The following is a 139,324-nucleotide window of genomic DNA, read 5'->3' on the forward strand; positions in this document are numbered from 1 at the left end:
GTCCCTATGTCTCACAGTGTCCCCATGTGTCTCAGTGTCCCCATTTCTTCCAGTGTCCCCAAGTGTCTCAGTTTTCCCAGGTCTCCCAGTATCCCCTAGTGTCTGTGTCCCCATGTGTTCCCTAGTTTCTCAGTATCCCCTAGTGTCTCAGTGTCCCCATGTCTCCCTGCTGCCTTTCCCCCATCCCTCACTTACCTGAGCTGTAGAGCTCCTGTCAGGACTCTCTGTGCTGTGTAGCTGCTCCCCCATGGATCAGTGAGTAGTAGAGAAAGGCAGGGAGGGATATGCTGTAACTTCCTATCCCTGCCTCTCTCCACACACAGTGGCCGGTGCTGGTATTGCAGAGTAATTTCCGTTTATACTGAGAAAAATACCTGCATTTGTATTGCCTGTATAACTGCAATACTGGCACTGGCCAGGCAGCCTCAAATACCAGCTGTGCCAGTTAAATACCAGGCAGGTGGCAAACCTAAGAGTAGTGTGTAAAAAAAAAAAAAAAAAATATTATTATTTTTTTTTTTTAAATGGGCCTATTCCATGGGCCTGGGCCTGGGCCTGGAGCTGCAGCTCCATCAGCCCCTATGTTAATCCGGCCCTGTATAAATCTAATATCAACCATCCTTTTCTGGGCCCACGTAATGTCATCATGTAAATTAGCGCCACTCGAAAAGTGTGGCAATTTAAGTTTAACGTATTTTATTATGGACATCTGTACAATATAGTATTTTAATTAGAACACAGTCACTCAATGTTTACAAAACCCTCCAATATATAGAATTTCTGTGCTGCAAGTGCCCTGCACATGAAACGTATTATGCTTCTGTATGTAGAATTTTATATGCTGCTGGGGTCTTGATGAATTGATCACTTTGTTTCATACCTATATCATTTTTATTAAACATACGGCCTGTTTATGCCAAACAATGTACCACAGTCTTTTGAAACCCTCCATAAACCCTTGAGTTGTACTGTTCTGCATGTTCAGGAGTACGACATGGACGTACACCTGTTGACGTGCCAGAAGTTGAAGATGTCCATCACAATCAAGATGGCGGTGCTTATGTGGCAGAACTTCATCCACTGGTAAGGTAACCATAACACATCCCATGTGTTCCCTATTAAGGGTTAATAAATATATAGGGGTGTACATAAAAAATACCCCTCTGTCTCATTTGAGACATTTTTGACAGAAGCTCAAGGAAGCAAGCTGAAGGGTCAGTGTTAGGACCCACTTGGGGGGTCTGCCTTGACGTTGGCAGGCGGGCATTCCCTCCAATGGCCATTGGAGTAACTAAATGACCTCCATTTGTTTAAATATACATAGGGATTAAGGAGAGAGCGCAGGTAACTTGTTTTTCTTTGGTTTTTACAACCAGAACACAAGCAGGCATGATGTATTTAGCATAAAATAAACAAACATCCTCAAAGGTGACAAAGTTGCTTTCAAAAATACCTTTATTGCACATTCTGTTTAATATAGAATCTCTTAACTCATGCTCTGTGAATAGCCTTCTACCCTTGCAGTAGCCTCCTGTGTGTGATTAAAGTTCAATTAATAGAGCAGGAGCTAAAAACTTCTAAAGTAAGTTAACATTGGATTGAAAATTAAACCATTTAATTTTTTTCATGCAGGGTGTGTTATTCATAGTCAGTGTAGGTGTGGCTAGGGCGGCATAAACAGTAAAGAGATATGATGGTCTCTTAATGCACAGAGACCAAAAGATGGTTGTGGAGTAAGGACAAAATCAGGGGTAACCCAAGAATTTATCAAACTAGAGAAATAACTAATACTCCCTATAGAAGGGAGCAAAATGTAATCTGTCCTTACTTCAATAAATGTTAAAAATAAATATTTATTGATAAAGAGACTGTGGCAAACCTAGCCACTTAAGACGGTCATTTTATGTATAGGATGCTATTGCTTTAAGATTACCTGCATATGTCTGTATTTGTATTTTGTTTTATAATTAGATCCATAGCATTCGTATGCTTGCGGCACGAAAGCCGCCAGTATTCACATAGTAGTTTCACGAACAGTGACTTTCAACACTGTTCGTGAAACGAATAATATACCGAATGGGAGACCACCCAAAGGAGGTCGTGTGTCTCCCATTTAACGGTAGATACAATGTATCCGCAGCCAATTAAGGTATTATGTGTGTGGCCGCCTGTCAGGGTACCTGTGGTCTCTACCTCCGAAAGAGGTAGAGACTTAGCTGTTCCTCCATCCAGACGGTCTGATGGCTCCCTTCCCCGCGGTCTATCCGGTCATGCTAGGCCGGCCGCGAGGGAGTGACTGCCTTTTACAGCATCTAGGCAGGAAGTAGTCATCAGGACACTCCCCCAGAACAACCTGTCAGTCAATGGCTGCAGGACCAATCAGGACGCCTTGGGGGCGTGGTTACTGCTCTGAACAGGGTATTTAACAGAGCTTCTTTCATTAGCTCATTGCCCTGTCGTGGTTCTAGCTTGTTCTAGTCACTCAGTGCTTGTGTATTCTATTATCCCTTTTGGTTTTGACCCGGCTTGTTTACCTTACTCTGCTTATCTCTGTTACCCTTGATTCGGCTTGTCTCTCGCTTACCTGTCTTCTGTTACCCTCGACCTCGGCTTGTCTTTGACCATTCTATACTGTACTACTTACGTTAGTCCGGCCATTCTAAGGTCCGGTATACGTATCTGGCTACTGTTTGTACTCTGCGTGTTGGATCCCTGTCCCGATCCTGACATTACGACAGGGCCAATGGATCCTGCAAGTACAAACAGTCAGCTGGCTGCTCCTGATCCTAGGTTTGAAGCCATGGATCACAGAATGGATCAGATGGCGCTTGCGCTACAGGCTCTATTAGCTTGTGCCAATAAACCACCAGAGGAGATACGTAATACCCCTGTTTCTCCTGTCGGTTCAGGTCTAGAGGTAGCCACAGTGGGTGCTTCTTCTCACATTACCCCCCCAGTACGCTATGGTGGGGCTCCTGAGAAGTGTCGTGGTTTTTTAAACCAAATTAGTATCCACTTTGAATTGCAACCTCGCTCTTATCCTACAGATAGGGCAAAAGTAGGATTTATTATCACCCTACTCATTGAGAAAGCTCTGAGATGGGCCAACCCACTATGGGAGAACGATAATCCATTAGTTTATAACTATAACGCATTTGTAGCTGCTTTTAGAAGAACATTTGACCCTCCAGGTAGAAAGGTTAATGCAGCCAGATTACTGTTGCGCCTGAGACAGGAGAACCGAACACTGGTGGATTATGCACTAGAGTTCAGGTCTCTGGCGGCAGAAATCAAGTGGAATGAGCAGGCGTATATGGATGTATTTTTGAATGGCCTATCTGATGTAATCCTTGATGAGGTTGCTACCAGAGAACTCCCTGAGAATTTAGAGGATTTAATTTCGTTCATCTCTCGTATAGATGAACGTCTAAGAGAGAGACAGAACACTCGAGAGGGGAACCAGAGACCTTCTTTTAGGTTAGCTCCCGCTGTTCCAAGTCCTGACTCCACGATATCTTTGCTTACTGAACCTATGCAGAAAGGGTATACCCGCCTCTCTGAGGAGGAAAGACAGCACAGGAGAAGAGAGGGTTTGTGTATGTATTGTGGAGCCAAGGGTCATTTACTCTCGAACTGTTCTAACCGCCCGGGAAACGCTCGCACCTAAGTCTCTCTAGAGGACAGGCCTTGGGTGTTTCTATTTTGTCCTCTACTCCTGATTATAAAGATCACAGGCTTCTGCTACCAGTTTCCTTAACTTGGGGGAAGGAAGTAGTAAGGGCTATGGCATTGATAGATTCCGGTGCTGCTGAGAATTTTATCGACCAAGCCTTTGCTAGTAAGAACAATTTCCCATCCCAGCTAAGGGAGACACCTTTGGCCGTTGAGGCCATAGATGGTAGACCACTACTAGACCCTGTTATCTTTCGTGAGACCATACCCATTAATTTAAATGTGGGTATCCTACACGTGGAGAATTTATCTCTTCTGCTCATTTCGTCTCCTTCCGTTCCCATAGTTCTGGGGTACCCATGGTTGAAAAAACATAACCCTATTATCGATTGGGAGTTAGGAGAGATACTCTCGTGGGGCCAGGGCTGCCAGGATCGGTGTTTGTGCAAGGTTTCTCCATTAGCTAATATTAACATACCGGAGAATCCTACTCAGTCCACAGAAAGACAAATACCAGACCTTTACCTAGACTTAAGGGCAGTGTTTGACAAGAAGAATGCCGATTCTTTGCCTCCACACAGGTCATTTGACTGTAAGATTAAGCTTCTACCCGGCACTATGCCTCCGAGGGGCCATGTATATCCTTTGTCTGTTCAGGAAAACTCGGTTCTAGAGGAGTATATTCGGGAGAATTTAGAAAAGGGATTCATCAGGAGGTCTTCTTCTCCGGCCGGGGCTGGGTTCTTTTTCATTAAGAAGAAGGATGGCACGCTGAGACCTTGTATCGATTACCGAGGCTTGAATAAAATAACTGTCAGAAATGCCTATCCTATCCCACTGATTACCGAGTTATTTGATCGTCTTAAGGGCTCCAAAATCTTCACCAAGTTAGATCTCAGAGGGGCTTACAATTTGGTGAGAATCCAGCAAGGTCACGAGTGGATGACGGCATTCAATACCCGGTATGGCCATTACGAATACACTGTAATGCCATTTGGACTATGCAATGCTCCTGCAGTATTTCAAGATTTGATTAATGAGGTACTTAGGGAGTTTCAGCATGATTGTGTTATTGTTTACCTGGACGACATACTAATACACTCTAAGGAGATTGAGACTCACCATAGACAGGTCAGAAAGGTATTACACAAGCTGCTGCAACATGGTCTATATTGCAAATTGGAGAAGTGCAGTTTTGATCAGTCTCAGGTAGACTTTCTTGGATACGTGATTTCTGGGGAGGGTTTTAAAATGGATCCTGTAAAACTTCAATCTATTTTAGACTGGCCCTTGCCCAAAGGACTCAAGGCTATCCAAAGGTTTATTGGTTTTTCCAACTACTATAGGCGCTTCATTAAAGGATACTCCTCTATCATTGCGCCTATTACCAATATGACCAAACAAGGGGCTGATACTAAGTTCTGGTCTAAGGAAGCTCTGGGTGCTTTCAAGACTCTCAAGGAACTTTTTGCCTCGGCTCCCATTCTAGTCCATCCTGATACGACTCTGCCTTTCTTGCTCGAGGTCGATGCCTCTGAGACAGCAGTTGGGGCTGTTCTGTCTCAAAGGTTAGGGGTGGATAAACCGTTACACCCTTGTGGTTTCTTCTCTAAGAAATTTTCTGGGCCTGAGAGCAGATATGACATCGGGGAAAGGGAACTGTTAGCAGTCATTAAAGCCTTAAAGGAGTGGAGACATTTGTTGGAGGGGACCCTACACCCTATTACGATTTTGACGGACCACAAAAACTTGTCCTATATTGGGGAGGCTAAGCGCTTATCCTCTAGACAAGCTCGTTGGTCCTTATTCCTGACTCACTTCAATTATGTACTGACTTACAGACCTGGTTCTAAAAACTCTAAAGCCGATGCATTATCTCGCCAATATGAACCTTCTACTGTACCTGAACCAGTTCTTTCTTCTATAGTTCCGAAATGCAATATCATTGCTAATACGAATCTCAGGATTCATTCTCCATTACTGGCCGAGATCATTAAGTTGCAACATCTAGCACCTAAACAGACTCCTGCGGGCCGTCATTTCGTTCCTCCTGCTCTTCAACTGGAACTTTTACAGTGTTTACATAATAGCAAGATGGCGGGACATCCTGGTATTCGCAAAACTTACGCGTTGATCTCTAAGGACTTCTGGTGGCCTGCTTTACGGAGGGATATTGAGGAGTTCATCGCTGCATGTGAAGTTTGTACTAAAACCAAACAACCCCATACGCTTCCATGTGGATTCCTGCAACCCTTGGAGGTTCCAGAAAAACCATGGTCCTGTTTGGCCATGGACTTTATTGTCGATCTACCTATCTCTAAAAGACAGACTGTTATCCTCACCGTGGTTGACAGGTTTACTAAGATGGCACACTTCATTCCCCTGCCTAAACTCCCGTCTTCTCCCGAATTGGCAGAGATATTCGCTAAGGAGATTTTTCGCCTACATGGGATACCCTCTCAAATTGTATCGGACAGAGGCTCCCAATTTGTTTCCCGCTTTTGGAGGTCCTTCTGCTCTCAACTTGGTATTAAATTAAACTTTTCTTCTGCCTATCATCCTCAGTCTAACGGAGCTGCTGAACGTACCAACCAGAAAATTGAACAATATTTACGATGCTTTGTTTCTGAACACCAGGATGATTGGGTCGGTTTGATTCCTTGGGCGGAGTTTGCACACAACAATCTCGTTTGCGATTCTACTCATTCAAGCCCCTTCTTCATGAATTATGGTTTTCATCCGTCTATTCTTCCTTCGGATTCCCCTTCCCAGGGGGTGCCGTCGGTTGATGTTCATGTTGCCAATTTGAGGAAGTTGTGGGATCAAACTCGACAAATCCTTGTGCACAGCTCTATGTTGGTCAAGAAACACGCTGATAAACGTAGAAGGGCGGCTCCGGTCTTTGTTCCAGGTGATAGGGTATGGCTGAGCACGAGGAACATCCGTTTAAAAGTGCCCTCCATGAAGTTCGCTCCTCGTTATATTGGACCCTACAGGGTGCTGACCCGTATCAATCCAGTTGCGTATCGTTTAGCTCTTCCTAATACCTTACGCATCCCGAACTCGTTTCACGTTTCATTGCTGAAACCACTCATATGTAACAGATTTTCCTCCACAATAGCCCCTCCTCGCCCCGTTCAGGTGGAGGGTCAGGAGGAGTATGAGGTTAACTCTATTATTGATTCTCGAATCTCCCGGGGGAGAGTACAATATCTGGTTGATTGGAAGGGATATGGTCCTGAGGAGAGGAGTTGGGTACCTCAGGAGGATGTTCATGCTCCCCGTCTCCGCAGGGCGTATCACTCTCGCTTCCCATCTCGTCCCGGTTCATTCCGCCCGGTGGGCGTATCTGAGAGGGGGGGTACTGTCAGGGTACCTGTGGTCTCTACCTCCGAAAGAGGTAGAGACTTAGCTGTTCCTCCATCCAGACGGTCTGATGGCTCCCTTCCCCGCGGTCTATCCGGTCATGCTAGGCCGGCCGCGAGGGAGTGACTGCCTTTTACAGCATCTAGGCAGGAAGTAGTCATCAGGACACTCCCCCAGAACAACCTGTCAGTCAATGGCTGCAGGACCAATCAGGACGCCTTGGGGGCGTGGTTACTGCTCTGAACAGGGTATTTAACAGAGCTTCTTTCATTAGCTCATTGCCCTGTCGTGGTTCTAGCTTGTTCTAGTCACTCAGTGCTTGTGTATTCTATTATCCCTTTTGGTTTTGACCCGGCTTGTTTACCTTACTCTGCTTATCTCTGTTACCCTTGATTCGGCTTGTCTCTCGCTTACCTGTCTTCTGTTACCCTCGACCTCGGCTTGTCTTTGACCATTCTATACTGTACTACTTACGTTAGTCCGGCCATTCTAAGGTCCGGTATACGTATCTGGCTACTGTTTGTACTCTGCGTGTTGGATCCCTGTCCCGATCCTGACACCGCCGTTCGTATACTGAACATGTGGAGGCGGCCATCTTTGTTCACGAAAGCCCAGCGTTGTTTGGTCGTCGAGTGCCTGGAACTAAAAACGGCTACTCGACGGCACGAACACCGCTGGGCTTCCAGGCCGTTTGGGAAACCGGTTCTTTCGGTATTCTAACGTAACCAGTCTGTTCGTGCATTTCAATACCTGTTAATACAAAACTGTAATTCGAACGGCGTTCATTTAATTGTGCAGGGATCTGAGCGGTATTTCACCAGATGCTGCTTCTCAGATCCCAGCTACGTAAAAAGGGGTCAACAGTACATTCTTGGGTGATTATCTCTCCAATACAGCAGGGCATGGTGGGAAATAACCTTGCAGGGTCAGTTTCCCACACAGTCCCCTTGATTAAAACCCCTGCAATACCAGTTTGTAAACCCCTTGCATGGGGAACTGCATAAATACTGTCCCTGTGGAATAAAAGCTCAGTTGACCTCCAAGCTATGTGTCGTCTAGTTCTTGGAAGGAATGGATTGTTACTACGCTACCTGTGTTTTACCTGCTTATCCTGACTACCAGTGGAGATACCGTGGATTAACCCCCACTACTCTGCTACAGAGACATACAGGTTACAAAACAAGTTATACCTTGTGTAGATACTGAGTAAATCCTTGTAGGGCAAAAAATTATAATCTGCACTTCGATACCAAAAATTAGGTCTACATATAAATAGTATTTAAACTACAGTATTGATGTACCTGGGAACATAATTTAGGCAATACATTCATATAAATTGATATGTGTGCTAAGATACCAGAAAAATAAGTCCATAGAAAAGTGGCAATTATATACAGGATAATTGTATTTAGAATAACGAGTCCCTACTGCGATCCCAGCAGGCTAGCAAACCAACATTCATGGATATACTTAAAGGACCACTATAGTGCCAGGAAAATAAACTCATTTTCCTGGCACTATAGGTTTTTTAGGTTCTCCCCCCCCCCCCCACCCGGCTGAAGGGGTTAAACACTTACCTTTCTCCAGCGCCGGGCTCCCTCGGCGCTGAGGAACTCTCCTCCCTCTTCCAACGTCAGCTTTGAATGTGCATGCGCAGGAAGAGCCACGCGCACATTCAAACAGTCCATAGGAAAGCATTTCTCATTGCTTTCCTATGGACGTCAGCGTCTTTTCACTGTGATTTTCACAGTGAGAAGCGCGGAAGCGGCTGTCAGTGAGACAGCCACTAGAGGCTGGATTACCCCTATTGTAAACTATAAACTGAAACGGCTACGTTTACAGCTGCAAGGTTAACACTAGATGGACCTGGCACCCAGACCACTTCATTGAGCTGAAGTGGTCTGGGTGCCTATAGTGGTCCTTTAATAGATGAGAGAAAATCCATTACATTTCCTAATACAACTTCAAAGGACAAAAGAAAATATCTAACTTCCCTCACAACAAGGAGTAACCACTGGGGGCTATTCACAATACCCATTTTGGTCAGTTACATTTAAAATTAATGGGCTGGGGGCGGGGCCTGGCAGCCAAAATGGACGGAGGTGCTTTTTGTGGGCTCCTGCACTAGCGGGCATAAAATCAACCCTCACGACTGCCAAAACTGTGCCAGATACGCAGGAAGCCTGTAATCAGAACAAGAACCGCACGGGGAACAAAACGATACCCGTCCAACGATCCAACTCAACGCAAGCACCGGTACCGAACATGCGGCCTACACCAGAGCAGAGCCTGAGGCCTGGGGGAAACGGCCGATACCCCGGCACAGAACCTCCTCACAAGCGGCAATCACACACTACCCTGCTACCCCCCCCTCTGGACCGGCGGGGGTTATCCCGGTCCTCAAGGGGGCCGACCACCCCCTCAAAACAGCTCACAAAAGTGGACAAATTTACAGCCAAGCGGGACTGTGGGGGGCCTAGCAAGATGGCGACGCAACAAACGCGACCGGCAACGAACAGGACCCTCACCACACCGCCTGCTCACACTCTGGAGTTTTTTGACCAACTCTATGCTAACCTGCGAATACAACTCCGCACCAAGGGTCGGCACCTCCACCGGGTCGTGAGGGAAATGGCGGCGTGGATACGCCCGGCCACCCGGCGCCACCTACGTTACCATTCACACCGAGCCCCTAAAGCAGCCCCCAGCCGAGTGAAAAGCAAGAGACCGGGGGGCCACTCACCTTCGTACACAGCAGAGTGAGTCCACAAAGCTTGACTCATCCACTCGCCACCAGGCGGCACCGGAATATCCCGCCAAACGAAACGAACCCCTGCAAGCAAAGTCTGATACCACCGGCCGCACGGCGCACCCTAGGACAGCACAGCTCCTCATCAGCAATAGACACGGGCGGAGAACACCTCCGGACCCCGCAGGTGGAGATATGGGGTCGCGGCACCAAATCACCTGTTACAGCTGGCCCGTCTACCAAGTTCCCAGAACCGGCAAGGGGTAAGCGAGGGAGGAAGCACAGGTGGCAGATTAAGCCCCTATAGGCCCATAAGCGGGGACACTACATAGCCCCACTAAACCGGCTATAACTGAGGAACTGTATCCTGGACTACCCTTAAGCGACATGAAGATTTGTTGCTCTTCATATGCCTAGCATACTCTTTCTGCATGTACTATTATTTTATGTTTGGAATCATTTTTGTTTTTATTTTTTCTTGCAATGCGCAAACACACTGTGTGGCAGACGTAGTGCATATATATGTTTTATCTTTTGAAAAGCGCTGCCTAACGTCCACAGCTTATTATTATTGATACTCATACCTATCTTAGCTCAGCCTGCGACCCTACAACCTTACGGTCTCCAGCGACAGCCAATACAATGTTCAATGTATTAATTCAATGTTCAAAAGTCCAACTCCCAGTTTTCGCTTTAGCGACCAGCTGAGCCCTCAACTAAGAGGTACTCTGAGTAACCTGTCGGCTTAATTTAAAATTAGAACACCTCTACAAGTTCCTACCTAGCGTCTGACACAGCATATTACCTTACTACATAGAAAACAAAAGCGTTGTTTCTATATGTTTTGTTTTTCAAACTCTCTAAGCGATGTACATCATTATTGTTCGTGTTTTTACTTAAAAAATGTGTGCAAGATCTCATGTTTACCCCTATGTTCAAACTATGTTTAACGTGCTAGAGGATTGCCTCTGGGGTACCTCTTACGCAAATGTTATTACTATGCGCACTTCAAAAATAAAGAATTAAAAAAAAATAAAAAAAAATTAATGGGCTGGAGCTTTCTTACTTCTATTACTGCTTTTAGCATTTTGTCAGGACAGACTGATTTCATCAGTCGTCTCATATATTTATTACTTTGTTTTTCCTTGGTAATTTTGTATCTTAGTGCAGTCATTTTGTGTGATGCAGGGTTGAGCTTTTAACATTAATTGAGTTTCCTATGAATTGAGGATCAGTCCTCATACCATACTGAGGAAAGTTTGGATTTACATTAGATACTTTTTGATCTCAGTAGGTAATCATTAACCTAAATACAATCTTATCACATGACAGGAGGCTTCATATTTGCATTAACTCCAATAGCAGCAAAGAACATATAAAAATAAATGACCAATAAGAGACAAGCAGAGTATATCAAGCCCCTCCCACTGAGGCACTTCCTCTTTCTTTGCTGCTCCATCACAAGTCAGGTCAGAATATTGTATGTCTAACACTTTGCCACTGGCTTGTCTTATTATTATTGTGTCATTATTGTATTACTTTTACTCTGTTTCAAGTATATTTTGTATGTATTTCTGTGGGAAGTTAAGAGATATCTTGCACCCTTTCTGGGGTGATTGAGGGTTAGGTTTTCCCTATTCCCTTTCTCAGTTTTTTTCCCTTTCCCCACAGGTTCTGCTTTGGGTTATACCAACGGTTTAAAATCCATCTAGGTATACCCCACACTCTCTCTGGCTATGCTCGCCACTTTTCGGGAATTCTCACCATGGTGAGTGTAAAGCTCCTGGCAGGCTCTCCTAAGCGTCCGGCGTTCGTGCAGCGACGTTTGTCTGTTCGGAACGTTTCACTCAACTGCATACATTGCGTTAGGTGACATTTTCCCTCTTACCATTCACTGAGTCCCCACGAACACACGGTTGTTTGTGGGCACCAGCGTTCGCATAATATCCAGATCGTACCTAACGAGCGCGACTCGCGTTCAGTAGTTTTGTTCCCATCAGTTTCATATGTATTTCCGTGAACGGTTGTTCACGAACAACGGCATTCGCAGCTTAGCACTGTTAGTTTTTTTCTCTCTCCTCGTTCAGGAGTTTTTCCCCGCAAACCCTATTGCGGATTTGCAGGCTTTTTTCAGTGGCCATTTTGGATATCGCATCGCGAGAGTCCTGGCGGCTATTTTAAACTCTGAGTGTGTATTGGAGTTATTCTGTGTGGACATTTTTTCTCAGTGCTGTGTGGAAAAACTTGTGGAATTGATTTAATTGACTGCTTATTACCTACTGCCTGTCTCAGAGACCTGCTACAGGTTAGTAAACCTTTAAGGGGTCAGCCAGTCAGGTTATTACCGAGTACTCCGGCTTGGGTTGAGCCCCCATTTATTAGCGCTGCTGAGCGGAGCTGTTCACGCAGTCTACTTGTTTCCTGGTGACCCCCAGAATTTTGTCTGCCTATATGTGGGTCTTATATATACAGGCCATTTCAAAACTCCGGGTGGTCCCTGCTGACTATTTGCTGCAACGTGCCTATCCACCAAAAGATATTCACTGATTTTGGGTAAATCCAGTGCATAACATGGAAGAGGCCCAGATGCCAACAGACCTGCAGGCCCTTATTAACACGACGGTGGCCGCTTCAGTTGAAAAGGCCTTCGCCAAGAGAATTATTGGATGATTCTGATTCATCCTCTAGAGAACACTCACGCCGGGAGAAACGCCACTGGAAGGGCAAAGGGTCTTAACGAAAGCCTAACAAAGGCAAATCTCCCCTAAAAAAGGGTAAACATGTGCAACCTGTGCCTCAGAGGGTTTATGAAGCTTCCTCAGACGATACCTGGCAATACCTGGATGTCATACTTTTGTTTGGTCAAATACGACGACTGGTGTCGTAGATGGCATACAATGTGCAAGTGTTGGAATCCCTGGGATTCATTGTAAATTGCACAAAATTGGCAATGATTCCAGCTTAATGTGTACAATTTCTGGGCTTTGACATCGACTCAAGGTCCTGTACACTTTGACTTCCAACAACGAAGAACTCAGCAATCCGCAAAGAGATTTGCACGATCCTCCATTGGGAATCGATCCCGCTCCGAATGTTATCACGGATAATGGGTCTCCTATCTTCCATCATTCAGGCAATATTTCCAGGCCCGCTACACAATCGTGCCATGCAACACCTGAAAGCATGTTTCCTTAGGTGAAACCTCACCTACAACCAACCCATTGCCGTGACAGAAGATGTCCAACAGGAACTTCGGTGGTGGCTTGATTGCAAGCCTAGAATGGACGGGCCATTTTCGGCACGCGTCCGGATTTCATACTGGAATCGGACACGAGCTGATGGGGCAGGGGTGCCCCATATGGACAACAAGCCACAGGCAGGGTATGGATGACTGAGGAACTCGCTCTCCATATCAATTGCCTAAAATTGCTGGCAGGGGCCTTTGCAATTCGGAGCCTGACTAAGGGAAAAACCAATTGCTGTATCTTACTGCGCATGGACAACGTCGCCGCGGTTCGATACATTAACCATCTAGGAGGCACCAGCTCCCAAACATTGGCGGATCTCACAAATGAGATCTTCGAGTACTGTCTACCACGCAACATAACGCTGATGGCGGAACATCTGCCATACCAACCTGACGGCGGACTGGTTCTCCCGACACTGGCGGGACAGCAGCGACTGGCAATTGGATCCTCACATATTTGTGGTGCTAAACGAATGGAGAGGCCCACTGGAGGTAGACCTTTTTGCATCTCGCACCAATCCAGAGAGTTTAGCAGTGGATGCATTCCTACAGAATTGACTGACCAGAGGCGCATACGCCTTCCCGCCATTTGCGATGATCGCAAGAGTACTGCACCACATCAAGTTTCATAGAGTGACGGTTCTCCTATTGACCCCTCTATGGCCAAGTCAACCATAGTTCCCGGACTTTCTGGCTCTATCATGCAAGGACCCTTTCCTCCTCCCATTCGGCCAAACGATGCTACAAGATCCCATGGGGAACCCGCATGCGATGCTCCTAGACGGACGCCTATCACTGGTGGCCTGAACTGTTTCAGGGGATCATGGTGCACCGAGGAATTATTGGCGGAGGCTAAATCCATCCTCTAGGAATCATGGGCTCCAGGAACTAGAAAATGTTACCTCTCGGTCTTGGCTCTCATGGTCTAATTAGTGTGTGGGACAAGATGGTGATCCCTTTACGGCCTCTGTCCCCTCCATGTTGAATTTTCTGGCATCTTACCGATCGTTCAATGTGGTCCGTTCAGTGATCTCGGCAGCTCATACTCCAGTCCAAGGGAAACCCATACTTCAGGGCATTCGACTGCAGAGACCCTCATCGCTGGTCTGTCCCGGAGACCATTGTCGTCCAAGTTAACTCTCCTCCTTTGTCTAGTTCAGTGGTTTACAAACTTTTTAGGTTCAAGGCGCCCTTAATTCAGTATTTTTCCAAGGCACCCCAAGTCAAAATTTCTAGGTTGTTTATCTGTACAGCGCTCCTGCATTTACTGTTATAGTGTAATGTACAGTGTTGGTATTTGAAGGGGTGCTTGTATACATTTGTGTTTTAATACAGGGGTGTGTTTGTAGTTAATGTTTGCGTTTGGTTGCAGGGGTGTGTCTGAATGTGATCACTTTTAAATATGGATGTACATTTTTGTGAAGTATTTGTGTTTGAGCGAAGAAGTGTGTTTGTTTGTATTATTTTTTTGTTTGAATGCAGGGGTATGTTTGTATGTAATATTTGTGTTAGATTGCAGGAGTTTGATTGTGTGTTGTGCTGGTGTTTTTTTTTTTAATTCTTTATTTTTATTGTGCATAAATGAACAAATCATCCTGTAATGTCACAACAACAAATGCAAGAAACATGTTAATTTCACAATGAAACAGGTATGTAAGGTATTAAACGAAGAGCGGTGTTGCTTTGTTTCATTTCGCTGCATCAGCACTTTTTCATGTTAAAGTGAAAGTACAAGAGATAACTTCACACATATGTAGTGAGATGGCTAGAGCACAAGAATTACATGCATGTTCCATGTGTGTGTGTATGATTCAACTGGTATTTATGAGTCGCTCTTATATGTGGGTTGGGTGAAAAATTGCATATAGTACATGCTTAGAAACACGAGTGAAGGAGAGGTAGTAGGTACCCAGGAAACATTATAGTTGATTTACGATTTGGTGCCCACCAGGAGTATTAATCCTAAGATTTTGGTCAGGGTAGGTATCTGGTAGGGCATAACAATAGGGTAAAACAAAAAGTATGCATGCTTCATTATATGACTATCATTAAAAGGCTTTCACATTGGTAACAATAGGGAGAGTGCAGGAGTATAACAACTATTAACTAGGGTTGTAGAGAGTGCCCGGTTAGTTGAAGCTTTTATGCAGGCGTAACGAAACAATCCTAATACTCGATTTTGGGGGTGATTTGAGGTTTAGTGGCCCCGTGAGCATCGGCAGGGGGCTTAAATCTAAATGGTATTGGGACTCATACAGGAATAGCTAACTCTGAGTCATGTATGTGAGTTCAACTGTGGGTATATTGGACTGAACCTGCTTTTATGCGCTGCATGATTAGTCCTTATTGCAGTCCATGTGAGTCAGCCCTCGCCAACTCTGGAGGCTTGGTTCAGGAGCCCAGTGTGTGAGCCGTGGATGGGCCATTGCTGATCACCGTCCCGGTGTGAGACAGCCCTTGCTTCCCTGATGCCGACATTTTGGTCGTCCTTGGAGGTGATCCGAGTTGGGGCGCGCTGCTGTAAGCTCCCAGGTGCCGCCGTATGGAGTAGGTGAGCGTTTCAGGTTTTGCTTCCTCTCTGTGGTCCTCTGTGCCAGGCCCGCTTGCCATTCTTCTTCGTTCTCATCTTGTGTGTCGTGGGCCAACTCCAGCTCCCGCCGTTCGCAGGGCGCGGTTTGTTTGAGGGTGGGTATCTCTGTTCAGCTTGCTTCTGCCGCTCCATTGGAGTTTGGACCTTTCTGTTCAGCAGTTTTTGCCAGAAGCTATTGAAAAGGTCTTCCAATCGGTGCTCCAGTGTCATTTGTCGCCCCAGTGTCTCCCCGGCTTGCTGACCCGCCGCCATCTTTGGTCGGATAGTATCGCTCAATGCCCGTGTTGTATGCTAGTTGCACGTTAGTTTGTCCTCTGCGAGAGCCTTCTTGCTTGAACCGGGATATCCCTCACCGGCAGGGGGGAAACGGGGGACCCAACCGTTTCTGCAGTTTCAAGGTAAGTCTCAGTGTGACCCTAGGTCTGCTCCGAGCTGATAATTGTGTCTCTCCGGTATTAAGGCTTATTTTTAAAGCTTAGTGATAGATTTTTCCCCGGAGCACATGGATCGTGCGGCCATTCATGTCAGCGGTCAGGCCCCGCCCCTCGTTGTGGTGGTGTTTGACTGATTGGATGTATGCACATACACTACCACATAGATACATACACAGATATTCATGCACACTAACACACAGATGCATATAAATACACTGACACATACACACAAATTCATATAGACACCGACACATACATAGATACACACCGACATTTACACACATGCACCCTGACACACACAAACATTGATAAATGCCCACACCATGACAGATGCACATACTGACATACAGAGGCACATACACAGATGTGTGCACAGACACAGAAGCACACTGACATATATATATACACATATATACACACACACACACTCAAACTCATATTAACACTCACACAAGTGATTTGTATATATCTCCAGCCACCCTCCTGTTAGCTTACCTTGTGTGTCCAGGGGGATGGCTTGGAGTCCTAGTCCTGCTGGTGAAAGTGAAGGGGTCTGGAGCTCTTCTCCATCTCGCGAAGTCTCAATGCATGATGCTGGGAGGAAGTGACAGGCTGTCACTTCCTTCCAGCCGGCCGACATTACAGGGGCCCGGTTGCGGTCTTAATGGACAGCGGCACTCGACCGGGTTCCTGTTTGAGAAGTAATGTTTCCCCGGTGCTATGATCATAGCACCGGGGAAACATTACGCTGCACCCCTGTGTGCACACAGTTTGGGAGTCGCTGGCTAAGTCAATTTTTCCAGAAGGCATCCGATCCCGGTATTGCGATGTGCAAAATCGGATTAGACGTCTGTTTTTTTCCGATCGGAACCCATACAAAATCTACGGGCTTACTAAGAGGCTACCACCACTTTACGGTCTATATCCTCTCGTCAATTGTTAATCTCCTATGTTAAACCATACAGCCTGGTTTCAGTTACCACCTTGTCACACTGGGTTAGGTGGCTTTTATCTTTGTCCTGTATTGACATGTTTGGCGCACATTCGGTTCGGAGTGCCTTCGCGGCTGGGGCCTCCTTATCCGACATTTTAGCGGCGGCGGATTGGTCGCGGGAATTCACTTTTCAGACCTTTTCTTTTCGTCCTCCTCCATATTCAGCATTCTCGCTGATGCAATAGCGTTAAAATTGCAAAATATGAAGCCTCCTGTCATGCGATAAAATTGAAGATTATGCTAGCTTTAGTGTACTAATAATCTTAATTTTAATAATGACAGGAGGAGAGTATTCCCCCTCCTCCCCCCCCTTTTGTAGTTTATTTTCCTTCCCTTGACTTAAGATTTCCGGCTAGGGATCTCATGGGGCCTTACGTATACTGTTTATTTGATTTCACTGTTAAGGGATTCACATATATGATATAGATCTCCGTGTAAGTGCGATTAGTAATCATTTCATATGGTATAATTGTGTTAGTCAGTTAGACTGGGTTGGCTATTTATTACATTTAACAAGTAATGTTACTAGTTGGTCAGACGATGGTTGCTCATGTATTTCACAGTTACTTACTTTACCACTAAAACAAACATTCTCGTTTTCGTTTCAGCTTAATGCTACACTACACCGGCTCCGGATATACTCTTGGGAAGGTGTTTCTGCATCCCGACTGTCGTATGGAGTCTAAAGGGACAATCTCTATTCATTACCATTTGTTGGACGTTTCCTGGTTCGGTTTACGTTTATTTGGATTTGTGATGTCACTAATTTTCAAGAGGAAGTGCCTCAGTGGGAGGGGCTTGATATATACTCTCCTTGTCTCTTATTGGTCATTTATTTTTATAGGTTCTTTGCTGCTATTGGAGTAGTAAAGGAAGTTGATGCTAAATACTTGCCTCCTGTCATTATTAGAATTAAGATTAGTACACTAAAGCTAGCATAATCTTCAATTATCCTGTATATAGTTGCCACTTTTATGTGGACTTCTTTTTCTGGTGTCTAAACACATCAATATATAAGGCTTTACTGCCTAAATTAAGTTCTCAGATGCACCTGTACTGTAAAGGGACACTATAGTCACTCAGACCACTTCAGCTCATTGCAGTGTCCGATGTCCCATAACCTTGCAATAGGAATTTTTGCAGTTTTTAATAAAATGCAATAATTACCATAAAGGGTTAACTCCACCTCTAGTGGCTGTCATGAGGACATCCACCATCACCCAAAACCCCATAGAGGCATCGCCACGCATTAGGTCGCCCCCCCACCAGATGGAGCGGAGGTGGAGTCTGAACCAGCACCACGGAACATTTTTGCACCAACAGGGGAGGGGTGTAGTATGTGACAGAGGGGGCACTATTTTTATTTTTTAAAACAACTTTACTTGACCATTATGATCACATAGCAAGACATTAGATGCTCTGAGAAATGTCTCACAAGACATTGGCTTTAGAGCAGAACGGTCATATGAGTATTTTTGTTAGAACACAAAGATAGATATCATGTGTTATTTTATAAAAGTCCCCTTCAAATATATTCCTTTAGACAAATAATTCCATTCTCACCATACAATTTCCTAAAAGAAAAAAAAAAAAAAGGCATAACCGGGCATGTTATCACACTAATAGACTTATTTCCTGAACAAATCTATGAAATTCAAATCTATAAAAGACTCCAGCCTTCCTGAAACTTAATTGAAGAAGCCTGAGGCCGCTGGGAAAAAGAAGATCTGGCGCTGGAGAGCAACCTTTGGCATTAAACTGTTTGATAACTGTTTCACCATTATTAGCCAAAGCACTTTCTATATAGCATATTCGAGGGTTTTGGATTCCCCATAGGATGCTGAAGCGCCTATCACTAGTCAATTGCATATATATGGCTCTACACTTGTGAGTGCACCCATTGTTTGATTACTCCATGGTTTAAGCAGTCTGTCTGAACTATTGAAGGGACACTATAGTCACCAGGACACCTACAGCTTATACTAGAGGTGCTTCCTGGGGCAGTGCTGCATGGGAGACATTGAACTTTCCTCATAGAGATGCATTGATTCAATGCTTTCCCATTTCTTATGAGAAAGCATTGTGATTGGCTGACCTCAGTGGTGGTATCAGCCAATCAGGCAGATCAGGGGTAGTGCCAGCAGCAAATTGGAGCAAAGGTAAGATTTTACTATATTTACAAGGAGAGGGGGGTGGGAGGGGGGAGATGGTGTTTTTAACACTATAGTGTCAGGAATACATGTTTGTGTTCCTGATCCTATAAGGTTCCTTTAATTTCCTCTGTTACATGGTTGCAGATACCGTGGCATTACAGAGACAGAGGGAAGTATACACAGCACCTCCAATTGTCTATGGTTTTCTTTGTTATACTTTAATTCTATGAAATTAGTTAAAATGGACTTAACTCCTTCACATGAAAAGATTAACAGTGGGAACCAAGGGAAAAGAAAGTGAACTTGCATAAAGTGGGGGAAATTTAATATTAAACCAAAATGTTGGTACACACAGCAGTGAAAGTTTTTCTTTAACATACACATCACATTTTAAGATCTGGAATCTGCATACCTTGACAAAGTAGGAACAAGGGATACGGTCTCATAGTGGGTAAATTGCTATCACATTGTCACCGTACACATATAAAGAAAACCAATTACAATGAACATGTGTGAAATTCTCATGTGAGCACAATATTCTCAACAACGCTACACATACAGTATAATAAAACCGCCAGTTTGCAGGCTCTATTCTATGTGAGTGTACCAAGTTGTTTTTTTCTATTTTATTATACTGTATGTGTGTTACTATACTATGCATTATATATTTATTTTTTTTGGTGAGGTTACTCTTTATGGGAGACTGAAGAAGTGCTAATATACCTGCCTTTTTGAGTGGAGTGGCCACCGTGTAATCACAGAAGCAATCTTACGGTGAGTTAGATTTACAGCTCACGCCCTCACTAGTGTTCCATTTGCCCCATATTTTTTATTACATATTGCATTATGATTAGTATATAGATTTATTTTTAAGATTGAAAATATATTTGTATAGGACTCAAAAGGAAAAGTGATATTCTTGTATTTTGGGGTACTGCAGAGAGTGTTAATTCACATTTCCAAAATTACAACTATGATAAATCACAGTGCTCCACTTCATGGTTTGAGAGCTCGTAAGCTTGTTGGGCTGGGCCCTCTTCACCTACTGTTCCAATATGTCAATCATGTTTTGTTGGAATGAAGTTTTGTCTTGTTTACCTATTGTACTGGGCGGTGGAATATGTTGATGCATATTAAAACAGTTGTGGTTGTTTTACATATTTTAACTGCATTTTGAAACCTTGACATTGCCTTTCTAGAACTTACCAATTCAGTATTTATTAAAAAGATAATGTATATAAAAAAAACAAAAAAACGTACACACGTACATTAAAAAATGGCCAATATATTTTAATTTACAAATATATACACACTGATATATTGACAGTACAGTGAAAGAACATTAACGAATCAAAGCCCTCATTCAAACTTTGATTAGTGAAGCTTAAAATGGACCTGAAAAACAATATGGCTACAGTGGAACATCAACCATAAACACTCATTCTCGAGTTGCCAAAGATTCCCTTACAATCCGAGGTAAAAATCCCTCTAAAAAGTGAAAAAAAACGGGGCCGAGTCCATGAGTATCAGCAGTTGAAGTTAGACACAACTGTGTTTGTCCCTGGGCTGTCAATTGAAAATTTACAGTCAATATTATCAGAGGCTCCTCCCCCATACTTTCCCCTTTTACTGAACACAATGCACGAGAAATTTCAGTTTCCAGCTCTATTCCTTTTGCCTCCCCACCGCGGCGACGCCTCCTCTCCTTGCGTCGGCCTTCCCATACTTGATGCCACACGCACACCCTCAACAGGCGCACACAATCTGAATCCTCATGTTTTTGTGCATTTTCACAGTGGCTTCTACAACTGTCATCTCCAGACTCCTCTGTCTTCATTTTCTTTGTCACAATGTCCTTTTTACTTAGATCTGTTCTTTCTCGTTTTTTTCCTTGTGCTTCACTCTTTATCCAGTTCTTGCAATTTCCTTGCTCCTGTTTTTCAGTGTACTCCTCCTTGCACGGCACAGCTTGCACCACCTCCATTACCATTTCTTCATCCAAGACACTCTCCCTTCCTTTTTGTGTCTTGTTTGTCTCACCTGTTGTAGACTGTCCCTTCTCAAAAATGGCCTCTTCTTCCTCACACGTGCACAGCAGCACATCTTGAAAAACCTTCTTCGTAACTGAAAAAGCAACCTCAAACGAAATCGCTCCCAGTGGTACGACAATCTCAGCCACATTATTTGCCTTTTTTTCTTCGTCAGAGAGTGCAGGAAGAAAAATTAAAGTGATTCCCCAGGGTCTACATCGAGAACGCAGACGGTAGAGAGAGGTGCGGCAGGTCTGAGCTGTGGAGGTACACTGTGATGCGAAGTGGCGAGCCGTGCGTGAGCTGACATTGCCACATACATTGTGACTTAGCTCGAAAGGATCTTGTACGTTAACACGTCCCAAACGGAATCCATCCAGCCAAGATGAAGGAGAAGAAAGAGGAAGAGGTAGGATGGAGCCACTACAAGGGCATAAAATAACAGAGGCCAGGTCAAGTGAGGAGAAAAATGAGAAGAACTCAGACAAAAGACAACCTAGAAAAGGAGAGAAGTGAATGAAAATGTAAGAAATACATACAGTATAATAAAATGAGAAAAAATATGAGAATCTACAGAACAGGCAATACCGAAATGTTTTTAATTTACTTGGGGGCATAGTGCTGCAAAGATAAAAAAAAAAAAAAAATCATGTTAAAAAAACAAATTGCCTCTGCAGCACTTCAATGTCAGGGCAACTTTGTCACCTAATGGGAAGTCTAAGAAAATAAGAGCACAACTCATAGGAAACTTTTACCGTATATATTCGAGTATAAGCCGAGTTTTTTAGCACATTTTTTGTGCTAAAAAACCCCAACTCGGCTTATACTCGAGTCAATAGTCTGTATTATGGCAATTTGCATTGCCATAATACAGACAGGGGCTGTGGGGGCTGTCAGAGCTGTAACTTACCTCTCCTGCAGCTCCTGTCAGCTCTCTCCTCCTCTGCGCCGTCCGTGCAGCACCTCGGTCAGCTCCCACTGTAAGTCTCGCGAGAGCCGCGGCTCTCGCGAGACTTACAGTGTGAGCTGACAGAAGAGCTGACCGGACGGCGCGGAGGAGGAGAGAGCTGACAGGAGCTGCAGGAGAGGTAAGTTACAGCTCTGCCAGCCTCCCTCTCCCCCCCACCGAACTACCAATGACACAGGACCACCAGGGAAGGAGAGCCCCCCTGCCTGCTATGTATCAAGCAGGGAGGGGGGACAAAAAAAAAAAAATAGTAATAATAAAAAAATAATAATAAATAAATAATAATAATAATTAAATAAAAATAATAAATAATAATAAAAAAATTAAAATAATAAAAAATTGCCCACCCCCCAGCAAGGCTCTGCAACACACACGCTGCACTCATACACACACACGCTGCACTCATACACACACACGCTGCACTCATACACACACACGCTGCACTCATACACACACGCTGCATTCATACACACACACTGCATTCATACACACACACTGCATTCATACACACACACTGCATTCATACACACACACTGCATTCATACACACACACTGCATTCATACACACACACTGCATTCATACACACACACTGCATTCATACACACACACTGTAAATAAATATTCAATTAATATATTTTTTTTAGGATCTAATTTTATTTAGAAATTTACCAGTAGCTGCTGCATTTCTCACCCTAGTCTTATACTCGAGTCAATAAGTTTTCCCAGTTTTTTGGGGTAAAATTAGGGGCCTCGGCTTATACTCGAGTATATACGGTACTTAACTATTGGGTTGTGCTAAAAATTTCAGTAGTAAGTTTCACGTAAGTAGGAAATCATATGCCTCCCACACATTTTAGCCTTTTTTAAATATTTCCATTATTTTTGAGAAGCACCATGCATACCTACAAATTCTGGCTGTAGACATGTGAGCAGAACAGTGAACTTTTAAGCGGTGTGCATATGATGCTGCTTGCATAGACAAAACAATAAGAGGGCATTGTAGCATCATGCTTCTCCACACAGTAATATTACACTTCTGTCACCATCAAGTTATCCAATCCATGGTCCCCTGACCATCAACACCAGTATAAAGATTAGTAGGCACTTACTCAAACTCTGCTGGTTGCCACTGGTTTGAATTTTGTTGATATCAGATAAGAAGGTGCAGTCCCAGCCATTAATCACCTGGGGAACCTCATTCACTGATGAAAAAAAAAAATATTAAAAAAAATACATGTGTAATTGTAGCAGAACAGTCATTTAAAATTGAAATCATATCAATTACAAGTTCCAAACATGAGCCATTATAAGCACATACATTGAGGTAATAAAAAGGAGGGTGGTTAAAATCATATGCATAATCATTCATTTATAGCAAGTATTTTATAAAACAAGCCATCATTTAAACGAGCATCTTTAAAGGGCAGATTAATAAAAATGATTATGTGCTATGTTGACCTTATAAGAGCATTAACACCCACTTGGTAAACACCACCATGTGAAAGAAAAAAAAAAACTACTGCTCATATATATTCTATGATTTGCAAACTATGAATTAAATAAAATTACAATTAACATAAATATACATTATTAGTGCTCAATCAATGATTTGCTCTAATTTATGTACAGGTAGCAAAGGAAAAAAAACTATACTAAAAATGAATGATGGCTAAATACTTTATAAAGCTCCTGCACACCCAAGGCTGATGACTTCAGCAGGTTTTACTAGATATGAAGGAACGACGAAAGGAGAAATTAATCCTCTGATTGTACTGTGTGATCCTGAAGCTGAATGCCTTAATTTCAGGAGACATTGAAAGCTTTTTCAAAGTTCCAATATTTCAAGCAAAGAGGATAATTGACAACAAAGAGTCAAAGTTAAAACAATGTAGATGCATGTTTATTAGGACAATAAACGGTTTATTAGACAGCACTTAAAACCTGCAAGGTAAATATGTTCAGATTCATGCAATAAAAAAGGATATGTGGAAAGAAAAGTGAGCTCTATGATGCAGGCTTTGTAAGGGAATAACCCTTGTATTAGGTATTTAATTGAAGTTAGAACATTTGCCTACAGATATATTTCAAAATAAAAAATTATAAAGTTTTTATTGTTGTATTTAAAAGAGGGATATATCTATAGGTATCACACAGTGGGAAAAAAAAAAGAGAGGTACTATCGTGCAGATTATATATAATTGATAGACCCTAAAAAAAAAAAAAAAAAAAAAATATATATATTCCTATTTTCTAGTTTACAACCGTTGTCCTGTCATTCAGCCAAACTAATGGTGGAGATTAGCAACAAATGTGTCTCATAGTTGCTACTTTTAAAACATGCAAAATGTAGCAAGGAAAATATCCAATCAGGGATAGCGACTGAAACGGCTGGTTGAACTAAAGTATCAGCAGGAAAAAATATATAGTAGTCCATAAGGTATTATCTTGAATATTATGGAGCTGTTACAAGAGTACTCCGTAATTGGAAGCAGGTAAGATTAATGATTTTTAGTTGGTGTACGTAACTGAGCCTTTGTGGGCATCTAATTGGTAGTAGGTACTATGTAGCCTATGTGTCTGGCTGTTTTAGGAATAAATGAATATTGATGTTATGCCTTCACTGGCACCTATTAACTGTTGATTATAAGTGTCTCAGACTCAGTACTCTTATACTAACCTAAGTATAGACTCCATGCCTAAAAACAAGAAAGCTCAAGTTGTAACTAGGTAATTCTGTCGAGAGTACTGAACTGTGCCTTCGTGGGCAACTAATTTCAAGCACATCTAGACTAACAAACCTTGGTATGTAAAAGGTTAAAGCAAAGACAGGCTAGCTTGAGGTTTAACATCGGGATTCTATCGAGAGTGCTAAGCTGTGCCTTCATGGGCACCTAATATAAAGTGATAACTGCCAAGCCTTTGTATCTAGCTGTCCAAGGGTTAAATAGTTCCTAAACTGTGCCTTCAAGGGCACCTATTCGCTGTAATTTCCGATATTATACATTAACTGCTATCCTAGAGTTAGACTTATCAGCTCAATGCAATATAGCTCCAAACGTGGGTAAGGTAATCCTAATCAGGTAATACTGACTCAAGCAGAGCGACTTTACTCGAATCTCCTATCAAAATCATCTAATAAAGCAGTAAAGTGCCGTTGAGGGGGAGATTACTGTGTGGAGGAAGCCGACACGAGTGAGCTTCTGAGCCAAGCCCCTCAGTAAAAAAGGATGAACAGAGCTTCACTTGGCTAACTAGGGTTTGCTTGCCTACTTATTTTTTTTTTTTTTGTCTATCTTTCTTTTATTAAGGCACGTGTGAAGGGTACAGAATAAAGAAAGGGAAATGCAAGAATTTTCACAGAGTAGGGTTAATATAGCGATAGCACCGTTAGTTACATTTCCAAATTATTATCAATGCCTCATTTTTTATATTATTTTGTAAGTCGCTTAACGTAAACTTATCTTTACTGAACATAAAGCATGAATGAGTAATATATTAGCAGGTATTCATATATTTGCATATATATATAACAAGAGGATAACAGGCTATTAAACATCATCGGATTAGATTTTAGCATGCTAAGTGCTACATAGCATGCTAATCTAAGTACATGAGCCTTTCATAACAAAGATTAATGTGCACGTTTTAGAATATTAAATTCTGTCAACACTGACTGTACCAGGCTAGCAGACTCTAAGTAATTTGACAAGCTTAAGACTAAGCCTATGTACTGAGACTACAGTAGCTAAATTAATCGGCTCGCTGGTTCATAACTTTTACGCAGCATTTCAATAAGACTGTACATCATAGTCGAGGGAACAAGAGGGGAAAAAAAAAAAAAAAATTAATATTGCTAAAACGTGAGCTATTATGAGCATTAGCATACTTCGTATTTAGTCGATTGACTACATATGATATCCCCCAGTGATCCCCTGTGTTATCAAAAATGGAAAAGAAATTAAACAAAAATGGATATCGACAGTGGTGTGTGGTAGTTCAGTCGGGGCATAGAAAGGAAAAAAAAAAAAAAGACCATTGGCATGGTCTGTCCTTGATTACCAGTCCTGTGTGGTTCAGCCAATGCCTTGTTGGGGCCGGGTGTGCTCTCTCTGCGCCATCCGCTGTGGTTTGTGCAGTCTCCGAAGTACAAGGCAGCCCGGAGCCCCTGAGCCATGTGGAGGTGTGGTTGTTGGCGCTTGTGATGTTCTCCATGTTGTGTGTCTAGTGGTATTCGCCGGTCGTGGGCCTGAGCTGCTCTTTGTTTGCCTTCCCAAGCCGGTTGTCTTCTTGAGTCTCTCGCTCCTCCGTTGCACCTTCCCGGCCGGGCTAAGTTTGCCGTTCTGAGGTCGGAGTCGCTGCCGCCAGCGAGGGTGTTGTGGGGGGTCTTCTCCTAGGTATCCCAAGGGACTTAGGTCCCAGCTTGCTGCTGCACACCCTGGGACTCGAGCGTAGTCCCTGGTAGACCCTTTGTCGGGACTGGGCGCTCGCAGGTGCAGTATTCGGAGGGGTTTTCGCTTCTCCTTGCCGGGCACCTCGTGGCGAGTTGCGTGGCCAGTCAGTGTTAAGCGGTGCGGGCCTTGGGCGTCGCATGCAGACCCTCAGCTGTTGCCAGAAGGTGGTGAAGATTTCTGTCAGTCGGAGATCAGTTTCCAGCCATGCATTTTGTGAGTGGGCTGTGTGGGTAGCATCCGCCATTTTGCAGACCACTGTGAAGGTAGGTTCAGGGTTCCGCAAAGTTTTCGCTTTTCCAGCGCTCTGTGGGGGGATCTTGGTGGGGTAGACCAGGATGACCCCCACCGGTCCAGAGGGGGGGGAGGGGGGGAACGGGAGCCCCTGTCCCGATATTTGTCCGGTCGCGGCAGAAGGGGAGCGGCCGTCTCTCCCGCGCCCGCCATGCCTGTAGGCCTCACCAGTGCGTCGGGTGAATGGGGTTTGGGTAGTCGCTTGTTTGGTATCCACATGTGCACCCCGATGCCACCTCACCCTGGGTAGCCTTTTTTGTCCCGATTTTGCTGTTTTGGCTATTGAATTTAGCTTTTATTGCTTTATTCAGTAGGAGCTGCTGTGTTTAGCATCCTCTCAGGTCAGGCCCCGCCCCCCGCCTACTTATTTTTTAGGTAGTAAGCCAGCTTAGTAAAATGCTATTTATTTGTAACTAGGAGTCTGCACTATTTGTGTCTTCATTTCGTGCTGGCGTTATATCCTGCTGCACTTAATCAGACAACCCTAAATTATTGATCAGTCCAAGGACAAAGAATGTCGTACAGCACATACACTATGTGTGCAGAAAAATGGAGCAGGCTATTCCTCCAGGCATATAGATGTGTATTACCACATTTACACTAATTGTCCTTGCCTTTTTGTTTTATATACAATCTGGGAGAACTAGAAACAAATTACCGGTGCGCTTTCAAACGACACAAAATACAAATCATTTAATTTAGCACTTGTACGTGCTAAAAGTATCTGAAATTGAAAATGCAAATCTCATGTTTACCAAAATATAATCAGCAGTATAATAATATACATTTCCATACAAATAATATATTAAAGGGACACTATAGTCACCTGAACAACTTTAGCTTAATGAAGCAGTTTTGGTGTATAGAACATGACCCTGCAGCCTCACTGCTCAATCCTCAGCCATTGAGGAGTTAAATCCCTTTGTTTATGAACCCTAGTCACACCTCCCTTCCATAAACACTTCCTGTAAAGAGAGCCCTATTTAGGCTTTTATTGCAAGTTCTGTTTAATTAAGATTTTCTTATCCCCTGCTATGTTAATAGCCTGTTATACCCTGCAAGAGCCTCCTGTACGTGATTAAAGTTCAATTTAGAGATTGAGATACAATTATTTAAGGTAAATTACATCTGTTTCAAAGTGAAACCAGTTTTTTTTCATGCAGGCTCTGTCAATCATAGCCAGGGGAGGTGTGGCTAGGGCTACATAAACAGAAACAAAGTGATTTAACTCCTAAATGACAGTGAATTGAGCAGTGAAATTGCAGGGGAATGATCTATACACTAAAACTGCTTTATTTAGCTAAAGTAATTTAGGTAACTATAGTGTTCCTTTAATACACCATTTGTTAGTAGAATGCATGTTATGTGTCACATAAAACTCTGCCCACATTGGCAGGGTTATTCACTATTTCTGAATTTCACAAAATTCTGAATTTTCACAAATTAAATCAGAATGGAAAAACTCCAATAGCCGATCTGGAAAGTTATCCTCAGAACTGGACTTTTTGCTTCAGCTGTGCCATTCAGATTTAATTAGCAAAAATGTGGAATTTAATGTTCCACCCTCTACAATTCCCTTACAAAGTGTGAGTGTGTTATGCCTAGGTATGAGTGTGTTGGCAGGGTGTAATATGTGGTTTATCTTGGCTGTGTGTGTGTGCATGGTGTAACCTGGCATTATGTAATGTATGTCTGGGTTGTGGCTCTCTGTAAAGCGTGTAATGTGTGTCTGTTGGCTTTACGTAATGCATATAGTGTGTTGTGTACTGGCTGCATGTACTGTGCTTGCTGGCTTTATGTAATAAATGTGTGAGGTGTGCTTGCTTTATGTAATGTGTGTGGTGTGTGCGCTGGCTATATGTAGTGTGTGGTGCTCGGTCTTGTGCCACCCTTTGTTTTACTGGTGGATTTCCCAGGATCCCTGGGTGGTCTAGTAGGGAAGCGTGAGATCTGCGCCTCTGGCAATTGCTCTGTTGGCATTCAGTGAATCAGAGTGTGGCTGTACTCTGACTTACTAGAGAGTGCCAGATCGTGAGGTAGCAATTAATAAGGTGCAGACATCACGGGACCGGTCTCCCTATACCAGCCCTGCTGCTTGTACACAACAGGGCTTAACCAAATCAACACTGCCAGACCCCCCCCCCCCCCCCCCCCCCCCCCCAAAAAAAAATATATATATCACATAAATGGAGGCCGCCTCTGGGTTTTAATTACTTTAAGTAAGTAGTAGTTCTCATTTCTTTAATGTATGAGATGCAGCGAGCAATTTTATTGCACAACGTTTCAAGCTTCTGTACAGTGACTCAGCATAGAAACATATGGTAAGAGCAGGACAGGTCGAGAGATCAAATTTCCTGATTCAAGATGAAATCACTAGAATAGCACAGTTAGTTGAACAAATAATGTGTTTCTATAATAGATAAAGAAGTGATAAGAATGGTAAGACTGCCCTCACATGATGCTTTAAATTATCGTTCTGACATCACAGTAACCTTTGGCATAGCAATTCACTCACCCGCTTCCTCTCTAAGCTTATTCAAAGTGGGAATAACTGGTGGGCTCCTTGTTTGCAGGAAGAACACAACAAGCAGCGTCAGTGCATAGTTATTCAGCAGGGGTCCACCTCCTAACGGGTTACCTGTGGGGTGTGAGTGACATATATTATACTGAACCTAAAAACACTTTCTCTCTCTCTCTCTCTCCCCCCCCGTCCCGAGTTGTCCAGGTACAGGAATAAACAAGCAGTTATTTCATATTATTGGTCCCATACTGTGAATGTAATCTTTCTTTTGCCCATTTTTAATTCTAACCTTCAATATGCTATATATTCAACATGTTGGCAACCTGATCACCCTTGGCACTAATATTTTCAGTTTCCTCAAGCTACCACAGACATCTCCCACTCCATCATTTCTTTCCTCCTTTACTTCATAAATATCATTAACCCACAACATTCTCATTGTTTCATCTTCACATAACAGGAGTTATTGTCCACAACATGAACTCACATGTATCCCTTAACACAGTGGAATAATTCCTTAACCCTTATTGGGTATCCTAACCAAGGTTACATGATCACAAACCAGTAAGTGCGGGCAGAAGGTTTATAGCAGTGTACCTGCTATTAAGTAATGATGCCACTCAATAAATGCAGTATCAATTGTAATGCCGCCGTAATAATGCTCAATATTTTAAACACAGCATTTTGACAAATCCATTTTAAAATATGCTCCTACTGAGAGAGGCAACTAGAAACCACTGGGTCCTGGGGCAAAAAGTGCCCTGGGCCGCACCCCCCATGTGTCTCATCCCCGCCCAGCCCCTCCAGTGTTTCAGTCTCCATTCTGCAGCACTTCCTGTCAGAACTCTGTCTGCTTGGCCACGCTACAAGAAATGACCGTCAGGAGAGCGCTCCCCTTCTGCTGGTCACTCTGTGATCACGTGCCTCTCTCTGAAGCTATGCAGGCCCACGGTTGCAGGGATTAACAGCGATGCTGGGTCCCCTGGAGTGATGGTCCTGGTTGCAGCTGCAACCGAGGTAATTACATCACTGCTTCTTCTTATACTTTACACCTCTGCACACTATTTTCTCACTCATTTAGTGTTCTCACCTGCAAGCTGGTGCACTCTTGCCCAATATCGCACAGTATATACCAGTTGCGGGACTCGAGGGTCAAGGTCAGAACAGAGACGTAAGAAGGAGGAGTTGCGAAGAGCAAGCCTGGTTTGGAAGAAACATCAAGTGAGTGAGGCAACAATGAGGGTCCAAAGACAAAAAATAAAGCCTTGCGAGACATATGAAGGTCAGAGAGAGGGGATAAAAGGAGTGTTACCATTAACCCCTTAAGGACCAAACTTCTGGAATAAAAGGAAATGATGACATGTCACACATGTCATGTGTCCTTAAGGGGTTAAAAAAAAAAAAAAAAACAGGATAATACAGAAGACATATGATGGAAAACAACAAAAAAGCTGCATGATCTTGATAAAAGGGAGGGGGGGGAGAGAGAGAAAGTAAATGGTAAAAAAAGAAGCCAAACATCCACTCAGACTACAGAGTTAAAAACAAGGAAGGGAAAGCTGCACATTTTGTTAAATGCACATATAAATGAGTGTTGTAAATAGGGGGGGGAGTCACCTATTATTCAGTGTAATATCTCCTCTCAACCCAGAGGTTTTGTGCTGAAAGCGTATTACTGGGCGCCGTGCAGAGGGCACACTCTGAACTCCATGCACTCCAGGAACACAGCGGCGAAGGACCTTTTCCACAAGCTCCAGGACCTCCTCAGAGGATAGTCCTTGCAAAGAAAGGCCGGGAGTGACATCCTGAAAAGGACAATGATATTGTGACACTAACAGAATCAATGATGGATAAGATATGCAGGTGTATTCACATTGCTTTCATCTATAATTTAAAGAGCTTGGCTGATATAAACTACCTTAAATCATATTTAAATATCACACTGTCACTGTAAAGCAGGGTTTGACAAATTTAGGAGCTATGCAAAAAAAAAAAAAAAAAAAAAGTCACCCATTTTAGTGCCGGAAGTGAGCAAATGTCTAGCACACAAATGGTTAAAAAAAAAAAAAAAAAATAAAAGAATATAAACGTACCCATTCACATTTACACACATATATTTAAATCAGCCACACACGCTCAAACACACAAACAAACCCTTCACACATAACTAGCTCTCTCAGTTGACAAATAGGAGCACTTGAACCAACAGTGTGTACCTGGTTCCATCATAATGTGCATTGTGGTATAGAGAAGGCAGGGGTATTCTCATACAGTTCAACTTAAGTGCTTAATATTGTGAAGGAGCAGTGACAGCAATATGTGCATTGAGAGGCACCATTAGCTGTTCTAACAGTTCACAGATTACTAGGAAAGGTGGCCCCAGTGACACTGCTTTGTTATTACTACACCAGGCACCTTTTTTTTTTTTTTTTTTTTAAATACTAGCTTGGTGGAGAGATAAGAATTGCAGTTGAATGGCACCTTGCTTGAGACGAGGTGAAGTAAAGAAGTGGTAAATGGCAGTTGCAGACTGAGTCAACAATATGAGCACATGTATTCCAACTCCACACAAACACAGTATTGTTAGCATTGGTTTGACACACAAAGTGGCAGTATAAAAAGGGGATGAAGAAGCCTAATATTGGGATCACATCCTTCAACTAGAGTTATTCCACAGAAAAATAAATAGGCCTTCAAGCAGGAAAAATAACTTTTTAAAATGGGCCCAAAACTATGCAGGTAGGTACAGAACATATTAATGGGGAAATTACTTATTTATGTCAAAGGATCTACACAAGCCCTTACATGGCTCAGAATCCCTACCACACATTGTGGTGATCCCTGAATAAACAAATTAGAAAAAAAAATTCCCCCCCACTATGGGCTCATAATTGGACACTCACCTCTTCCTCATCCTCCTCACTCTCCTCTGCAGATTTCATTTCTTCTTCTTTTGATTCATCTTCCTTTTCCAATTCGTCACTTTCGTCTAATAAATTAATTTGCTTTTTGATTTCTTGTACTTCGGCATCTCCCTCGATCTTCTCTCCTACCTCTCCGTCTGGGTCTTCTCTTATCTTTACTTTCTCTTCACAATCACTCTCTCCAAGCTCCAAGTATAAATCCAAATCACAGCCAGAGATTTCAAAGCCATTCACAGAGGAGCCAAATGCCAGAAGTTGGCACCCTGTCAGTAATGAATACACAGGTAAAGTAAAACTCAAGGCAAGGAAATGCAGACACGCAGGGACAGTAAACTACAGGTACCTGGAAAGAATTCTGTGAAGGTTTCCTGCAGAAGAGAAAGGAGAAGCTGACGGAGATGACTCTCCTGATGAGAAGGAGAACACAGAGAAACCAATTTCTTCATTTGATCCTCTACCTGTAATATAAATAATCACATACATAGATCTTTCAGATTATGTTCTTCATTTGATCCTCACCTGATCTATCCAAACAATCTAAACTTGAAAGTTTTCTCATACTTTAACTCAGTGTCTTTTACCCTCTAGTGTCTCTATAGCAGTCATTGTGTCAGTTTCCCAATTCAGAATATAGTATCTCTATGACTGATATTCACATAGTACAAATTTCCACAAATTCCACAAGTTTTACCCATCCTTACATCAGTGCACTGTACAAGCTCCTTGCTTAATGCTTCTGGGTCTGGCGGCTGCAGCTTTCGAGGCCCTGCTCCTTTCTTCCTTTGGAATTCTTTTTTCTCACGAGGTTTTACTTTAAGCTGTTTCTCACCCAGTCTTAGATTAGGTGCCGCCAGGGACAAGCTCACTCCATCATTGTTCTCAAACTCCACAATAGCATAAAAACCCTGCAGAACAGAAGGGAATATAATGCAGGAAAAAAAGGGAATTTATACCAAATACACATTAAGGAACAGGGCACACAAAAATACAGTTTGCCGGTATAGGTGGTTTTAAATAGCCTTGTAAAATGTCAAACAAATACGGGGAACCTATAATATAATAGAGAGAGACACTTCACAGGTCGATTCCAAAGGGATACGGTGGGAGAATTGAATATTGTCATTTACATGCATCAAACATGATGGTAGATAGAAAGGCATAATCAATAAAGGTTCTAATGATATATTTATACTTCTTCCTATGAAATATTTCTAATAAATTCTGTAACAAGTACTTCGGTATTTAGCGACACTAATGCACAAATATTGTTGGAACAAAAAAGAAAAAGGCATAATGATTTGAATGCCCCCTGCAGTACACATTTTCCATTAGCTTACCAAGCTAAAGGTGAGATTGTGCTCCACTAGGATAGGTCAAGAAGTCACCAGATGGTAATTACAACATATATGGGAATATTACCGATACCTATAATGCCTTTTATAGAATGTATTTTCTGGCAGAGTTTTCCCAATCCTTACAGATCTGTGGAGTCTCTGGATATGATAAAAGCTAATGAGGTTTGGCTTTGCTAGCTCCTAACAGAGCATTTAGTAGCTGGGAGTAGGTTTATAAAGTACTCAATGACAAAAATTAAGGATGTTGTATGAAGGGTATAACAGATTTTAGGGGACACTGTAGATTGAAAACAACCCTCTATACAAAAAATTATTTAGAAATGTGTATAGTGTGTGCATGCCGTACAAATATTAGCAGGGGCAGTGGAGGAGATATAACTATAACTGAATAAGTTGTGAAGGTGCTTGGAATGTCCCTTTAAACTTGGTGTGCGTTAACTAATGATCCTTACACTATCTTTATCCATAACAATGCTCTTGACTGGAGACAAGGCTTGAAACACATCCATCAGCTGTTCCTCTGTGGTGTCACGTGGAAAGCCTCTAACATACACACTGCGCTCTTGCTGTTGTTGCCGTTTGTCTCTTTCCTCACAAAGACGAACATGCCTCCGTCCACGCAGGTGGTCAGTGAGGCTGGGACCTGTGGATTATGAAGTTAAAGATGAGTAGTGACCAGAAAACAAAACGAAAAAAATGTATATACACACACACACAAATCTCAAAAAAGTACTGGCACTCTGGGAGCGGTCCTTACCTCAGCCAAGGACCGCTTTCTAGCTGGAATGGGGGACAAACCGCAGCACTTCTGCCTACAGTCGACGTGGCTTGACTGGGGCCCTGGAACCACTCTCTCCAGGAGCCAAATGGGAAACTCGCTCTAGCAACCCCCAGGCACTGGACGACACTCAGTCCTGGGAGCTCTAGTCTTTACAAGGACTTTCCCCGTTGAATCATCCACACTGGAACAGTAATTAAAGAGTAGCCCTTTCCTCTCCCAGTAACCAGACGACACATAGTTCTGAGAGTACAAGCTGGAATAATTTTATTGGCAGGTACAACTTGATCTACACAGAGTGCAGTGCAGCAGTTTTCCTCCTCAGCAAGACTCTGCATTTACAAACGGAAGCTTGTGGAAGGAGGCCCTCTTTACAGCTGACCCTTTTGGGAAGGGTCACCAGACTAACACAGACCCAGACCGATTGGAGGTCTGGGGTCTGGTTAGTCTCCCCAGAGGAGGGAAGATATGTGACAAACGCCGCTTTCCACAGACGTTTCCCTCCTGGAGGAGTGTGGAAGCTGGTCTCCTGCCCACCGACTATGGGCCAGGTCAGTGACTGTAAAGACCCATATTTTATCCCCTTGGTTCGGCACTTTCCATTTGTGCGCATAGAACCGAACGCTAGCTCCCTGGCGGCAGTTCGCATGGACAAAACCGCGAATAGACTTCAGGGGGACTTAGCCGCGAATGCCCTGAAACCATTTTCAGCATGAAGACTTTGCGGTTCCTGGTCGGTTTCCAGCGGCACTTAGATCTATATTCTTCATATTTGATGTCCCTCGGCGCTGGGTCAGGCTCCTCCCCCACCAGGGGAGACCTAATGTGCATGTGCGGCAATGGCCAAGCGCTATAGACCTCCCCATAAGAAAACATTATTCAATGCTTTCCTATGGAGATTCCGGTGATACTGGAGGTCCTCATGCATAGCCTGAGGATGTCCTGCGTCATTTAAATTTTTTTTGTGTTTTAAGAACCCCGGAAGTCCCTCTAGTGGCTGTCTGATAGACAACCACTAGAGGAGGACTTAACCCTGCAAGGTAATTATTGCAGTTTATAAAAACTGCAATAATTACACTTGCAGGGTTAAAGGTGATGGGAGTTGGCATCCAGACCACTCCAATAGGCAGAAGTGGTCTGGGTGCCTGGAGTATCCCTTTAAGCCTGGATAAATATCACTGGTATCCACTAGAATGCATGCAGACCACAGAGAGTAATAGAAAATGAGCATTTACAGTCATCACTCACTGTACTATCTACTTAAAAGCAGCTCTGACACAGATGTTACAAAGACCCCTAAATGGTGACATGCCAGATTGTCACTTTATTTGATGCTCTCTTAGATGCTGCCATCGTCACTGTGGTGAACATATTCAGCTCCTGGCACTTCATTCACCAGGAGCCATGTCAATATCTCACGCTCATGAATGCACTAAAAATCACAGTGAGAAGCGCGGAAACGCCTCGAGCGGCTGTCAATGAGACAGCCACTAGAGGCTGGATTAACCCATATGTAAACATAGCATTTTATCTGAAACTGCTATGTTAACAGAAGGCAGGGCAGGGTTAATCCTAGATGGACCTGGCACCCAGACCACTTCATTAAGCTGAAGTGGTCTGGATGCCTATAGTGGTCCTTTAAACACACTGCAGGGCAGACCTTTTTAACGTACTGCCCACCAGAATATCCAATGTGTGTGCATAGGAAGACGTGATGGATTTGCCCATCATACCATGGATAAGGCGAGGGATTTGGGTTTTTATTCAGACTGTGAGGCTGTGATTGTTACACAGTAATGTATTAGCAGGACTGCCCACTCACAGCCTGTACTGCCTTTACCACACGATAACAGTAAACACAGTGTCAGTGCAGGAACCTAACCAAGCGACGAGCACTCTCCTCCTCCTACTGCTGCTGGAACTGAGTGTTTTTCACTTAACAAAACCACCCCCCAGGCCAAGGGTCCTCAAACTCCGGCCCCCCAGATGTTGCTGAACTACAACTCCCATGATTCTCTGGCTCTCTATGTAATTTAAATAATCATGGGAGTTGTAGTTCAGCAACATCTGGAGGGCCAGAGTGTGAGGACCCCTGGCCCAGGCGGTGACGGCACGGGCTTACTCACGGTTCGGGATGCTGACTCCGCAAAGGAGGCATCGGTAGCCGCCCCGGTCCGCGGACCGAACATCCTCAGGAACAGCCTGAACGTCGGCCGCCATGATGCAGGGAGAATAGCACGGCTTCCGGCGCACACAATGTACGTCACCACGCACCACCAGCAGCCTGTCACATGGTCTGATTTCCGGGAGGGGCGGGGCCATATATGAATATTCATGATAGTAAGCCTGCGTCACGCATATTAATGAGCCGAGAAGACAAAGGAGCCGGAAAGGTGAGTGAGTGTGTCCTATGAATGAGCTGAGAGGATGTATAGAGGGGGAGGGGTGACTTATTCCCAGGGCCCTATACACATACACAGAGAGAGGGAGGTGTAATGGTGCTCTTACCAATAGCTCCCCCTTCTCATCTTCATCTCCCTCTCCATTCTGCAATTACCTCCACCCAGTCCCAGCTGCCTGCTCATAGCATCAATCCTCCCAGGACATGGGCAGAGAGAGGGGGATATGGGCAGAGAAGGGGGACATGGGGCAGAGACGGGGGACATGGGCTGAGGGGGGGGGAGGGGGGGGGGATATGGGCAGAGAGGGGGGAATATGTGAAGTATTAGCCTGTATCATGGAGGGGGAGCTGACTAAATATTTAGTTCAGGTTTGAAGAACTTATGGAAACATCTGCAAACAGTTGCTGCTTCTTGAAAAGTATTTGGAGACAAAAATAACATTACTGAGGCAGTTTGTGTCATGATATATGATATATATTTTTTATATTGGGGACATATACGTTTGCATTTCAAAGGTAAACTTTAATGGGGTAAAAATTATTTGATATAACCCAGTATGTATTAAATGCTTTAAAAAAACATAACCACTACTACCATACTGGGTTATGAGGCTATGGGTACAACCACTGTCAAGTGTTTTGATAAAACCATATTTTTAAAAATAGAGAAGAAAGATTTCTCTAGCACCCTAAACCCACCCATACTCCGTCAGCTGGAGATGTCGTAAAAAGGTCCTAATTTTTCTTCCAAATATATGTGCGGCACTGCGGTATAGGATGGTTTGGCTTCTTCTAACCCCAGTTTTCTGGCAAAGTGTTTTTGAAAGGTTTGATATAAATCGAGACTCTAGTCAACAAATATCTTGTTCATCACCGCCGCTCGGGTAATGCAGAAGTTTCACTTTTTTCTCCTTTACTTGTCCAACTTGACTAATCATCGATGGCAGTTCGAGAGAAATGATCTAACTCGCTCCCGAGTACTTCCAGCCTATCACTGCCATCCAAGAATGTTTGACATACGTTTGGTGCTGTGGAAAAGCCTTGGGTTTTTTTTTTGTCAAACTGCCTGGGAACGGTTTGATGAAAGCCATGGAATGGCACCAAAGACTCTGTGCACTATAACTACATTAATAACAGTAGTGGACATGCCACTTTGAATTTTTGAATATAAAATATTTTACCAGGAAGGATACATTGAGATTTCTCTCGTTTTCAAGTATGAACTGGGCCCAGAGACATTCCATTGTTACAATAAGGTACAATATAATATTAAAATAATACACATATAAAAATTTAACACAGAACAGGTAAGAAAAATGATCAACCATGATTACAGGTGCATTCTGTATTGAGATATGTTAACAGCAATCTTTTAAGACTAAAGGAAGATTTAATTGTGTCTGTGATGTTATTCCTTAATTGCGATGCTCTATAGGAATTTGCCGATTTCCTAATTACATCTTTTACTTTATTGCCCCTTATATTTGTAAATGTTGATACACTAGCAGGGTTATTCACTAAAGCAAGAATTCTAAATGAATTTTAAATTGAAAGCCAAAGAAACCAAACTTAAAGGGACACTATAGTCACCAAAACAACTTTAGCTTAATGAAGCAGTTTTGGTGTATAGATCGCAACTCATGAGTTTCACTGCTCAATAGTGATGTCCCGAACAGTTCGCCAGGAACCGTTCGCCGGCGAACATAGCCGAACACGCGCAATGTTCGGTCCGCCCCCTATTCGTCTTCATTGAGTAAACTTTGACCCTGTACACAGTCAGCAGACACATTCCAGCCAATCAGCAGCAGACCCTTCCTCCCAGACCCTCCCACCTCCATGACGAATAGGGGGCGGACCGAACATTGCGCGTTTTCACGACCGCGTATGTCGCCAGCGAACGCTTCCCGGCGAACTGTTCGGGACATCACTACTGCTCAATTCTCTGACAGTTAGGAGTTAAATCACTTTGTTTATGCAGTCCTGGTCACACCTATCTGCATGTGACTTACACAATTTTCCTAAACACTTCATCTCATGTTCACACTTCCTTTATTGTAAATTCTGTTTAATTGAGAATTTCTTATCTCTTGCTCTGTTAATAGCTTGCTAGACCTTGCAGGTGCCTCCTTTATGTAATTAAAGTTCAAATTACAGAGCAGGAGTTAAACTTTTAATATAATTTATGTCTGATTGAAAGTGAAACCATTTTGTTTTCATGCAGGCTGTGTCAGTCACAGCCAGGGGAGGTGTGGCTAGGACTGCTCAAACAGAAACAAAGGGATTTAAATCCTAAATGGCAGTGAATTGAGCAGGTAATCTTCAGAGGCACGATTTATACACCAAAATGGCTTCATTAAGATAAAGTTTTTTTCGGGTGACTATAGTATCCCATTAAAGCACAGCTCACTAAGAGTAGTTTTCCAGTTTGGCTATTTTGAACTTACATTTTAAACTCACCTTGAATTCTCATTTTAGTAACTAAAACCCATGCTGTTGCTTTTTTTAAACAATGCTGTTTTTGTTTTAGTAAAATTTCAAAGATTGCTGCTCTACCCCATCCAGTTTTATTAGTTTCAGTATATAACATACAAACTTTCACCTATTCACCCGCATGGTGGAAATAACAAAATTAACTTAAAGCGGCACTGTCATGCCGAACTTACCTTTCCTCAATCTCTTCCTCTTCTCCCCCTCTCTCAGGATCTGTTATTCTTTTCTTCCTGTCTTCTTTAGTTTTCTTTAAAATCATAAGACAAAGTAGGGACTCTTTGTCTTATGGAGGATTCCTCCGCTTGACCAGCTCTGACCAGCGGAGGAGCAAAGTGTGCTTCATTTCCGCTGGTCAGAGCAATTTTCCCATAATCCTTACCTTTCCTCTGTGTTCCCACGATGCTTCCTGTCATTTTAGACGAAACTGCCGAATTGCGTTCTAACTGAATGAGAACAGTATGTTCGTTTATTTTAGAACGCAATTCGGCACCTATTCATTGCTGTGGCTGCATCTTGCAGCCGCTTAGTAGATAACTCCCTAATTCCCACGGTATCACGGAGCTATCTACTAAAAGGCTGAAAGACCTAAACTGGTCTTTCAGGCAAATTTACTAATGGGTCTAGTCTACAACCCACACAAGTGGCTCAGATAGTGCAGCTCATCCAGGATGGCACATCAATGCAAGCTGTGGCAAGAAGGTGTAACGCTCAATTGTTGATAAGATGGAAACAACTGCAGATTTCTGAGTTTGATAACGTTTATTACTTTAAATAAAAAAGATAATCAAAATGAACTGTCTCTTTAATTCCTGGCAGGTTATAACCAGCAGCGGTGTTTGAAGTTGTTTTAGGATAAGGTAATTTTAACACAACCAGCGAGAAGTTCCAAAGTAGGATGCAGATAAATAAGTAGGTGTTGGAAATAAGATTATGAGTTGATGTGGAGCAGATAGCGAACCACTTAGATTTAGGATGGTTATATATTAAGGTTGAGCCAATCTGGTTTACTTAACTTATGAAGGAGTGATAATCCAAATTGGTGATGGAGATTCCAGAGAGAATCGAGGTTGCAGCAGGCAAGAGAATATCCAAAAACAGTCCGAGGTCGTAGGAGAGGAGAAGGAGGGTAAATGATTAAACAGTCCGGGTCCGATACACAGTAGAAGTAATTATTCAGTTTGAAGTTCGCGGGAGCTTTCGAGTTGATCAAGCACTGTGGTGTTGACGCGGACTCTCTATGAACCCTGGGAACGACCACGTCATAGGAGGGGGAGTGGCCGCGCTCCGAGAACCCGGAAGTCCACGGTTAGCGAATGCCGGAAGGTCTGACAGAACCCCCCTCATAAGAAGCAGCCACCGGATGCTGTCAACGAGGTCTGGATGGGTAGCGAGCATGGTACGCGTTGATAAGTCGACGAGCGTGCACCGCGGAGGACGACACCCATGAGTCTTCGTCAACTCCGTAGCCCTTCCACCGGACAAGATATTGTAAGGAACCACGATGGATTCGTGAGTCGAGAATCCTCTGAACCTCGTATTCCTCTTCACCTTGTACCAGAATGGGATCAGGAGTGGTATGAACATCCCTCATGAAAGGGTCGGAGTGGTGTGGTTTAAGCAACGACACATGGAAGACTGGATGCAGCTTCATGGTAGGTGGAAGTTTCAATCTAACCACGTTTTCGTTGATGAGTGACAATATACGAAAAGGCCCAAGGAAGAGTGAACTTAGTTTCTTTGAGGGACGGTTGGTAACAATGTTTTTTGAAGAGAGCCATACTAGATCACCAACCTTGTAAGTAGGGGAAGGTCGTCTACCAGTATCGAAAAACTTTTTCTGAGCAGATGATGCATTTTTAAGGTTATCACGTAACCTGAGGAAGAGGGCAGACATGAACGAGTTATGGTTGGAGACGTATGGATTAGAAGAAGGAAGTCCTTGATCGGGGAATGAAGAAGGATGGAATCCAAAATTTGAGAAGAATGGAGTCATTTTGCTACTAGAGTGTACCGAGTTGTTGTATGAGAACTCTGCCATTGGTAACCACGTGATCCAATCATCTTGTAAATGAGAGCAATAACATCGCAAGTATTGTTCAAGACATTGGTTAACTCTCTCTGTTTGTCCGTTGGTTTGAGGATGATAGGCTGAAGATAATTTACGTTGAATGTTGAGGGAGGAACACATCTCATTCCAGAATTTGGAGGTGAACTGTGTTCCTCTGTCTGATATGATTTCTTCAGGAAGACCATGGAGTTTCACGATGTTGTTGATGAATACTTTTGCAAGTTCAGATGAAGAGGGTAATTTCTTTAAAGGAATAAAATGGGACATCTTGGTGAAACGGTCTACCACTACCAGAATGGTGGTATGATGTTGCGAAGGAGGGAGTTCTACCAAGAAATCCATTGAGATGGACTGCCAAGGTCTTTCTGGAACAGGTAGGCTCAGTAATTGACCGAATGGTGGATGATGGTCAGATTTTGATCTCAGACATGTTGGACAGTTTTTGACATAAGATTCTATGGTTCTGTCCTGGCGAGGCCACCAGTAATATCTTTTAGACAGCTCCAGTGTTTTTCTTGTACCAGGATGACCAGCCAGAGGGGAATCATGAATCAGGGAGAGTATTTTATTCCTAAACAAGGGAGGAATGTATAACCTGTCTTTGAAGTAGTACAAACCGTCCTTTTTTGATAGATTGCCTTGTTTGGGAAGTTCAAGATCTTCTTCTTTGAGATGTTTAATATCATCAGTTAATGACGAAATAATACCTATGATTTTAGGAGGTTGAGTTTCGTTTGCAGGAAGATCTTGGTGAATTCTGGACAGGGCATCTGCCTTTTTATTTCTGGATCCAGGTCTGTAGATGATTTGAAAATTGAAACGGGAAAAGAAAAGATTCCAGCGTACTTGTCTGGCAGAGAGTGTTTTGTTGGAATGAAGATATTCAAGGTTCCTATGGTCGGTATAAACAATTACAGGAGTGCGTGTGTCTTCGAGTATGTGACGCCAGTTTTCGAATGCAGCTTTAATACTTAATAATTCTTTTTCTCCTACAGGATAATTTCGTTCAGCAGGAGACAAGGATCGTGAAAAAAAAGCTACTGGATGGAGAGGATCTTGAGGCGTTTGGTGTTGAGAGAGGACAGCCCCGATAGCTGTATCAGAAGCATCCGTTTCCATGACGTAGAGAAAAGCAGGATTAGGTAGTTGAAGAATGGGTGCACTTGTGAATCTCCGTTTTAATTCATCAAAGGCTGCTTGAGCCTCTTCGTTCCAAGCAAAGGACCGTTTACTGCTATTGAGCAGGTTGAGGGGATGAGCAACCTTGGAGTAGTTTTTAATGAACTTCCTATAGAAGTTGGCAAATCCCAGAAAACGTTGTAAGTCTTTAGTATTAGTAGGAGTAGACCAGTTGACAATGCAATCTATTTTGGAGGTATCCATACTTATTGAATGAGGGGAGATAACATATCCCAAAAAAGTGATTTCATTGACTTCAAATATACATTTTTCTGGTTTTGCGTATAATTTGTGTGTTCTTAATCTGGATAATACCCATCTCACGTGTTTTCTGTGTTCTTCAAGGTTGTTGGAGTAGATGAGAATATCATCTAAGTAAATGATGACACAAACGTCTAGGAGATCTCGGAAGATATCGTTAATGAAATGCTGAAAGGTTGCAGGGGCGTTACATAGCCCGAAGGGCATGACAAGATATTCGTAAAGACCATATCGGGTTCTGAACGCCGTTTTCCATTCATCATTGGCTTTGATTCTAACAAGGTTATATGCCCCACGAAGGTCAAGTTTAGTGTAGATGGTAGCTGTTCTTAATCTTTCGATCAGTTCATTGATCAGGGGACGAGGGTAACGATTCTTGATAGTTATTTTATTCAAAGACCTGTAATCGATGATTGGCCGAATAGTCTGGTCCTTGTTTCTTACAAAAAACATGCTGGAAGCGGCTGGTGAACAGGAAGGTCTAATGAACCCCTTCCGGAGGTTTTCATCTAGGTATTCCTTGAGGGTTTTTAGCTCTGATTCAGAGAGGGGATAAATATGTCCAAAAGGGATAGGAGCACCAGGAACAAGGTCAATCGGACAATCATAGGGTCGATGAGGAGGAAGTGTCTCTGCTTCCTTTTTACTGAACACATCAGCGAACTCCGAATAGCTGGAAGGTATAGTGGATTCCCTAGTAACATGCAAAATGGGGATGTGTTGTAGACATGTTTTCTGGCAATATGCAGAGTTAAACGTGAGAGAGAAAGGAGCCCAGGTAATAAGTGGGTTGTGAGTCCGTAACCAGTCTATCCCTAATATTATAGGATAAAGAGGAGAATTTATGACATCAAAAATAAGAAATTCAGAATGGACATAATTAGTAGTAGTCCTTAAAGGGACAGTTTCCAGGCGAATGGGCCCCGAGGAGATTAAGGAGCCATCAATAACTCTGACAGAGACGGAATTACGTTTTTGAACACAAGGAATTTTATTTTTTGTAACAAAGGATGAGTCCAGGAACACCCCATTAGCACCGGAATCAATAATGGCCTTAGTCGTAATTCTTTCTTTGTCCCACTGTAATATGAGAGAGACAGAGGAGAAATGAGAGGTTGGTTTAGAAGGAAGTACACTCATTATAGTCGTGGTAGAACCATGCTTACCGCCTCTTGGACGTTTCAATAGGGGACAGTCTGGGACCACATGTTCTTGCGAAGCACAGTACATGCAGAGGTTCAGTTGTCTTCTTCTGGTTCTCTCTTCTGGAGTAAGAGAACTTCTCACAACCCCTATTTCCATAGGTTCAGCGGGAGTTATAGGTTTCTCCGGTGCCTTTGAAGAGGTGAAGGGTTTTTTCCATAGAGAGCTAGTGAGTGATTTCTCAGCTTTTCTTTCCCTAAGTCTTCTGTCGATACTGATTGACAGTTGAATAAGTGTATTTAGTGTAGTAGGTAGTTCAGTTCTGGAGAGCTCATCTTTGACAGCTTCAGATAACCCAATACGGAACTGGTTACGTAGAGTTATGTCATTCCACTGAGTTTCAGGTGCCCATCGTTTGAATTCAGCAATGTAATCTTCAACAGGCCGGTTTCTTTGCTGCAGTGTTCTAATGGTTAAATCTGCAGTCGCTTGTTTGTTTGGGTCTTCGTAAAGGAGAGACATGGCTTCAAAGAATTCATCCAGAGAATCCAATATGGGATCATCATTCTCAAGAAAGGAATGAGCCCAGGCCATGGGTTCACCTCTCAAAAATGAAATAACAGAACAAACTTTAGATCTTTCTGTGGGATATGATCGGGGTTTTAATGCAATCAACAACTTGCAGGAATTGATGAACTCTCGGTATTGGGACCTGTCTCCAGAGAATTTTTCGGGGTTGGAGACAGCAGGGTCACTAGCCGAGTGTGTAACTGTGTGAGGAGTATGGGTTTGCAAGTCCCTTACATAAGTAAGGATTCTTTCATTGGTGATCTGTAGATCTTGCATGCCTTGAGTGAGAGTATCCACCCTTTTGTTTAATCTGGTGATTTCAGAAGTGAGATCTGCTGTATCCATTAATTAGGCTTGATCAATCTGTAACGCTCAATTGTTGATAAGATGGAAACAACTGCAGATTTCTGAGTTTGATAACGTTTATTACTTTAAATAAAAAAGATAATCAAAATGAACTGTCTCTTTAATTCCTGGCAGGTTATAACCAGCAGCGGTGTTTGAAGTTGTTTTAGGATAAGGTAATTTTAACACAACCAGCGAGAAGTTCCAAAGTAGGATGCAGATAAATAAGTAGGTGTTGGAAATAAGATTATGAGTTGATGTGGAGCAGATAGCGAACCACTTAGATTTAGGATGGTTATATATTAAGGTTGAGCCAATCTGGTTTACTTAACTTATGAAGGAGTGATAATCCAAATTGGTGATGGAGATTCCAGAGAGAATCGAGGTTGCAGCAGGCAAGAGAATATCCAAAAACAGTCCGAGGTCGTAGGAGAGGAGAAGGAGGGTAAATGATTAAACAGTCCGGGTCCGATACACAGTAGAAGTAATTATTCAGTTTGAAGTTCGCGGGAGCTTTCGAGTTGATCAAGCACTGTGGTGTTGACGCGGACTCTCTATGAACCCTGGGAACGACCACGTCATAGGAGGGGGAGTGGCCGCGCTCCGAGAACCCGGAAGTCCACGGTTAGCGAATGCCGGAAGGTCTGACAGAAGGTTTGCTGTGTCTGTCAGCGTAGTGTCCAGAGCATGGAGGCGCTACCAGGAGACAGGCCAGTACATCAGGAGACGTGGAGGAGGCCATAGGAGGGCAACAACCCAGCAGCAGGACAGCTACCTCCGCCTTTGTGCACGGAGGAACAGGAGGAGCACTTCCAGAGCCCGGCAAAATGACCTCCAGCAGGCCACAAATGTGCAGGTGTCTGCTCAAACGGTCAGAAACAGACTCCATGAGGGTGGTATGAGGGCCCGACATCCATAGGTGGGGGTTGTGCTTACAGCCCAACACTCTGCAGGACATTTGGCATTTCCCATAGAACACCAAGATTGGCAAATTCGCCACTGGTGCCCTGTGCTCTTCACAGATGAAAGCAGGTTCACACTGAGCACATGTGACAGAGTCTGGAGACGCCGTGAAGAACGTTATGCTGCCTGCAACATCCTCCAGCATGACCGGTTTGGCAGTGGGTCAGTAATGGTGTGGGGTGGCATTTCTTTGGGGGGGCCGCACAGCCCTCCATATGCTCGCCAGAGGTAGCCTGATTGCCATTAGGTACCGAGATCCTCAGACACCTTGTGAGACCATATGCTGGTGCGGTTGGCCCTGGGTTCCTCCTAATGCAAGACAATGCTAGACCTCATGTGGCTGGAGTGTGTCAGCAGTTCCTGCAAGCGAAGGCATTGATGCTATGGACTGGCCCGTCCGTTCTCCAGACCTGAATCCAATTGAGCACATCTGGGACATCATGTCTCGCTCCATCCACCAGGGCCAGACTGGGAATGAAAAGCAGCCGTGGAAAAAAATTATATTCCAGCCCCATAATGCATCGCGCCAAGCACAGTGTGCAAATATGGAAGCGGGGGGAAAAAAACTATCACTCAAACATGAATGAAAGCACTCCTAGGGCTTCAAAATAAAGCAGAGCAGATTTATTGTAAGCAGACGCAGATGTGCATTTGCATATAATCAATGTTTCAGTCCAACTACCTTGATATATTAAGAAATGTTTGGTTATTTGGACTGAAATTGTGAATGTATGCTAATGCACAGCAGTAAAAAAAAATATCTTGTTTTTTGTTTTAAGTAAAAAGAGTGTACTCTTCACTTTGGCTGACAACTGGATGAGTCAACACCAATTAAATTTGCATAGGAAAGCATTGGGGGCTATTGCGCATGTTTGGCAATATGCTGCATTTCACCGCACCAATCGGCATCTTCTCATAGAGATGCATTGCATCAAAGCAGCTCTATGGGGAGCGTCCATGCAGTGCATGGAGATGCTCAACATAGGTGCTGCACACTGTGCAGCACTGGACTAGAAAGCATCTCTAGTAGCCGTCTGAGTGACTGTCACTAGAGATGTGCCTAGGCAGCAATCTAAACACTGCCTTTTCTCTGAAAAGGTAGCATTTAGTGCTCAGCCTACAGGGACAGGCTATAGACACCAGAACCACTACAATCAACTGTAGTAGTTCTGGTGACTATAGTGTCCCTTTAATATCACGTCTCTCACCAGCCGACTTTGAGTTACAGGGAGAGCAGGAGTTTCTCCACCAAACCCCTTTCACGTGTCTCTCAGCCCCAGCCCCTTTGTCTCTTTCCCCGGCCCCAGCACCTCTATGTGTATCTTTCCCCACAGCTCCTCTGTGTGTCTCATTCTCTCCTTCCCCACTCCCTCTGTGTGTGTCTCTTGTTCGTCTTCCTCAGCTCCCTTTGTGTGTGTCTCCTGTTCCCCTTTCCCAACCTGTCTGTGTCTTTATCCCCACACACCTCAGTGTGTCTTTTTACTCCCCAACCCCCCATGTGTCTCATTACCCCACAGCCCTCCATGTGTCTCACTAGCCCCCCTTCATGTGTCCTATTAGCCCTCTCTCCCAGTCCTCCATGTGTCCCTAAAGTTCTCCCAGCCCTCCATGTGTCCGCATACCCCCTCCCAACCCCCCATGTGTCTAGGGTGACCAGATTTTGAAAAAAAAAATGGGACACCCATTAGCGATACAAAAATCACTAAAAGAAAAAGAAAACAGAGAAATACATACACAGTAGACATCTTTAACCTCTTCTTGGCCAGAAGTGGCTGTTACAGCTCATCCCCTTTCTGGTATTCAAATTAGTATTTTCATTTACATTTTGTAGGAGCATGATCATCAGAGCACACACATACCCTAGACCAGGGCCATCGTAACAGCATAATAGCAAACTGGGCAAACCAATGCACAACAAATACACCTCCAACAAATACAATACTTACACACACAGACAGACTGCTGAATACACACAAACCGCAAAATACACACACAGACTGCTGAATACAGATATATAGAGACTGCTGCATATATACACAGGCTGCTGAATACACACACATACAGACTGCTGAATACACACACATACAGACTGCTGAATACACACACATACAGACTGCTGAATACACACACATACAGACAGCTGAACAGGTACACATACAGACTGCTGAATACGCACATAGAGACTGCGGAATACACACACAGACTGGTGAATACACACATATAGAGACTGTGTGCGTATTTAGCAGTCTGTGTGCGTGTTCAGCAGACTGCTGAACACGCACACAGACTGCTGAACATGCACACAGACTGTGTGTGTGAAGGGGTTCTGTGTGTGTGGAGGGGTTCTTTGTTGTGTGAATGGATTCTGTGTGTGTGAAGGGATTCTGTGTGTGTGTGAAGGGGTGCTGAGTGTGGGGCAGAGGGGGTGTAGTGTGTGTATTGGGAGGGACGGGAGTTATAGGATTTATATATTTAAAAAAAAAAATAAAGCTTTATATTACCCCCCCTCACCTTTGGTCAGGGGAGAGGGGGAACGACTACTTTTCAATCCCTGGTGGTCCAGTGGGGGCGCCCCGTTCAGCCTGCAGCTCCTCTGGCCGCAGGCTGACTTCTCTCTCCTCCCGCGAGAACAGCAGGCAGGTCAGAGCGTTGCCATGGTAACACACAGCAACGCTCCAACCTGCCTGCTCGCTGGAGGAGCGTTCTCGCTTCCTGCTTCCTGTCAGACCGGGTAGGGGAACAGAAGCTCCGCTACCGCTGTCTGCCTGCTCGGCCACGCTACATTCTGTGACAGGCAGGAGGGGAGCGCTTCCCCTCCTTCCGGTCACATTCTAATTGCGGCCCGGGCTGGTGCACGCAAGGCGGCCGCGCACTGGCCCCATAGTGTGCCGGCCCACCGGGAAATTTCCCAGTATCCTGGTGGGCCAGTCCGGCCCTGCCATCCACCAACGTCACGTTGCACCACAGACTGTCCAGGAGTTGGCAGATGCTTTAGTCCAGGTCTGGGAGGAGATCCCTCAGGAGACCATCCGCCACCTCATCAGGAGCATGCAAAGGCGTTGTAGGGAGGTAATACAGGCACGTGGAGGCCACACACACTACTGAGCCTCATTTTGACTTGTTTTAAGGACATTACATCAGAGTTGGATCAGCCTGTAGTGTGTTTTTCCATTTTAGTTTTGAGTGTGACTCCAAATCCATACCTCCATGGGTTGAAAATTTTGATTTTCATTTTAAAATTTTTGTGTGATTTTGTTGTCAGCACATTCAACTATGTATAGAACAAAGTATTTCAGAAGAATATTTAATTCATTCAGATCTAGGATGTGTTATTTTTGTGTTCCCTTGATTTTTTTGAGCAGTGTATAAAGAGATAAAGGTGCACAGGGGACTAAGAAATAGATTTTTTTTTTTTAAATAAATTATCCCTTTAAGAAACAAATTTAGCTCATAACATGCACATATTAGTGCTCTCCCGTGGTGTCTTTTATATGTATATTATAATATATTACATTGCGTTATCAAAGCAAACACTTTACTCACAACTTATTTTCTGTTAGTCTTAAAGGAACACAAATAAATTGATGCACATTAGTTGCATGAGACATGTTATTCCACTTGCACAAAAATGGTAACCTTCCATAGACCTATTTCATAATCTGGCATCGGGGCTTGCTTGAAGAGACATGGCATGGCATGGTAAGGATGGTGACAATGAGGAGGGACTTTGTTGGAAAGTACATCTCCATAAGAGCTCAGGTGCCAGCATACACAAAGCCATCATCTTGGGAGTGCAAAAATACAAATGACAGTGCTATCTTGGGCAACATCCATATAGTGGTATTTAACAGGCAGGCACAAGAGACTTAAAGGGACACTATAGTCACCTGAACAACTTCAGCTTAATGAAGCAGTTTTGGTGTATAGAACATGCCCCTGCAGCCTCACTGCTCAATCCTCTGCCATTTAGGAGTTAAATCCCTTTGTTTATGAACCCTAGTCACACCTCCCTGCATGTGACTTGCACAGCCTTCCATAAACACTTCCTGTATAGAGAGCCCTATTTAGGCTTTCTTTATTGCAAGTTCTGTTTAATTAAGATTGTCTTATCCCCTGCTATGTTAATAGCTTGCTAGACCCTACAAGAGCCTCCTGTATGTGATTACATTTTAATTTAGAGATTGAGATACAATTATTTAAGGCAAATTACATCTGTTTAAAAGTGAAACCTGCATAAACTGAAACAAAGTGATTTAACTCCTAAATGACAGTGAATTGAGCAGTGAAATTGCAGGGGAATGATCTATACACTAAAACTGCTTTATTTAGCTAAAGTAATTTAGGTGACTATAGTGTTCCTTTAAAATTATGAAGCCTCATATGTTGGATGAATGATAAACTTTCAAAAATATCCAGTTGTATGATATGATAATAATTGAATTTCTAGTAGTGCAATTTGACACCAGAGAAGTATCAGTGCTTCTGTCCTAGGACAGACAAATCAAGCTAATAAATCAGCTGCATTATTTTCTTGCCTTTTTGTGGATCACAGGAACCTTGACTTCAACTATCACTCTATTATGTAGGGTTTACGGACATCTTCATCCACTCCTGTCATCTTTCCTTTCTAGTTGGCATCATATGATTCACTTTCACATAAAGTAAGGGGTAATGGGTTATACCCTATATATCTGGGGTAGGTAACCTTCCGCACTCCAGATGTGGACTACATCTCCCATAACGAGGACAAAGCATTAAGGTAGAGGTAATCCACAACATCTGGAGTGATGAAGGTTGCCTACTCATGCTCGATATCATTTCAGAGATTTTGCCAGGCAGGCGGGCAATCTAATCTGAACAATTTATTTGTGTAGGCAACATGGCCAAAATAGATGAAAGATTTTCTCTCAAACTTCAGAGAACTCCAAAGAGCAAATCTAGCCTTGCTTCATTTTCAGGACTATCAGAAAGGATATATAGCATGAATAAAAGAAATCGCAAACGTGAAGAACATATACATAAAATACTTAAGACAAAAAATCTAAAAAATTAAGAATTCTATTTGTCTCCTTGGATCATAAAGCATTGAGTAAGGTGTATACAATATTAAAGATAATGCATTGAGGGTAGGTAATGGAACCAATATTGATAAAAAAAACAAGTTACTGGTACCGTTGTAGTTAAGATCCGAGTGTGCATCCGAGAGGGAGAGGCTAGGGCAAAAAACTAACCCAACTCAAAGTATAAATGTGAAAAAATATAGAATTATGGATCTCGGATCTTAACTACAACGGTATCAGTAACTTGTTTTTTTTATCAATATATGTTCTATTAGCCTCTCTGCTAATACCCATGTTGGTCTGTGAGACAGTCCAAAAAAGCAATAGGGGGCAACTTTGTAGACAGGGGTACACACTATTAAAAACATTTTTAAGAAGAATTTTCCAGCTTGATGCCTATAGCTTTAGCCCCACCTTCAACACCGTAAATAGCAATTTGATTTCAAAAAACAAATTGACCTTTCATTCAGCCCAAAAATAATGAGGGTAGCTTGTTGACTGTATTTGGGCAAGCGTGTTAATTCCCAAACTTAGGCAGAAACAGTGAATGCAGTCCAATAAATGGTGATATATTCATAATAAATGCTTCTTACACATAAATCAAATTCAGATGACACAAACATTATATAAAAAGGGAGAGAGATGTCATGTCACCCATATAATTTGCAAAAGGAGTTATCTGTCCAACACACGGTGATATATACATTAATGCTTCTTAAAAACTAAAATATTAATCTTGATATGGGAAACGTCCAAAGCAAACAAGAGAAACAAACATATACATACAGGTTAGGTGGAGTGTAAGATGGACCTTGGTGGTAGGTATCACAGACAGCTGAAAATATATAAAAAGACACAACCTAGTTCAATATGGTCTGGTAGAAGTACATATATAGTAATCAACAGGTATTGTACTCACAAGTACAGAGCCAACAATGTTAGGCTCAATGTGCAGGCTGGTGGGAATATTAGGAGGGATCCCACTCCCTAGCTGAGTAGGATAGATTTTATGCTGAAGATCATCCGCCCAATAACTTTCCAGGACATAAGGTGGTGTTAAAAAGCTGATTTATTGGAACATAAACATAAAATAACGAGCAGTAAAACACTGCAAAGTCGTTAGTAAAATAAGATACTTGCAAAACGCGTTTCGCCTAAAAAGGCTTCCTCAGTTGCATAAATCTCTTGTCCTGACATTCGTCTTCTTATGTGGCTCTCCTTTAATTGTCAATCTCGATCTGCTGTAATAGCCGCGGACTACTTCTGTCTTCTTCCTATGACGTTTCTCCCCGCCGTCCTCATTCTGATGATGCACTTCCGGTGTCGCTCCACTTATGGAATAAACTTTATTGTCAATTCAATGCATATAAGTACTCCGGAATACAAATAAAGGGAAAGGAAATAGAAGATCAATATATTCAAAAACAAGAGTTCATTAGAAATGTAAAAGATGGTACAAATGTGTAATGGTCTTGTAGTCTGTGGTACATAAATATAAAGTAGTTAGCAATGTATAGGGAAAGCAACAAGATTTAAAATGGGTAGACATATAAAAATAGTAATACTATAACAGGGCCATTATGTTTAAAGAAAAAACATCCATATCAGGTATGGGCAATTCACAAAATATATAAAGTTCTTAAGTATACTCCATAGTGAGCACAAAAAATGTGTTTGCTTAAAATTAGTTGGAGAGTTAACAAGGAACTCTATAAAAAGCCTTAGGGACCAAAAAATAAATAAATAGATAAAAAAAAAATATATATATATATATATATTATAAAATTAGGAAATACATTTACAGAAAATGGCACAATTCAAAATTGAATTTAGACCGTGGGGAATAAGGGTGTTAAAGTTAAAAATGTAACTCATTTCTTCCTTCCCTATTTTATTAGTATAGTCGCCACCTCTCCAGTATTTCTTTACCAATTTAAGGGCACAGAAAAAAAGCTCTGTAGGGTTTTGGTTGTGCATAATTTTAAAATGCTGAGATACACTATGGTTTTCAAACCCTTTGTTTATATTGCGTATATGTTTGCTTATTCGGACAGTAAAGGACGAATAGCCCTATCAATATATAACAGGTTTCAAGGGCATTTCAAGAGGTATACTACACCTTTAGAGTAGCATGTAGTGTGATCCTTAATAATATACTGTTTTCCGATGATTTGGCTTATATCGGTGTAATGCCTCTTATTGTTCTTAGTTGTTCTGCATGGGAGGCAATTCCCGCATCCGTAAAAACCTGAAAGGTTTTTTGTCAGCTCATTGGGTTTATCTACTTTCAAACAGCTTTTCACTAGCATGTTTTTCAAATTTTTAGTACCTCTATGTATGATCTTGGGGTTTGATGGTAAGATTTTATTTAACATAGGGTCATCCCTTAAGATGTGCCAATGCTTTCTTATGGCTTGCTTTACTCTCTTGGAGCTCCCATTATACCCGCAAATAAAAGGGATATCATTATCTCTTTGTGCATCATTCTTTGTCCTATATTTTAAAAGCAGTTTTCTCGGTAGAGACTGTACCTCTTCAATATTCCCCCTCAGGGTTTCCTATTTGTAACCCTTTTCTGCGAACTGATTTTTCAAATAAAAAGCTTGTTGTATAAAATCACTCTCTTCTGTACAATTTCTTCTGATTCTTAAAAATTGTCCTTTTGGTGCATTTGTTGGTGCCCATCGCATTACCACATATTTGTAAAAAGAAATGCTCCTGGAACCAGAAAAAAATATTTGTTAAAATTAATAAAATGCCCTCCAGAATAAAATCTATCTGTTCTATTTGAAAACATGCCTTCTCTAAAAAGTACCTTGTCACCTCAATGCCTTTTTTGTGTGGAATAATACTATAAAGTGATCTGACGTCGCACGTCACTAGTATATACCCCTCCTTCCATTTGATCTGTTCTAGGATTTGCAGCATATGGATAGTGTCCTTTAAAAAGTATTGGGTTACCACACTCTGCGACCAGAGGGTACATGTACGCAGACAGGAAACGGTGAGACTGACCCACTTTGAATCTAAATGCCTAGACACAAGACAACAGAGTAAAACTCTATCTATGTGCTATAACCTACTAATAAGAGAACCACAAACGCAGCTCTGGAGATTTCAGAGATTTTCTGGAGATTCACCATGATCTAAGAGAAACAAACAACCCAATTCAACAGACACCAATAGCACACATTATATAGAGAAATGTCACCCATAGATTTTTCAAAAGTAGTTCTTTGCCTAATAAATGGTGACATATACATTAATGCTTCTTAAACGCACAGACATACAATCTCTCACTGACAGACACACACACAATCTCACTGATTTGAAACACACACACTGACAGACATACACACTAACAGAAACACACATACAATCTCATTGATTTGAAACACTTACTGACAGACAGACACATACAATCTCACTGATTTTAAACACTTACTGACAGACATGCACTCACATATTTACACATTCTTGCACACACACTCACAAATTAATTTTATTTGTTTAGGCCCATCCAGCCCTGGGGTCCAGTGGGGAATGACTCTTCTCCCTGCCGTCCAGTGGTGATTTGCTCCCTGGGATCCAATGGGATTTTCTCCTTAGGGTTCAGTGGGAATGTATCTTCTATTTCCCCTCTGCTCCCACACATGCCTTCTGTAGTGATGCCACGGGTGGCGTGATGTCATATTCCGTCAGCCAGCATCAATACAGAGGGCGTGCGAGGGAGCAGAGAGGAACTGGAAACACATCAGCTCTCCTTTGCCGCTTGCCTTCTCTCTTCTTCTCGCTTCAGGGGTGCCCTAAGGTGGCTGTGGGAGGAGCTGTGCACAGCTTTATACCCTCTGTGTGCTCCATCAAAAAGGTGTGTATGGGCATACACCTTAGAAGGAACAGTGGTGATGGATTAGGTAGAGACTTTTTTCATGGGCGAATGGCTCGGGGGCTTGGCAGACTATAAGGGGAACATTAAAACAAAGGTGGAGGGATGGGCAATGGCGTCTCCTTTCCTACTTATTATACTAATACTCATCCACACAAAACCCCTGCGTGTATTATAGCCTCCTCCTGTCACCCATATTAAATAAAAACACTGTTTATTTTCTCCTCTTTTCCGTGTTTTTTTTCTCTGCCTATAAGGTGGTATAAGCAGAGAACCACTCCTTCAAATGTGAGTGTACTAACTTCACCACCATTACATCTGATTTTATTTGACGTATCGTGTGCACTATATTGTATTTCTTATTTCTTTTACATGTATTACAAACCAAGTTTGTTATCCAGTCACGTGGGGTAAGTTCACCCACCTATATACTTTTCTTCAGCGCTCCACTTACAGGTGTAGGTTCTCCACTTATACCACCTTAGAGACTTTGGACTTTTTGTGTGTGGATAAGAGGGTATTTCCACACAAGTGTTTTGAGCTGCTGTAATTTATATTTATTTCTGGTTTTAGCAACTTATTGGACACACACACATTCCTCCCAAAAGGAGGTAAACACTTCACTTGTTTTCTCTCTGCTGTCTGCTAGGTCCAATTGACAGAGTTTATAACAATGATTTACAGATACGTTGAAAACATCCAGGTGGAGGATAAACATGTGTTGATTTTTACATTAAAGGAACACTACAGAGTCAGGATAACAAACATGAGTGTCACTCACTCCCTCTTGCCCCCTTTAGCCCCTAAGGACCAAACTTTTGGAATAAAAGGGAATCATGACATGTCACACATGGCACGTGTCCTTAAGGGGTCAAAGGAGCACTATAGGGTCAGGAACACAAACATGTATTCCTGACCCCATAGTGTTAAAACCACTATCTGGCCCTTTTTGCCTCCCTAAAGATAGTAAAATCTTACTTGTATTCATGTCTGAAGCTGCTGCCTCTGCCTGTGAACTTCCTCCAACCTCTGACATCAACAGAAGTGGTGACCTGATCCAATCACGATGCTTCCCCATAGGATTGGCTGAGAGTGACAAGCAGGCAGATCAGGGGCAGAGCCCGCACAATTCAAACTCAGCCCTGGCCAATCAACATCTCCTCATAGAGATTAATTGAATCAATGAATCTCTATGAGGAAAGTTCAGTGTCTGCATGCAGAGGGTGGAGACACTAAATGTTTGGATGCATTTTAGGCAGCCATGTACCCAGGAAGGATCTCTAACAGCCATCTGAGGAGTGGTCAGTGGAGTTATCACTAGGCTGTAATGTAAACACTGCATTTTCTCTGAAAAGACAGTGTTTACAGCAAAAAGCCTGAAGGTAATGATTATACACACCAGAACACATACAATAAGCTGTAGTTGCCCTGGTGACTATAGTGTCCCTTTAAGTGTAATTTTGCACACTTCACAAAAACATACGTTTAAATATAGAGACGAGTAAGCATTATATTACAGACTAGTAACAGTTCCTTGTAATGATTTATTTTTCATCGGAAAGATGTAAAACAAAACATGTAAGTAGGTATTAGCATTGAAGCAGCTTGACAATGAGAGGCATCACGTTCCACTACTTTTTTTAGCTTTTAGTTTTTTTTATTTACTAAAGTAGATTCACTTATATACAGCCCTACATTTTGAAGCACACATTGACAAGTAAATACGCACACACGAACAGGTACAAATTGGATGTAGTTAGAGTGAATGTTAGACTCTTCCCTTAAACTGACACTCCACTGCCCAAACACAATATAAATAAAAATCACTGTTTAGTAGATATACCACAATTTAAAACTAAAGTGTATTTAATTATGTTATTTTTCCATTGAGGCATATCTTAAAACAGCTTGCAAAAATTGCAGTTCTGCCTTTGCATTCATTCCCTTTCACTTTTTGTGGCTGTCCAATCACAGACTTCCCAATACAGCTCAATGAGAAGTGTTTGCAAGGCAGGTGCTCTCAGCAGCTGCTGCCTCTTGAGTTTAGCTCCACTGAGCTAACTAAACCAGGAAGTAACAGAACCTGTTTGCTGAAAAAGCCAGGGGGTGTAACCAGGTTTAATAAAAAAAAGTCTCAATTTTAAAATCTGCACTTTTTGCAAAATGAAATAAAGAGGAAACCTAAAGCTTTTTAGCAAGATAAAGGTCATTAACAACAGACTTGATGTTGTATATGATGAGCTGGGGCTTTGCTGGCCCAAGTTTGTTTGCTTCCTATGTCAAAAGTAATAAAAGTGTCCCACAATCCAGAGGAGCAAAATTCTACCAACGGAAGTTTTTCTTACACAAAGCAGCTTTCGGACCTCCCTTCTTTTAATTAGAATAATGAAAAATGAATAAACAAATTGCATTAACAAATTTCTTTCTAGACTCTGTGCTGCTTCCTCGTTGATTTATTGCATCTCTAAGTACCTGAGCTTAGAATTAATGGGATTGAAAAAGCAATTAAAAGAGTGAAGACAAACATAGAATGGAAAGGAGAGAGAGGAATAGGCCAAGTCAGGAGAGGTGGAGGGAGGGGGCAGGCAGCATGGAAAAATAATGATGTCTCCGGCTTGAACAAACTTGCATTAGTCTGAAAACAAATGCACATGTCCATTACCTTAGTGTTAAATTTTTGCAGTTCTCAACGTCATGTTGTTTGCTCCAAATCTCACCTTTTGTTCCAAATACAGTATTAATATAACCCATAACTATAATCAGCTGCCTTGAGAGCTTGTAACGGGATATTCAGCCACTTTAAAAGGCCTCTGGGGCCAATTGACCCTCCCTGACCATTGTGACTTAGTCTCACTGTCCTCCAAACTGTTAGACATTATCAATAACCTGTCTACCAAGAATTCCTAAGAATTTATGGATAGGCAACTCCCCAACATGTTCTGCTGGCATTACTTATTGTGGACATCCAAATTTTAAACTGTCACAACAGACTTTGTAGAGGTGTCAAGAAAACTAATAAAGGAAAGGATGACCAATGAGTTATGGTGAACAGTCCTCGTAAGGGAAACTTTTGCCCCAGCCTGTGATTCAAGAATAGAATGATAGAATCTGGATTGTTCCTGGCATTAGTACAATCTGTTCTTTCCCAGAGTGGAAAACCTGTTTCTGAATGGCTTGAGGTCTGCAGTACAATTAATGGTACCTAGAGTTTCAATAAATTCTGGTAATTTCATCTAGCATTCCACTCAGTGGGTGAGCAACATGAGAAGCCCTAGCAAAGGAAATGGCAAAGGTTTGTTACCACTGAAAGAGGAATCAAACGGATTGCTTAGTTTGGACCTAAAAATAAAAGGCCTTTTCAACGAAATTGAACATATAATGTCTGTGTAACTATATGATTTACAGTGAGGGACTCATTGACATGCAAATCAATTGAAAAAAAATTTGACATGCGTTTTTCTGTTTTTTTGTTGTTGTTATTCTGTCTCTCACTGTTAAAATACACGTAACATTAAAATCATAGACTGATAATTTCTTTGTCAGTGGGCAAATGTTCAAATCAGCAGTATGTGATTTCTCTACAGAAGTCATGATGTGTTTTTTAAAATGGTTCTTTTTGAAAGTGGTGGACTGTTTAGAGGGAATGGTTTATATTGTGTAAAAACATTTTCACATTGGTGTTCTTTTGTAGAGCCTAATTCCATGAAGATAAAAGCAGATTGGTTGGTCATCACTTCCCATCAATGTAAGTCAGTAAGAAAACAAATGTCCCATTGTAGAAATAGTACAATATTGTATATTGTATTGTATGTGTTTGTGTCTTTACCTTTTTTTTTTTTTTTTTACCATGCACTTTTTAAATTTTTTTTATAACCTTTGTATCTCTGCAGGTCTATATCCGTTCCCTGGAGTCTACTTTCTGTCCCAGGTATATGGCTCTTCTTCTTCTTGCCCAACGTGCACATGTACGTCGCAGACGTCGACCACCTCAGGAGCGAGTTTTTCGGGCCCGAACACAGTTCCTCAACCTACCTGAGGAAGTGGTTATGCAGCGTTACCGCCTCCACCCTGCACTCATACGCGACCTCTGTCATTTACTGGAGCGTGACCTCCAGCCCTCTACGGGGCGTTCGCATGCCCTTCCTGTCTATGTCAAGGTGACAGCTGCCCTGAACTTTTACACATCGGGTACATTCCAGACTCCAGCGGGAGATGCAGCAGGCATTAGCCAAGCCAGTATGTCCCGTTGTGTAACACAGGTTACAGAAGCCATTGTAAGACGAGCACACCGTTTTATTCGTTTCCCACGAGGTCGTGTCCAGCGCAGATCTGCAGTTCATGACTTCCAGCGGTTATATGGATTTCCAGGCACTGTGGGAGCTGTGGGGTGCACACACGTGGCATTGAAGCCTCCTTCTGATCATGAGAGCCGCTACCGAAACCGTTGGCGTTACCATTCCATGCATATGCAGGCAGTATGTGATGCAAAAGGTACACTGACACACATTGTGGCTGAATATCCAGGGTCTGTGACTGAAGAAGACATTCTGGCACAATCCAGCTTGGGGCACATGTTCCAGAACCAGGGAAAAGATGAAGAAGCATGGCTGATAGGTGAGAGTAAATGTATCAACTACTTGGAAAACATTTAGTGTTAAATATTATATGGGAGCTATTCCTTATTGGGACTACATACTGCCAACTTCTATGGAAGTGAGGCTTCACTCTCAGAAGATTGTTAAAGGGGAAATATCTATACACCAAAACTGCTTAATTAAGCTATAGTTGTTTTGGTGACTATAGTGTCCCTTTAAAAAAAATTAGCCAAGGTAAACTTAAATGAACGATAAAATCATGTAAACAGGATATGGCCACAGCCAAGAGGACCGGAGAAATAGACTGGATGATCAGGGTAAATGAGGTCTTATTCATAATTAAGTTCCTAAACAGCCAAGTAGGCAGAGCTAACCCTATAGTGATGCTGCCATGGAATAGCCCAGATATAATATATCAACTACTTGGAGAATGCATAGAGTTAATAAAAATACTTAAAAAAAAATAAAAGGTAATAAAGGGACATTTTGCTTTGAAAGAAACAATGACACTTAAATCATTTCTTTTTTTTTAATTTGTTTTATCGGAGTCCCATTATGCGTCATTCAATGGTTTCCACATTGAAAAATCTGGCATGGCACATGATAGGTATATATATTTTACATTCCATGGAACCTGCTCATGTCTCACCAATATGTGAGTAGTTTTAATTTAAATGTATACACAGGTGATCTTATACAAAGTGTGCTTTTTATGGATTTCTCATAGAAATCCAGATTTTAATATCCTACATACATTGTTACAGGAATTCATTTTTCTTTAAACGGGAAACGTTAAGGAGCTCACTATAATAAGAAGCAGAAAACAAGGAAGTGGCAGTAAGTCTCTCAAGGCTTCCCAAAACCTTGTGCAAATATAGAAAGCAATAGAAAGTTTAAGAACAAAAATAAAATAAAACACATATGTACATTTATACATACGGCAAATAGAAGTCTTCATACACAGCAGGGGTGACCAAAAGTTAGATCCCCAGATGTTTTAAAACTACAGCTTCCATGATGCTTTGTCATTTTCAAGGCATCGGAGAATCTACCTTTCAGGCAGCCCTGATATACAGAGTGTTACTTTGCTTGAAGGCAAAAACAAAATGGGGGAAAAAAAACAAGTGCTATAATGGCAGAAACCATTATTACTTAGTAGAGTGGCAGTACTGTAAACAAGTGGGTAGTCACCTCCTTAAGTGGACTAGTAGCTCTGCAAATTAAAGTAATTAAATTAATTTCCTTCTCCCTGCCTATAAAAGGCCATACCTCCAAAACATCCCCAGTTATCTAAATAACCATACGGAGACCAATCAACTGCTAAAAAATATTTATTCTCCAATGGGAGGGAAACATGCAGTACTTCCACTCTACTAAGGAAAATAGAATTTACAGTAAGTAAAATTACTGTTTTTCATGTCATGAGTGGCAGTACTGCAAACAAGTGGGATATGACAAGATCCGTGAACACCCGCAACAGGTGGGAAATCAATAGGCCTGGAGCACATTTCACCCAAAAGCAGCTTCCGAGGAAGAGAATATATCCAGCCTGTAATGTGTTAAGAAATAATGCAGGGAAGACCAAGTTGCAGCCTTCTAACACCCTCTTAACATCCTGGCAGTGCCATTTCTTCTCAGAGTCAGAAGATTGAGCTTGGCAGAAAGAAGGTAGAATGATAGGTTCGTTAAGGTTACGTCTGGAGACAACTTTTGGCAGAAAAAACTGTTTCGGGTGTAAAACCACTTTATCTTGGTGAAAAATTAAACTCAGAGGAGGATGATGGAGATTACAATTCTCCAACCCTTCTAGAGGTAACTGCCACCAAACATTATGTTTTCATTGATCACATTTTCAAAGGTATAGTATTCAGTTGTTTAAAAGGAGGACTACACATAGCCTTGAAAACAACAGACAAATCCCATGTGGGAAAAGAAGAAAGCTTTGGAGGACGTTTCAGAAAAAACACCTTTAAAAAAACCTACGAATGAGCCTGTTGGCTGCCAAATCTTGAAGCAGGAAATGGCCGAGGGCTGACACCTGCACCTTAGGAGTAGACACACTAAGACCAGCAGAGAACACGTCTTGCAAAATTGAAAGGATGCACGGAACAGATGGATTAAAAGAGAGACAACCATTCTGAGAACACCAATACAGGAACTTCTGCCAGATCCTGAGGTAAATATGAGAATATCACTAATACTGTCAGACATGCCCTGGGCTTTAAGGATCATCCTTGCAGCAACTATGCCATCAGTTGGAACAGTTTTTTTGGTCTCCACAGGAAGATCTTTGTTTTCCAGAAGGTCGCTCAAACAAGGTCTATTACCATCCGATCGACCTCCGAGAACCAGCTCCTGTTTGGCCAAAAAGGTAAAATCGAGGAAAAAAAGGTGATTGCGCAAGTTGAATATAGCTCCACAGATTTTGTAGAACGTCCCTAGGTTCTGTAAATATAGAACACCAGCATAGGGTAGTATGTTTAAACATAAAATATAAAAGCGAGAAGCTTGGAAAAACTATTTATAGAGCATTTTTGAGTTTGCTCTAAACTATGCAGGCAGAATGCATCAATCAGATGTGCATACAGGGAGTGCAGAATTATTAGGCAAATGAGTATTTTGACCACATCATCCTCTTTATGCATGTTGTCTTACTCCAAGCTGTATAGGCTCGAAAGCCTACTACCAATTAAGCATATTAGGTGATGTGCATCTCTGTAATGAGAAGGGGTGTGGTCTAATGACATCAACACCCTATATCAGGTGTGCATAATTATTAGGCAACTTCCTTTCCTTTGGCAAAATGGGTCAAAAGAAGGACTTGACAGGCTCATAAAAGTAAAAAATAGTGAGATATCTTGCAGAGGGATGCAGCACTCTTAAAATTGCAAAGCTTCTGAAGCGTGATCATCGAACAATCAAGCGTTTCATTCAAAATAGTCAACAGGGTCGCAAGAAGCGTGTGGAGAAACCAAGGCGCAAAATAACTGCCCATGAACTGAGAAAAGTCAAGCGTGCAGCTGCCAAGATGCCACTTGCCACCAGTTTGGCCATATTTCAGAGCTGCAACATCACTGGAGTGCCCAAAAGCACACGGTGTGCAATACTCAGAGACATGGCCAAGGTAAGAAAGGCTGAAAGACGACCACCACTGAACAAGACACACAAGCTGAAACGTCAAGACTGGGCCAAGAAATATCTCAAGACTGATTTTTCTAAGGTTTTATGGACTGATGAAATGAGAGTGAGTCTTGATGGGCCAGATGGATGGATTGGTAAAGGGCAGAGAGCTCCAGTCCGACTCAGACGCCAGCAAGGTGGAGGTGGAGTACTGGTTTGGGCTGGTATCATCAAAGATGAGCTTGTGGGGCCTTTTCGGGTTGAGGATGGAGTCAAGCTCAACTCCCAGTCCTACTGCCAGTTTCTGGAAGACACCTTCTTCAAGCAGTGGTACAGGAAGAAGTCTGCATCCTTCAAGAAAAACATGATTTTCATGCAGGACAATGCTCCATCACACGCGTCCAAGTACTCCACAGCGTGGCTGGCAAGAAAGGGTATAAAAGAAGAAAATCTAATGACATGGCCTCCTTGTTCACCTGATCTGAACCCCATTGAGAACCTGTGGTCCATCATCAAATGTGAGATTTACAAGGAGGGAAAACAGTACACCTCTCTGAACAGTGTCTGGGAGGCTGTGGTTGCTGCTGCACGCAATGTTTATGGTGAACAGATCAAAACACTGACAGAATCCATGGATGGCAGGCTTTTGAGTGTCCTTGCAAAGAAAGGTGGCTATATTGGTCACTGATTTGTTTTTGTTATGTTTTTGAATGTCAGAAATGTATATTTGTGAATGTTGAGATGTTATATTGGTTTCACTGGTAAAAATAAATAATTGAAATGGGTATATATTTGTTTTTTGTTAAGTTGCCTAATAATTATGCACAGTAATAGTCACCTGCACACACAGATATCCCCCTAAAATAGCTAAAACTAAAAACAAACTAAAAACTACTTCCAAAAATATTCAGCTTTGATATTAATGAGTTTTTTGGGTTCATTGAGAACATGGTTGTTGTTCAATAATAAAATTAATCCTCAAAAATACAACTTGCCTAATAATTCTGCACTCCCTGTATATCTGCGTTAGGTCCCTCCAGGAGGTGTTTGCAGTCCTCGGTCAGGAAGATCAGGAACCAGGTAGCCAGATGTAGATATAATAAATATAATTTATTAATACACAATAGAAAACAATAAAAAGCGTTTTGACCCAATATAGAGGGTCTTCTTCAGGTGCAATATGTAGGTTACAACTAGAATAGCTCTTGTTTTTATATGACAAACAATTAAAAAATGATTACAGGCATGTATAAAACAATCCCTCCCCTTTTCCCATATAAGGAATACTTCCGGTCTTAGTCATGTATTTCCACCTCCCCCAAGATGTCCACCATCGCCCCGCATTCTCTATATGTCCGTCTTGACCTTCTCAACATAGCCGCAATACGCAGCTAACTCCGGTTCATCACTTCCGGTTTTCGTCCTAGTCGGCAGTCGGCAGAGTCCATACAGTGGCCATATTTGAATAGGGAAAGTATAAGAGCAACAGAAGAATCAAATTATTAGATATTAATTCAGTCAAAATATGATATATTATCAAAAAGAATAGAAGGTGAGATGTAAAATATACATATAAAGTGCTAACAGTTAAAACTAAAATATAATAGAATAAAAAGGTCTATATAAAAAATAAAGCATATCACTCAATAAAATTTAGCCATATAGGACACATTGTATAAAAAATATATACAATAAACAAATAATGCTTAACAGACATACAGATAAGAATGTAAAAGCTAATTGGGACTAGAAATAAAAAATTGTTTTATATTATAAAATGGGACCTATCTCAAAGTCAATATTTAATCCTTTAGGACATAATGTTTGGAGCTCAAAGATCCAACTAGATTCTTTTTTACTTAGATTAAATGTAGTATTCCCTCCTCTCATATGGGTTTGAACCTGCTGTATTGCTGTAAATTCTATTTCATCAGGATTTGAATTATGTTTGATCAAAAAATGATTAGACACACTATGATTTAAAAAAACATTTTTTATATTTTTAACATGTTCGTACATCCTTGTCTTTAAGGGTCTGGAGGTTTTACCTATGTATTGTAAGCCACAGGTACATTGTAATAAATATATGACATTTTTAGAGTCACATGTAGTTATGTTAGATACAAAGTTATTTTTCTTTTTTATGCTCACTTTGGTATTTTTGCAGGCATAACAATTCCCACAATGATAAAATCCCTTCGCTGTCTTAGAACAATTAATTAAAAAAATATTTCTGTCCACTTCCTGTTTCTGTACATAATTAGACGTTAAAATCTGCTTTAAATGTCTTGCCCCTCTAAAAATAAACTTGGGGTTATCGCCAATAAATTCGTGGACGTCGTGGTCTTGCTTTAACATTTTCCAATTTTTCTTTATAATCCTTTTTAATGACCCTATATTACTGCAGTAATCAAAAATCATCAGGATTTGCTTAGTTTGTGTGTTTTGATCCCTCTTTTTATAGTTTAATAGCTGGGGTCTATCCAAATCTTTAACGTTATCTATATCTTCCTGAAGTTTTTCCTCACTATTTCCCTTTTGTAAAAATTGTTGTTTTAAAATTGACGACTGTGCAATAAAAATCGACGTGGTCTGAGCAGTTTCTTTTTAGTCTTAAAAATTGACCCTTGGCGATATTCTGAAGCCACGGATCATGATGACAGCTACTAGTTTCTATGAAACTGTTTACGTCCACTTGTTTAAAAAAAGTTCGGGTTTTAAAACGTTGTTCAGAAACATAAATATTAAGATCCAAAAAGTCTATCATTTCGGGGCTTACACTCTTCGTAAGATTAATCCCCCATTCGTTAAAATATAAGTAATTAAAAAACAAATTAAAATGTGCTTCAGACCCTTTCCAAATAATAAAAATATCGTCTATATAGCGCCTGAATAGGACTAGGTTTGCTCCCCAGCTATGTCTCTGGTGTATGAACAAATTTTCCCAATAGGACATAAATAAGTTGGCATAGCTGGGGGCAAACCTGGTCCCCATAGTAATGCCTCTAGTTTGCAAATAAAAATCGCCGTCAAACCAAAAAAAGTTATTGGTTAAAATCATCTCTATTCCTTTAACAATAAAATCAATCTGAATATCTAAAAACTCATTTGACTGATTTAAAAAGAAAGTGACTGCCTCTATTCCTTTTGAATGGTCTATTATCGTATATAAGCTTGTTACATCACAAGTAATCAATAAAAGGCCTTCCTCCCATTTTTGTTCTTCCAAGATTTTTAGAAGACTCATCGAGTCGTGCAAATATGAGGGACATGTTCTAACTAGCTGTTGGAGAAAGAAAAAAAATCGATAAAATGGAATCTTTCCCAGAAACAATTGGTCTGCCTGGTGGATTAACTAGACTTTTATGTATTTTAGGCAAAACATACAGAACTGGTATTTTGGGGTGTTTAGTCTGAAGGATTGCTAATTCATTCTTATCTAATACCTCATTCTCGAGGCCTTCTGCCAATAAGCTCTCATATTTTATTGTTATCTCAGCAGTGGGATTTTTATTCAACTTCTTATAAGTAGTAGTGTCTCGAAGTTGTCTTCTTATTTCATTTAGATAATCTTCCTTATCAAGGACTACTACCCCACCCCTTTTATCTGCTGGCTTTATTACAATAGAAGGGTCCCGTTTTAAATCTTTTAACATTTGTTTTTCTTTTTAGGTCAGATTCTGTTGATATTTTGAAAGGGGTTTTATTTGTATAACTCTTCGAGGCACGCCTTTTCAAATACTCGCATACTTTGTGACTTAAGGTGTTGGGGGTAAAAGGTAGATTTTTTCTTAAAATTAGTATCAAAAATCTTTTTATTTATATTGGAGGTGTCAGGAGCTTGTATCTCCTCTATATTGCTGTCCTCTCGGTCATTTGTAAAGAACTTTTTTAAACAATGCTTCCTCGTGAACCTATTTATATCAATAGGCCTCAACCTTATTGATATGGCAACTAGGGGCATACTTAAATCCCTTTCTTAAAATGTTTTCTTCTATTGGTAGAAATGTTTTTTGGGATAGATTAAAAATTGTTATTTCGGGGCGTGGCTTGGACGCCGAGGCTAATGGCGGCGTAAACCGGGAGCTCCCCACAGGCTCAGCACATATCCTCGCCCGATAAGCACTACAGACCACCGAAATGGGAAAAACTCACCGGACATCGCAGGCCAATCAGCCCTCCAGCACCCCGAAGGGGGCACAACATTCTGCCATGAGGCAATTTCTCGTGCCGCCGGCCGAGCTGCCAGCCCAGGCCTCCAATGACTCCGAGGCCTCGGGCCTTTCCCGCCCGCCATCACCACATGTCGACCACCTAGGGGGAAGCCACCCCCAGCCTGAATGGATCGAGATGATCCGGAACCTGCCCACCAAAGCCGACCTGAAGGAGGCTAATGCCGCCCTCCATAAGTCCCTCTCAGAGGAACTGCGCACCATGCGGGAAGACATCCAGGGCACCCAACAGAAGGTAGCCCAATTAGAAGCCGACTGCGACCACATGGCAGCGGCACAATCTGCGAATACCTGCACACTCCAACAACAGGGAGTCCAACTCCGACAAATGGCGCAGCACATAGAGGACCTCGATAACCGTGGGCGGAGGCAAAACATACGGATCAGAGGTATGCCAGAGGAACTTGATCAAACTACCCCTATCAGGGACACGCTGTCAGAATTATTCAACAACCTCCTCGGCCGACCACCTACCACCCACATAGAATTTATTAGGGCACATAGAGCCCTCAGGCCGAAAGGACCCCCAGATGCCCCCCCTAGAGACATCATTTGCTGCCTTGCCCACTTCCAGACAAAGGAAGACATCCTACACAGAGCCAGGGACACCATACAGGTGATCTCTAATGGGGTAGAGGTACAACTGTTCCCAGACTTATCGCCAGCGACACTTGCCTACAGGAGAGCGATGCGCCCTCTCACACGGGCACTGCAGACTAACAAAGTCAGATACAGATGGAACTTCCCCACGGGGCTACAAGCAACCACTCAGAACGGACCTTTCACTGTGAAAAGTGAGGGGGACATGGAAGACCTTCTCAAAGAACTACACCTCACGCCGATTCAAATGACCTGGCCCGACCCACTGAACTTTTACTCCTTTCCACAGGGGCCGAACTCCCCAGCTCAAATTCAACAGCAACGAGTGAGGAGATCCCGACAACAAGCCACGAGGCCGTCGGGTGCAACGCGCTAATGGCCCTTAGCGGCTGTTACCCGAGACTGGACATTGTGAAAGACTTGGCCTAACACTGCAAGGCCCTCCTGCGCACTCCCGACCACGTGCTCCCCAGAGACACTACCCGAAAAGATCACCGTACGGAACCAATGCAGCACTGTGGAATTACAATTTAAAGCGACCCTCCTGACGGGCCGCACCACCACATTAGCGGAACCCCCGAGTATTGGGGTGGACTGAGACTAGTAATGCCGGAGCCGGCATACCGAACTGATGAGAACCCTTGCTCGCAAGTACACCAGGGTTGAAAGGGAGGGGGAGGGGGGTGGAGGAGACCTAACTCCCTGGCTGGGGCCCGCCGCCGCCACCCACCCGGCCACTAACGACCCTCGGCGAGCGGGCCGGGGGGGGGTGGAGCCGGCGGGCCACACCTGGGGAGGGGGATCCGGGGAGACCCGGAGCTACTGGAACTAGGGGTAGCCAGAACGCAGACATGACACAACACCGATAAAGAGACGACAAGGACTCACAGTACCAACACACACAGGGGGGTGACGATAACGGGGGAGACCTCAAGATCACACACTATGCAAGCCCCGGAGCCAAGACTGAGCGTCCAGACCACTGACGGACAGGGAACACACAACACACACTACCCGCTGAAGTAGAGGCCAAGAAGGGGGCCTACACAGAACAGAGGGGGACGTGCGGGCGGGGGAGACGCGGGAGGGATCCGGGATAATGCACAAGGTAATAGGCCTGTACAGGCAAGCTTCACAACAACCACAGCTAGTTCACCAAACCACTGTTAATGTTTTGATAGACTCGTTGTCTAATGTACGTAATGTTAATGTTTTACTGATGTTTCCGATGTTATCGCTAAATACCGATGGCTTTACTCCCATACAGGCCACGTGGCCACACAACCTCAGGCGAGGATTACGACACCAACCACATACGAGACGCGCATTGGAGCCGCAGGGGACCGACACGGGTCTGTGACGGCAACAGGTGACTAAGGAGAGATCCGACGGTTACGGACCGGACACAGACGTTGCCCGCTAGGTGAGCCTAGACCTCCTTTCACTACCCCATGGGACGGGGCGTCAACCCAAGGTGAGCAGCCCGCACGGGTCACAGGTGGAACCGTGCGCCGCAACTCCCCGACGCCCACACCCAGACGCCACCTCAAGGTGACGAGACCGACATATCCCCCCCACCCCCGTTACGCCCCTCTCCACCCCACTCCTCCATTCCCCCCCCATCCTACGCTCCTCCACTACTGACAGAGGGGCCCCACCAGGTCAAACATGGCACCGACCCCCGCCCAACTCACCATCATGACCATTAATGCCAGGGGACTCAACCAGCCCGAAAAACGGACCGGGGCCCTGAGGGACTTTCACGCCCACAGGGCCTCGGTGGTCATGATCCAAGAGACACATTTCAGGAAAGGCGACAGACCAAAACTGACGAACCACCACTACCCTCACGGATACTTTAGCGACTACCATGGGGGCAAATCTAGAGGGACAGCCATCCTAATAAACAAACGAGTGCCGTTCCAGGAGGGGGGGTGCCTCACAGACGAAGAAGGTAGATACCTCTTCCTCAAGGGCAAGATAGCTGAGCAACCCTACACATTTGCTACCATATACGCCCCCAACAGAAGACAGTGCCGCTTCCTACTCCAGACACTACGCAAACTGCACGCGTTCGCTGAGGGGACGCTGGTGCTGGGGGGGGACTTTAACATCACACTAGACCCAGCCTGGGACTGCTCCTCCGGCACGTCCCACACCTCGCTGCAACAGATGCACTCCCTCAAGACACTCATTAGGAAATACCGGCTGATAGACTGCTGGAGAGCTCATCATCCCGACGAAAAAGACTTCACGTACTTTTCCCACCCACACCAGACATACACCAGAATAGATCACTTCTACACCACACAACACGCACTACCCCTAGTAGAAGAAGCAACGATTGGTGTGGCGACGTGGTCGGACCACGCACCTGTCACCTTACGCTTAAAATCCCCGCTCTACCGACCCACCATCACTAAATGGAGACTCAACGAGTATCTCCTGACCAGGACAGACCTCACGAACCACATCGGGGAAAAAATCAGGGACTATTTCCTGGACAACCCCCCAGCACTGACGTCCCCGACGGTTAGATGGGAAGCCCACAAATGCGCGATACGGGGACACTTCATACAACAGGGAGCCCTACTCAAGAAACACTCTGAGGCCCGCCTGACCCAGATCCTGACAGACATCCAACACGAGGAAGAACTCAACAAACACTCACCACACACCACACACCAAACGAGACTCCTACAGCTAAGGCGCGAGTTAACCTCGCTGCTCCACTCTAAGTTCCACAGGGACGCGATAAGACACAAAGCATTCTTCTCCATACATGGGAACAAGAGCGGAAAACTCCTAGCCAACATGCTTGCCAAAAAGAGACAGCTCACATACATCGACAGAATCAGAGACAAAAGTGGCAAACTCCATCGCCTCCCGACCGACATACTAACCGCAATACGGACGTACTACGCCGACCTATATTCCCTACCGCAACCACACACAGAGACGGCGAAAACACGACTACGGGATAAAATACGCACATACCTCAACGCACACGCATCCCCGACTATAGACGACAAAACGGCATCGCTGCTGGACGAACCAATCACACTAGCAGAGCTGACACGGGCGATCAAACAAACTAAACCGGGCAAGAGCCCGGGCCCTGACGGCCTCCCGCTAAAATATTACAAGACCTTCGCGGATAGCTTATACCCGCCACTAGTAGACTCCTTTAATGCGGTGAGGGAGGGCCAACCCATCCCCAAGCAAGCCCTGACAGCCCACATCACCATAATCCCCCAAGGAGGGTAAAGATGGGGAACATTGCGGGAGTTACAGGCCAATCTCCCTCATCAATTGCGATGTCAAACTCCTTGCAAAGATCCTGGCGACGCGGCTGCAGTCGCACATCCCCAGACTGGTCCACCCAGACCAGGTGGGGTTTGTGGGAGGTCGCGAAGCCAGGGACAACACCATCCGAACACTCACCCTCATGCACGGCAGGGGGGCGGGAGCCGGGGGCCTTCTCCTGCTGTCCACAGACGCGGAGAAGGCCTTCGACAGAGTCGGTTGGACATATCTTTTTGACACTCTGACACATGCGGGCCTGGGAACACACATGATGCGATGGATCACTGCCCTGTATCACGAGCCGACGGCACACGTCCTCGTCAACGGGGCGCTGACCCCCGAACTCACAATACACAACGGCACCAGACAGGGCTGCCCCCTATCCCCCTTGTTGTTCGTCCTAGCCCTAGAACCGTTCTTGACGCACATCAGAAGCAACACTGACATCACAGGCATCACGACAGGCGACGTCCACCATAAAGTGGCCGCCTTCGCAGATGACCTGCTATTCTTCATCACCAACCCAGAAATAACCCTGCCCAACATCCAACAGGCCTTTAAGGAATTCGGAGAGATCTCAAATCTAAAAATAAACTATGCTAAATCCCATATCCTGAACGTCAGTGTCCCCAACAGACGCGCCGACCCCATACGCCAGAGCTTCCCATTCCAATGGGCAGACCAAAAGATCAGGTACCTAGGAACCTGGCTGACCAAGGACAGCAAAGACCTCTTCCAAGCCAATTTCGCCACCACACTCACCACCTTCCAAAAAGACATGAAAGAATGGGCGCACCCACATATATCCTGGCTCGGGAGGGTCCAAGTCATTAAGATGAATTTCCTCCCACGCCTGCTATACTTATTCCAAACCATCCCAATTAAACTCCCCGGGGCGTTTTTTGCCACACTAAAAACTGCCATGATCACGTACATCTGGGATGGTAGACGTCCCAGGATGAAAACCGCCACTCTAATGAGACCAAAAGACATGGGGGGCCTAGCACTGCCGGACTTCCGCTCATACCACACGGCCACGCATCTCCAAAGGGTGATGGAATGGACGAAGAGCGGAGTCCATAAAATGTGGAAAGTGGCGGAGGAGTCGGAGGCGAACATGCCACTAGCAGCCATACCCTGGGGCAGGAAGGACCCAGACACCCGAGCCATGTCCCCATACATTAGATCCACCCTGGACATCTGGCGCAAAGCGGCGAAAACGCATAACTTGGCGCCTTACCCCTCCCCCCTGACACCTCTGGTACACAACGCAGACTTTAAACCGGGCCTCGACCCGAAAGCATTTCAAAACATCCTCCTGACCCCGATACCGAGACTACACCACATCACCACTAACGGCAAATATTACACTATTACAGACTGAGACACCCACTGCTAAACCTCTATTCATGGGGAAATGGGAAGCGGCACTGAACACGACGTTCACAGACGCAGAATGGGAGCAGATATGCTACCTCACTCACCACTGCTCGACACACAGCAAGACCCAAGAGACGGCATTTAAACTCCTGACGAACTGGTACCGCACCCCACACCTCCTTCACAACATAGACTCAGAACACACTAGCCTCTGCTGGAGGTGCGAGAAGGAAACAGGAACTGCAATTCATATATGGTGGGAATGCGAAACAATTAGACCGTACTGGGAGGGCATACACGACATCTTAAAGATGTTCTCGGACGCGCCCCCCCCCCCGGAACCGGCAGCGATGCTCCTTCACCACACCACAGTACCTAGATCCAGATACAAGAGATCCATGACAGTTAGGATACTAAACGTAGCTAAACAGATAGTCCCCCTCTATTGGAAACAAAAGACCGCACCTCCGTTGAAGGTATGGTTCGCCAAGATGGAAGAACTTAGGGCAATAGAAAACCTGATCATGACAGCCTCAGACAAACCCCAGACTTACGCTGAGACCTGGACATTGTGGCTCCTCGAAACCGCCAAAGACACCTTCCTAGAGAAACTCAAGGACAGAGACATGACCGAACCCCGACCCCCCCCCCTAATACTGCCTAGAAAGAACGCGACTCGAGACTGGAACCCATGACTGAACCACCCTAGAGCTCCAATGCGCACCTCCAATCCACCACTACAATGAAACGATTACTTTACGCTGCTCCCTTATACAGCACGTACTCACCACATTATACTTCTAGACACAGGTTAACGCACCTACCGCAGCGGACGAACTCTACGTCTAGATGCAGCACACATAGCCAACAGAGCCCGAACGGGAACGAGACCCACAACCAAGTACTGCAGCACTCCCCCCCAGGAGGCGAAAGCCACCGCGAGACTCTAACACGCAGTAGGGACGCAACCAACCCACACGCATCGAGTAGGATGCACACAAAGCTACATACCCATATGTTACACGGGACCTGCGAGTCCGACATTAAAGGGGGCCTGCGAGCCCAACTAAGCATGCATATTGCTGTCCCTAACAAAAGACATAGCGCACAGTATGCTCTCGCACAAGCACCTAAGAAACTGTATACGCCTGACAACTCCCCCGTGAGGGCCTGCGTGCCTGATGACTTCTTTCATTGTAAGGTAAATCTGTTTACGTGCTCTACTATAATTAGAGACCTGCGTGTCTCAAAATCCTGAACAAAAACAAAATAAAAATTATATTTACAAAAAAAAAAAAAAAAAATTGTTATTTCATTATGACGTCATTGGCGTGCGGCTCCCAGTTTGCGCATGCGTATTATTTTTGTCTTGCACATGCGTCTCCCATCGAATGCGCTTATATGCGCTACCCTGGAGGCCAATTCTTATATATCAAAGTTTAAGGGTGTACCACCCATATTCTATACGGTGTACATCCACAAAAGACAATTGCAACAAAACCTGTTTAATCTAAAATAATGCAAAAGAATGGATAATAAATGCTAGTACACTTTTCATCCTGCTTATATGTATAAAAAAAGTAAACATGAAGTAACCTACTGTTATTGCAGGTTACACAGATAGGTATTATGAGATATTGTCAGCATTCATCTATATTCCAAATTTGGAAGTGTTTATGATACCATACAGTTTGGCATTTGTTGTATATTAGTTAGCTAGCTCTTGTCAGGATTTTTTATGCATGGAGTTATATTGGACGCTATAGGATACATTTTCCTCTAATTATTAATTTTTTCACAATTGTTTTCACTTTTTGTGTATATATTTAAATACTTATGAAATACTTTTTGAAAATCATCAATTATTAAATACAATATTATATGTCCAAATTTATTGAGTGCGGTATCATTTATTGGTTTATGATTATTAGGAGGCTAATGGGCTGCCTGGATACCTTGCACCAATATGGATAAAAGAGTGCCTGTATATATGACTTTTTTGTATATAGATTCCATTTTATCTGTTTTGTCACAATTTATCGATTTTTTTTCTCCAACAGCTAGTTAGAACATGTCCCTCATATTTGCAAGACTCAATGAGTCTTCTAAAAATCTTAGAAGAACAAAAATGGGAGGAAGGCCTTTTATTGATTACTTGTGATTTTACAAGCTTATATACGATAATAGACCATTCAAAAGGAATAGAGGCAGCCACTTTCTTTTTAAATCAGTCAAATTAGTTTTTAAATATTCAGATTTATTTTATTGTTAAAGGAATAGAGATGATTTTAACCAATAACTTTTTTTGGTTTAACGGCGATTTTTTTTGCAAACTAGAGGCACTGCTATGGGGACCAGGTTTGCCCCCAACTATGCCAACTTATTTATGTCCTATTGGGAAAAATTTTTATACACCAGGGACATAGCTGGGGAGCAAACCTGGTCCTATACAGGCGTTATATAGACAATATTTTTATTTTTTGGAAAGGGTCTGAAGCAGATTTTAATTTGTTTTTTTTAATTACTTACATTTTAACGAATGGGGGATTAATCTTACGAAGAGTGTAAGCCCCGAAATGATAGACTTTTTGGATCTTAATATTTATGTTTCTGAACAACGTTTTAAGACCCCAACTTTTTTTAAACAAGTGGACGTAAACAGTTTCATAGAAACTAGTAGCTGTCATCATGATCCATGGCTTCAGAATATCCCCAAGGGTCAATTTTTAAGACTAAAAAGAAACTGCTCAGACCATGTCGATTTTTATTGCACAGTCGTCAATTTTAAAACAACAATTTTTACAAAAGGAAAATAGTGAAGAAAAACTTCAGGAAGATATAGATAACGTTAAAGATTTGGATAGACAACAGCTATTAAACTATAAAAAGAGGGATCAAAACAGACAAACTAAGCAAATCCTGTTGATTTTTGATTACTGCAGTAATATAGGGTCATTAAAAAGAATTATAAAGAAAAATTGGAACATTTTAAAGCAAGACCACGACGTCCACGAATTCATTGGCGATAACCCCAAGTTTATTTTTAGAGGGGCAAGACATTTCAAGCAGATTTTAACGTCTAATTATGTAGAGAAACAGGAAGTGGACAGTAATAATTTTTTAATTAATTGTTCTAAGACAGCGAAGGGATTTTATCATTGTGGGAATTGATATGCCTGCAAAAATACCAAAGTGAGCATAAAAAGGAAAAATAACTTTGTATCTAACATAACTAAAAAAAAGGTTTAATATTAATTATTTTATTACGTGACTCTAAAAATGTCATATATTTATTACAATGTACCTGTGGCTTACAATACATAGGTAAAACCTCCAGACCCTTATAGACAAGGATGTACGAACATGTTAGAAATATAAAAAATGGTTTTGTAAATCATAGTGTGTCTAATCATTTTTTGATCAAACATAATTCAAATCCTGATGAAATAGAATTCAGAGCAATACAGCAGGTTCAAACCCATTGGAGAGGAGGGAATACTACATTTAATCTAAGTAAAAAGGAATCTAGTTGGATCTTTGAGCTCCAAACATTATGTCCTATAGGATTAAATATTGACTTTGAGATAGGTCCCATTTTATAATATATATATATATTTTTATTTCTTGTCCCAATTAGCTTTTACATTCTTATCTGTATGTCTTTTAAGCATTATTTGTTTAATGTATAAATTTTTTTATACAATGTGTCCTATATGGCTAAATTTTATTGAGTGATATGCTTTATTTTTTATATAGACCTTTTTATTCTATTATATTTTAGTTTTAACTGTTAGCACTTTATATGTATATTTTACATCTCACCTTCTATTCTTTTTGATAATATATCATATTTTTACTGAATTAATATCTAATAATTTGATTCTTCTGTTGCCCTTATACTTTCCCTCTTCAAATATGGCCACTGTATGGACTCTGCCGACTGCCGACTTGGACGAAAACCGGAAGTGATGAACTCTAAGGAGTTAGCCGCGTATTGCAGCCATGTTGAGAAGGTCAAGACGAACATATAGAGAATGCGGGGCGATGGTGGACATCTTGGGGGAGGCGGGAATACACGGCTAAGCCCGGAAGTATTCCTTATATGGGAAAAGGAGAGGAATTGTTTTATACATGCCTGTAATCATTTTTTAATTGTTTGTCATATAAAAATAATATTCTAGTTGTAACCTACATACTGCACCTGAGGAAGACCCTCTATATTGGGTCGAAACGCGTTGTGCTTTTTATTGTGTATTAATAAATTATATTTATTATATCTACATCTGACTACCTGGTTCCTGATCTTCCTGACCGAGGACTGCAAACACCTCCTGGGGGGACCCAACACAGATATATGCACATCTGATTGATGCATTCTGCCTGCATAGTTTAGAGCAGGGCTGTCCAACCTGCGGCCCCCCCAGATGTTGCTGAACTACAACTCCCATGATTCCCTGGCTATCTATTTCATTGAAAGAATCATGGGAGTTGTAGTTCAGCAACATCTGGGGGGCCGCAGGTTGGACAGGCCTGGTTTAGAGCAAACTCAAAAATGCTCTATAAATTGTGAGTTTTTCCAAGCTTCTCACTTTTATATTTTATGTTTAAACATACTACCCTATATTGGTGTTCCATATTTACAGAACCTAGGGACGTTCTACAAAACCCATGGAGCTATATTCAACTTGCGCAATCACTTTTTTTCTCGTTTTGTTTACTTGTATATGTAAGTGTATTCAAGTGACTGTACACTTAGGTGTTATTGCTGCATGCTGCACTATCAGCACATTCTGTTAACTAGCGCCACCCCTTTTTTCCTTTTTATCTTTCTAAAAAGGTAAAATCGCCAAGATCCTGGCCCCATATGATCTTATTTTCTGCACAATGTGGTGGATCAAAGCTACTGGAGGAAAAAGATACGCCATGCTGAACTTCCATGGCATTGAGAACCCGTCCAGGATGTAAGGATGATCTTCAGTAATGGAAGCACATTTTTGAAGCTTCGCATTTCTTCTTGTGGCCATTAGATTGATATCAGGTAGACCAAAGTGCTTGACCAGCTTCACAAAGGCTAGGGGGCGAAGAGACCATTCTGACTGTGTTCAATGCAGTCGGCTTATATCATTCCGTGATTATATTGTCTGATTCCCTTGATGTACGTTGCTGAGATTGATTCTAGATTTTCCTGAGACCAAGTCATGATTTCTGAACAATGAGACTGGAGAGAAAACACCTTCGTACCACCCTGTCGGTTTAGGTATGTGACAGTTGTGACATTGTCTGACTGAATTCTCACAGACTTTCCCCTTATGACTGGTTTGGAAGCTACAAGGGTGTTCCAAACAGCTTTCATCTCTCTGAAATTCGAGGACTGAGCAGCTTCTTCCGTAGACCATATTCCCCGCTGAAAATGGGATCCTGGATGTGCCCTCCAGCCTTTTATCAATGCGTCCGTGGTAATGATGATCCAATTTCTCTGTTGGAAGGACAGACCGATTTCTAAAAATCTTGACTTTTTCCACCAATTATCCAAACCTGCATTATAAATAACATGAGGATTTTTAAAATAGAGACTTTAGTTAATCTCACCTCAAAAAACCTCACTACCGTGTGGGAGGGCTGGTGACACGGTGTACCACTGCTAACAAACACTCTTGGTGAAAGAAGGGCCATGTACAGAATAAATAGGCTTAAAATTTTGCGCCAAAAAATGAAGTTCCGAACCACGCATGAGCAGTAGTGGTCGGAACTTCAGTGGAATGCAAGGCCACCCGGGCATGCGTTTAACTGTGTGCAGGCGCATTGCCTGCAATGAGATTGGAGGGCCGCCTGGGACCTCCTAAAAGCATTAGCCGGCATCAAATCTACCCTCCACTTACACTCTGTAACGAGATGTGGAAGGGCGCCACTCAGCTCACCCACCCCGGGGAGCTTTCGGATCTTGTTCCCCCAGGCATCATCCCGTGAGCCTCACCAGCCTTGATCTGAGCTACCTGTCTATCCCGATGCCGGGACAAGAACTGTGGATGTTTTGGAGGTATGGCCTTTTATAGGCAGGGAGGAGGGAATTAATGTAATATCTTTAATTTGCAGCGCTACTTGTCCACTTAAGGAGGTGACTTCCCACTTGTTTGCAGTACTGCCACTCACAACCGGAAAATAACACTCTGTATATGAAGACTTCTATTTGCCATATGTGCGTACATTTGCACGGGTTTTTTTTTTTCATTATTAATTTTTTGTTCTTTCAAAGTGTTTGTTAAAAATTGTTCTTTAGTGCTCGTTATAGGGACACTCCAGACACCTACACAGCTTTAATGCATACAATTTCTTTTGCCCTCATAATTAAGATGAATTTTGCATGCTCAATTACTTTTAATTAAACATTTTTAAAAATGCTGCTTTCTGCACCACATCCTGAAAGCCTGGCCGTATCCCCCTTGCTGGAGCTCATTTGCCCATTTTATGCCTGTACATCATTAATACACCATTTTTACTGCACATTTATTTTATCCATTATACAATCTAGGTAGAACTAAAAATCACTAATAAGTCAAATGATATGTGATGCCCATGTCTTCTGATTGTAAACAGTTAATCGTAGTCTTCGTTGTAGCATTAAGCTTATCAATTATAAAAAAGGGATATGGCTTGTGTGGGCCAAGGACAAGCTGAAAGTATGCTATTTTTTGTACTAAAACTTAGTGTTAATTCAGAAGTGGCCTCCTTTTGATAATGTTATATAGACAGCAACTGTGTGTATGTTACAAGTGCATGGAGCTAGATTCCCATAGCAGTCTCCCCTTCATATCCACAAAATAATATTCGTAAAAGGGAACAGCAATTTACTGCTACCGGGCAACAGTGTAATGTTTTTCATCAGAGTAGGGACACTATTGGTACAACAACAACTTTAGCTTAAAGGGACTCTCCAGTGCCAGGAAAACAATCTGTTTTCCTGCTCACTGCAGGTCCCCTCTCCCTCCCACCACCCATCCCCAGTTGCTGAAGGGGTGAAAACCCCTTCAGTCACTTACCTGAGACCCCTGCCGATGTCCCCTCGGCTTTCCATAGGGGAAATGGGGAATTGAGCGCTGCTGGAGGTCCTCACACAGCGTGAGGACGTCCAGCGACGGTATAGCACTATGAAGCAGGAAGTGCCCTCTAGTGGCTGTCTAGTAGACAGCCACTAGAGGAGGAGTTAACCCTGCAAGGTAATTATTGCAGTTTATAAAAATAAAAAAAAAACTGCAATAATTACAGTTGCAGGTTTAAGGGTAGTGGGAGTTGGCACCCAGACCACTCCAGTGGGCAGAAGTGGTATGGGTGCCTGGAGTGTCCCTTTAATAAAGCCGTTTTGGTGTATAGAATGTGCCCCTGCCATCTTACTGCTCAATTCTCTGCCATTTAGAAGTTAAATCACTTTGTTTATGCATCCATGGCCACACCTCCCTTTATGTGACTCACACAGCTTCCTAAACACTTCTAATGTTTACACTTCCTTTATTGCAAATTCTGTTTAAGAATGGATCTCCTGCACAGTGAATAGCTTTCTAGACCGTGTAAGAGCCCCCTGTATGTAATTTAAGATCACTTTACAATATAGGAGGGGGGATCTTTAAAGTAAGTTTTGGTTGTGATTGAAAATAAAACCATTCTATTTTAATGCAGTCTGTGAGTCACAGCCAGGGGAGCTGTGACTAGGGATGCATAAAAAGAACAAAGGGATTTAACTCCTAAATGGCAGGAAACTGAGCAGTGAGACTGCAAGGACATGATCTATACACAAAAAACTTTTCATTAAGCTAAAGTGTTTTGTTAACTATAGTGCCCCTTTACACTATTATGTTTGATATAAAGGTCATATTTTCTTCATTTTGCTATGTTCTCATCTATATTATATACAAATGATAAAACAAGGACATTAATGCATAATACATTTTGGTTTTCCCATAATACATTTTGGTTTTCCCATTATTCACAAACGGTTTGCTCTTGTGTAGTAAATTGTAACATTGGCTTTAAATTTGCAGTGTGATTAGGAGCAGACTTCTATGTGTCCCTAAGCCCCATGGACACAGACTATCAAAGCGTATCAGTCTTCTGGTTGTAAAGCACAACAAATTTTATCTTACATGGTTTTGCAGTGGTGTTCATTCTAATAAACTGTACAGTAGGATTAAATGGAGTCATTTTTTTGAAAATGGGGTTTGGGGGGCTGCAACTACAGCATACACCTGCTCTTACAATTTCATATTCCTCTAAAATTCTCTAGGAGGGCGCTGTTATACCCAGAAGCCTTGGCTGATGACCCAAATAGAAAACCCACAATCACCAGCAGAGTTGAAGTATAATACCTCCCATGCAGCAGCCCTCAGTGTAGTCTCTCGTGCATTTTGCTGTTTGAAATCAAGATTCCGGTGCCTAAGCAGACGTGGAGGATCGCTACAGTACAGCCCATTAAAAGTTAGCCAAATATTTGTGGCATGTTGTGTACTGCATAATATGGCACTAAGTCATGGCCAAGAAATTCCAGTAGAGGAGAGAGATGATGAAAGTGAAGGAGAAGCTGGGGAAGAAGGCAGTGAAGAAGCTGAGCTAGCACGTAGAGAGCTGCTAAAACGACATTTCAGCTAGAGGTATTGTTTTTGGGGGGGGGGGGGGGGGGGGGGAGGTTATTAGAAATGGTAAAAAAGCAAGTGTGTCGCATTTCCTGTGATTTTTGTTCATTAGACATTCTCCACTAAATTATTTTTACATTTGCAACTGTCAGGCCTTGCATGAATTGGTTTGCCTTTAAAGAAAATTATTATATAATGCACTGCCAAATTAGAAATTTATAGATGAAACGTTAGGTGTGGCAAAAGGACATTGTTCTATACAAATGTGCAGAATTGTGGCAACAACGCTGTGGAGTTCAGAACACTATACGTTGGGCAGAGGAAGCTTCCAGGAACTCCAAGTAAGTATCTTGAACCAAACAATTGCTTTAAATTTTGCCAGCAGAGCATATATTAAATAAACACGTACCTGATGACGAAGACCCCTTTTCAGGGTTTTTTTCACCTATGCTCTGGAGTTTTGGGGATTTATGTACAAATAGCAGGGGGTCAAGATAGTTCCTCTTCACGGAGCTTACCATGGTGAGGCAGGGATCACTTATTGTGAACCTACAAATACGCCATACTGAGCAACTTGGGGGACCAGTCACTACCGTTAGAATTTACATAAAAGGTGTTCCATTTCCACGACCAACAACTGTCACATTATTAGTGAGTACACCCCTAATAGAGTGTGTGTAAGTATCCGACTTCTGTCCAGAAAGTATCCAGCCATATAATATGTAAAATAGAGACATTTGTTGAAGAAGATACAATAAACATTGTACATAGGACAAGAATGCCTTAGTCCCCTTCAAAGTAAGCACCACTGTTCGAAGTGGAACAAAATCCTTTGTTGAAATCACCATCAGCTGCTTCGTTGTTTTTACATGAATCTCATCGACTGTCTGAAATCCCTTCCCTTTCAAAAGGTGATTTTATTTTTGGGAAAAGCCAAAAGTCACAGGGCGCCAAATCTTTCAACAGATTCTCAACCATCGTTGAAACGTTTGTGCCACACTTTTATTTGCGCTGCACTCATTGCACATCCCCGAAAACCTTCTGAATCATTTGAATAGTTTCCGGGGAGGAATATTCAAGCTTAGAGCAATGACTGCATCAAATATTGCATTATTTGCGCAGTACTTTTAAATGTGACAGCCACACAGTACAGATGCTCAACGGCGTCCAGCACCCCCATTAACTAGGATACTGAAGTAGTCATTGTTCACACATGCACATTCCAATCCATTCTCCTTGGTTGCCAGGTAACATCAATGTCGCATAAACTGATCTCGTTATAATAACAATGGCTGGACGATTTCCAGACAGAACTCAAATACAATCTCTCTGGGGAAAAAACACAAACCCTCACACAATACAATCTACAAATATACCAATTTCTCTTCCTGCAGTGAAGATTGACAGGATAGATTATTATAAATAAGCAGACATTTTGTTTTCCTACACCACTACTGCTTGTAATATCACTTTTGTATTAAATAAAAATGGCCTGGTACCGTTAGCCTTAACTTTGGCAATTTTTTTTCCAAGATGCAGAGTATTTTTGAACACACACAAGCATGGCAATCAGAAGAACATCCCAAATGTATAAAAAACATTTACCAAGGGAACACATGAGGGTCAGTATTGAGTGATAGACCGATAATCATAAGGTCCATCTTAGAGCGCACTGGCTCTGGAAGGTGCAAGAATAGAGTGACTGGCAGAAAGGAAGTGCACAGAGCTCCCCCCTATCAGTCACTCATTGTAACATGCTTAAGCCAAGCTGAACTGACAGAGAACACTTCCCATCAGTGCCACTGGGTACATGAAACGCTGCGCTAGGCCACGCTACAAGAGAGATAATGAGGCACACCAAGGAGAGGACCACTGAGGACACACACACACACACTAAAGGACAGGGAGGGAAGGTGAATGGAAAGGAACACTAAGGGACAGGAACACTAAGGGACAGGGAAAGGAGGGGAGGGAGGGAAGGGAGAGGAACACCAAATATTCTTGAAAGAAAAAAAAATCTGACTGGCATGAATATTTAGTACATTTACCACTTAAAAAAAATAAAGAAAGAAAAGATTTTCTAAAAAAATATATTTTAACATAAAATTTGTTCAGTAAACAATCATTTGTGTAGAAAGTTTTTTTTTTTTAAACGACTAAAAAAAAAAAACCAATATCGGTCGATCTCTAGTCAGTATGAGTAACGGAAAGTAGAACTTTGTACGGTCACTAATACAAAGGGTACAAATACAGAAAGAAAAGTCCTGCGCTCACTCCCATCACTGGGCGGCTGCAATAACTACAGTACACATCAGCCCCAATATATAGTAAAAACCAAAGAAAAACAAGTTACCTGCGCTCTCTCCTTAATCCCGATGTATTTTTAAACAAATTGATTTTTTTTAGTTACCTCCAATGGCCATGAGAGGATGAGCCCACCTGCCAACGTCAAGGCAGACCCCCCCCTAGGTGGGTCCTAACTCTAACCATTCACCTTGCTTCCTTGAGCCTCTGGCAAAAATCTCTAATGAGACAGAAAGGGGTATTTTTTATATACACCCCTATACATTATTAACCCTTAATAGGGAACACATGGGATATTACTCAGCCTTGTTACAATGCAGCCGCTAACTTGTTTTTTACTATATATTGGGGCTGATGTGTACTGTAGTCATTGCAGCCGCCCAGTGATGGGAGTGAGCGCAGGACTTTTCTTTCTGCATTTGTATCCATTTTTTGTAATACTCAGCCTTGTTACAATGCAGCCGCCCATCCCATGTGTTCCCTATTAAGGGTTAATAATGTATAGGGGTGTATATAAAGAATACCCCTTTCTGTCTCAGTAGAGATTTTTGCCAGAGGCTCAAGGAAGCAAGATGAATGGTTAGAGTTAGGACCCACCTAGGGGGGGTCTGCCTTGATGTTGGCAGGTGGGCTCATCCTCTCATTAGAGGTAACTAAAAAACCTCCATTTGTTTAAAAATACATAGGGATTAAGGAGAGAGCGCAGGTAACTTGTTTTTCTTTGTTTTTTTTTTATTTTTATTTTATTTTATATTTTTGCCGTGCAAAAAAAAAATCAAAACATACAATTTCGAGGTACCCCAACTGCAATCCTCAAAACAAGCATCACATGGTACACTTGGGGTATTAAGTTAGACATGCACAATTTTATGATATTAGGGATAAACATGAGTATAACAATTATGCTAAGCCTATTAGGAGAAGGAGCGTATATGCAACTTGCAATAGTAGTTAAAGGACCACTCTAGTGCCAGGAAAGCACACTCTTTTTCCTGGCACTAGAGTGCCCTGAGGGTGCCCCCACCCTCAGGGACCCCCTCCCGCCCGGCTCTGGAAAGGAGAAAAGGGTTAAATCTTACCTTTTTCCAGCGCTGGGCGGAGAGCTCTCCTCCTCCTCTCCGCCTCCGTTCCTCCCCGTCGGCTGAATGCGCACGCGCGGCAAGAGCTGCGCGCGCATTCAGCCGGTCACATAGGAAAGCATTCATAATGCTTTCCTATGGACGCTTGCGTGCTCTCACTGTGATTTTCACAGTGAGAATCACGCAAGCGCCTCTAGCGGCTGTCAGTGAGACAGCCACTAGAGGAAAAAGGGGAAGGCTTAACTAATTGATAAACATAGCAGTTTCTCTGAAACTGCTATGTTTATAAAAAAATTAGTTAACCATAGCTGGACCTGGCACCCAGACCACTTCATTAAGCTGAAGTGGCCTGGGTGCCTAGAGTGGTCCTTTAAGCTTGGGTTTGGAAAAGCATTATCGTGAGTTTGCACTCTGTGTTAGGCATAAACAAGTGTGGTATGCACAGGCTGAATGTGTGTGGTTATGGATCATATTGCTATAGCTTAGCCGATAAGACAATACTTCAATACGGTTGAGGCCAACATGTGTTTCGCTATCTACCCCTGATGTATGCAGGTGTGTCTCACCGCAAAATATTAGGTGTGTTGTGACTAAGGGTAGAGCATGGCGGTATTATTAGCAGTGTGTTTTAAGTCTCAGAGGCAATAGGAGGTATGAGGGATTGGGCGGATTTCTTATCTGTGGTGGTAAGTGTCCCAGTCAGCCAACTCCTGCCTGTGGTATGTTACAGTCCCGTTTAGGAGCCTCTGCCGCTTTTCCACTGCTTGGGTACAGGCCAGGTAGGTGAGCTCGATCAGTAGGGCAATTTGAAGCAGCAGCCTGTTGTGGCCCAGGGGCCTTGCTTGCATGCAGTCGTTGGTCGTAGTAGACCCCCGGTCCTCTTATCTGGTACGGGTGTTGGTACTTGTTGGGGGTCCTATGGCGTTGTGGTGGTGGGTGGTCCCCTCTGCCCCGGGACTGTGTTGGAGCTAGCGCCCTCTTGCCACTGACCTAGGATCCGTTGTGGCCCATGGTCGTCCCTGTCGGGAAATGGCAGTGAGTTGCATAACGTTGCATGGGTCTTCGGGTGGCATCTTTCCGCCGGTGTGGTCGACGCTTGCAGGGTATGCCCCTGGTTGCTTTTTCTTTGGTTTTTACTAATACAAAAGGGACTGACCATGTGAAATTTTTAAGTGGGCACAACATTTGTTTTTACAATGTTCTCATATTTGCTTAGTTTAATAAAATCCCCTTTCTTACAGGATATCAAGAACCCCCTGTGTACTCTGAAGACTGCTGTATGGGACCATTTGAATCACCCAGATATGAGTTTCACTTGGCTTGCGTTTTGTATAACAAAACACACGAACTGTACAGAGACAAGTTTGTCCCAACTATGCTGCATGTGGCGGCTATAAAGATAGCCGTTTGAGCATGTTACCAAAGGAGTAATCAAATCAAGGACAATTAGAATTAATCAATCCCACTGCTGCCAACTCCCATAATATCACAAAGAGGGCAAATGAAGAAGCCCCATTTTTATTATGTAAACCTGGCCTCATCCAAGTTTGTTATTAAATTAAGAACTGAAGCAGTACACTATTTTCCCCATGCACACACACAAAAGAGCACACTGTTGTCTTTTCTCCGTTTACTGGTGGAATTACAGTTTTCCTTGTACAAAAAAGCAAAAAACAAACCTAAAGAATAATTATAAAAAAAAAAAAAAAAAAAACTGGGAAAATGAGCTAGGTTTAAGAGAGCCGACAAACTGGAAAGGGGTAGGGTTGGGGAGAGGAAAATATATATTAAAAATAAAGGAGATGGGAAGAATGTAAGGAAACAAGATGTTAAAGAGGAAAAAAAAAAGTGTCCTTGATGCTGCTGTGTGGACAGTTTGTAATGTATAAATTTCAAAAGGATCGGTCTTGCTGTTCCCTCTCCCTCTGTCTTCCAACACAATTGAATGATTGGTATATACTGGCTGAACAGCACCGGTAGTTGAAAGGTTGCAGGGCAAACTCTCTGGATTAGGACGACTCTAGGATTCCCTCAGTCCTCCAGCACTATAGGCTCACTTGTACTGGCAGGATGCGCTGCACTGAGGGTGGGATGATGAACGGGCCGTGGCGTTGGCAACGGTATCTTAAGTTTAAGGGGTTGATTGGGACGCCGAGCAGCTCTACGCATCTCCATGTGTGACAAAGATTTCCTTAAACATCTGTGGACATAGAACAATAAAGTACTAAGAAAGTGAGCTATCTAGAAACATGTATTAAATGTTGGGGATATGCAGTAATGCCTAAGAGGTAATGCCTTAAGTCTTCCTTAATTTATCACCCCTGGGAACAAAGTGAATGAAGGGATAAGAATTGTGGACACCCAGAAAAAAATGACAGTGACATGTTAACAGTAGGGGGGGGGGGGAGGGTATTAGATTAGAATAAGCTATACAGAAAGGCTCATGTGTATGATTAACAGAGGGTACTTACATAGACAGAAACTTTATCAGACAGTTCCCCAAGGGGTGCAAACTCAGACTTACTGAGAATGAAATACTGCCATCAATTTATCTAAAAAAGTCATAGGGGAGATTCTGTTACCTTGTGTCTTTAGTAGCCACAAACACTACAGGATTAGGGGCATCGGCAAGGTTGAGTTTCTGCCTCTTGACAGTGGGCTGAGTGCTGGATCGGACACCCGAGGAGAAGGATCGGCCATTTGCTGAGAATGGAGGGACCACCCCCACCCCAGACACCTAAAGACAGAGGTGTTTATTGTAAGTTTGGTGGTGTATTCAGGGGAATTAATGATACTGGACTTCTCAGTAGTATCATGTCACTCACTGCATCATATGTTCTCTTGGAGGGTAGCACACTAAGACCTCTGCTTTGTGTCAGCTGGTTTCGATTTATTGGAGTCTTTGTTCCTCGTGGGGTTTTCGGTTTCAGAGGAGCCTGGGCAGCTGGGGGAAGACGGTGTAATCAAAAAAGAAAATGAGAAGTAGGAAACAGTAGGAAGAGACATCATATAAACTTTCACATTTATGTTTCTTACCTAATTCTTTTACGATTGCAGCCAAGGGAGGACGCACCAGAGGCAAAATTTTCAAGGGTGTTTTAGACGCTTTTGGAAGTCGAATAGAACCTAAAGGAAGATAAAAGCATGTACATTTTTGGAAAAAGAGAAAGCCACTATAGAGTGGGACACAGGCTTATTTTAAGGCTGCTTACATTCTGCTTTGATCGAATTAGAATTGATAGGTGCATAGGGTCGACGAGCAGCTCTTCTTGGCTGCAGAATATCTCTGCACATCCGCCGAGCAATGCGAGTCAGTTTGGTCGTTTGGAGAAGGAAAGTCTGACGGTTCTTAGCCAGTAGTTTAGCGCGGTTGGCGCTGGTGGTATAAGGGGATATACTCTGACTTGAGAGATGACCTCGTGAATGTGATTCCTGAAATGACAAAATGACAATCAATACCATAGATCTAAAAGGAATGCATACCTGAGATTTTTTATGGGGAATACACTTACCCCAACATTCCGTGCTGCACCCTCAAGTTGAGTTGGAGTTTTAAGCCCTCCATACTTTTTCCAGTAGATCCAGCATGAAGCACAAAGGCGACATTGCATGTTAGGTGGACCCCAGGCATACCACTGAGCAGAGACGGTTGCTAAAGAGAAAAGGGATTGAAAAATGCATATAATTATCTTTACTAAAGAGATTCTAAAAATAGAAGAATTAGGGAAAATGTATTATGTCAGATGAGCAATGAAAAGATAAGCATACTCAAGAATTATAGGAGCACATAACATATTGAGGAAACTTACTGTGGCAGCTCTCACAGGTCAGCCCTTTCTGAAAGCCAGCACCATTAAGTCCAGGTTTAGATCCAACAGAAATAATCTGATTGGGGTTAGGTTTGGTGCTGTGGAGAAAGCATTAAAAAAAATAATAATAAAAAAAAACAAAAACAAGGTGTATGTAAATACACAATTCATGCTTCCTGCGCTGATGTAACAATAGCAGAGACTAGAAATGGTGTGAGACACATGGATCAAACTGGAAAAGACTGCCAAAGATTTGCATATTGTGGGTTTAAACAAGCACACACCTGGCTTGTTTGACGTCAGAAGTCTATGCTGATGAAGCAACGGGTGCATCTTTATAGCAAGAATTTAGACCATGCATGCACGTTTTAAAATTACTATCAAATTATACAGCCGATTCCACAAATCTAAATTGGTTCTATCTAGCATTATTAGAAGCACAACATAGTTGGACACTTACTATGTAGGTATATAGACTTGTTTCAATTTGCTATCAGCCTCTGCTGCCTTCAGTCGTTTCTACAAGAAAGCAAGAGTAATGGTTAAAAAAAAAAATTTTTTTTTTTTTTACACATTAAGTGCATTTCCACACTTGTTGGATTTCTAGACAAATCAAACGCTCACCTGCTGGATATATCTGTCTGTGGTTTTCCACATGTAGTAAAACTGTACAATGCTTGCGAGTGACTTCCAGGGGAGCTTGGTGAGAGAAAAAAAAAAAAAAAAGTTACACAGTAGTTCATTATTTTTTTACATTATACATGCCATATATCTGTGACTCACAAAGTCTTGCCGGATGTCATTGAAGTCCTTGCCATATTTCTCAAGGGCCTCCTCAAATAGCATAGCTTCTGATGCTGACCATTCTTCCATCTCGTCCCGGCACAGAACTGGGCCACCTTGAGGAACCAGTGTAGACATTGCACGGGCCAAATCGTATCCGTTCCTTTGTAGTGTGTCCATTGCATGAAACTAGAGGAATCAGGACAAAGTTAGAAAATTCTAATACTTATCTCCTTTGCATGAAACAGGTATGTCCAACTTTGTGTTAACCCACTTATACATCACAGTAGTATCCAGGCTCTGCACATTATGGTAAGGAAGGAAATGGAGGGAAAAGGGGTAAAATCAGGGAACAAAAGCTTACACACGAGCCTTGTAGAAGAGTATGGAGAGCTAGGCTTGTTTTTGTGACAGTATAACCAAGTGTGGGCCATTTATCAATTAAACTTGTGTCTGGTTTCCATGATCAAACGGTCAGTACGTATTTTCACATCCTTCATGCCTTGGGTACCAACATAATCCATATTATTTAGGACAATCCAACTATTTTAGGATAAGTCACTGACCGAGTCCTGGGAAAAAAAATGTCTGCTTGGCTTTGGAAAAGTAATAGATTGGTGGCACCTGGTTATTTTAGCAAAGCAATACATGCTACCGTAACCATGTCACTTGCTGCATAGTGGCAAGAATAAGATAATTTGTAATGCCTGTTATGCATGTGTATGTAGGGTAATTGTGCCATTTGTGTGTGGTGGGGCAAACAGTGCTGTTGTGTGTAAATGGGCTGTTTGTGGTATTGTTTTGTAGTGAGGGCTGTCCATTCTGTATATGAGCTGCTTGTAGTATTGTTTATGTCGGCTGCCTTTGTGTTATGTTTGTGTGTATGCTGATGTTAATTGTACTTCGTTGCTTGTAGTACTTATGTGTCATGTAGGCGGTCTCTTGTATTGTGTGGGGGGGGGGGCTGCATAAGTGCTGTTGTAGTGTTGTGTGGGAAGTGTGTTTGCAGGGGTGTTGTGGAGGTCTTTATGCAAAAAATATTACTTTAATAAAAAATAAAAAAAATACACACACACATAGTTGCCTGATGGATGTTTGGAAATGATGGTTGGCACATTCTGTAGGGGCAGACCACTTGTGCCTGTCACCACTCTGGCACTGACATGGTAAGCTGTAGCAATGGTACGAATCCCTGAGAAGCGCTAGAATGCAAGGGAGAGTTGCCTGCGGTATCTACACCAGCTGCAGTAAAAACCACTGGGTCATTTCCTGCATGCTCAAAAAAGGGGTGTCTCTGGGCTGGCTGGGGAGATCATTTTGCCTCTCCAAATGGCCAACATTTGGATCCATTTGGGTCTCGCAGTTTTGCATTCCATAAGTTTTAAACAAAGTCCCCTACTAAACATGCGCACACATCATTGCAGACCATGAGCACATTAACATATTAATGTAAACTGCCAGATTAACAACACTCAAACATTTACAATTTTACACTTGCAAGACAAAAACTGCTTTGAAAGCCAAACATGAATTGTGGACAGTGAAGGTCTCATAAGAAGAAAAGCTTCATCTTCATGCTCACCAGTGTGATGTCACGGGATGCAGCAGCTGCGCTCATATGTAAACTTGGTTGTCTGATAGAACTGCTACAGTCTAAAGCTCTTGCAAATGTTCCAACCGCTCTGAAGAAACAGAAGGAAGGAGATCATAAGGAAAAGAAGTATATTATACATTTGTATTTTTTACCAAGTGAGTATTCCCAACCTCAAGACACAAATTATTACCTGGCCACCACCAAAAATTGATCTATTTGCCTGTCTGTCAGAGGATTCTCTGGATCCCAAACTTTCATTTCCATCTTCTGCTGGTTCCGGTTATCAGACTCGCCTAACAGAAAAGAAACAACCAGGAACAGGTCAAGTAAAGGTATTTTATACCCTGGCCTCAGTATTATCTGGTTATCAGTGCTACTTATCCATGTTAGGCTAAATGGAGATTTCTCTACCAAATGCTGCGCACCTTCTGCAAGCTGGTCTGGAATATCTGCCTGGTACTTTGACCCAACACGAATTTCTCCCTGATCAGCCAACAGTGTTTTTTGCACAGGGTCAAACACAAGCGAGTAGAAGAAGCAGTCCTAAAGAAACAAAAAATACAAACGTGATAATACTCGACACATCTATAATGTACATACCAACAAAGGAAAAGACTGAGGTCAGATTATTAAGATGGCTATATAAAAATAACTTAAGAGGAAGTTTGTGAAATATTTGGGGGGAGGTCTCTACAGGATCGATCACGTACCTCTTTTTCCAGGTACTGGCTTAAGATATCAGTCTCATTTAGAAGAGTCACACTGCACTTCCCGCTATAGCACGAGAAAAACAAAACACATTTACATACAGTATACAAATACAGTTGTACAAGTTGTGAACAAAATGTAAACAAAACTTTTAATTTACGCTATATGTCTGTTCAACCAGAATTCACCTCTTTCATATTAAATGCACGCACACTTATTATAGATCATTTTATTCAGGAGAAACAAATCATCATCTGCATCATATTTCCTATCAAATATTATATACAAAACATAACTTAATATGAATATAAAAAAGGTAAGAAATTAAGATTGTTTTTTTAGTTATGCATGTCATTTTAACTGTGAATGTCATAATACTGTTCGCTTTTACTGCAATAAAATACACATAAATAAATAAGAGTGACTACTACATATGATTTATATGTAATTTTTTTAATTTATTTTTTATAGATATATATTATTTTGTTCTAAGTGTATTTGGATATCAATATATATATATATTAATATCAAAATACAGTTAGAACAAAATTACACATGTATTTTATATATATATATATATATATATATATATATATATATATATATATATATATATAATATAATTCTAAGTGTATTTTATTAAAATACACTTAGAGACAGTGTATGTGCGCATATACACACACACACACACACTCTTAGATCACGTATGTATATTCTGTATATGATCTAAGTATATATAATGTACTTTAACACGTTTTAAACTTCATTCCAGGCAGGCCCTCTACAGCACTGCTTTGGACGGCTATTCCGTCCATGTGATCACGACCTCATAGCGAGCACATGGCCTGGGAGGGCGAGATCAGCCGCAGGGAAACTCCCTGGGATGCCAAGCAAGTCCTCCCCAAAGCAATTGCCGGCTGTGCATCGCCAGAGATCAGGTAAGTACGGCGTGGACGTACTATGCCGTTCGCCAGCTATTAGGACTGGTCCCCAAGGGCGGCATAGTACCCGCCTTCCTCAAGGGGTAAATAAGCTAAAAAAAATAAAAAATCTGATAATAAAACAATGCACAAGTTGGATGTATTTACCGGATGTGTGTTGCAGGCAAGGATTCAAATTGCCTGGAGAGGAAAAGCTCTCTGTGTTTAAGCTGGTGTCTCTGTGGTTCTCCCACCACAGGCTGCTTAGACTCATCCTCAAACTCTCCTGTACAGAGACAGTCAAACATCACAAACAACATGAGCAGCAGAAAAACGACAAAAAAGTACCTAAAGGGACATTTCAGCCCCCTCTCACCCCACAGGAACTTCAGCAAGATTGAAGAGTGCACCCCCTTTTTTATTTTACAAAACATGCATATAACAGCATGCAATCTTCCAATCGAATGCTTTCTATGAGAATCATTGATTGAAGAACCATGTGTGATTCTGCCATAGCAGCAGGAGAACCCTCCAGTGGCTGTCTGGAAATTAAAATATTGTATCTATAAAACAGCAAAGTTTTGATGAACTGGATTGGGTGCCCATAGAGTCCCTTTAAGAGAGCACACCAAAAACTGGATCAGAGCAAACAAATGTAAGTAATAAAATCTTTAATAACTACATACCAATGCATATCCAAACCGTTTACAGTTCAAAAACACAGTGGTGTGAGCAAGACCAGGTAAAGGTAAAGGGACATGCCAAGCACCATAACCACTACATGGAACCCGTAGGCCACTAAATATATAACGTTTTAATAAACTGTGGGGCCATACCCATAGCCTCTTAAAAAAAAAAAAAAAAAAAAAAGCTCTGTCACCTTCTGGGGCCTTTGTTGCACACCAAGTGGTGGTGTAGCAAAATATGCAAAGTTGACGTGTATACATACCTAATCCTGTCTCCCACAGGTGCAGAAGCCCAAGTTAGTGCTGCACTCTTGTACATGTGAGTGAGTACAACACTGACATCTATGGAAGATCGTGTGCGATCCTCAATAAAAATTGTCTCACTATGAGAGAGTCAAGGCCTCACAGCTATAGCTTAACCCCTTAAGGACACATTACATGTGTGACATGTCATGATTCCCTTTTATTCCAGAAGTTTGGTCCTTAATGGGTTAAAACAAAACTATGGCAGTAGCTCCGCCTTTTGTCAAGTGGAGGAAAAATACTTAAACAGCTCATTGTATTTGTTCTGGTGAGTATAATCATTCCCTGCAGGTTTTTTGCAGTAAACACTATCTTTTCAGAGAAAGTGTTTACATTATAGCCTAGTGATAACTCCACTGACCACTCCTCAGATGGATACTAGAGGTGCTTCCTGGAGCAGTACTGCACATTGTGACACTGAACTTTCCCCATAGAGATGCATTGATTCAATTAATCTCTACGAGGAGATGCTGATTGGCCAGGGCTGTGTTTGAATTGTGCTGGCTCTGCCCCGATCTGCCTCTAACAGTCTCAGCCAATCCTATGGAAAAGCATTGCGATTGGCTCAGAGCATCACTTCTGATTACATCAGCTAAGCAGGCAGATCAAGGGCAGAGGCAGCAGCTGCAGAATTGAACAAGAGTAAGATTTGACTATATTTAGGGGGATAAGAGGGTACAGGGAGGCTAGATGGTGGTTTTTAGCACTATAGGACTCAGGAATACAGGTTGTGTTCCTGACCCTATAGCGTTTCTTTAACAGACTGTTAATGAAATTCCAACGGTCTTTATAAGCACTTCAAATTTTCTTTTATAGTTGTGGTTACAGTGCATAGAACGCCCATCTAATTTTTTTATTTTTTTTTTATCGAAAACCAAATAGGCTAAACCAACACACACATTAAGTTTAATACTTACGAGCATTACTATCTGCAAGACTATTCAAACTGCTGGAGATATCTCTGCGACGAAAAAGACAGACCACCTTTGCTTCAACATTGCCGTTGGCTGTCTGCAATTAGATTTAGCCAACTAAGTAAAATCTAGTATGGTCATGCACAATTCTGTGAAAATATTAATCTTATTGGGGTAATTTATAAAGAACAAGTCAGGGAACAAACTTTTAGTGGAGCAATCAGAAAGACATTTAAATGGGGTTCATTGTGACAGCTTTTTTTTTGCGCTTCACAAATCCTCAGTTGTGTGTTGAATCAAGCATTTTTCTTACCTTGTTAAGTTCCTCTATCCTCCTGATCAGATACGGGTTACTGGAAGAATTTTCAAAGTACACATAATCTAAAGAAAATATAAAATCATATAAATACAGTTATCATCAACCTGGAAATGTGACATTTGTATGCAAGTTCACTTGCACAAAGCCTTTTTTATAGAATAAGAAAAACGGATATGCTGATTCTGTACAGCATACACACGGGTTCGTGGCATTTCAATGCTAATGTTAGATAGATTCATACCTGTAAGAACCCCCCCCCCCCCCCCCCAAAAAAAATATACATTCTGTGCATTTCTTTACTTTACAATTACTTTGCATGTAATAGATCAGAATATTCTAGAAGAGTACAGGCATTTCTCACTTTATTAACTTTTTACTAGATGCACTGCCATATTGTCTCAGTGGCAGGCAAGAAGATAGAAGTGGATCAGGAACGCAGTTCCTGAAGATAGAGGTAAGTCTAAAAGACAGGTTTAGACTGTACTGTAGTCTTTCTGCGCTTTCAGGGGCATACCTGCAATATTATTGCACGGTGTACTATTGAGTAGAGGTGTGTGTGACATTATGCCCTGTTTTGGCAGGCAGCATCACTGAGGAGCGAGGCATGGGCTGAAGAGCCCGAAGAAAGGGGATAATGAAGAGAGATTGAGAGCTGTTAAAATAAAAGGAGTAAAAGAAAAAAGTGTTAAAAAAGAGATGCAAACATGAAAGTAAGAGAGGAGAAGGAGGAGTGTTTAAGAGCTGTATAAATAAAAGAGGGAAAAGAAGTGATAAAGGAGAGGGGGGAGCTGATAAAAAAAAGAAAGTGTGTAAGTAGGAGGGCTAGCATGTCTCTTCATTAAAGAACATGATGATTGATAATAATTTGATGAAGATTTCAATATGGTAAGTATCCCTTTAACGTTATTACAACATATGTATTTGCTGGGCTTTTATTTCCTATATGTACTTAATTTAGGTTACCAATGGTAACATTTTTTTGTTCAGGAACAGACCCCATGTTTATTACATTGTGTCTATGGGAAATTCGTTTTCACTTTATGAACTAGGCTTCGGAACCAATTAGTTTGTAAAGTTGGGAACTACCGGTATACAAAAATGTATCAGTGTAGCCAGGCCATCACAATTGCGTATTTTTCAGAGACAACTTGACATAGCAAGCAAATGGACTAAAACTACACAGTGAATATTTCAGAAGTAGATATTTTAAAGGAATTTCCCACACACAAAAAACATTGCCTTTTCAATGACCACTATAATCACCCTGGCCACTTCATCTCAATGGTGGTCTGAGTGAAATGGTCATGTAGGTTTAACCCTGCAATGTTTTTGCAGCAACTGAGTAAAACCTGGTCATATAACTGCAACCCCTTAGGAAAGCAATTATTTTAATGCCTACTATATGGAAATATGATGCACACGCAGCTTTGGCAATGCACATGAAGTCCTCAATGCTTCTCTATGAGGAACATTGGTTTGGACCAGAAATGGAGGTAAACCCAAGCTGAAAAACAGGTCAAAAGAAGTAAAAAGGACTTCCCCCACCCCCCTCCTAACTTTTACGTCAACAGCTTTAGTGTTTCTATAAAAATTCTACAGCTCCTGCACTTGCAGACAGGTGTTCGCAGAGGGGCCGACTGACAAGGAAAAAGCATTATTCAGGTCTAGGCCATATCCAGGGGAAGAGAATCTTAAAAGGATACTAGTCAGCAGAACAACTACAGCTTATTGATTTTGTCCTGGTGAGTAGAATCATTACCTTCAGGCTTTTTGCTGTAAACACTGTCTTTTCAGGGAAAATGCAGTGTTTACATTACAGTCTAGTGATAACTTCAGTGGCCACTCCTCAGATAGCTTTTAGAGATCCTTCCAGGGTCATGGCTGCCTAAAATGCACCCAAACATTCAGTATCTCCTCCCTCTGCATGCAGACACTGAACTTTCCTCACAGAGATGAATTGATTCAATTTATCTCTATGAGGAGATGCTGATTGGCCAGGGCTATGTTTGAATCATGCTGGCTCTGCCCCTGAGTCAGTCTCAGCCAATCCTATGGGGAAGCATTGTGATTGGATCAGGCCACGGCTTCTGATGATGTCAGCAGACTGCTTGTTTTTCTGAGTCTAACAGCATGCAGAGTTACAGCTTCAGGCTTGAATACAGTAAGATTTTGCTATATTTATGGAGGCATTAGGGGCCCAGGGGGCTAGATGGTGGTGTTAACACTATAGGTTTAGGAATACATGTTTGTGTTCCTGACCCTATAGTGATCCTTGGAGTACATCAGATGCATAAATTAAAAAGATCTCAAAGCAAAGCAAAAGATTTCAGCACGCTACTACAAAGTATACAGACAGAATTTTGTGATCATTCTAGTATACACTGCCATGCCCAACAGCATATACAATAAAACATGAAAATATAACACATTCAGAACACATGGTTATGATGATCAATGTAAGGGAATGTGGAACCAAACACCGAATGCACAAACATCTGCACATTAACATAGACCTGTGCATATACACAATCATCACAACCGCACCAATATATCTCTATTTATACATCTACTGGGAGAAGTGTATGAAAACAAAAAGCTGTTCGTCTATGACGTCTAGAAACTTTTAAGCCTAGCTAAAATGTTAGAAATTGTTAAAAAATTAAGTAAAAAGGGACACCCCAGGTTAGAAAGGACTACTATTGTCTAGTGGTAACACAAACAACTCATTAGGATAGTGCTTTTTTTTTTTTCTCATATTTGCAGCTGCAAGATGTAGCGTTGACCAAAACAGGAAATAGGAGGTAAAACAATTATATAAATACAAATTTAAGCAACATCACTTTCAGAATACTCAAAAGGATCATCTGGCAAAGTTTTAAAACCAGTAGTGACTTTGTCAAGTGTGATTGCAGGCCAGTTTAATATTTAGGCACGAGTATGGAATATGAGATAGATAGATGTTTATGACATGGTTTTCATATATTTAAACTTCCAATATTATTTCTACACGATATATAACATGAATAATTTTATTAAAAACTTATGAACTTTATGGAAAATCTCAAATCATTGCAATTCGTGTACCATGAAAACAAGCAAATCAGTAATGCAATTATCGTTCTAAGACAATACTCATGATGCAATTCTCAAATACAAAAGTTATGGTCATCAGTGAGCTTTTAGATGGGAACTGGCGTGTACGTATAACAGAGTGGAAGAAAGCAGCAATGTTAAATCAAAAAGGGGAAACCCACCGAGAAACTATATCAAACAGTACCAGCAAAATATTTAAAGCTTTGATCCCTGTGCAATAACACAAGCATGTAAAGGTGCATCAGGCCCCTGTCCTTGTCTTGGGAGGAGTCTCACTTGTGTTTATTGTAACATGAGTTATAGAGCATGCTTAAAGTGGCAATGTCACGCCGAACTTACCTTTCCCCGATCGATTACTCTACTCTCCCTCGGTCAGGATCAGTTCTTCAATTCTTCCTGTCTGCTCTAAGTTTCTTATTTTTTTTTGTTTTTTTTTTTTTTTAAACAGACAAAGTAGGGACTATTTTGTCTCATGGAGGTTTCCTAAGCCTGACCATCTCTGACTAGCGGAGGAGCAAAGTGTGCTCCGTTTCCTGTGGTCAGAGAAATTTTCCCACAATTCTTACCTTTCCTCTGTGATCTCGTGATGCTCCCTGTCAGTATTCCCGAACGTCCTGTCATTTAGCAAAATAGATCCCCCCCCCCCATTTAGGGCCCCAACCTGCTGCTCATGGGTGGGGGAGAACAATAGGTCCCCTCCCCATTTTCATTTAGGGTCCCCACCCACCGCTCATGAGTGGGGGCCGGAGGGATGACGCTAGGACCCCCCTTCAGTTTAATAGCCCCCACTGGCGCAGCACGGGTGGGGGGACACTAAGGGACACTGGCTGCTCACTGTTTAGTAGACACGCCCATTTTAATCTCCCTTATGCTAACATGGGGGTCATATTGACCCCCGTAGAGTGAGGGAGGACATCGGGGGCTTAGGAAGTGGCAGGGAGCACTGCTCCCTACCGCTATGTTTACATATTACAAGGAGAAAGCTTGTAAGCTCCCTCCTTGTAATAGACCAAACGAACGAAAAGGTCTTCGTTCATTTGTTTGACATTTCTATTATTTCTATCTAATATGGGCAGATGACATGTCACACATGGCCCTCATCTACCCACACAAAGATGGCGGCGCCAAGACCTAGGTCTGGGCAGAAAATAAAAAAAATAGGTAATATGGGGGATTATGGGCATTTGGGAGTGACTAGGGGGACAATTAGATGTAGTAGAGTCAGGAGGTGGGTTAAAAAAACCAAACCAGGATTCGGCCATGACAGTGCCACTTTAAATGGAGGTTAAATGTGAGGCAGGATCTTGAGGACTAGAAGTAGTAGTCCTAAGCAGTGGGCCAAGAGAGAGACAGTTCCCCTTGGGCGGGGGCGGGGGACGACTTGCTGTACTTTAATTTCAAGCACAAGACTTTTATATATAAACACTATTTTTTGTGTAAAAAAAAAAAATACTTTCAATGTGCAGGACTACTCTGCTGTACATACTTTTTCACAAAAATATCCATTTAAACTTTTTTCCCATGGCTTCAAAATTTCCCAACTTTATACTTACTCAAAAAAATAAAAAAAACACGTCTGAGTATATCCTGAAATCCCATGCCCAGCAGTGTTGGGGATTTAGATGGCATAAATTTGCCCCAAAGGGCACATGCTACAGACGTAAGTTACAAAGGGGGATCATAACTCTGTGTTTTACTTTAGTGACTTGTAAACCAGTCATCTAAGTTGATCTTAACTGAGAGAAGCAAAATACATGACTAGTTATTAACTAAAGTGTCATGAAATTAAAAAGGGATAATATAGTGCCAGGAGTACAAAGCTGTATTCCTGGCACTATAGCTACCTCTGCCTCCCCTGCCGCAATTACCTCACCCCAGCACTTATGCAGCTCGGCACTGGGTTACGACAGACCAAAAGTTCTGTAAAATTATAGAAGCGCCAATAGAGGCAGTGTTAATACAGCAATGTAAACATTGTAGTTTCTCTAAAATTGCAGTGCAACACTAAATGCAATAGGGACACTGTACCCAGACCACTTCAATGAGCTGAAGTGGTCTAGGTGCCTAGTGTCCCTTTAAGGTGAAAATGTCACTGGAAGTGAATTACACCGAGGAATAAAACATTAACCTTTTTTTTTTCCTTGTGATGCCCACATTTCTTTTACAGTTATATTAAAGTGCCACTAAAGTCACCTAGACCATTTCAAATCAATGAAGTGGTCTGAGTGCAGTGGTCCAGTCATTCTAAAGCTGCAATGTAACCAACTAGAATGTTTCCAGACAGCCATTATAGGCACTTCCTCTTCCAGAACCAAGTGAAATTGATAGCAGCATTTGAATGGATTGTGGCAGTTCCAATCCAGTGTTTCTCTTTAAGAAGCAGTGGATTTGAGGAAATCGTAGGTGATGCAAGCTTGGATGCAGACATCAGAGGAGGAGGAGCTGGAGGCTAGAACAGAGGGTTCCCAGCTCTGGAAACAAGGCAAATAAACTAACAAATTTTACACACCAAAAATGGGGTGGAAATGGAACAATAGGATACCTTTAAAGAATTATCTTGTGACAAACTATATTTCACAGTCAGGACATACAATGCAAATGATGAGAAGAAAAAAACAAAACAAAAAAAAAAAAAAAAACTGTTTTGGCTTTTCCTCTTCCACTACATTCCTTAGCCAGGATGAAAGGCCCAGCTCCAGGATATAAGTAAATACAGCAGTGCGAATTTCTACATTTAAATTTATTTTCAGACCAAAATAAATAAATCCCAAAACAAGCTACGGATAGCAGTTGCCATGATCCACAAATCAGCAACTCCTCACAGAGATGCATTAGCTCACAGCATATCTATGGAGAACATTTGACCCTGCAGAGATTGCAGGACTACAACAGGAAACTACTTTAGTGGCATTTTTTACTACACGGAAACCAACAGTGTGTTTAGTGACAAATGTAAACACTACTTTTTCTCAGAATTGTCAGACAGCAGGAACAGACTTTTTTTTGCAACTAAACCACTACATTAAAAGGAACACTATGGGGTCAGGAACACAAACATGTATTACTGACCCTACAGTGTTAAAAACACCATCTAGCCCCCTCTTGCCCTCCCTAATTATAGCAAAATGTTACCTTTATTGCAGTCTGCTGCTGCCTCTGCCCATGATATGCCTGCTTGGCTGACATCATCAGAAGTGATGTTCTGAGCCAATCACAATGCCTTCACATTGGATTGGCTGAGCTTGTCAAAGAGGCAGTGCCAGAACAAGCCAAACACAGACCTGGCCAATCAGCATCTCCTCAGAGATGCATTAAATCAATGCATCTCTATGAGGAAAGTTCAGAGGGTGTGCAGCACTGCCACAGAAAGCACCTCTATCAGCTGAGGAGTGGCCAGTGGAGTTATCCTTAGGCTGTAATGTAAACACTGCCTTTTCTCTGAAAAGAGTGTTTGCTGCAAAATGCCTGAAGGGAATGATTATAATCACCAGAACAAATACAATAAGTTATAGTGGTTCTGGTGAGTATAGTGTCCCTTTAAGCTTTAGATATTCTGGTGCTTACAGTGTCCTAGTCCTGGGAAGTGGCAGTTCCTCTTTAAAGGTACACTGAAGTGGTCTGTCCCTTTTGCACATAGTGCAGTGTTTTCATTGCAGCACTAAGTCCGCCTCCAGTGGCTGTCATGCTTGCAGCTGTGAGGTTTAGGTAAGTACAACTCACCTTCCACCGCAGCCAGTGGACACCCAGCTGAGCAGTCAACATTGGGGTGTATACAAAATATGCAAAGACACGAGGCGGTGATGGCTGCTTTAAAAACTAGATGGTTAGAAATGTCTACATAGTGAAACGATCATATCTAATCAAAGTGTGCAACGTCAAAAATACTGGGAAAAAATAAAGGGATACTCAAAGCAAAGCATTTTTACATTTAGTTTAAAAGAGAAATTGGCAAGCCTTTACACAGATTTAATTTGCCTTCTTTGCACAGCAAGATGTGGGGTCTTATGTAAGGAACTGTATTTTTGACTTTGTGAATGTCTACTGGTCACAGTGAATGACAAATTACTGTAAGGCTTGGATTTTTCTTTATAACTGCAATTAGTAAGGGTAAATATATTACCTGTGTAAGGAAAATGGATTCAGAATGATTTGAATAATAACTTCAATTTCATAAAAACAATGGTTAAAAACGAATACACATGCGACATACAGTATCACAATGATAACTGGCATGCATTTGTTGCTTTTTGAAAACCTTTGATGTCTAAGCCCACAAGTTACTATTGTTAACATTACCATGAAGGCAATGTTAGTACAAGCCCCATGACTACATGCTGTAAAGTAATTTTCTTACACTATAACAGGGTTAATCACTAAGACGAGAATTGTTCAGAAACCAAAGTAAAACTAATATTGGAGACGTATTAATATTAGATACGCTGATCACTAAATTGATTGCAGAGCAACAATATTTCTCAAATTTATTTATGAAATACATTGCCTGTAATGTGAAATTAATGCCAGTGAGGTATACGGAATACTGCATAAATACAGCAAATAAATAGGGCTCATCATCTGTTTGGAGCAGGTACTCCTCCTGTCCACTTGGAGCCATGACACAATAGCCTTTGACTGCAAAAATCACTACCTTCAAAAGAGCATATTTAAATAGTGACTCCAGGCACCATGACCACTTCAGTGTTTTGACGTGGGTCGAGTGTCTGGAGTCAGGATTTGCAGCGGTCTCTCTGAAAATATGTATGAATTAAGTTTAACCCTTTTGTTGCCGGAGACTAACTCCAGCAGAATCAACAGTGCATCATTAGCTAGCCCGGATCAAGAGTTACAGCCCGGTTAAAGTAAATTTTGTGCATTTTTCACGCTCATTCAAACCATGAGCATTAGAAGCAGCTCTACAGAAGCTGGATGTTGCAGTTCTGCACTAACAAAAGACCCAGCAGGGTTTTCCCCCATCACTGGGAGGCCAGAGTACTCCTACCATCATAACCGCGCGGTGTAATTTGCTGCCATTTTATAAATAATAACCACTACAGTGAGCAGCAATGCTTTTGATGGCTGGAGAATCTCACCAATACAAGCTCTTGAACCCCCTGATTCCTAGCCTTAGCCATTTGAGTTTGTAGATGCTCTTGTTGGCCTTTTCGTTCATCCATGCCCAAACTCTAATGGGTATAGATTTTTATTTTCCCTTCAGACCCAACTAATATAGAATACATTTAAAGGGACGCTATAGTCACCCAGACCACTTCAGCTCAATGAAGTGGTCTGGGTGCCTGGTCCCTCGGGTTTTAACCCTTCACATGTAAACATAACAATTTCAGAGAAACTGCTATGTTTACATTTGGGGTTAATCCAACCTCTAGTGGCTGTCTTCCGGACAGCCACTAGAGGCGCATCTGCGACGCCGGAGGCGAATTTCACCTACATTGCGCAGAGCGTCCATAGGAAAACATTGAGAAATGGTTTCCTATGGACACGAGGCACGTCCCGCGCATGCGCATTCGGCTCCACTGACAGACTGGGTAGCTTGCGTCGGCGGGGGAGGAGAGGTCACCAGCGCCGAGGGAGCCCGGCGCTGGAATAAGGTAAGCTGCTGAAGGGGTTTTAACTCCTTCAGCGCCACAGGAGGGGGACCCTGAGGGTGGGGGCACCCTTAGGTCACTACAGCGGTTTTCCTGACACTATAGTGATCCTTTTATTTATATATATATATATATATATATATATATATTACACACACACACACACACAACCCTTATATAAGGAGTATTTTGTGTATATATAACCTAAATTATGCATGAGATAATTATTAATCTGAAGACTTCCATGGAGTGATATTTCCCTGCTCACACGTGCATTAAGGGAGCTCTGATGGCTGGGTATTGCTCCCACACTCAGAGATGGGAATCCCAGAGGGAAACGTTAAATGGCTGCCGTCTGTAAGGAGTGCTTCACATTCACCGACCGTGTGGATTATAAACGGGGGCCACCACAGAGCCCACCGCATCACTACAGCACTCAGAGTATGAGCAGGACATTTAAAACGCAATAAAGATCTCACTCACCTCCCACCCGGTACATATTGGCCGCCATCTTGCCCTCTCCCGCGCACAATAACTCGGGGCGCCGCGCGCGTTTCCGGAGCCCGGGAGGGGGGAAAGAAAAGGGCTTACTTCCGGTTGGAAGAGGACAACTTCCGGTGAGGACAAGGGAGGAAAAAAAGAAAGGGGGTGTGTCCAACAATTACTTCCGGTGGGTAAATCGATACTATCCACTCCCCCTGCCGTTACCCGAGTGTGTGTAATCAGAGAGCCGGAAATAGCCGAACACAGCCGAAGGTAGCCGCATGATTGACGGTTTTGTGACCAATAAGAATACGGGTTTCAATGGGGGAGGAGTTACTCGCTAAAGTATGGTTGCAAATAGAATTAAGAGTATCAGAATTAAAGGGACAGCATAGGTACCTGTTCCCTACAATGTAAAACATTTGAGGCAGTCTCTAGTGGCTGTTTACCAGACAGCCATTGGAGTCGCTTTCTGAATTTTCAGTGAGTTTAATTCTGTAAAACATCGTTTTGACGTCCTCAGATTTTGCATGAGGACGTCCAGCGTCTTCAAAATTCCCAAAGGAAATCACAGATTTAATGTTATTCTAATGTGCACGACGCTTGTGCACTAGGTTCCACTATCGTTGTTACGTCGCTGTAGGAGGAGTTAGAAATAGAGTTTTGTATTCCTAACTCTATATGGTTCCTTTAAGACTAAAATAGTTGACATTTTGTCTACATTAGCCTTACAGGGTTATTAGTATTATTGCCATTTATATAGCGCCAACGGATTCATGAGAGGGGGGATTTAACTATAAACAATATAGGACAATTACAAGAAAACTTACAGGAACGATAGGTTGAAAAGGACCCTGCTCAAACAAGCTTACAGTTTATAGGAGGTGGGGTATAAAACACATTAGGACAGGAAATAGCAATCAAAAAAGGTGGAAGTGGGAACGGACGCCAGCAACGGGAGCTCCGAGCTTAACACGGAGGAAAAGCCTAAAACAACCCCCCCCCCTCTGTACCCCAACTGGCAAGCAAACACCCCAAGACCTCATGGGGAGAAAGGGGAAGAAATCGATGCCACACAAATCCACCCCGGGACTTACGATACGGGAGATGTGGAGGCAAGCACATGGAGCCACAGAATCCAACATGGCGGCTCTGCATGGCGGGTGCTCAGATTTCTCCGAGGACATGTCCGAGGAGGAGGGATACTCACAGCCTCTGCAACCACCGCAGAAGGCAAAACGAAGCGGCACGGAAACAGACATGGAGCCGATCACAGCAGCAGTCCTGAAGGCATTATTAGCGGACCTGAAACGCAGCATCCACAAGGATGTCACAGCGCTCCGCGCAGATTTGAAAGGCCTGACAGGACGCATCTCAAAACTAGAGGGCTCCTCACAATCCCAGGCCCAGAGTATCACTACACTACAACACACTGTACAAGCCCTGCAACAGCAGACTCAGCAATACGAGCACCGCCTCGCGGTGCTCGAGGACGCCAAGCGCGTTTGGAACATAAAGATCAGGGGAGTACAAGAGGACGTCCCGGAGGATGAACTGCCTAAACTCATGGAGCGCCTGATACCAGCAGTGCTCCCACAAAGACAGACCGCAAAGATCACCCCAACGGGGGTCTTTAGAGTCCCAAAACCAAAAAGCGCACCAGATGCGGCCACGAGGGATGTCATTCTGACCCTCTGTAACAACAGAGAGAAAGTGGCGATTCTGTCTTCCCTCTGGGGCAAAACCCCCATTCGCTTCGAAAATATGGACCTTTCATTTTACACAGACCTGTCCACTGGCACCTTAGCCTGGCGCAGGTCGCTCAGACCAATCACCTCGATGCTCCGGGCCCACGGGTTCGACTACCGCTGGCGGTCCTCTAGGGCAGTGTTTCCCAACCCAGTCCTCAAGGCACACCTACCAGTCCAGGATTTAAGGATTACCCAGTTTTGTCTAAGGTTTTTTTTCTAAAAACACCTTAGACAAAACTGGGTAATCCTTAAATCCTGGACTGGTAGGTGTGTCTTGAGGACTGTGTTGGGAAACACTGCTCTAGGGCACTGACAGCCCAGAGAGGATCCAACATGCTTGCCATTCGGGACATCCGGGACGCACCGGCATTCCTGACGGCCCTGGGCCTGCCTCCAGACTCGCTACCCCAAGCGGTAATGGCCGCCGACGACAACGGCTCCCCAAACTGCACCCATATCTGGGACCCAAACCGGATCGCCCCATTCATCCCCCAGAACTCCACGCCAGACGCATATGCAACAATTACGACCTAAAGGCACAGAGACACTCCCCAACGGAGTCTTGGACCCAGTGTTTGGCCCCGGTAAGGACACGGTACACATCACCATAACACCATGGCCACCAGAGACCCAATGACATGGACCACAGGCCCCTAACGTAAACGAAAAATCCCCCGAACCCGGGCAACATGGTGTCCTTACCCCAATGAGACTATGTGGGCAGGCCCATGCAGAGACTCTGGTGACTTCTAGGCACTCATCACAACACTCTTTTTTAATTTTACTCCTAATCTTTCACTTTTAATTTTTTACTTTTCTGGTTCTTACCCTGAAACCCATTGGCTGGGAATAGCCTGTATACAAGCCTCTTTCGCTCCTGTCGGCACCGAAAACCGGACCTTATAATCTCACATGACCTAAACGAGCCAATGACTCTATGTACCAATTTATGTCTGCTTAACTTGAGTGCCCTTGTTTGCCCCTATTCACCACCAGTGTGGCTCTTGTAATCTACACTAGTTTATATTGACGCCCCGGTCAGTAATATGCATGTCTACAGTTTCTAGCTTGTTCACTTACTGTAAAGTTGAACCTAGTTTCAGATTAGAGCACTAGCTCACCGTCAGGCGCGGCCTGAGAGGCTGCTGTGTGGCACATACTATTGCACGAGGGGTTTGTTTTATTGTATTTTCGTTTATGTTTAAACTTTTCGATGTATGCCTATAGCTTATATGTTTGACTTAAAGACGACACAACTACACGCCACATTACTGGCAGCAACGTCCACTCAACCAACAGGCTCACTGACACTACGGCAATGGCCCATCACATAGGTGCAGCTGACTTTAACTGAGCCTGTTCCTAATTGAACACCCACAACTTACCCACCAGACACGACAACCCAGCCAACAAAGGCGACAGGCGTAATAGTACACTGCAGCGACCACCTGGTAGCATTATCTCTCGCCTTTAATATTACCTTTTGTCTACAGCAGGTCCTCATCCTTTTATTACCAAGCGTGAGACGCAGGACAATGACTAGCAGGTTCATATTACCCAAGATTTTTGGCAGTAACTGCTCACCCATAAACGCGTTCAGCCCACGCTGACACCAGTACAAATCCTAGCCTAATCACACATTAACAATCATAGACGGACACGACCCATATATTGTTATTCTTCAAAGTACATAACCTGTGCTAAGTTTCTTGCAAGCATGTTTATTATAAAATTTGTGCAGTACTAACTCATGCCATATATTGTTTAATCTTGAATTGCTGGTATCTGCTGTTGTGGCAATATCGGCACGCATGTACCCTCAATGCACAACAAAAATAAAGAATTAAAAAAAAAGGTGGAAGTGAAGAAGAGCGGAGAGACCGAGAAGGGGCATATCTATGGACTTGTGATGAGATATAAGAGGGGCTAGAATTGTTCAGTGCTTTATAGGTATGGGTTAACACTTTGAATTGACTCCTATATAATACAGGAAGCCAATGTAAGGACTGACAGAGGGGTGAGGTGTGAGAGGTCCGACTAGAGAGAAAAATCAGTCTGGCGGCAGCATTCATTACAGACTGTAGCAGGGCTAAATGCCAACACTACACATGAATACACCACTGCAATCAAACCACAACACCACAAAAACACACACAGCCCTGCTTTCAAACACCAACACAACATACAATTACTTCCTTGCAATTTAAACAACAATTCTACTTTCAAATACACCCTTACATTCAAATGACAAAACTGCATACAAACATAAACTGCATTCATAAACCTACGTTATACCCAAATACACACCTACATTCACACACATACTCCACACAAAAACATGCTCAAATTCAAACACACTACCCACAAATACAGCCGTGCAAGGATGGGCAAATATTACATCCCCGGCTTCGTGGGCGTTGTATAACATTTAAGAATCTACATTTTTGGCCATCCTTGCGCTACAGTGGAGTTCTAAAAATTCCTTGCTCCAGGGCCCTCTCTGTATTAGTTCCACCACTGCTAGTGCTCCTTTAACACTTGTTCCACTCAGGGCTGTGTTTATTTATTTATTTTTTTTTAAACCTAGACACAAGCTTAGCTCGAAAATCCAAGCTTTATTAATTACTGTGAACAATGTCCAGATTTTGCATTCAGATGGTTTTGCCCCATTAGTCATTACTGGATAATCCTGTATAGTGATGTGAATACCAACCTTTAGCAACATTAGAATACCTGGCCATATCCTCTGGTCCTACTCTACCATAACTACAGGTTATGCAACTTTAGTGGTGGGGGCACTTGCCTGCTACTCTCCAACAGACAAAGTTTCTTGTTTTATTTACAAGTGTAATGGGCAGTTGTGTACTGATAACGCTATAGTTGTGTGTGCCAGTTTCACTCACTTCCCCGCTGTATACCATTAAGTGTTCTCACAAAGGATAGGAGCAGGAATACTACCTGATGTTGGAGCTATAGAGTAAAGGAAATATTGTGCCTGAGGTATAACTGCATGAGTGATGACTGACACATCCCTATTCGGCTTATACTCTTTGCCACCTATTATTCAGTGGCTTGGTTTTTATAGCTCTGACATCTGATTCCTATTTTTTCTTAGTATCCCTGACAATGATCAGTTTCGTGTTGCCTTTTATGGGTCCAATATGACGTTTCATGATGTGAAAATCCACAAAACACCTTTCCAATACTATAGAAGTCATAAAGTATGTAGCAATTAAAACTATTAAAGGGACACTATAGTCATATAATCATGCCTCTGCAGTCTCACTGCTCAATACTCTGCCATTTAGAGAATCACTTTGTTTAAGCAGTCCTAGTCATTATATCCCTGCATGGGACTTGCACAGCCTTCCTAAACACTTCCTGTAAAAAGAGATCTAATGTTTACACTTCCTTTATTGCTAATTCTGTTTAATTTAGAATAATCGCTTGGTAGACGCTGCAGGAGCCTCCGGGATGTAATCAGAGTTCAATTTACAGAGCAGGAGATAAAAACTTCTAAAGTGAGTTACATCTGAATGAAAATGAAACCATTAGTTATCATGCAGGCTGTGTTGTCACAGCAGGGGAGTTGAGGTTAGCGCTGCATAAATAGAAACAAAAGTGATTCAACTCCTAAATGGCTGAGAATTGAGCAGTGAAACAGAGTCATGATGTATACCAGTGGCCAGGGGCGAGGCTGATCTAAAAACAATTTAGGGAACTATTTTGTGTAGCTAAAATGTAGTTTAGAACAAGAACAATCTCATTTAGACCGTTGGATTTCTAAACACATTTTTTGCATTATATTTGCAAATTTTATATTTTGCATATATTTCTTTACTGAACACCACAGCAGCAAAGAAAAACTACATAGAAACAAAGAACTGTGACGGCAGTCACCTTGACTGGGGATGTAGACACGTTATGTAGGTCCGTAGATACCCCTTATGTTTTGGTCACCCTGTCCCCATTATAGGCGCAGGTTGTTTATAATGTATTTGTTTGTTGTCAGTTATTTTCTACCTCCTTCTGTTGTCTTATTGTTTTTCCAGCAGGGCGTTGTCCCATTGTTCCAGGGACACGTCCAGACCAGTTCAAAGTGACTGCCATGCCACTCCCTTAAATCTCCCATGTGGTCCCCACCCTTCCTTGTAAACACAGTACTGCATTTACACCAACGGAATTAAGATATGTAGTTTAATGGGTTCCTAAGCTTCAGGGTGGGAGGAATACTTTGTAATTTATTTATTTTTTTAATCAAAGGTGTTTTTTTTTAGCCCCTGTGCACCCTTTCACTGCCCCTGTGCCCCCCTCTCCACCTGTAACCCCTTACTGTCCCTGCGTCCCCCTACTGCTTCTGTGCTCCCCTCTTGCCCATGTGCCCCCTCTACAGTTTCTGTCCCCCCCTACAGCCCCTGCCCTTTTCTGTAGCCCCTGTTCTCCCCCCTCTATAGCCCGTGCCCCCCTTACTGCCCCTGTGTACCCCTCTACATCCCTTGACTTCCCTACTACACATTCCTGCCCCTATAGCCTCTAATCCCCTACTACAGCACCTAGCTCCTTACTACAGCCCCTAACTCAATTACAGCCCCGATCGCCCTACCACAACCCATTATCAGTGCCCCTCTCGAGGTTAGGTTTTGGATCTGCCCCTACTCTGTATGCCTGTGTCTGTCTGTCTCTGTATGACGCTATGTTTGTGTAGGACTGTATATGTATGTCTTTGTTTGCCTGTGTGTCTGTGTATGACTTTGTCCGTCTGTCTCTGTATGCCTTGTTCTGTATATCTCTGTGACTTTATGTCTGTGTATGTATGTCTCTGCATGCCTGTATGTCTCTGTATGACTTTCACCCACAAAAACACACGCACAGACTGCTGAATACACACAGAGAGACTGCTAAACACACACACACAGATTGCTGAATACACAGGCTGCAGAGTACATACACACAGTAAACTGAATACACACACAACAAACACACACCGAGGCTGCAGAATACACACAGACAGACTGCTGAGTACACACACACAGACTGCTGTGTACATACACACAGTACACTGAATACACACACAACAAACACACACACAGACTGCTGAATACACACACACACACAGCGACTGCTAAGTACACATAAACAGACTGCTGTGTACATACGCACAGTGCACTGAATACACACACAAAAACACACACAGAGACTGCTGAATACACACACACAGACTGCTGAATACACACATACTGCTGAATACATACACATACTGCTGAATGCACACAGGCTGCTGAATACATACAGAATGCTGAATACACACACGCAGACTGCTGAACACACACACGCAGACTGCTGAACACAAACACGCAGACTGCTGAACACACACACGCAGACTGCTGAACACACACACACAGACTGCTGAATACACAAAGGTGCTTTGTGTCAGGGGTGCTGTGTGTGTGCGTTAGGGATGCAGTGTGTGTGTGAGAAGGGTGCTGTGTATGTGTGTCACAGGTGTTGTGTGTGTGTGTGAGGGGTGCTGTGTGTGTGTGAGGGGTGCTGTTCCATGATGGTCCAGTGGTGGTGAGTGGTCTATAGCCTGCAGCTCCTCTGGCTGCAGGCTGTCTGATAACGCGCAGCAACGTTCCGCACAGCATTCTCGCGGGAGGAGCGCTCCGCCTCCCAGGTCCCCTAGCTCTCCCTGTCATTAATCTTTGATCTCCTCACCGGCCCAAAGAGGGCCTACAGCAAGAAAGCAGGTCTCCTTTGTCGGCCTAGGCACCCACACACACACAAGCTCACTAGAGATAAGCTCACTGACACACACACACACACACACACAGAGTATATCAAGTCTACCTTGCCTCTTCCAACTGCAGCAATGTCTGCTGCTTAGCGGTGGGGGCAGGGCTTGGACGGGAGGCAAGGCTTGCATGCATGGATGGAGCTTGCGTCGTGGTTGCGGCAGAGCAGGAGTCTGTGTGCCGGGGAAGCTGCTGCAAAATCAGAATCGAGACTGTCAGTGCTTCCTCCGGCCCCAGCAGCCTCAATGCAGCCGCTCCAGCCCCAGCACCTCTCTCCAGCCTCCAGCATCTCCCTCCAGGCCCCCAGCATCTCCCTCCAGTCCCCAGCATCTCCCAAACTGGTAAACTGGTACCGCTGCCTATCCAACTTCCCGAACACTTAGGAGAACGGCGTTCAAGAGGCAAAAACTACCGAACAGGGGGAGCATTTGTATCCTAACAGCCAGGGGATGGATTCATCAGTGTTCGTTCGAGATCCCCCTAAAGATGACCAGTCGTGGCCTTATTTTCTCTGGAACTGTTTTGGGGCATCACTTCGTGACTGACCAAACCTTAATTCGAATGGCATTAACAAAACACCGAAAGGATCTGAGTGATATTTTGGCAAAGTGTGCGCTCAGATCCAAGCTATTCGGTGATATGACTTTTGTGGGGTTCTGAAATTATTAAAATGGATTTTTGGGTTGTTTTAAAATATTGGAGATTTTTCTGTCTCTGAGAGATAATTAAGTTATAGCTTTTTCTCACACAATTATTTCTCAGGCACAGAGGATCTTGGGAAGAAAAGCCCTGTAATTGTGACTGACAAACCCCATGCTAGGGGCAATGTATAAAAGCCGTGTGTGGCAGGAATAAAACCAGTTGTACTTCCAGAACTGTGTGTCGTCCAGTTTCTGGGGAGGAGGTGGGATATTTATTTGGCGTTTTTCTTGTTCCTGATTATACTTTTGTGGATCCAGCAGAGAAGAGTCCCTGGTAGGACTAGGGCTCCGCTACACATTTCCCGGTTAACCACTTAGTTCTGCCCCCCTTATCAGACAGTTTTTGCATGTGTATTGGGCATTGTGTGCGAGTATGAGACAATTTGTGTGTGTTGTGTACGTATGTATTACATGTATACAGGCACGTATTAGCCGCGAGGCAAACAAGGCATTTGCCTTGGGCGGCATTTTCCAGGGGGCGGCCAAAAAACGCCGCCCCCAAATGCCCAAGGCAAATGTCTTGTTAGCCTCGCGGCTAACAGACATGCCGGTCAGGCATTGGCGGGCGGGCAGCTGGCGAGGGAGCAATTCCTCTGAGCTGTCTGCTCAGCTCCCTCGCGCGCCGCAGAGTGAGGCTGGGACCTGGAATATGACGTCATATTCCGGCTCCGCCTCCCAGCCTCACTCTGCGGCGCGCGAGGGAGCTGAGCAGACAGCTCAGGGGGAGCTCTCTCTCGCCAGCCGCCCGCCAGCAATCAGCCCAGTAGCCAGTGCCGCCCAGCAGCCACTGGACCACCAGGGAGAAAGAGACACCCCCCCAGCATTCCCAAAGGTAAAAAACATGTGTTAGTGTGTGTGTCTGACTGTGTGTGCCTCTGACTGTGTGTGTGTTTGCCGGTTAGTGTGAGTGTGTTTGTCTGTTAGTGACTGTGTGTGTGTCTCTGACTGTGTGAGTGTGTGTGTCTGTTAGTGAGTGTGTGTGTGTGTGTCTCTGACTGTGTGAGTGTGTGTGTCTGTTAGTGAGTGTGTGTGTGTCTCTGACTGTGAGTGTGTGTCTCTGACTGTGTGAGTGTGTGTGTCTGACTGCGTGTGTCTCTGACTGTGTGTGTCTGTTATTGAGTGTGTGTGTGTCTGCTAGTGAGCGAGTGTGTCTGTTAGTAAGTGTGTTTGTCTGTTAGTGTGTGTGTGTCTGTTAGTGTGTCCCCGTGTGTGTCTTTGACTGTGTGTGTGTTTGCCTGTTAGTGTGAGTGTGTGTGTCTGTTAGTGAGTGTGTGTCTGCTAGTAAGTGAGTGTGTCTGTTAGTGTGTGTGTGTCAGTGTGTATGTGTTTGCCTGTTAGTGTGAGTGTGCGTGTGTATCTGTAAGTGTGAGTGTGTTTGCCTGTGAGTGGGTTGTGTGTCTGTTAGTGAGTGTGTGTTTTTGTTAGCTAGTGTATGCGTATCTGTCAGTGAATGTGTGTGTGTGTATTTAGAAGGCGGGGGGGGGGGAAGGGTTGGGTGAGGAGGGGGGGCGCCTGGGTTTTGTCCTGCCTAGGGCAGCACAAAACCAGGATACACCACTGCATGTATATAATCATCATGTATGTCTATGTATGTATGTATTAGGCAGTTTGTTAGTGTGTATCAGTGAGGCAGATTGTGTGTGTGAAGCAGAGTGTGTGCCTATTTAGCAGTTTGTGTGAGTGTGTGTATCAGGCAGTGTGTGAGTATGAGGCAGTTTGTGTGTGTTGATGTTTGTATGTGTGTGTGTGTATGTATTTTTCAGTGTGTGTATGTATTAGGCAGTATGTGCAGGGTCAGTGCAAGGATTTTTGGCACTCTATAATAATGTGACAGCCTTCCCCCATGTTTGGACATCACAATGTCCTACTCATATAATCCACCCATGTCATGACATCACATATTCCATCAGGTCTGCCTGGGCAGCTCACTTGCCCTGACTTCAGTAAAGCTGCTGCGTGCTGTGCATAGGGGTGCGCAGCCCATTTAATTAGAGTGTGTACTGGGAAATTCTTCCCCTATGTTATACTTGAATGTTATGTATTGTGAATATTTATTAAAATGTTGAGTGGACGTGTGGTGTGCGTCTTGTGTAGGTGTAGGGTGGCTGTAAGTGTTGAGCTATGCATGATGTGTGTGGCTTTCTGTGTGTAATGTATAAGGCTGGCTGTGTGTAATGTGTGTATAGCTGTGAGTGATGTGTGTGTGGCTGCATGTGGGTAGCTGTGAGTAGATTTGATTAATACGTTTGGACCACTGGGTGGGTGGAGCCTAATTGGCAAGCAGAACAACGCATGCTAGTATGGGCGTAGGAACCGGGGGGGATAGGGGGATGCATCCCCCCCAGCAAATCATGCGGGGGGGACAGGTTATAGTGAAATCCCCCCCCAGCTCCGCCGGCCCCTCTCATGCTGCAGCCGCCCGAGCGCTTTGCAGAGAGCCTCAGGCGGCTGCAGCTTTGCCCGGGCTGGTGCGTCCATGAGGGCGCAGCATGAGGAGAGGGGCTGACAGGAGGAGCTTCTGTCTCTTGTACCCAACCGGACTAACAGGAAGTGCACACTGAGTGTGCACTTCCTGTTAGTCCGGCCGGGTACAGGAAACAAAGTCTCCCTGTACCCACGGATCATACAGGGCTCGGCCACGCTACAATAGGAGGTAGGGGAGGGGGGAGGAAGAAAATGACAAGGGAGGGAGGGGGAGAAAAAAGAGAGTGACAAGGGAGAGAGGGGGAGAAAAAAAGAGAGTGACAAGGGAGGGAGGGAGGGGGAGAAAAAAGAGTGACGAGGGAGAAAAAAGTGACAAGGGAGGGAGGGGGAGAAAAAAGTGACAAGGGAGGGAGGGGGAGAAAAAAGTGACAAGGGAGAGAGGGAGGGGGAGAAAAAAGTGACAAGGGAGGGAGGGGGAGAAAGAGAGTGACAAGGGAGGGAGGGGGAGAAAGAGAGTGACAAGGGAGGGAGGGGGAGAAAGAGAGTGACAAGGGAGGGAGGGGGAGAAAGAGAGTGACAAGGGAGGGAGGGGGAGAAAGAGAGTGACGAGGGAGGGAGGGAGGGGGAGAAAGAGAGTGGGGAAGGAGGGAGGGAGGGGGAGAAAGAGTGACAAGGGAGGGAGGGGGAGAAAGAGTGACAAGGGAGGGAGGGGGAGAAAGAGAGTGACAAGGGGGGGACGGAGGGGAACGGAGGGGGAGAAAGAGAGTGACAAGGGAGGGAAGGAGGGGGAGAAAGAAAGTGACAAGGGAGGGAAGGAGGGGGAGAAAGAGTGACAAGGGAGGGAGGGGGAGAAAGAGTGACAAGGGAGGGAGGGGGAGAAAGAGAGTGACAAGGGAGGGAGGGGGAGAAAGAGAGTGACAAGGGAGGGAGGGGGAGAAAGAGTGACAAGGGAGGGAGGGGGAGAAAGAGTGACAATGGAGGAGGAGAAAGAGAAAGAGTGACAAGGGAGGGAGGGAGGGGGAGAGAGTGACAAGGGAGGGAGGGAGGGAGGGAGGGGGAGAAAGAGAGTGACAAGGGAGGGAGGGGGAGAAAGAGAGTGACAAGGGAGGGAGAGATTGACATCCATCACACACACACAATCATGCAATCCTTACACACACAGAAACACACAATGCATTCCTTACACACACTCAATGCACCCCGTACACACACACACACACACAATCATGCAACCCTTACACACACAGAAACACACAATGCATTCCTTACACACACTCAATGCACCCCTTACAGACGCACACACTGCATCCCGTACATACACAGAAACACACCTTGCAGCCCTTACACATACAAACACAGATTCACACAATGAATTCCTTACACACATATCAGGACATCCCCTACACACTCCACCCCCTGTGAACAAACTCATTGGTGGAACATGAAGGTGGACCCTGGGACCCAGACCTTGAGCTGTGTAAAGGGCCCCCAAAAAATTGAGCTGCTTCCCGTTCTCCCAGAACATTGATTTTTGTGACCACAGTTACAAACAGCCTCCAGAGAGCCTGCTCTACACCAGACCAGTGGAGCCAGACTGCAGCTAGAGCCAATCATCACCCAATCTGGTTGTAAGTAGGCAATCTAGCATATTATTCGTGGCACTAATCTCTAATTTACCTCACATTAAAGAAACACTATAGTCCCCAGAACCACTGCAGCTTAATGTAGTGGTTCTGGTGTCTATAGCCTGTCCCTGCAGGCCTTTTAATGTAAACACGGCGGCACTCCAGCACTGGCGTTAGTTAACATGTCAGAAAAATAATTGGAAAGGGTTAGGGGGGCTACTAATAAGGATAGTGGGAGAGGGGTAGGTAGAAAAATAATTGGAAGGGTTTAGGGGGGCTACTAATATGGATGGGATGAGGGGGGAGGTAGAAAAATTATTGGAAGGGGTTAGGGGAGTACTAATATGAATGGAAGGGGTAGGCTGGGTTCTAATATGCATGGAAGGGGTTAGGGGGTGCTAATATGCATGGAATGGGTTAGGGGGTTACTAATATGCATGGAAGGGGTAGGGGTGTTAATATGCGTGGAAGGGGTAGGTGGGGTTCTTTTGTGCATGGAAGGGGTAGGGGTGGTTCTAATATTCATGGGAGGGGTGGTTCTAATCAGGAGGATCCCGGCGCTGTATCCGGGTAAAGTAAAACCCCTTCCCTGTAGTGACCCTTTAATGTTATTATTTAATCATTTATATAGCGACTGCAAATTCCATAGCGCTGTACAATGGGATAAACAACTCCTAGTTTACGGAATAAGAATATACCCGGCGAGTAAAAATGCTATCCCCCCAGATTTTTTGGGGTTCCTACGCCCATGCATGCTAGACCAGCTCCTGAGCATAGCTTGCAAAATACACTACTTATACCTGCTACCTGCAGTTTTCCACTGCACAACATGACTTCATGCATTGTGGGGATCCTGAGGAATCAGTTGGTACCAGACTCGGTGCTTCCCTGACCCAGGTTACTTACCCTACACTTTTTGCAGCCTACAAACCGGACAGGCATAAAAAATACAATCTATAATGTAGGAAGTAGCTTAAATAGCGTGATAGAAGGTATGATGGGATGTGGGTAACTTGTTGTTACACTCACAAGAAATACGGCTTACAGCCTATGTGTGGGTTTAGCCTGACCAGTCTATTCCTAAATAAGCATGTTTTTTCCTTAACACTAAGTTTTAGTTGACTACTCATACACTAAGCCTGATTGTTTATACTTTTATAAAAATGTGCAATGTCTATTTCTGCCATGCATTAATATCACTATGTATGCTATCATGTCATTTGTTCATGCTGTTGTGGCATTACAGGCCCTTTCCAGTGGCCCAGGAGTTACCACAGACTGGCAGGGAACTCAAAGAGGCACAGACTGGCAGGGAACTCAAAGATGGTTCCACAGAAGCTGAGGAACCATCTTTTGGCCACTCTTGCACTACAAGGGGGCCCTCTCTGTATTCGTTTCACCACTGATTCGCCTCCTTGGCCAAAAGTTTCCAGCTAAGCCCTGCTCATACTCCACTGGTACTAAACCTCAGAAACTTAGCCAGTAGTATAACCTTGCCCTGTAATTCTCACACTAGCTCCTTTCTTTGGTGTTCTCCCTGAAATATGTCAAAAACAAATGCAATCCATAACTTTTCATCTCATTTTAAACCTCAGTTTACTGGCATTAAAGAGACGCAATAGGCATCCATACCACTTCATCTCATTGAAGTGGTCTGGGTGCAGTGTCCCTGTCCTCTTAACCCTGCAACCTAAAACACTGCAGTTATAGAGAAACTGCAAAGTTACATTGCAATGTTAAGACTGACTGTAGTGGCTGTCTACCAGATAGCCAGTAGAGATGTTTCCTGCTGTTTCACGGACTTTAACTTTGTGAAAAGACATTGACATCCTCATGCTTTGCAAGTGAACATGGGATGCATGGGTAGTTAACTTAAAGGAACACTATAGTCACCTAAATTACTTTATCTAAATAAAGCAGTTTTAGTGTATAGATCATTCCCCTGCAATTTCACTGCTCAATTCACTGTCATTTAGGAGTTAAATCACTTTGTTTCTGTTTATGCAGCCCTAGCCACACCTCCCCTGGCTATGAATGACAGAGCCTACATGAAAAAAAAAACTGGTTTCACTTTCAAACAGATGTAATTTACCTTAAATAATTGTATCTCGGGGGCGGGGCCGGGGCCGGACCGCCATGCTGAGTGGAAGCACGGAGACAGAGCTCCTGAAAAACAGCTTGAATTTATGGCCCTATCGATCGGCAAAACGCTTATTACCAGCCAGGAACTTGTACCCCAGTTCGTGAGGCAACCCTGGTCCTGAGGTGAGGCTTGCCACACGGTTCTAGTCCCTCGGTGGGGCGATCCCAGCCGACCGTGATGGAGACCGCTCGGGTGGTGAGTGGGGTGGACGGCCGCCACCCAGCTATCCTGCCCACCAGCGGTATAGCTGAAACGCAAGGCTAGGCGGGTCTGGCCCTGTTCCCCCCCTATGGACCGGCGGGGGTGATCCCGGTCCCCACTCTGTGACCCAGACAAGTGCCGCAACACCAGCGAGAGTCCGCTCCCAAAATGGCAGAGACCACGCGGCACCCCCGAAGTGAGGGCCGCCGGACGCACCCTCCTCTCCTGCTCTCACACAGGCGGAACAACGACCGCACCAACAAGGGCACCAACGAAAAAACACTCACCTCGCACAAGCTGAGGAGGAGCAGCGTGGCAGCTTGCCACACCAGCGCAACTTTGAACTCGAAGGAGGAACACAACACAAGGCCTCGGACCAACCTGGCACACAGCCCAGTTCCCCGTGGTGAGCTTGAGACGGAGGATTGACCCACCCACAGCCACTATACCCGGGACTCACCACAGGCCCAAGACTAGTGCTCGGCTGGACTACCAGTGGCCCAGGAACGGAACTGCGACCCCCCTTTCAGGTCACCCCATGGGACTATAAGCACAGAGGCAGCCATTAAGCATTTTGCCACACTGCAACATACTGCACTGCACACTAAGGGGTCATTCTGAATGCTGACATACACTCTTACCTGACTGTCACTGGGTTAACATGGGGTGGTTACTGTAAGCGTATTTTAAGCGTCTTCTAAGTATATTCTAAGCAATTTTAAGCATATTGAGCAATGAAGCACAATCGTTACTGTTGACACTGCTTTTCTGTTATAAGCCTATGTACCAATCAAGCACTAAAAGCTCATTTACTTTAATGTACACCAACAAGTAACCCACATACATTACTATAAGCTTGTGTATACCCCCCTATGTAATTCTAATGCCTATCCAAGCATGTATGTACATCCTAACTACACGTGTTTGTACCTTTCATGTCGTTAACAAAAAAACAAAAAAAATGTGCCGTCTACACTGCCACATATCTGTAACAATATGAAAATGCCTGCAGTTGCTGTCGTGGCTCTGCATGAATGCTGTTATCTGATGCACAAACAAAAATAAAGAATTAAAAAATAAATAAATAATAATTGTATCTCAATCTCTAAATTGAACTTTAATCACATACAGGAGGCTCTTGTAGGGTCTAGCAAGCTATTAACATAGCAGGGGATAAGAAAATCTTAATTAAACAGAACTTGCAATAAAAGCCTAAATAGGGCTCTCTTTACAGGAAGTGTTTATGGAAGGCTGTGCAAGTCACATGCAGGGAGGTGTGACCAGGGTTCATAAACAAAGGGATTTCACTCCTAAATGGCAGAGGATTGAGCAGTGAGGCTGCAGGGGCATGTTCTATACACCAAGACTGCTTCATTAAGCTAAAGCTGTTCAGTTGACTATAGTGCCCCTTTAAATGGTTACACATTATTTAGGAAGGATAGAAAAAATAGGGAAGGTGGTGGGGTATGTTTGTATGTTAAAGTTAAATCCAAATATTACACAAGTGGAATGTGGGGAGGAATATGGGTACATTTCTGCTTGGTGCAAAAGAAGGAAAATCAATTATTGGTTGGGATATGTTATAAACCAACTAATTTTAATATTGATGAGGAAGAACAGCTATAAGAGCAAATTGGGAAAGCTGCACATCTAGGTAACACATTAATTATTGGAGATTTTAATGACCGGGAAATAAATTGGGATAAATGGAGTAGTAGTTCAGCAAGGGGAATCATGTTTTTGAACCTGTTAAATGACACCTTCATGTCACAACTTGTTCAAGCACAAACTAGAAAGGATGCTTGTCTGGATCTGGTCATAAACAATGTTGATCTAATGACAAACATTCAAGTAGGGGAGCACTTGGTAAATAGCAATCAAAATATGGTGTCTTTTGATACTATCGTAAAAAAAGCATGTGCACATGGGGTATACTAAAACATATAATTTTATTTTATGAACGTTAATTTAAATAATAGGGGAAGATTTACAACTTATTGACTGATATAAACTCTTTAGTTAAAAAAAAGCCCTGATGAATATCTTTAAACACATTTTAGAAAGGTACTCTTATCAGTTTGTACCTTTGGGTAATAAATATAAAAGAAACAAATTTAAACCAATGTGGCTTAGTGGGGAATTAACCAAGTAATTAAAAATAAGAAAAGAGCATTTAAAACATTTAAATCAGAGGCTTTCTATACATGATATAAGGAAGCTAATAATGCATGCATAAAGACTTGGGAAAACTAGAAAATTGTACATAATACCCAAAAAGAGCAAAACCAAACCTAAAAACATTAAGTTTGAAATAAGTATATAAATTCTAAAAAATATATAAAAGCTTAGTACACTGAAAACAGAGATGAGTGTGTTTGTTAATGAAAACCAGGAAAAGGCAGACATTTAAAAAAAAACTATTTTCCTCTGTATATATTGAGTAGTAAGCTACTGAAAAACTTACAGAAAAATTGTGATTGGATGATTCAACCCAAGCTGCTGCAGCAATTAACAAAAGTAAATGTAAACAAAGCTCAAGGGCCTGACCGTATTCACCCACAAGCCCTTAAGGAGGTAAGTGTGTAAATAGGTGAACCTCTGTTTTTAGTCTTGTGGCGGACCACTCGCCAAGGGACCTGAGTGTCACCACCAAGGCTTTCCTTTACCCTCGAAGTATCTCTCCCAGCACATAGAACAGTGATTATAGCTCAACGTTATAGCTTGTATAGCGATCTCACCCAAACACTGTTCAAGACTTGGTAAATAGTGATGTCGCGAACATAAATTTTTCCGTTCGCGAACGCGAACTTCCGCAAATGTTCGCGAACGGGCGAACCGCCATAGACTTCAATAGGCAGGCGAATTTTAAAACCCACAGGGACTCTTTCTGGCCACAATAGTGATGGAAAAGTTGTTTCAAGGGGACTAACACCTGGACTGTGGCATGCCGGAGGGGGATCCATGGCAAAACTCCCATGGAAAATTACATAGTTGATGCAGAGTCTGGTTTTAATCCATAAAGGGCATAAATCACCTAACATTCCTAAATTGTTTGGAATAACGTGCTTTAAAACATCAGGTATGATGTTGTATCGATCAGGTAGTGTAAGGGTTACGCCCGCTTTACAGTGACAGACCAAACTCCCCGTTTAACGCACCGCAAACAGTCCATTTGCACAACCGCAAACACCCCATTTGCACAAGGTTGGATACCAAGCTAGCCATGTCCAGTTCCTTGTCCTCACTGATGTCATTGAAGGTCTCTTCCTCCACCCAGCCACGTACAACACCAAGGGTCCCCGAAAAGTGACAACAAGCCCCCTGTATTTTTTTTTTTTTTTTTAAATGTACACTACTGTTACACCAGATATGTGTTACACCAGATATGGCCACTGTGCCCTGGCAGGCCCTGAAACGCACACGTGTTTTATTTAGCATTTTATGTTTGTTTGAGACCACCTTAAAAATATTGGATATCGCTAAAAATCATGATCACTATATGTAGTGGATTCTTTTATGCAAACCAATAAGTTTGAATGACTATCTGTTCCTGTCCAAATTAGAAATAATAAAGTTGCGTGCACGCAGAAGTAAATTCACACTGAGACACGAGGTTCAGGTTAATGAAAGAACTTCAGGAAATTTAATGGCAAGAGAACAGAAAATGGGTGCGCATACCCTTATAAAGGCATTATTCCTGGCTAATCATGGCAGCATCACTTATGGGTAGCTCCTCCCTTAGCAGTCACAGGACAGGAATTAATTAGATTAATTAATTAATTAGACCTATGGTATAAAGAGTCCCTCCTCCCCTTACACCTCAGTCTTTTTTCCTGTCCTTAGCAAGTTCTACAGGACTTTTTACATTTTATTTTATGGCCGCCTTCCTGCGTTTGTTGTGGGTTCGTTCCAAGTGAAGTTCAGCCTCTCTTCATTTGAAGGACCCAGTAAACAGCCTGCATGAGTGGGACTAACTGGGTCAGGTTCAGTGTAAGTACTGAGCTGCAGCGTGGGATAATTGTCAGGTGTTCTGAGGGAGACACTGTTCCGGTTTATTTATGGGGTTGGTTATCCTTAAAAATTCCCCTTATCAGCTTGCCCCTAATAATTGGGGTCCAAAATCCCCCCCATACCTTGATGGCAGTTCTTTGAATCCATACTAAGGGGGTCCTCCTGTGGGGTGATCCTACCTGTAGTGTTTGCTGATGGTCTGAAGATGTCTGGTTCCCTGAGGGGTCTCCTGGGATTTCTAATTGTCATGGTGCCTTCTGCGGCCGTGGGGGCACTTCCCCGACTGTCTGTGGCTTCCTGGGGGTTCAACCCGGCGAACCCGGAAGTAATTTGCCTTGGCCGCGAGCGTTGGAACGCATGGCGTGCGTTCCAGCGGTCTGCGCATGCGTGGACCGGACAGTTTCCCCGTCTCTTTTTAAACTTGAGGATTCTGACATTCTGCCTGTGCGCTGCATCAGCTGTTCGGGCGATCTCGGTCCTGGTTTTCTCTGAAGTTTATCCTTTGCTGTTTTTCTTGCCTGGAGGTTTTTTTTTTTTCTGTCATTATAAGGTAGGATTACCAGTTCTTTTCTATTTTTATTTTATTTTTTCCCTTTTTTGCTTGTCAGTCTGCCTCTGGCTTTTTTTTTATTGGGAATTATGTGTTGAATTTCCTTTGATTCTCCTTTGTAGTATGGATTCTCCCTCTGCAAGATCCCTCTCTAGAAAATATAGGTGAGCCATTCATTTTTTCTATGGGGGGGATTGTTAAAAGAGTGCCAAACTAAGCCTGTAATATATGTCATATATGGCTTTATTTCAGCCCCAGCAAGCATCTGGATTCCCCAGCAAGGAAATCAAGGGAAAAGTCAAATAAATGCATTAATTGTTCATCACCTGCTCCCCATGGAAGGAACCTTTGCAGGGAATGCTTATTGGAAGTGGCAGATGCCCCCAGTGGGGGTTCCCCACAGGATGACCTTAAACGCTGCATTTCCCAAGCTATTGCTGAGGGCTTTAAATCTACCACGGTGTCTAGTGGCCCGAGTGAGAGACACAGAGCGGAACCTCAGTCTTCCAGCTCTAGAGAAGACCCTGATGTGTGGGAGATCTCAGATGATGGTGAGGAGGAAGTTGAATATACCTCCAGGTCTCTCGACTCGAAGTCTATTGATAGGCTTATTACCCTTCTCAGAGACACTCTTAGTCTCACGGAAGAAAGTCTGTAGTGAGAGAGGCTGACAGGTTCTTTGAAGACCTAAAACCTAATAGACCTACCTTCCCGGTGCATTCCTCGATCAGGGACATGATCCTTCAAGAATGGAATAAGCCTGAAATAAAATCCACCTTGAAGGGGGGGAGGAGCCGGCGCCCAAACGAGCAGGACGTGTCCCAGAACTGCTCCGCAAGACGGGCCGACAAAACGCCGACTAACTGCGGAAATACCCACGATCCAGACCCACACGGGTGCCTGCTCGTACCCCAACACTATGGGGAAAAAGAACAAAAAGTTGCGACCAGATCCGGGACCGGGGTCGCAAGATATCGCCGCTTATTTGCGAACAGCTGTGCGGCCCGCACCCGCCAAGATGGCGCCCGCATCTGAATACACGCTGTCCTCAGAGGAGGACAGCAGCACAGCTGACCTCTTCCCTATACAGAGGCGGCGATCAGGGCAAGCAGCGACTACAGCGCTGGACGATTCGACCCCAGCCACAAAGGCAGACATCAAAGCACTAGTGGCAGAAATTCAAGCCATGTTCAAGGCAGATCTGGCACCAATTAAAGCGGCAGTCTCCAATCTTACCACACGCATGGACACAGTGGAAGAGAATATGACTGGCCACAAGCTGGCACAGTCGGCCACAGATGCAGCCCTTGGTGCCCTGCAGAAGCAGTGCGCCGACCATCAGGCTCAGCTTGCTAACCTGGAGGACAAAGCCAGGGCACGCAACCTGAGGATCAAGGGAGTGCCGGAAACCGTAGCGGAAGCAGAGCTCCCTCACTACTGCAGGAGGCTACTTGCCACCCTCCTCATGCCCAAACAGTCTAAACAGCTGGTGGTGGACTCCTGCTTCAGGCTCAACAAGGCGACCAACGCAACCCAAGAGGTACCCAGGGATGTACTGCTCAAAATGGTGCGGGACTCTGACAGGGGTGTTATTATGGGAGCAGTGAGAGACACCCCCACAGTATCCTTCGAGGGAGCACAACTAGCTTTTTTCCGGGACTTCTCCAGACATACTCTATCTTGGCGAAGATCTCTCAAGCCTATTACCCAGCTTCTCCAAGAGAAATCCATAGTCTACAAATGGGGACCCCGCCGATTACTCACTGACAAAGCGGGGAAGACCCACACAATATCGCACCCTAGTGAGGCGACAACCTTCCTGCAAGCCCTTGGCCTAACAGCGACAACGACGCCGGCGGCAGACCCCCCGGCATGGAACATAGCCAACATCACCCCATTTGTGCCCAGAGGGGAAGCACCTGCGGCTGAGGAACTGCCACCTTGAACTTGGGGACTGAACTTACCTAAACATCATTTTACACAAAATGTTCTTTACACAGTTCTATAAATGTCGTTCCTTTTATCAATGTTGAATACTGTTTATGAATAATGCCTATGTTGTCCAGTTGCCGGCTCCATAAGTCTTAGAAGTAGCTCTAACACTAAGATACCAAGCTTTTACCCCCCTCCCCCCCCCCCCTCCAGCACACGGTTAATAAGCGACACCACTGCGCAAAAGCAGCAGACCACAGACTGCAAAGCGCATGACCCAAATCTCCTGCACCAACACTACTGAGCGAACACCCAGACCCAGACTAGAGAAGCTCAACACCTACACACGCCATAAATAAGCGCCCTATTATAGCTCACAGGATAAGGCGCAACACAGATTGGACATAAGGCGCATGCGGCCAGACCCCAGCACCCCCCCAAACCACTCGTTCCAGGACCACCCATAGATGAGCCTGGGTGCATAAGCCCCTACAAAACATAAAATGGAGTTGAACCAGCTTGGTGACGTTTACACACTAGTAATGTGACTATCTTTAACCCCTTAAGGACCAAACTTCTGGAATAAAAGGGAATCATGACATGTCACACATGTCATGTGTCCTTAAGGGGTTAACCGGTTACTCACTGAAATATGTTGTATCATACAAAAAAACTCGCAAAAATAAAGAATTGAAAAAAAAAAAAAAAAAAATCCACCTTGAAATTAAATTCACGAGGATTTATCCTTTCTCTGCTGTGGACTGCTGCCGGTGGAATTCGGTTGCTAAGATCGACGCTGCGGTGATTCATATGGCAAAGAAAACTATGCTTCCGATTGACTCCATGACATATCTTAGAGAGCCTATGGAAAAGTGTATGGATGGAGATTTGATTAAAGACTTGGCCCTGGGCTCCGCCCTTCATCCGGCAGTGGCTCTGACCACTCTCTCCAGGACCGTAAGAGTGTGGCTCGCTAATTTGGAGGAGGGCATTGACCGGGGTGTCCGTAGGGAGCATCTTTTGGAGAGCCTCAAGGACTTTAGCCTTGCCACGGAATTCTGTTCAGAAGCCTCCCTAGACATCACTCGCATGATTGCCGAGAGTATGGCCCTGTCTGTGGCTTCTAGAAGGGCATTATGGCTTCATTCGTGGGGAGCGGACTATGCCTCTAAGGCGTCCTTGTGTGGCCTTCCATTCCGGGGGATCTCCTATTTTGCAAGATTCTGGAGGATGCTATTCAAAAGCTGCGGATGGGAATAAAGCAATTTTGCCTCAAGTAAGCAGAAAGAGCTTTCCCTCCTCCTGGAAGAATAGCGCTTCAAGGATCGGTCCTTTCGGGACAGCAGAAGCTATAAACCGGGAAGGGAGTATTCCAGAAATTCTTCATGGAAATTTTTCTCACACTCTTCTTCCAATATGGCTTCCAGAGGAAGAGGAACTAGAACCTCTGGGAAGAACTTCTGAAGTTCTTCAGGCCCGTTCGGGGACTGTGAGAGGAAGACTGAAGTTATTCTACCCCGTGTAGGCCAACTATATTTCGGACGTGTGGGTCGCTTCCATCATAAAGGAAGGTTGCAGGATAGAATTTTCATCTCGCCCAAAATCCGCTTGCTTGCAAAAAATCCAAGGTGTTGGCAGGCATCAAACGAAGGGCCATGAGAACCTGCATTTCTACTCTTCTGGAACAAAAAGTGGTGGATGAAGATCCAAGACAGGAAAGGTTCCTTGGGGTTTACTCCACAGTGTTCTTGGCCCAAAACCCCAGGGAAAGTGGCGGCTCATCTTGAACTTAAAGGGTGTAAACTCCATGCTGGATGTAAGAACATAGATGATCTGTAAAGATTCCATTTTGAAAGAGCGTCAAAAGAGGAGACTTATAAATCAAGATCATATGCAGTTTCTCAGGTTCTGGGCGCTAGGAAGGCGCCGAGAACGTTCTCGAAAGTTCTTGTCACCTTGATAGCATTCATAAGGGAGAAAGGTATCGAGATCTTCCATTACTTGGACGACATCCTTATCTTAGGTCCATCTCAAAGGATGGTAGCTCATCACACGTTGGTGGCAATGCATATTCTTCAAGATCACGGTTGGCTTCTGAACATAGAGAAAAGCTCCCTGATTCCGTCTCAGACGATCATATTCCTCGGTGCAGTGATAAACATCTATAGGTGGTATGCACAGATAGTGATACAAGTGGATTGCTCTAAAACACCCGTGTAGGATCCCCTATCCCAACACAGAAAAATACATACAAAATAAGAACAAATGGATGGAGCAATATCTGTCCTCTCTTCTCAACTTGAAATTCTGTGGAGACAGAGGGGTACACACAATAGTGCAGATGGCTATAAACAGGTATAGCTAGGTAATAGATGGAAACACTCACAAACTTAGAGCCAATTGGACCTGGCTCTGGTATCAAGGCCACAGGATCTTTTAGGGGTGATCCAAATCCCTCTGCAGGTGTTCTGGATATCCAAGGATGCTTTCTTGTTCCACCATAAACAGCAAGGGATTCAATTAGGAGTAAAATATAATTTATTAATACATATAAAATATATAGGAAAGTTAAAGGGACACTCCAGGCACCCAGACCACTTCGGCTCATTGGAGTGGTCTGGGTGCCAACTCCCACTACCCTTAACCCTGCAAGTGTAATTATTGCAGTTTTTTTTAAACTGCAATAATTACCTTGCAGGGTTAAGTCCTTCCCTAGTGGCTGTCTATTAGACAGCCACTAGAGGACACTTCCTGCTTCATAGCACAGGTTTTCTGTGCTAGAGCGTCGCTGGACGTCCTCACGCTGTGTGAGGACCTCCAGCGTCGCTCTATTCCCCATAGGGAAGCATTGAAATTCATTTTCAATGCTTTCCTATGGGGTGCGCTAATGCGCATGCGCGGCATTGCCGCGCATGCGCATTAGGTCTCCTCGGCCGGCGGGCGAGATCAGTCTCGCCCACCGGCCGATGTATGCAGAAGGAGGAGCGGCGGGGGAGGAGGAAGCAGCGACGTGGGACCTGTCGCTGCCCCTGGTAAGTGACTGAAGGGGTTTTCACCCCTTCAGCAACTGGGGATTGGGGGGTGGGAGGGAGAGGGACGGATCGTTTTCCTGGCACTGGAGTTTCCCTTTAAGTATAAAATACTAATAGCCAAAACGCGTTACGCCTCTTGGGCTTCCTCAGTTGGCTGTGTGATAGTCTCTGAGTCCTTCTGTGTCTTTAAATGCTGGTTTCACTGTCTTTTTCCGCGTGGAACGCACCTTGCGTTCCATCTTCCGATCGTTGGTTACTTCCGGGTTCTGTACATGTGGTCCATCACGTGGGGCAGTCTTTTCGTAGGTGGAACGCATCTTGCGTTCCATTCCCCGATCTGTGTTTACTTCCTGACTTCGGTCATGTGTGCCGTCACGTGGGCAGTGTCTAATGAATGTGATATCTATTTCGCATTGGAGAATACAATTTCGGTGGATGTTCCTATCGGACTAATTCTTCCATAATAAGAATACTGACATATTTATATAATAATAACTGTATACTGTTTGCAATTATAAATATAAGTGTAACTAAGTACACAATAAAATAAGTGTATTACTAACAGACTATTAAAAGTTGCAAGACTCATATCTTTCGAAATGACAATTAGAATGGCCAAGTTCTTAAAGTGATATTGCATAATTCTAGACATAACCCAATACATTCTAATAAATATTTAGGAATGCAATTTTGGCTAGCTCAAAAGGCTATTTACCACAGGGCTTCAGGTTAAATAAGGGGGGGAAAAAAGGGAAAAAGGAGAAGGGAGTTGGCCAAGTTCTTAAAGTGACAGTGCATAATTCTAGGCATGGCTCAATACCTTCTAGTAAATATTTAGAAATACAGTTTTTTTGGCTGGCTCAAAAGGCTGTTTGACACAGAGCTTCCAGTTAAACCAGGGAGAGAGAAAAAGAAGAAGAAAATTGTGTTAATGGATCATTTCAAGCAGAATTTTAACACAAGGATATATAAACATTTCAACCTTGTTTCTTCATTGTTCTATAAAGTGGCAATGTGCAATTACTCTTACTGGAGACTCAGCCCATAAGTGCCTTAATGTTTAAAGTGACAGTGCTCTTATGATATTATAAAAAATCATATTGTGCATGGTCTTGATTGACCTAAATAAATACGTCCATATTCGGATCTGTCTTCAATTAATGGGTGATTTTTTTGAAAAAAAGGGGGAACTATAAAAAGTGGCAAAATTCAAAATCTTGATTAAGACCGTGTGGGATAAGTGTCTTGAAATTATAAATAAATTGCATCTCTTCTTCCCCTATTTTTTTATTAAAATCTCCTCCCCTCCAATCTTTCTGTACTAATTTAAAGGCGCAGAAGAACATGTCTTTTGGATCGCTGTTATGGTGTATCTTAAAATGATTCGATACACTGTGCGTTTCTAAACCCTTTTTGATGTTCCTTACATGTTCTGCAATTCTGATGTGTAGGCATCTAATAGTTCTGCCTACATACATCAGGCCGCACGGGCATCTAAGAATATAAATGACATTTTTTGAAAAGCATGTTAATAAATTTTTAATTGTGAATTTTTCATCTTTTTGGTAGTTGAAGGAAGTGATATGTCTTTTACTCTGATTGGTACCCCTACAGGCTAGGCAGGATCCACAACCGAAAAAACCTTTATTTCTATTTAAAAAGTGTTCTGTGTTTTTATCTTTAAAGCTACTTTTAACTACCATTTGTTTTAAATTTTTACATCCTCTATATACTATCATCGGCTTGGGAGGTAGAATCTGTTTTAAAATGGGGTCTTCTTGTAGGATTGGCCAGTATTTTTTAACGATTTTTCTTATTGTGGCATTGTTACCGCTGTGGTTGCATATAAAGGGAATTTTTATTTTGCTTTCGTTATCTGCATTATTTTTCTTTTTTGTATTTCCTTTGGATTTGATAAGTTCCTGTCTTCTAATTTTTCTAACTTCTTCCATACAGATCGTTAATTCACTTTCACTATAGCCTTTCTCTGTAAATTGCTTTTTGATTTTTTTCTGCTTGTAGTATGTAGTCTTCCTCTTTCGTGCAGTTTCTTCTAATCCTAAGAAATTTACTTTTTGGAGCGTTGGATAACCACGGGGTGTAGTGACAACTCTTTTTTTCAATGTAGCTATTGGCGTCTACGTCTTTAAAATGATTCCTTGTGTGTATAGTTAAATCTGAGATGAAGATCTCCAGATCTAAAAAATTAATATGACTCTTGCTGTACGTCGATGTTAAAACAATCCCCCACTCATTATTGTTTAAAACTTTTAAAAAATCGTTTGTGTTTCTCCTTCTGTCCATATGAAAAAAAGGTCGTCAATGTAACGGCGATAGGACACCAAGTTCGCAACTTGGGTATTTTGTGTGACAACTTTCTCTTCCCAATACGCCATGAACAAGTTGGCGTAACTTGGAGCGAACTTGGTGCCCATCGTTGTACCTGTGATTTGTAGAAAAAATTAATCCTTAAACCAGAAGTAATTATTAGTCAAGATTAAAAGGATGCCTTCTAAAATAAAATCTGTATGTAAGTCTTTAAACTCTGCTTTTTTTAAAAAATATTGCACTGCCTCTATTCCCAACTGGTGGGGTATGATACTGTATAAGGAACTCACATCGCTTGTTACTAAAAGATAGTTGTCGTTCCATTGGGTATCATTTAAACTTTGTAACATATGTATAGTGTCCTTAAGATATGATGGATTTCTTATGACTATCGGTTGTAGTAATTTATCAATATATTCTGATACTCTTGAGGATACAGAATCTATACCCGAGATGATCGGTCTTCCTGGGGGATTCTTTTTATTTTTGTGGACTTTTGGTAGGTAATAAAAAACTGGAGTTTTCGGATATGGGATAGATAAATATTTATTTTCGTCTTCTGTTAAAATTCCTAACGTGACACCTTTTTCAATATATCTTTCAAATTTCTCTTGTATGCCTATACTTGGATTAGTATTTATCTTTTTGTATGTCTTTTCGTCTAATAGGATCCTTTCTGCTTCTAGTACGTAGTCGTCGGTTTTCAATACTACAACCCCCCCCCCTCCCCCCCTTTATCGGCTGGTTTAATGATTATTTTTTTTGTCTTTTTTCATATTGTTTATAGCTTTGAATTCTGTTGGAGATAAATTCTTTTGAAATTTATTCAATGTTTTAATCTTTTGTCCTTCCCTTATTAGCATTTTTTCAAAAGTTTTCATTTCATCTGAGATCATGAACCATGGGAAAAAGTGAGATTTTTGTTTTAATTCTGTTTGTACAAATTCTGATACTTTTTCTACAGTACTGCTTGGTTGTTTGTTAAAAAATAACTTTTTAAGGCTTAAATGTCTGATAAATTTATTAACATCTATAAAAAAGTTAAAATCGTTAAAATCTGATGTGGGGGCAAACTTTAAACCTTTATTTAAAATGTCTATCTGTTCTTTTTTTAAAGGAGATCCCGTTAAGTAAAACATTCCATCCATATTCAGTTCCTCCCCCTTTTTTCTCTGCTCCGTAGTTCTTCCTCTTCTTCCTCCTCTAGTTCTCCTTCCGATAGTCTCGATCTTTTCCCTGGTGATTCGCCTGTCTGTTGGAACCGTTTCCGATGGTGTTGGATTGGGTCCTGCCGAAAAAATGTATCCTGATCTTGGGTTTCCAGGATTGGAATCTATTAGTTAGTGGAATTTCGTTAGGATTAGTGGGGTGGGAATATTTCTTTCCTGTTTTTGGAGCCTGTTGGTACTCTATTTGTTGGTAATTTCTCCTTGGTTTTCTTACCACTTCACTGTATGTTCTATGGTCATGCTGGTTGTTCCTTGTTGGTCTCTCCATTCTAGGGTCTCTATTCTCTAAAGTCCCTATTCCTGTTATTGATTATTTGTGTATTAAAATCTTTTTTCCTAAAGTTTTGTCGCGGTTCATAAAAGTTCTGTCTCTGTCTTTCCTTGTTGTGGTTAGTCTGTTTAAAAGGTGGTTTCTGAGTTCTGTTCTCTTTATGATTATTTCTTACATTCCCGGTTTTGTATTCATTTATGTCTCTTAAATATTTATTTTTCTTAATCTCTATGACATCTTTTTCTACTTTTTCAACTTTTTTAGTTATTTCTTTAATTGTTACGTTAAAGATATCTGGGCTCGTGGTATTACTTAACTTGTCTTTCCATTTTTTAATATCATTATCAATGTTTTGTAGATGTTCTTCTTGTCTAGATACTATGTATCCCATAGCACTAAACGAGAATCCATCCAACATTTTGTTCCATCCCTCCATAAAATAAGGATCTTCTCTATCGAAGGCTGGATCTTTATAAAATCTTAACCCTCTAGGGGTTATTTTTTCCCTTACATATTTGTTTAGAGTGGCGATTTCCCATTTTGCCTTCATTTCCTTAATTAGCAATCTTTCTAAGTTTCTGCTACACATAGTGTTATCCTCATATGTTTCTTTTAATGGGGTACTTTCGTTGTTGCCAAAGACAGTCTATATTGGCAGTCAAATAGTTTCTATTTTCTATTAAAGCCATAAATAGTCACTCTAGTGCAATACCAGGGGATAAGGGGTGATCTAATACAGAGAAACACTCCTAACAATATACAAAACAAATATAGGTGGTATGCACAGATAGTGATACAAGTGGATTGCTCTAAAACACCCGTATAGGATCCCCTATCCCAACACAGAAAAATACATACAAAATAAGAACAAATGGATGGAGCAATATCTGTCCTCTCTTCTCAACTTGAAATTCTGTGGAGATACCAGAGCCAGGTCCAATTGGCTCTAAGTTTGTGAGTGTTTCCATTTATTACCTAGCTACACCTGTTTATAGCCATCTGCACTATTGTGTGTACCCCTCTGTCTCCACAGAATTTCAAGTTGAGAAGAGAGGACAGATATTGCTCCATCCATTTGTTCTTATTTTGCAGTGATAAACATCTGCCCATGTGTTCCTGTCTCTGGAAAGGGTCACATAAATCAGAGACAAAGTAGGGAACAGGCTTCCCATTGGAAGAACCTCCTTGGAAGGTTATTACAACAGATGCCAGTTGTTTTGGATGGGGTGCCCACTTCAATTCCGCATGGACTCAAGGAAAGTGGACCCGAGCAGAGAACTGAGAGCTGTGATCAAGGCCATTGTGGCAAACATAGCCACTTCTGGACTGTAATATGGAAAGGTTGTCTGTACTATGTGCTGTGTGTATTTTTGCTATGTATACTGTGTGGTATAGGTAAATGTACTGTGTATCCATGCTATAGTAATTCGCATGCTAGCAGCCGTAAGCTACCAGCATGCAAGTACTTCGTTCGACGAATATCGGCTATCCGGGCGATTCGTGGAACGAATGAGGGCTCCCCTGATAGACCACACACTTAGCGGCGTGTGGCGCTTGTTAACCGATTGCAACAATGTTGCAATCGGTAATTATGGGCTCTCCTAGGTGGCAGTCGTTCGGCTACCGACCATGCGGCGGTCGGCCATCTTGGATAGTCTATTTTTCAGCGGTGTTTGGTCGTCGAGCGCCTGGAACCGAAATCGGCTACTCGATGACCCGAACACCGCTGGACTTCCAGACCGTTCGGGAGCCCGGTATTCGGTAGGATCGTTCCCCTAGGTGCAATCGGCAGATTGAGGGGAACTTCCATGTATAATTGTATTTGTCGCGGCGTTCGGTCAGTTCAGCTGGGAACTGAGCGGTCTTCTCTCAAAAGATGCGCTCAGCCCCCAGTTATCTACCGAACGTTCGGTCACGTTAAACTACCGAATAAAACTCATAAACCGTATTTTAATGTAAATTGTCAGTTCTGCTGCACGAGGGGATAATCCACTAAATCGTCCATTTTAGTGGGAGTATCCTTCTCGTGCAGCAAAGCCTGTTGGGAGAATTATACTGCATGATGGGAGAAATCCCCTGAAACATCTGTACGGAAACCTCTTGCATGGGGAACTGTATAAATATGCAAGCTTGGGAATAAAGCCAGTTGGTTGACTCCCAAACTGTGTTTCGTCCGGTTATTGGGAGGATTGGGATATTGCCTTACTTTTCAGCGCTGACTGTGGATTTACCTGTTATACCAGCGGATATCGTGGATTTTAATATTGCATTCCGCTACAGCCATCTTAGGGTTCCTACCACAGATTTTAAATTATTGGGTACTGATCAAAACAGACAACCGAGCAGTTGCTTCATATGCGAACAACCAAGGGGGCACAAGAAGCAGATTGCTCTTGAAGGAACTGGCTCCCTTGATGACGATCGCCATGTCCAACCTACAGGGTCTGTAGGCAATCTATCTTCCAGGTTCGGAGAACATGACTGCGGACTTCCTCAGCAGAATGGAAATTCTTCTGGGAGAATGGAAACTTCACCCGGCAGTCTTTGCATGGATTGCCTGTCGGTGGGGCATGCCCCAGATCGACCTGATGGCGTCCTCCCATAATCATCAGGTGGAGAATTACTTCTCTCTCCAACCGGACGGTCAGGCAATGGGCCAGGATGCTCTCTCTCTTCCTTGGTCATTCGATCTGGGGTATGCGTTCCCTCCCCTACCCATGATACCCAAGTTCCTGCGGAAGGTTTGGTCGGAAGGAAAGAAGGTTATTGCCATAATTCCGATTTGGCCTCGGAGGCTGTGGTTCCCCTTATTGTCTATGATGAGCCAGGAACAACCTTGGCCTCTTCCTGTTATGAAGGATCTGCTAACGCAGGGCCCAATGTTCCATCCTCATCTGGGATGCCTCAAATTGGGGGTTTTGGTCTTGAAAAAGAGACTTCAACAACTAGGTCTCTCAGAAGCTGTGGTAAATACCCTCTTGCAATCAGGGAAAGCTTCTACTTCCTCATGCTACCATAGGATCTGGGATGTGTTCCGGGAATGGGCTTTGGCTAAACACGGTGACGTCCTGTATCCTCGCAATACTGAAATCTTGGAGTTCCTGCAAGAGGGTCTGGAGAAGGGCCTTAGCCTCAGCACTCTTAGGGTTCTGTCTTCGGCCCTCTTCAGCTTTATGGAACATCTCATGGACTTCAGATCCTTTGATCTCCAGGTTCTTCAAGGCAGCTTTCAGGTTAAGACCTCCTTCCAGATCTACTACCCCTCCTTGGGACCTTCCTCTGGTGCTTGATTACCTGACTGAGGATCTGTTTGTTCCTCTTGATAGTTTGGATGCTACCCTCCTGACGTATAAAACTTTGTTTTTGGTGGCAATTACTTCCGCAAGAAGAATTTCGGAGATTAAAGCATTTTCTACCTTATCTTCTTGTCTACAATTCTTTAATGATCGGGTGTGCCTGAAGCCGAAACCAGTTTCTTCCTAAAGTGGTCTCTCAATTTCATCTCTCTCAAGAAGTGGTTCTTCCATCATTCTACCCCAATCCTTCTTCGCAAGAGGAGGTTAGGTGGCAACGTTTGGATGTCATGAACTGCCTGTCTATGTACCTTAAGCGTTCTGAGTCTTACAGAAAAACGGACCACCTCTTTGTTTTACCTTCAGGAGCCAGGAGAGGTGAGGCGGCATCTTTTATCTACATTAAAATGTTGGATTTCGCTAGGGATCAGGAAAGCATATATCTCTAAAGATCGATCTCCGCCAATGAAGATAAACTCGTTCTACCAGAGCATTGTCGACTTCATGGACTAGTTGGGCAGTGGTTCCTTACGATGATATTTTCAGGGCAGCCACCTGGTCTTCCCGACGACGTTCATGAAACACTACAAGTTGGATGTGGATACTCCTTCCACTTCCTTGGGGAAGAGTGTTCTATCTACGGTTTCTTTGTCCCGTTGATATTACATTTCTTTGCAGCATAGAGTCTGTTTAGTGTCTTTTCTCGATTTAAGTTTTCCCACCCTATAATTTTGTGAGCTTGGGTATTACCCATTAGTGATGCTGCCATGATTAGCCAGGAATAGAGAAAATTCATGACAAACTTACCGTAATTTTCTTTTCCTGGCTATTTCTCATGGCAGCATCAGGGTTCCCGCCCATTCTTTTATTTTTCAGCTTTATAATTGGACTGAGGTGTAAGGGGGGGAGGGACTCTTTATACCCATCAGTCTAATTAATTAATCGAATTAATTCCTGTCCTGTGACTGCTAAGGGAGGAGCTACCCATAAGTGATGCTGCCATGAGAAATAGCCAGGAAAAGAAAATTACGGTAAGTTTGTCATAAATTTTCTCTATTACATCACTACAGAATTCAAGATAACAACAAGTAAACATTATTAATTGGTTTAAGTGTTAAGTGGTTAGTTAAATGCCCTCCCATCAAGAGGTGTTGACATCCTTGACACGGGAGTGGGCACAAGATGCAGGCGCCATCTTGTTACCATGCGGTGCTCACTCGATGGGAGGGGTGCTTCGGCAGCCATTTTGAGTAGTTGGCACTGTTAGTCTCAAGGCTTTTAGTAACTTCACATTTTATCAAGACTAACATGTAGGCTAGCTGCTACAATGTTTCACTCAACAGGAACCTAACATTTCTGCTGACGCACAATTTCTACTAACAAAGCAGTCTTATAAGACTTGAATTATGAGGCCTAAGACAAAAATTTAGGGGCCTAATAATTCCACAACAGTCCCCCCTTAAAATGTTAATTACTAAAAGATAAAACTTTATTTGTTAATATCGGAAGACTTGTTAGCCAAAAGACACAGAAACCCCGTGGCCGCTAGCTTGGTGTTGCAAGTCTCTCTCTTTTCTGACCCTAACAGGCTGCAGCTCATCCGTCACTACGGCTCTCGAACACTTCACTCCATGGGTATCCCACAGTTGCTAGTCCACCACATCTCCGCATGGTAGGCTAACCCATACAGACGGAAGCTGTCCCTGAGCTGTCCCTTCCTAGAATTTCTGCACTTCATCAGCATAAGGGAGAGTTTGTAGCGGAATACAGGGTGATGTGAGATCTTGATCACCAATCTCCAGAAGGTTGGTGTTGCTTGGTCTACAGTCTTCTGTAGGAATTTTCTGAGGCATGGGAGGACACAACAAACGAGAAGAGTGAGAACAAAAAGGAAAATTAGTAGAGCCATACCAATATGGACTAAAGCTTTCTGCCAACCAGTCATCCAACCAAACCATCTTTCCCAGGGATCTGTTACCCCAGAATTCCTTTTCAACTCTTCTGAGAGTTTATTCGATTTTTCTATGGCCAAGGTGACTTTACCATTGGGACCTGTGTTTTCTGGAATGTAGGTGCAACAAGTCATGGTGTCAGGTAGTATTTTACATACACCCCCCTTTTCGGCTAGAATCATGTCTAAGGCCAGTCTATTCTGGAAGGTCATTTGGGATGTGGCCTGTAATTGTTCGGCCAGACCCTGGAGGGCATCCCTGGTGTAGTTAACAAACCGCTGTTGGTTGTAATAGATGTAATTAATCTAATTAAGGTTTTTGTTGGCAATGACTATGGTAAATAGTGATTCAAACCCTACTGCAACTTCATCTCTGGCTTTAAATTCATTAGGTACCCCCCTAGGTACCCCAATGGCATCTATGTAAATGTGTGGGTCAAAACTGCCTTTTACTGGCGTTTCACGCTTGACTCTGGCTGGTGTATGTGGAGGACCGTGTGTGTCGGAATGATTATCAGAAATAATATGAATGGGCATGATAACTTTAGCTAGAACACACTCACCCCCCCATTCAATCTCTAGCCTGGATCTTAACAGTATCTTCAAATGTGGGGTTAGCGATGGCCATCATGTCCCTAAAGAACTGGATATGTGGTTTCAGTGGATTTGGGACCATATGCACAGCCCCTTGCCACTCTGGAGAGTGGCACATATCTTTAAGATAGAAATGACCTAGTTTTCTATAGGAACCTTTCTTCCAATACATTCCCATTACATACTGGTCAGCATCCTCTGGGCCAGGATGTTCAATGTTTAACATTAATTTCATGGGCGTACCTCCTCCAGGTTTTCTCAAAGTCATTCTTTGAAGGAGGGATCTACCATGGTCATCTATTTTAGATAAGGCACTTTTGGGTTTATAACCCCAGGCAGGCCCAGCATTCCATCCTGCAGCCCCCCAATGGCTACAGCTGTGCCCCCACTGTTTGTCAACTACACAAACATAGGGGTCTTTTGTATGTGGTATATCTATATAGATGTCTTGGACCTGTGACTTGGGGAATGGACAATCTACAATGTCACAGTAATCAAAGGTAAATGTAGCTACTCTGGTGCATGATGAATTATACCAGAAAGTATACCCGCTATCATCTTTAGTAATGGCCACCTGTTGGGCCTCAAAAAGACTAATCAAGGGGATGATGTACCAGAGGTACATGGTTGTGCAGAGTCTGCTTCCTCTGGGGCAGGAACTTTCTTGCAATGAGAGGCGTGAATCCAGTGGGGTCTTCAAGCCAGCTTGACGGAGGTGGAGGTGATCAGGAGAACTTGGAATGGTCCGTCAAATCTTGGTTCCAGGGTGTGTTTTCGCACAAATTTCTTGACTAGGACCCAATCATCGGGGAGCAGACTGTGGTTGCCTGTGTCAGAATCAGGATCTGGAATTGAAGAGAAAACTTGGGCATGGATTTTGTTTAAAGCACCTGCAAGTTCGGTTACATAATCTACCAAAACATCAGTTGTAATTGTTGGGGAAAGTAGCAACCTAGCCTAGGTGCAGTCCCGAATAGAATCTCATATGGAGATAATGAGAGCTTTCCTCTGGGTGTATGTCTGACACTGAATAAGGCTATTGACAAGCTTTCTGGCCAGGGCATCTTTGTTTCTTGTGACATTTTTAACATCCTAGCTTTTAAGGTGCCATTCATACGTTCTACCTTGCCACTACTTTGTGGGTCATAAGGTGTGTGGAAGGCAAGGGTTACTCCTAAAGCAGTCCAAATTTCTTTGGTTACTGATGCGGTGAAAGCTGGGCCTTGGTCGCTTTCAATGACTTCGGGGAGTCCAAATCTACATACAATCTCTGTAAGTAGACGCCTTGCCGTTGTCTTAGCGGTGATGTTGGTTACTGGGTAGGCTTCTGGCCATCCTGAGAACATGTCAACTATCACTAGTGCATATTCATAGCAACCACTCTTTGGCATCTGGATATGATCTATCTGGATTCTCTGGAATGGATACATAGGTTTAGCCAGGTGCTTTGGAGGGACTTTGGCTGTTTTTCCCGGATTGCACTTAGCACAAATAACACAGGCCTTGCAGTAGTTGTTGGTTAGTATAGTAATTCCTGGTGCATCATAGTACTTTTGTACAAGAGCATTCATTAGATTCTTTGATAAGTGTGCAGGTACATGTGCCCATTGAACCACCGATGGTACAAACTCTTAGGGAGGCAGAACTTGAGGTTGTTGTAGTAGCCTCCATCCTTTAGAATTGCCCCTTTCTGCTTCCATCTCTGTATTTCCTCAGGGGTAACTGCAGCCTGTTGTTCCCGTAGGATTTTTAGATCAGTTGGAAGAGTCTGCAAGGTGAATATGGGAGTTTCTTTGTGTCCGGGCCAGTGGCGGATCCAGAACCTGATCTCGGGAGGGGCACTTGTAGATTATTTAAAGAAATAATCCAGGCACAATAACCACTACAGCTCAGTGTAGTAGTTATGGCGCCAGTAGTGCCAGGATCCCATCCCAGAGTAAGTAGTCAAACCGTTTAAGAACAGTTTGATAACTTACCTGGGGTCTGCTGGGATATTGGGCATAGGAGCAGTGGTATGTGTTAGGGGTGAAGTGTGTGTGAAAGGTGCAGTGTGTGTGTGTGTGAGCGGTGAAGTGTGTGTGCAAGTGCGTGAGGGCGGCAGTGTATGTCAGGGTTGCAGTGTGTGTGTTAGGGGGCAGTGTATGTGTGGGGCAGT

At 43.1% G+C, this 139,324-nt stretch overlaps 3 protein-coding genes across 5 annotated transcripts; 1 reads left to right on the forward strand and 2 right to left on the reverse strand.

Moving 5' to 3' along the window:
• Positions 1 to 20,470: 20,470 nt before the first annotated feature.
• TUT1 (terminal uridylyl transferase 1, U6 snRNA-specific) lies at positions 20,471 to 36,812 on the reverse strand. 2 transcript variants are annotated; one of them, XM_063437639.1, is made up of 10 exons: positions 36,650 to 36,812; positions 34,198 to 34,388; positions 33,092 to 33,295; positions 32,734 to 32,848; positions 32,370 to 32,653; positions 31,084 to 31,271; positions 30,557 to 30,666; positions 29,461 to 29,583; positions 23,313 to 23,405; positions 20,471 to 21,731 (listed from the first exon to the last, which is right to left on the reverse strand). In XM_063437639.1, exons 1-10 carry the CDS (start codon positions 36,741 to 36,743, stop codon positions 20,644 to 20,646), a joined length of 2,490 nt encoding a protein of 829 aa, XP_063293709.1. In that variant the 5' UTR covers positions 36,744 to 36,812; the 3' UTR covers positions 20,471 to 20,643. The 2 variants fall into 2 exon arrangements, with proteins under 2 accessions (XP_063293709.1, XP_063293708.1); XM_063437638.1 differs by having other exon boundaries at positions 32,364 to 32,653.
• Positions 36,813 to 36,895: 83 nt separating this feature from the next.
• On the forward strand, positions 36,896 to 85,696 carry LOC134579090 (putative nuclease HARBI1). Its single transcript, XM_063438253.1, has 4 exons — positions 36,896 to 36,916; positions 58,780 to 59,503; positions 80,398 to 80,761; positions 85,368 to 85,696. The coding sequence occupies exons 2-3, from the start codon at positions 58,822 to 58,824 to the stop codon at positions 80,757 to 80,759; spliced, it is 1,044 nt and encodes a 347-aa protein (XP_063294323.1). The 5' UTR covers positions 36,896 to 36,916; positions 58,780 to 58,821; the 3' UTR covers positions 80,760 to 80,761; positions 85,368 to 85,696.
• A 45-nt stretch (positions 85,697 to 85,741) lies between these two features.
• On the reverse strand, positions 85,742 to 103,461 carry MTA2 (metastasis associated 1 family member 2). Of its 2 annotated transcripts, XM_063438251.1 has the most exons (18): positions 103,342 to 103,461; positions 94,157 to 94,224; positions 93,847 to 93,940; positions 92,109 to 92,226; positions 91,023 to 91,086; positions 90,738 to 90,855; positions 90,503 to 90,605; positions 90,301 to 90,400; positions 88,719 to 88,907; positions 88,560 to 88,634; positions 88,396 to 88,454; positions 87,936 to 88,033; positions 87,639 to 87,778; positions 87,339 to 87,558; positions 87,163 to 87,252; positions 86,952 to 87,070; positions 86,709 to 86,863; positions 85,742 to 86,326 (listed from the first exon to the last, which is right to left on the reverse strand). In XM_063438251.1, the coding sequence occupies exons 1-18, from the start codon at positions 103,367 to 103,369 to the stop codon at positions 86,158 to 86,160; spliced, it is 2,007 nt and encodes a 668-aa protein (XP_063294321.1). In that variant the 5' UTR covers positions 103,370 to 103,461; the 3' UTR covers positions 85,742 to 86,157. The 2 variants fall into 2 exon arrangements, with proteins under 2 accessions (XP_063294321.1, XP_063294322.1); XM_063438252.1 differs by lacking the exon at positions 86,709 to 86,863 and having other exon boundaries at positions 86,194 to 86,326.
• Positions 103,462 to 139,324: the final 35,863 nt, after the last annotated feature.

The sequence above is a fragment of the Pelobates fuscus genome, chromosome 12, assembly GCF_036172605.1.
Source record: "Pelobates fuscus isolate aPelFus1 chromosome 12, aPelFus1.pri, whole genome shotgun sequence".
In the NCBI taxonomy this organism is placed as follows: domain Eukaryota; kingdom Metazoa; phylum Chordata; class Amphibia; order Anura; family Pelobatidae; genus Pelobates; species Pelobates fuscus.

Coding starts and splice junctions, on each gene's coding strand:
- MTA2 (XM_063438251.1), bottom strand. CDS start 103,369: ATGGCGGCCAATATGTACCGGGTGGGAG. Junction 90,856..91,022: donor GCCAGTACCTGGAAAAAGAG/GTACGTGATCGA, acceptor TTGTTTCTTTAG/GACTGCTTCTTCTACTCGCT. Junction 87,779..87,935: donor GACCTGTGAGAGCTGCCACA/GTAAGTTTCCTC, acceptor TTTTCTCTTTAG/CAACCGTCTCTGCTCAGTGG.
- LOC134579090 (XM_063438253.1), top strand. CDS start 58,822: ATGGCTCTTCTTCTTCTTGCCCAACGTGCACATGTACGTCGCAGACGT. Junction 59,504..80,397: donor TGAAGAAGCATGGCTGATAG/GTGAGAGTAAAT, acceptor AAAATTCTCTAG/GAGGGCGCTGTTATACCCAG.
- TUT1 (XM_063437638.1), bottom strand. CDS start 36,743: ATGGCGGCCGACGTTCAGGCTGTTCCTGAGGATGTTCGGTCCGCGGAC. Junction 23,406..29,460: donor TAAGCTTAGAGAGGAAGCGG/GTGAGTGAATTG, acceptor TTTTTTCATCAG/TGAATGAGGTTCCCCAGGTG. Junction 21,732..23,312: donor TGGCAACCAGCAGAGTTTGA/GTAAGTGCCTAC, acceptor CTCCTTTTCTAG/GTTGTCTTTTGTCTGAGTTC.